The 144,179-nt window shown below is 46.5% G+C and overlaps 1 long non-coding RNA gene across 3 annotated transcripts; it reads right to left on the bottom strand.

Moving 5' to 3' along the window:
• Nucleotides 1–20,991: 20,991 nt before the first annotated feature.
• On the bottom strand, nt 20,992–112,626 carry LOC140907829 (uncharacterized). 3 transcript variants are annotated; one of them, XR_012157648.1, is made up of 8 exons: nt 112,545–112,626; nt 85,611–85,713; nt 41,547–41,615; nt 39,884–40,091; nt 37,018–37,073; nt 36,013–36,168; nt 35,813–35,921; nt 20,992–21,491 (listed from the first exon to the last, which is right to left on the bottom strand). It is a non-coding gene; the product is annotated as an uncharacterized LOC140907829 (long non-coding RNA). The 3 variants fall into 3 exon arrangements; XR_012157650.2 differs by lacking the exons at nt 85,611–85,713; nt 112,545–112,626 and adding an exon at nt 82,611–82,800; XR_012157649.2 differs by lacking the exons at nt 85,611–85,713; nt 112,545–112,626 and adding an exon at nt 46,603–46,729.
• Nucleotides 112,627–144,179: the final 31,553 nt, after the last annotated feature.

Below are 144,179 nucleotides of genomic sequence, written 5' to 3' on the forward strand. Positions count from 1 at the left end.
AGGCGATTAGATTAGTCAGGCATGACCTTCCCTTGGTGAATCCATGCTGGCTGTTCCTGATCACTTTCCTCTCATGCAAGTGCTTCAGGATTGATTCTTTGAGGACCTGCTCCATGATTTTTCCAGGGACTGAGGTGAGGCTGACTGGCCTGTAGTTCCCAGGATCTTCCTTCTTCCCTTTTTTAAAGATTGGCACTACATTAGCCTTTTTCCAGTCATCCGGGACTTCCCCGGTTTGCCACGAGTTTTCAAAGATAATGGCCAGTGGCTCTGCAATCACAGCCGCCAATTCCTTCAGCACTCTCGGATGCAACTCGTCCGGCCCCATGGACTTGTGCACGTCCAGCTTTTCTAAATAGTCCCTAACTGCCTCTATCTCCACAGAGGGCTGGCCATCTCTTCCGCATTTTGTGATGCCCAGCGCAGCAGTCTGGGAGCTGACCTTGTTAGTGAAAACAGAGGCAAAAAAAGCATTGAGTACATTAGCTTTTTCCACATGCTTGCCCTAGATCACACAGGAAGTCTGTGGCAGAGTTTAGAACTCAGATATCTTGAGTCTTCATCTAGTGCCTTAACCACAGGATCACCCTTTCCTCTCTTCAATCACCTGTTCCTGCTTCCATTGACTTCGGTGGCACAGGATCAGCCCCTCATTGCTTGGACACTGGGTTCAGATCTTGATACCCAGCCCCCCAGCACACAAACCCCTGCTTCCTAGCAGCAATAAGGAGCTGACAAATCCACAAATGAACAAAAACCACCAAAAACAAAACAAAAAAAAAAGCAGTCCCAGTGTGGTCAACACTTGCAATTTGACCACAAGTCACTCCATATTTGATTCTTTTCTTAAAGCCCCAGCTCTTGGAGTCAGGTAAATACAAGAGAATCTCAGCTTTCATGTTAAAAAAGTAAGTTGCTAGCCCTCCTGGCAGAGAAAAGCTTTAAAACATGCATTTTCTAAAGGCTCAGAAACCAGAGGGTAAATAAAAAGAGCCTAAACTGTATTTTCTGATTGCATGATTTTTAAGCCAATCTCAGGATTTTTTGGAGTCTGACTCCCGGGTTTTGAGTTCTTTGGTGTGGCAGTAGCATAGTTCAGAGGGCCAGTTTCCATCCTCTCTGACTTTAATGCACCCCACCATGCAAAGTCATTGGTGCAACCAGTGAAGAAACTTGTGCACTGATCTGTGACCCTTGCAAGGCCAGGAATGAGGAGGCTAGTTGAGAAGAGAATGGATGACTTAACCCTGAATTTCCTGGCTTTTGCGGGTTTAGGATGGATTTTGAGCATCATGAGAACCATTTGCGTGGGTGGGAGCACGTGTGTTTGTACGGTTATCGCTGAGCTTATGCAAATGCACCCAACTGCGACGGCACAGCTTCCTGAATAGATTTAATGAACACCCTAGTCTGAGGTGATAATGACAGACGGGAGTCAGAAATGCAGAGTTCTAGGTTAGCTCCCCAAGAAGCTGGAGGACCCGAAAGGTATGAAAAGGCAGAGCCGTTCATAAGAAGCAGTGGAGAGAAAGATCAGAGCAGCTGGAGAGGTAAGGAGTGACGAGCTCAGTATGGAGCACACTTTAAGAAGAGGCGGCATGGAGAGATAACAGACTAAATCTGTCCGATGAGCAACAAGGCTAGCCCAGCACCTGCGCTGGAGTTCGAACTTGCCTGACTGGCTGCTCGTCCACATGGGCAGCATGCTGGGTGCTGGTGGACAAAGGCTTCAGGGGGAAGAGACCCTTCCTTGATCACAGAATCAGTTACTGGGACAAATCCTCCCCTGTCCTTCATGTAATCACTCCTTCTGTTCCACCCACCCCTTCTCCCCTGTAGGAATCATCCCTGGAGGGGAATCACCCACAGTCTGTGCAAAGGCTAGCGCCTCTGGTTTCCCCCTCCGCTCCCACCAGGGCCTTCCTTGCTGAAGTTAAGAGGCAAATCAGGACAGGATCCTCCCTACCTAGACCGAGTTCCTATCCTGCGAGGTGCTGAACGTCCCCAGCTCACACTGACTTGGCGGGAGTCACGGAGCACCCCCAGCCTGGCAGCGGCTGGCTCTTGCTACAGGCCTACCATGGATCGCAATCATCATTCCCCGCGCCTGGCATCATGCACTCCGGTTTTCATGAGCTGCAGGCTATATTTAGTGCTCCACTATCGCATTGAGAAATGCTGCCACACTCCATTTGATGGAGCACATGGCCCACTGGAATCCACCTCTCAGGAGGAACCCCTGCCAGCATGGGGAAAATCCTAAGGCAAGCCTAGGGAGTTTGTCTCCCAAGTGCATTCTATTTTTCCCTCACTGGTTTCCAGCTAGCCCTGGCAGAGCACTTCAGAGCTATGTGGCAGGTGGCCCACGATGCCAGCAGAGGTGACTCTGCACTGTCGCCTGTTTTATCTTCCTCATTGTTAAAACAGTCAGTTCAGCTCAGCCTTCACTATAGTGGGGCTGCCGCTCCACTGGGCTTCTCTCGTAGTCTAGCAGCTCATTATTGTTCTTTGTATTACAGTAGCACCTATAAGGCCCAGCCAAGATCAAAGGCCCATTGTGCTAGGTGCTGTACAAACTCATAGCAGGAAATGGTCCCCGCCCTTGCAATAACACTGTGCTCCATTTAGCACATAGCTGTTAGCAGGGTAGTGTTTAATACAGCACCTTGCACGCCAGAGAGCCACAGCAAGGGGCCCAAGGGGTAAGTTAAAGTAGCACCTGCTATTGTTACTGCTACTCTAGTACCATCTGCAGGCCTCCATGGCGTGCTAGGTGCTGTTCAAATACAAAACATGGGACAGTCCCTGCCCCAAAGAGCTCACCGCCTAAGTCAGCCAGAGAGACAGAGTTGGAGGAACCGAGCACAAGGAGTCCCAGTCGTGCACCGGGACGCCATTGTACTAGGCACTGTACAAACATAGACCATAAAGACAGACCCTGCTCCGAAGCCCTTTCGATCTAAGGCACAGAGCAATTCTGTGACATGCCTAAGGCAACACAGGCCAGTGCTTAGCCACCGGACCATCCTCCTTCCTCCGACCAGCAGCAACCTGGGTTCTCAGGAGAAATATCAGTCCTTCGGAAAAGGAGCACCCGCAATGGCAAAAGTGTTACCTTTGCACCCTCTGAGGCTGGCATGGCCCCTGGCATAAATGAGGCCTCTGTAATTTATGGCACCCTCCCAGGGCTGCCCAGCAACCCAGAACCCCCCCATAACGTTGAGCTCCATGCTACTCCGCCTCTTGTCCCGTCCACACCAGGGACTGCCACGGGGTGTGTGCAGGGCTATTTACACCAGCCCTATGCAACTAGGGTGGCAGGGGGACTTTCCCTCACCCATTTGCAGCTCCTGCATTGCCACCACATAAGCCATCAGAACAGCGTATGGGGCGGAATCAGCCCCTTCATCTGCAAATGCAGACACCAGGCCAGACCCTCAGCCGTGGCTCCAGCCTAGATCTGGCCCAGCACTCAGGCCTGATTCTGCTTTCACCCAGAGAGTAGGAGGACTGACTCCATTCAAGCCAGTGGAATCATACTGGAGTCAACCCAGTGTGAATGAAGATTCAGGCGCGGATAATTCCTACCCTCTCGTGCTGCTTTGTTATCAGGAGGCAGCTTCCTTGTACAATGCATGATGTCCGCTTGCTAAGGAGTAGATGTGATGATCTAATCCAAGAGCAATTACTGTATGTGGTTTGGACACAGTTTCCCAAATCTGCTACCAAATAACAACACACAACGTATAACGATGCAAAATCTGACAACGCCAAAGCGCCATCCAAATATTAGCTAATTAACATTAAATACTGTACCCGCACTCTGCTCTTAGGTGAAGTACCGATGCCAGTGAGGCAAAAATCATGCTCCAAAGCAGGGTTCAAAGTCAGTGTTGGGGTTATTAGGGGCTGACTGAAAGCTCCCTGAAGTCACTAGGTGCTGTTAGTATTTCTGCATATCATGGAGGGATATTTAATTACATCAGGATCAACATGTTTCTCCAGACATCCAAATCAATATTAAAGCAGTACACAAAATGCACCTTAATCAATGTAAGGGCAAAAAGATACTATATGCCATGCAAAGTCTTCGGCACACTTACTCGGTCATTTTTGCTATAAATCCTCGTCTATTACATTCCCATCTTTCATTACTTCTCTGTGGCCCAGCCAATACATCATCTCAATAAATACAATGAATGACTGGTTTGTGAAGCCATCCTTTTGTTAATACCTTTGTACAAGCTCTTAGACAATGTAGATTTGGGAGCAAATTCTGCTCTCAGAGCAAACCTCCGTAGGACCCTGCAAACACCCTGCAGCTGCTGTGGGTCTTCTGCATAAGGCAGGGGGGCGGGGGTGGGGGAGGGATTTGCAGATCTCTTGAAGGGGGAGCAGACACTATGTGTGCAGTGCCGGGTCCAGTTTTGAAGTGCAGTGATTGGCTCAGACTCATAGTCATAGATTCCAAGGTCAGATAGGACCACTGTGATCAGCTAGTCTGACCTCCTGTGTAACACAGGCCAGAGAACTTCCCCCAAACAATTCCCTTTGACCTAGAGCAGGTCTTTTCCAAATATGTCCCTGTCTTGATTTCCAAATGGCCAGCAATGGAGAATCCACCATGACCTTTGGTAAATTGTGTCAAAGGTTAGTTACTCTCCCTTTAAAAAATGTATCCCTTAGTTCCAGTCTGAATTTGTCTAGCTTCAGCTTCCAGCCCTTGGATCGTATTGCAGAGGCCAGAAGATGGATCCTCTGCAGTGTAAATCCTCTGTGCTCTTCCCCCATAGAGAAGAGTCATAGATAGGGCCCTACCAAATTCACAGCCATAAAAAATGCATCACAGACCATGAAATCTGGTCTTCCTCCATGAACTCTGGCCTTTTGTGTGTTTTTACCCTATACTACACAGATTTCACGGGGGAGACCAGCGTTTCTCAAATTGGGGTCCTGACCCAAAAGGGAGTTGCAGGGGGGATCAAAAGGTTGTTTTAGGGGGGTTGCGATACTGTCACCATAACTTCTGTGCTGCCTTCAGAGCTGGGTGGCTGGAGAGCAGCAGCTGTTGGCTGGGTGCTCAGCTCTGAAGGCAGCGCCCTGCCAGCAGCAGCACAGAAGTAAGGGTAGCAGTACCACAACCCCCCCTACAATAACCTTGCAACCCCCCCAACTCCTTTTTGGATCAGGATCCCTACAATTACACTGTGAAATTTCAGATTTAAATAGCTGAAACCGTGAAATTTATGATTTTTAAAATCCTATGACCGTGAAATTGACCAAAATGGTTTCTGAATTTGGTAGGGCCCTAGTCATAGAGTTTAAGACCAGCATGGACCAGCAGATCATCTAGTCTGACCTCCTGTATATCACAGGCCGCCAACTGCACCCAGTGACCACACACTAAACCCAGCAACCGAAATGAGACCAATGTGAGTGCCCACAGAACACTAGACTGCTATGTGCCCCAAGCAGAGCAGGAGGGACCAAGGTGCACCAATGCCCCAGGCCCCTATAATGACAGGGAAATAATTAAGTGAGTTCAGGGCAGGAAGGGGAGGCTAGTGAAGAGGAATGTATTCCAGTGCTTAGGGTGGAGCAGCAGCCGTTCAGCAGCACACTTACCTCTCCCCAGATTCAGGGAGAGGATTCCTCTCCCCTTTTCCCCATGACAATCCCCAGCATCCAGTGGAGTTACTAGAGCTGGATGCAAAGCAGAGGGTTTTCTCCTCTGGCAGTAAAGCTTAGATAGACTCTAACTGGGATTCATACAGGTCACTATGCAACAGCAGAGCTTGTTCCACTGAATTCTTGCTTTCCCAGCTCGGGTTTTAAATAATTTCCTTGTACTGTGTCCTTTTCCCCTTTGCCCCACCATCCTGACTTCACAGTACATGCAAAATGAGAGGGTCTAAATTATCTGTTACCACTCAAACAAGAGATTTTGCAGTCATCATGGATAGTTCTCCGAAAACATCTGCTCAGTGCGCTAACAGACTGTTAGGAATCGTCAAGAAAGGGATAGATAATAAGACAGAAAATATCATAATGCTACTATAGAAATCTATGGTACGCTCACACCTTGAACACTGCGTGCAGCTCTGGTCACCCCCATCTCAAAAAAGATCTATTAGAATTGGAAAAGGTACAGAGCAGGGCAACAAAAATGTTTAGGGGTGTGGAACAGCCTCCATGTGAGGAGAGATTAAAAAGTTTGGGACTGTTCAGCTTGGAAAAGAGACGACTAAGGGGGGATATGACAGAGGTCTACAAAATCATGAATGGTACGAAGAAAGTGAATAGGGAAGTGTTATTTACCCCTTCACATAGCACAAGAACCAGGGGGTCACCCAATGAAATCAATACATAGCAGGTTTAAAACTAACATAAGGAACTACGTATTCACACAATGCACCAACCTGTGGAACTCATTACCTGGGGATGTTGTGAAGGACAAAAGTATAACTGGGTTAAAAAGAGAATTAGATAAGTTCATGGGGGATAGATCCATCAATGACTATTAGCCAAGACAGTCAGGGATGCAACCCCATGCTTTGGGTGTCCCAAAACCTCTGACTGCCAGAAGCTGGGACTGGATAACTGAGGATAGATCACTCGATAAATTGCCCTGTTCTGCTCATTCCCGCTGAAGCACCTGGCACTGGCCACTGTTGGAAGACAGGATACTGGGACAGATGGACCGTTGGTCTGACCCATTGTGGCTATTCCTATGTTCTTAAACTAGTATCCAGGTGTTCAAGGCCAGGACTTCATGTGCAACATCCAATTGCTTTTAACACATGGTTTAACAGTAATGAAAACACACAAAGTGGCCTCAGGAAGTGGAAGGTAAGAACTGTTATCTCATATTACATCATTAACTACTTCACTGCTGGTTCCCTAGATTTCTATCTGCGGTGTGCTAGAGTTCTTTAACATTCCCATGAAATCACAAGGGGATGGTACAATATATCTGGTCCATGGGGAAGCACTGGAAGATCACTTTCTCCTGGCACAATATGGACAGAGGGGAAGTTAATTCCTCTGATACGGTATCCACTGTACCGTATTGGTCACTGTCTGATTATTCAGAGAAAGGTGAACTACATACAATTCTGGAGCTTGTTAATTGTAGAGTGCTGCATATTAGGAAGGGAAATTACTTCCTGACCCCTGCAGATAAGAAATGAACAAAGAGATGAAGACTGACGTCACTGCAGGACCAGAGTTAAGGTAGTTTTGATGGTACATTTCTTTCAGCATGATAGATGATAACATGTGTTGAATGGTGACAGCTCAAGACTCTGCTGTCTGTAGGACACAGTTGATTCGTTGTTTAACATAACCGGATTTCTTAATTTTTTTCACATTTGGGTTGGTGGTTGTAATGAAACAAGCTTAACAGTTATACAACCGTATTTTGTTTTAGGGTTGTCTTCACATCTGCAAATACGACCAAAGCTATTAGCGATCATATTCTGGATAGAACTGTGCTTTTAAAAACCCCACTCATAAACAGATCGGTATAGTATTTCTCATTTAAAATCCCATCCTTTAATAGGACAAGGGTCAGAGGAATCTCCAAAGGTTCGGAAATTTGGTTCCAGTTGAATGAGTCTCACACAGTTTGGCCGCTTATCTGCCATGCAAATCCACCCCTTTGGTATTCAAAACACTTAAGACTGGTTTCTCGTGCATCCTGCTTTTAGCGAGGCTGGAAATGCCCTGGCAATGGCCTTTTTAGCCAGGCACTTTAGTACTTCTGCTTGCAACTGAAAGGAGGAAGTGAGGAAGAGCACTAACATTTTACAACCCACAGGGAATGTAACTTTTGCTAACCTCAGAAAAGTCAGGGGCAGTTCAGTCTGAGCCACATTTTGACACTGACTCAGACTCGGTATTACCTTGTTCCACTCATTCAGATCAGTGGAATGACTCACAGAGAAAGGTACTGGTCAGTGTGAATCAGAGTAACAGAATCTGGCCCCTTGCGATTCAAGTAAGGGCTTCAATCAGTTCCTGGTTTATCTGAACCTGACCACCTACCTGGACTAGGCTGAGAGCTGTAGTCAGTGAAAACTGAAAATAACAGTGATAATAATAAAATAATATCAGACAGCACTTGTCATCAATAGAGCTCAAAGTATTTTGCAAAGAAGGCCAGCACCTTTACCTGTATTTTACAGATGGGGAAACTGAGGCACAGAGAGGTGATGTGACTTGCCCAAGGTCACCCAGCAGGTCAGCGGCAGAACCAGAAATAGAGCCCAGGCCTCCTGAGTCCTAGTGCAGTGCTCTATCCAGGAGGAGGGCAATTAACCACTCGAGCAGATTACCAAGGGAATGTGTTAAGAGTCCATCGCGTGGAGTCTTTAAATGGAGACTCTCTTTTCAAAGCGATACACTCTAGTTCAACCACCAGTTACTGGTATGGATGCAGGAATGACTGGGTGAAGATCTATGGCCTGTATCCAGGAGGTCAGCCTAGAGGACCATAATGGTCCCTTCTGGCCTTAAAATCCATGAATCTAACCAAGGGCCACTCTTCTAATGCTGGAATGTTGCAGCTTGACGTTGTCTTGTATTTTCTGGCATACCCTTCCTTTCTTCTAGAAAAGCCTCCCACTACATGCTTAGGGTCCCGAGCTCCAGTCTAGAGGTGGACTGCTGGGGTTCCTTTCAAAACAATGAACCCGCATTGTTGAAAGCATGAGGCCTTTTCTCCCTACTGAGATTCACCTGCTTGCAAAACTTTCTTTGCTTTCAGTGGGAGCTTCACCTTCAAAAGAACTGCAGGATCAGACCTCATATAGATTATAAAAATAATAGACCAGCCATTTCTTCTGCCAAAAAGACAGAATACCCTAATCCAGGGGTCGGCAACCGTTCAGAAGCGGTGTGCCGAGTCTTCATTTATTCACTCTAATTTAAGGTTTCGCATGCCAGTAATACATTTTAACGTTTTTAGAAGGTCTCTTTCTAGAAGTCTATAATATATAACTAAACCATAGTTGTATGGAAAGTAAATAAGGTTTTTAAAATGTTTAAGAAGCTTCATTTAAAATTAAATTAAAACGCAGAGCCCCCCGGACCAGTGGCCAGGACCCGGGCAGTGTGAGTGTCACTGAAAATCAGCTCACATGCCGCCTTTGACGTGCGTGCCATAGGTTGCCTACCCCTGCCCTAGTCCATGAGATCTAGTCTTGTCAGTTGTTTCATGTCACCGGGCTTAGTGAGTGGAGAAGATCCAGTCAAGGGCAGAGAGTGGGATATCAAATCCGGAGCTTTGGGAATGTGAGGCAGGCATGGAGAGAAGGACACAAGTGCAAAGCCACTGGGGAACCAATAAAGGAAAAAAAATAAAAGAAATCGGGGGGCCTATGTTGCTGTGCTGCATAATAACTGGCACGGGGCCAGTCCCCCCATCCACCCCATCTCATTCAAAGTCAAGCGACAGAGATGCTTTCTCCACAGCGCATAGAGGAGCAAGGTGAAAGATGTGCGAAAGAGTCAAGGTCAGAGCTACTGGATCACTTCCCAAATGACTAGCACAGGCATATAACTGCCAGCTTTGTCGAGCGCGCACACACAGAACATTGTGGACACAAAGCCCACAGCCACAGTCACACTGCAGCTTCGCAGGGCGGGCGCACAATTCTCAGGAAGTATGAAATGATATATGCTTGAGGACACAGATTCCAGATGTCCTTGGTATGTCAGATCAAAGCTACGGCGGGACTCCTTTTCTGCTCTGTTTACGGAGTGGTACGGGTAAAGTCAGCGGGGTGAAATGTCGCTTCTGGAACGCGAAGAGAGCATTTGTATTTCAATATGAAAAGCTGAATTGTACAGAGCTGTGATCCAGCAAATTAGGCTGTAGCATTCACAGGCGTGCAGCCCTGGTCTAGAGGATGAAATTAAGGTCATCCCTGCTTTCAAAATGCATTGCTTGACTTGGGGAGAAATTAACACCACCATTCACTTTTCCTATAGCGCCCCCTGTGGGTGACTGTATTGCTACCAGATTTCTGGGCACTAAGTGTTACAAGAAGTGGCTGCATGAGACTTCTATATCAGTTTATGGGGCCAGTCACACATCTCTTAATTCTGCATAATCTTCAGTTCATCCCTGCAGTCTCACTGACTTCAGTGGGACGACTCACAAAGGGTTACTCATGTGATTACAGTTTGCAGGATCCGGTTCTAGCTTTGTAAAGCACCCTGGAGGAATCCTTTGGGGTCGAAGGCAGAGTATAACATAAAGGGCCTGATCTGCTGGTGGTTTAGATTGGCAGAGCCCCATTGATTTCAATGCACTTAGGCTGCTGTTCTCCAGCTGAGCATCTGGCCCATGTTACTGGACCCAGTACTCCCCAAAATGGGAGTTTTGCAATTGATTTCCATGGGAGCAGGAGCGGTCTCATTATTATTTCTGGATTAGCAAGAGACCTGGCCATGTTATTGTAAAAGGCCAGTGTTTTATTTTATATATAAAATTCCTCAATCCTCTTATGGAAATGGTAGCTAGAATTTAATAGGTTTCAGAGTAACAGCCGTGTTAGTCTGTATTCGCAAAAAGAAAAGGAGTACTTGTGGCACCTTAGAGACTAACCAATTTATTTGAGCATGAGCTTTCGTGAGCTGTAGCTCACGAAAGCTCATGCTCAAATAAATTGGTTAGTCTCTAAGGTGCCACAAGTACTCCTTTTCTTTTGAGAATTTAATAGAGATTAAACCAATAAAGGTCTAAAATTGTACAAACAATTTAACAGAAAATGAGATCCTTTCTATGGAATTTTTAAAACCACCTTATGGGATTTAATAGAAAATTATACTGCTACCATACAGTTCTAAGGCTTGGTTTAAAAATTCCATAGTAAGTGTTAGCATTCCCCAATAAATCTGAGAGTACTTTTTCTTAAGGGTCTGAAAAGAATCACCAGCAAAGTCCATTGCTGACCACATGTATTCCCGTAGGCACGTTGCTCTGATCCTCTATTCCAGCCATCTGAATTCGGATTACCCTGTGTGCCATACAAATTACCTCTCATACCATAGAAATGTTTCTTCTTGTTTCCCATTAAAGCACTGTATCACCTTTAATTCTATGAACCGTAGAATGTCTCTCTAATGGTGCAATCCTGCGAGGTGCTTCTGGTGGGACTGCAGGGTGCTCAGCACCTTGCAAGAACGGGGGCTTAATAGCCCCATGCTAGATAGATTGCTGACCTGATACACAATTCTGATTTGCATCTACAATATTAAGGGAAAACGTTGTATCCTATTAAATTAACAAGCTACCACATTCCATCAACCAGTTCTCATGCCCTCAAGGCATCCTCTGGAGATTTTCGCGACATGCCAATGAAACATTCAAGCTACAAGACAGCCCAGTCACTTCCCATCCATTTTTTATGGTCCCATGGAAACAAAGAGTCCCTGCCTGGCAATTGCTTGTTCAAGCTATCAATAAATCATTTTGCAACTAGCAGGGGCACGTGATCTCAGTGTCCTCGCCTATGGGATCAGACAGACTCACATCCCCCTCGCACCATTTACCCTCCCTGCCACCTCCCTTCCAAAAAAAAAAAAAAAAAGTATTTTTGCACAAAGAGTTTGGAAGGGAATCCATTTCTTTCAGGCTTTTTTATTTGCAGATGCTCCTTGGGTTTTGTTTTTGGAACCAGTCCCATACATGTGCTGTGCTGATGCTAAGCCAGAGCCTTAGACAGGGAGGTGGTTTTGCAACAGCTCAGCCAGCCAGAACAGAGACTGAGGGGAGAGGAACAGACACAGTGACTCCTCTGTTGGAAAAGTTACCTTTTGTCCTCTCTCAGGGAATTCTCCCACTCACCCACCACCCCAATCCTGGACTCTAATCTACACGCCAGACCAGACTACTCCTTCTTCCAGTGCTCAAGCAGCTCTCCACTCACAATAAGTGAGCGGGTGATGTTTTCCATTCTATTCAAAACAGCATTGTCCTGAGCAGACATGGGACACGCAGGGCACCCTCCCCCACTCATACGTGCGCTCTCTCTCTCGTCTCATGTAGCTATTACTGCCGTGTTGCCAACTCTCAGGATTTCATCATGAGTCTTATGGTCCTTGGTGTTTTGTTTAAAGCCCCCACCAAGGGCAAGTTGGCAGGTGAAAAACTTAGCTTTCATTTAAAGAAAAAAGTTTCTAGCCCTCCTGGTTTCAGAGGAAAGTTTCAAAACACAACCCGAGAGCATCCAAAAGGCCCAGGAATCAGAAGGCAAATAACCTTCCAGCATGTTATTATTTTTAAAATCTCACCATGTTTAAGCCAATCCCATAATTCAGGGCGTGTCTGATCCACATTGAAACTGGTATAACTGAAATCAGAGTTTGGCCCAGAGGGTCCTACAGGATCTGGAAGCGGTACTAAAGCTAAACAGAACTTTTGGTTCTAGTACCATACACTATAGTTCAAGCAGACTTTACCATCTCCACAACCTCGTTCACAATCTCTCAGTGGTGATGTGAAAGTAACACAAGGGTGCATGCAAAGGCACATCATCTGGAGTATGAGTTTATAATGGTCTTAACGTATTGCATAAAAGCTTCCCCAAATTTCAGGGATGTTCTGATCCAGGTCTTTGATTTGGGCCAATATAAAGAGCTATAGATGAGCCCCAAAGTTTGGCTCCAAATCTGGTTCAAAGCATCACCAAATATGTGTATGTGTACTGAGATCTAGTGTTATGGTTAGAGTCCAACACTGATTCATTCTCGCCCATTAGATACTGCTGTTGCAAACTGGGCCTAATCCAAAGCCCATTGAAGTCAGCGGAAAAACTCCCTTTGACTCCAGGGGCTTTGGATCATGGATGAACATGACATGCATTTGAAATTAAACCACAGACACACAACCGAAGAGGAAGAGGAGAAGTGACCCTTTGGGTGACAATCCAGTATTTTTAGGAAGTGCTGTGATTGGGGGTAATAGGTTTAAGCATGTAATAGTGGTAAAAAAGAATATTTAACTGAAGTTGCCAAAATGATGGCCAGGTACATTTTGATTTGCAGAGGCCCATGCTTGGTCAATCACATTTCATGTTTGATTTTAATTTATCAGTGTAATGGACTGGCTAGTGCATAGGTGTAGCACGACCTCCTACAGCTGGAGTCGGAAGTGTTCAACTCTGTGGCAGCCCTGGAGTCTCTGGAGGCTGGTTCAACTATGTTTGCCCTAAAGACCTGGACTGCAGTGCAGAGAAGATACTACGCAGAGTTCAACACAAATGGATTACACAGTCTCCAAACAGCTAGGTGTAACTCCACAGACTTCAGTGGAGATGCTCTTGATTAATAGTGAGAACAAAATCCAGACTTTGCTGGGTAAAGAGAAGAGAAAGACACGGGCAGGGGCGTGCGGAGGAATTTAAATCTGACCGCTTTTGGAGGGGCATGTTCTGTGCCCCTGCCGGGGGCCGGAGAAGCTCACTCTCCCTGCTGTAGCCCTGAGGTGGGAGGAGCTCTGTGACCCACTGCAGCCCCAGAGCCAAAGGAACTCGGTGACCCTGCTGCAGCCCAGTGGCTGGAGGAGCTCGGTGACCCCGCTGCAGCCCCGGGGCCAGAGGAGCTCGGTGACCCCGCTGCAGCCCCGGGGTTGGAGTAGCTCGGTGTCCCACTGCAGCCCCGGGGCCGGAGGAGCTCGGTGACCAGCTGCAGACGTGGGGCTGGAGGAGCTCAGTGATTCACTGCAGCCCCGGGGTTGGAGTAGCTCAGTGACCCACTGCAGCCCTGTGGCCAGAGGAGCTCGGTGACCCCGCTCAGCCCCGGGGTTGGAGTAGCTCGGTGTCCCACTGGAGCCCTGGGGCCAGAGGAGCTCGGTGACCAGCTGCAGACGCGGGGCCGGAGGAGCTCAGTGACCCACTGCAGCCCCGGGGTTGGAGTAGCTCAGTGACCCACTGCAGCCCTGTGGCCAGAGGAGCTCGGTGACCCCGCTGCAGCACCAGGGACGGAGGAGCTCGGTGACCCCGCTGCAGCCCTGTGGCCAGAGGAGCTCGGTGCCCCCACCAATTATTGGGGGGGGGCTGTGCCCCTGCTTGCCCCCCTTGTGTACGCGCATCTGTATTAACGAGCATCTGTATTAACCCATTTGTTACTGGAAACCTCCGCTCCCAGTGTGCATTTCTTTGCTGATGACTTAAATTAACACCCCATTATATGTACGTAATCAATGAGCTGCCAGGCCACACTCCGCTCTTGTTGGCAGCGTGGAAGGCATGCCTTTGCCAGATAGGCCTGGCACACGCAGCTGCAGTTAGTTGGTTATAGGCACTGGCTTTATTAAACGTTAATGGCTCTGACCTCAGAAAGAGCGACTCTCCTGCAGCTAATAATGAAAGGGATCGTCTAGGCTTATTCTGAAACGAGCAAAGAGCGATTTAGAATGATCTGGACCTTCTTAAACACTCTGGGCCTGAACCTCAGCTCCTGCACTTGGGACAGAGGCAGGAAGGGGGAAGGGTGATAGGTGACTTTAAGCCACCTTTGTGCTCTTGATCTATTGGGGATGCTCTGATCCCCTGGGACACGTCAGGGTTATGCTTGGCTTCCCAGGATCCCCCATAGACCCTAGGACGTCAAGACTAACCACTGTGGAGTGCAGTGCCCAACCCGACCTTAGGGTCTGGGGGTAAGTCTTGCACAGAGTCCTGTATGTTATCCAGCGAAGCCCTTGGGTGGGGAATATTCCAAGGTGGCTTTTATGTCCACTTTAAGCTAGAACTAGTAGAAAATTTTCCCTCTGAACTTTTTTTTGGCGGGGATGGAATTTTTTTCTTCTTCAGCAAAACGTACGATTTCATGGGAAAGACCCTTTTGCATTGAAAGTGGATTTTTCTTTTTCAGTTTGTGAGATTTTGGTGGCTTTTTGACAAAAGCCTGGAAAGTTTTGAGGAAAACTTTCTGATGAAAATAAACACAATCTCCCCCCTCCCCATTTCTTTGTGGGGGCAGGGCATAATTTCCCAACCCGCTCTAATTTAAAGGACACTTTATGCTGTGAGAGGGATGCAAAAGGGACTTTGCTGAAGTGAAAATCAGATGCTACTTCCCTTCCCCCCTACCCCCCCTCCCCGCGCACCCCGGGCTTCAGAAAGTGACCTGCAGCCAGAGGCAGCTCGCTCATTTACTGGTGTGCTGGGCGTTTATCTGCTGGTAGAAATATTTTGTTTGTTTTGGCATAAGCTTTATGGCTCATTTGAAAATGTCACAGAGAACCGAAGGTCGAGGAGGGAGGCAAATGTTTTAGTGAGGACCAGACGATTTTATGAGTGTTAAACCACAGTGTTGCTAAGTACTTATCTATTATTTACTGAAGACAAGGTTGTGCTCGCTTCTAAAAAGCACAAGCCGGGCTCTGTCTAGACTTCCTCACACCAGCGTGGCTTGCCCATCAAGCTAAGTACAGCAAGCCACACTGCACCTGCTTAGGGTTCTCGTTGCAGGCGTCGGTTACTTTCAGCTTTTGGAACCTTGGCTTCAGAGGCTTCTTCCCCTTTTGTAGTTTCAAAAGAACACATCTGCGAAGGAGTCATCACGACATACCTCTGCCAGCGTCTGATCTGTCATGATAACCTGCTCTAATGAACTTATAGCTCCCCTCCCGGCTTGCAAACACTTCGGAGCTGCATGCGACGCGAGGTAATTAGAGTGACGTGCTTTCATGCACAGACAGAATAAAGGAACACGAAGGCAGGGATCTCATTCACTTCACTGTTAATCGATTGTATCTGCGTAGCCCCAGTGCAAACATAATGATAAACTATGAAGAAATATAGATAAACGCCAGGCCTTTAAGTGTTACAAAGCCATGCAAGTACATTCAGGCCAGTATATGATCTAGCTGGACACAGCACAACTTTACTTTCTATTCATACTAGAGCTGGCCTGGGTAACAAAATCTGGATCTAGGATCAAATATTTCCAAAGTTTAAGGGGGGATTGGATCAAGGTCCAAGATTATATCAAGCTCCATCCAGTGTATGGATCACTTGATGACTACCTGTTCTGTTCATTCCCTCTGGGGCACCTGGCACTGGCCACTGTCAGTAGACAGGATATTGGGTTGGATGGGCCTTTGGTCTGACCCAGTATGGCCGTTCTGATGTTCTTAAGGTCCAGATCCAGGTCCAGGGCTTGGCTTGTTATAGAAATAGAAATACCAAGCCACAAAGTTCAAATCCAGATCTAAACTTCCTCAAAATGCAAGGCCCTCAGATTCACTGCTTTGGTTTCTGGCCCACCTCTCATTAATACCTTCTTTACAGTTGACACCCATCTGCTTTGCTTTCCTTTAGTGATGGGGACACAAGAGATGTCATCTTTATGGTCAATGGCAGAAGATCCGGAAAAGGTTGATGTTCTCTCCCATGCTCCCTTTCCCCAGCACTCAGCAAAACCATAGAGTCACATACTGAGGTGCTCACTCAATTTCTATTCAGACAAACTCACACTCACTTCAATGAGAACATGCCTGAATAAAGAATAAATTAAAACTGAGAAGGGAGGCTCAGGATTTGGCTCCAATATGCTGCTTTTCTATGACCTCACTCCCAGTGTGATTGCAGCACATCCCAGTTCACAGGTTACACGATAAACAATGGATCAGATTCCTCGCTGGTTTTAGTTAGCGTCGCTCCATTGATTTCTGTCGAACGAGGCAGATTTACACCAGCTGAGGATCTGGCTCTGTATCCTTGTTTGCAGACAGAAGACTAGGTGCCCGATCGCAGGTGTGTTTACTTTATTCTGTGATCCTGCCAACAAATTAGAAGTTAATGCCATTGTGTCTCTCTCTTCTCTCTCCTCACGTGGAGCTGCCCTGGGATAAGTGGCACCATTATCCCAAGCTAAACCAGCCAGCTAGTGAAGATATGTGATGTCACAGCTTTACACTGCATCAGTGCCATTGCTGGCCTTAATCTATCTCCTTAGCCACAGCTTCACAGCTCAAGGTACGATATTTTACATCCCTTTGTCCTTTAGTGCCCCATTCTCGGGGGTAGCCCAGCCACTTTGCTGAACGAGGTTGCTGCCCCTGAGACCTGGAGATTCACTGCTAATTACCATGCTTGCGACAATCCTTGCTATGATCAGAGGTGACAGGACTGAGGGCCACAGCTGCTGGACTGCACCAGGATCTACCTTATAGCACAATGCACAGAGCCACAGAAAGAGCTCAAGAGTTATCCGAGCTGAATCATGCATGTTCCCCCTCCCAGAAGCACAGCACAATCTCGCCCTCAGACTGCCACGATTTTTTTTTAGAATCTGTGCATTATTTTGGCCTTCTGCGTAACGTTTGATTGTTCTTCTTTCCTTGGGCAAAAATGCTCTTAGCTTCCCAAACAGGTTTGGATGTGTCCAAAAAAAAAAAAAAATCTCTTTGGCCAGACTTACCCTCCTTTCACAACGTGAGCATATTCTGGTCGCTCCTTTGCTGATGGCATCATAGAAGAGGTAACATCCCCATGCCCCAGTCACCATCTGATTTTTGGAGAAATGTAACAATGCAGCCCACCATTCCTCTGCAAAGCGACCACATAACCATCTCTTACAACAAGCACTGTACACAGACAGTGGACAAAACTGACTGGAGTCCTGCATCTCCTTTCTAGTACAAAGCTGGTGGCTGAGGGGACTACTAAGGCTTTCACAGATAGGTCACTGCTCTGACTCTGAGCATGTTGGAAGTGACTGAGGGACAATCCAGGCTCTGTTGGTCAATAAGAGCTTTTCCATTGGCTTCAGTAGTAGCTGTTTTGCGGCCCTGAGCATAAGGCCCTGTGGGTCTAGAAGCCAGGCCTGCAGAGCTGCCAGCTCTAACCAGCTTGTGCTCCACTGCCCACAACCTGCTGTGGACACAGAGCATGGGAAATCTGACCTCAACGGGTCTGACAGACAGCAGCCCCATGGCTCCTGATTGGCTCCCTGCCCTATATAAATCGAAGGGGTGTTCCAGGCGATGTCCAGGCAACAGTGTGGATTCCCTGTAACTGCCATGACTGCTCCTTGCTCCTGAACTCCTCCCTTTGACCTTAGCTTGATATGGACTTCGCCTTCCGACTCGGACCCTGAAACCTGACTCAGACTCCAACCCTTGGTACCAAGCCTGGCCTGGAGCCTGACTATGCACTCCTCCGCTATTGCCCACCTCAGGTTTGCCCTGCTCTGACCTTTGGTTCTGACTGCTTGTGTTGGGGTACTGATCCTGAGTTTGCCATTGGTAACCTATGTGAAATGAATCTGTGGCTCTTAGTTGAGAGAACTCAACTGGTTTCCATACATGGGTAACTGGATTAAATTCTATGGCCTGTGATACACAACAGGTCAGACTAGATGTTCCTTCTGGTCTTAAAAATCTCTGACACTGGTAGAAAAATCAAAATAAAATTTGCACCAGTGCTGAAATGTGTGAAGGCTCTTTTTGTTCTGCTGGGTTTCAAAACAGACCAGTTTTAAAATGTCCTGCCATTTTTAAAAATTCAGATTTGTTCATTTTCAAAAGTTTTCTAAAACAAAAATTTTCAGTTTCAAAACTGGAAATTTTCATGCTAAGAAATCTGTTTATTTTGAAAACCAAATCTCATGTGTGACTAGGCTGCCCAATCAAAATTGGCAACAGAAAAACAACCCAGCCCCTGCACCACAATAAAGGGAGTTTTTGTTGAAACATGGAAAATTTTGAGAAAAATCAAAATGTTTTGGGAAAAAATTCTTTTTTCCAAAAATTTCCAAATTTCCATTGAAAAAATTTATTTTGAACAAAAGTTCAACCAGCTCTGGCAGTAGATGAACATCCATATCAGAAAACCACCATCACAATTAGCAACCTCATCATGAAGATCAAGGATTTAAAACTGGCCTGTATGGTGACCAAACCTCTTGTCTTACCAGATGGATCTTCCCGGTTGGGGTTGAGGCTCATTGTTAGTGCAGGTTTCAGAGTAGCAGCCGTGTTAGTCTGTATTTGCAAAAAGAAAAGGAGTACTTGTGACACCTTAGAAGAGAGTGGGGAGGGGCGCGGGGGGGGGGGGGGGAACCTTTTGTAGTGATAATCAAGGTGGGCCATCAACTGCTGGAAATGTCCCACCTTGATTATCACTACAAAAGGTTCCCTCCCTCTCCCGCTCTCCTGCTGGTAATAGCTCACCTTAAGTGATCACTCTCTTGTTACAGTGTGTCTGGTAACACCTATTGTTTCATGTTCTCTATGTATATAAATCTCCCCACTGTATTTTCCACTGAATGCATCCGATGAAGTGAGCTGTAGCTCACAAAAGCTTACGCTCAAATAAATTTGTTAGTCTCTAAGGTGCCACAAGTCCTCCTTTTCTTATTGTTAGTGCAGTGATTGGAAGCCTGTCCTGCAGCTGTGCTGTGAATATTAATATCCTTCACTTCTAGCACTGTATGTGTAATGTGGTTTACACAACGCAGACTTGTTGGGAAGAAAACTTTGCTCTGCGGCTCTTTCTGCCTACATTGGACTGGCACAAAACAATTAGAAGATAAGACACGAGGGTGGGAGCGAGCAGGGTCATCTTTGATCAGCGATGGAAAGAAAGGAGAAGAGGAGGGTTTTAAGGAGAGATTCAAAGGAGGAGACAGAGGTCTTTGGAGGGCACAGGAAGGAGGAGGTTTCATAAGCAGACTCAGCCATCCGGAACAATGCACCAGCACTAAATTAAACTTATGGGCAACTTTAAAGATGCTCGTGTTGCATCAGCCATCACAAGTCAAAATATAGGGCCTGTTGCACTGCTACCTGGCACCTTGTGTCGTCATTTATGCCAGTGCAAAGTGGGTGCAAAATGGGAGCTCAAGCCTAACTACAGAAGAACTATATATGTGATTGGGCCCACCTTGGTGTAATGCTCAAACAAGTGTGTTACTTGCCCCGTAACTGGCTTGATGTGTGCAAACATGCAAGTGTTTGTAACGTTTACTTATGCTACTTGCCAGATCCTCATCCGGTGTAAATCAGCTTAGCTCCATTCCCATCTCTGGGCTTACACTCATTTAACTCCAGAGAAGGGAATGGAGCTAAGCTGATTTACACCGGACAAGGATCTGGTCCGTGGTGTTTTAAATCACGAACAGGATATAAGTGCAGGCAGAGAAATTACAGGTTCTGCTCTTGCAGAGCAATGTCACTGGCGTCAGAGAATTTACTCCAGGACTACAACAGCATGAGAACACAAAGTAGGCAATGCACATCGGGCCCAGTCCTGAGAGGTGCTGACCGACAATGGGAACAGAAGGGACCTCACAGCACTGGGCCCCTAAAAAGCACTACTAAATTAAAATAAGAAAACCAGCGTACTCTGGTAGCTTTGGCACCATCTTGCCATTTATCCACTGGCCACTGAAGTCTCTATAAAAAGGCACTGGTTTGCTAAAGCAAAACTTTTTTTTAGATCTTCGTACATGGCAGAATTCAGGAGCGATACATACGATGGCATAAGTTAGACTCGCTTATGCTCAGTCTCTCTGAACTTCCACCCCACACGCAAAAGTTGGCCTAATTTACACGCTGAGGAGTCAGAGAGAGAGGTGAGTTGAAGTAAGTGAGGGGCAGGATGGTTTCAGTGGACGGCAGGCCTACCAGCACTCCAGCTCGAGGAGAAGGCTGTTCTTGGGGCTGCACCTAAGAAAGTCAGGAGCTCTGGGTTTGATATTAGGATTTGACGCCCTGCGTGACCTTGAGCAAGTCACTTCATCTTTCTGCCTCAGCTGTATGACCGGGAAAATAACACCTCTTTTCTCCCACCTCTTGTCTATTTACCTTGTAAACTCTTTGGGGCCAGGACCGTGTCTTACTGTATATTGACATTAGAGAGACCAATATGGCTACCAGAGTGCATATATATTTATAGAACAATGGGGTTCAGTGGGGGCTTCTAAGCCTGCCGTAATACAAATAATAAGAGGTGCTCTTATGATGTTTGCCATTTTACACCTTCCTCTGGCAGTTAGGCATCTAAGACGCCAAAGCTGTCAGCAGGTATATGCTAAATGTAGCACAATATTGGAGCAGGTCCTTGGCCCGTCCCCATAACCCTCGCCGCGTTATGCTGGGTGACGGTGAGCCAGCGGCAGGCCCCCCGCCTGCTGAAATCCAACATTCCAAGCGTCAGCGCTCGTGTTTTTAGTAATTATTTGGCAGGAGCATCGAAAGAAGCTCTTCCCCCTGCCATTCATCTAGGAGCACCCCTGCCTACCTAAGGAAGGCCCACCCCTGCCGACAGCGCAAAGGAGACACACTGCAGCTTTCGGTCAGCTGGAGAGTTTACTGACGGTAGCACTTTTCCAGTTGCATGAAGAGTTGCCATTAGATGGCTGATGATCACAGATTGCTAAATTACTTAACAGCTGGAGCCGAGCAGCCTTTGAGTCGGCATCCTTTGTTGTTAGGCTGTGCGTGTGCGTGCGTGCGCCTCCCCGGCCTTTGACTGAAAGAGAAAAGGAAATTCATCGATTTGCTTTGAAGAGCCTGAGCTGCTCAAAAATGATCACAGGTTGCAACATAAAAGAGGGGAGCGAGAAATGGTTAAAACAACCAGCGAGTCCTGCAGTATAGGGCCCAGCCCTGCACAGCCTCTATGACCGTGGGCAAGTCATTTAGTCTCCCAAACTCAACCTCCCCAGCTGGGGATATGACTTACTTACCTCAGAGGGGTATTAGGAGACTTTATTCATTAGGGCCTGACTGTGGCCCTTCCCTACACAGTCACGCAGGGGGAGTAAGGCACTCCCTTACTCTCTGTGTAGCCTCCTTGTCTGTCTGCTGCAGGCAGGAGGTGGGTAGAGAGAAGGACGGAGAGGGGCTGAGCCTTGTCTCTGCCCACTCCAAGGTGCTAGCCAGTGAAGCAGAGCTTTTGAAGGCAGTGGTTGTAGTCTACTTCGGGTCACTTCCCGGCTGGAAGCATGTGGGGAGGGCGGAAGGCACTGGGCTTTGTATGTGTAACCCTTGGGCCAGGATGTCTCAGTGGCGACAAGGGCTGGGTTCATGTAGCTAGGGGTCCCTGTTAAAGCTAACAAACCCTACTCACAAGCACTGGACGTGTCTGAAACAAGGAAAACTATTAGGGGAAAAGGGAACACTGCATCAACGTGGGAACACACAGAGACCATCTAGCTATACCAGTGGCTCTCAACTGTGGTCCACCACTTGTTCAAGGAAAGTCCCTGGCGTGCCAGGCTGGTTTTTTTACCAGCTGCATCTGCAGGTTCGGCCGATTGCGGCTCCCACTGGCCGCGGTTCACCACTCCAGGCCAATGGGGGTTGCAGAAAGCGGTGCGGGCCGAGGGACGTGCTGCCTGCCCTTCCCGCAGCCCACATTAGCCTGGAGTGGTGAACCGCGGCCAGTGGGAGCCGCGATCGGCTGAACCTGCAGATGCAGCAGGTAAACAAACCAGCCCGGTGCGCCATAGGCTTTCCCTGAACAAGTGGTGGACCACAGTTGAGAACCACTGATCTATACGAATAAGTAAAACACACCCCACAGGAACGTTGGCAATAGCCTGTTAATCCGGTTCCCTACCCGTCAGTGTGAATGTCCTGTAGGCAAATGTCTCTACCACATCACTTCCTACTTCCCACTCTGCTAACCCCCACTCAGGGCCTGGGATCAGTGGGCAGGATGGTCCAGAATCCTGAGCTGCCCTTGGCAGGCCTGTCTCCAGTCCCTTGGGACATGCTACCTGGTCTTGTCCCGAAGACTCCCGCACCTACCAGTTACAGTGATGTCAGCGTTATTTAGCTGGAGCTCACTCAACTGAGAAGCTGTCCTTTGCTGCTTCAGCAGAGAGCCCTTTCTGCCTAGCACCATTAAAGATCCACCACTGACTCATCTCCCATTGAAGAATCCGCCCACAGTTTTTCATAGAAATGTCTACACTGGGGGTATTTAGGGCTGTCTCCTAATATGAAAATCCTTCTTTAACATGATCATCCAGTGCTGAGTCAGCTTGCTAGCTGTGAACCGCACATCATTCCCCCTGTAGTCAGAGCTGGTCGCACCTTTTCCTCAGGCCTCCGAGAATCACCCAGCGGGGTGTGCTAAGCAGACAGCAAAGCAGACAGTAAACCATGTAGTCGTAGGGAGAATGTGAGGTACCAGGGGCTGTCCCATGAGATCTATGGCAAAGGAATGACCCCAGGTTATGACCCACCTTGCAGTGGTAAAGTGTGAGTAGGTTAAATGCACCAGTGACACCTGGCTGGGGGAATTAACCGATCATTCAGTGTGACCAAGCCCAGGCCCCTCCTCCTAAATCTCACCCTATCCACTGGCACTAAGGCACTCTTCCAGAAAAGGAGAAACTATCCAATCCTGATCCATTTTACCCCAGGTACTCTTGGATCTTTCCTTAATTTTACTTCTGCTGCCCCATCCTCCTTTTCTCTCTGTGCTTGTCATTCATAGACGATCCCCAGGAAACATTTTCTAAATTACCTCCCTAAACACACACCTGCATCCCAGCCAAATTCCACCACATTTGTCAGTTCTGCCACACCAAAATGCTCACATGGGTGACTTCATTCAGTTCCTGTCAGAGGACCTTAGCTCTTCTGCAGTTAGAGAATTTCCCCTTGCCCACGTGGCTGTTCCTCACATTAAGCATGTGCGTCTTCGCTCAGGTATAAGGTGTGAAGTTGGCCAACTCAAGTTATCTAACAGGAGGTAAAATCCTAGTGAAGACACGGCAGTTTGTAGTTTTCACATGAGTTTGCAGGTCGAGTCTAGCTTGGCTTTGGTTTTCAAAACTCCAACATTTTACCAAAAACAAGCAATCTTTACAGAAAACTGTTCTTTAAAAAAGATTCTTGTTTATGTGGGTTTTTTATACAAACCCCCCCCCCCCACGTTTTCACTGGAAAATCTGAAAGAAACCACACATTTTTAAACTTTCCCCTAGAAAAATAATTTCCCTTTTTTGCACCAGCTCTGTCTATCTCATTGATACAGATGTTTCCTTAACTTTACATTTAGCAAAATTTAGATCCTGAGTAATATTTTCAAAAGCGCCTCTGTGACTAAGGCTTCTAAAGTGCCATTTTCAAAAGTGACCTGGGCCCTTAGGCAGCTAAGTCTCACTGACTTTCAAGAATGCTTAGGCTCCTAAGTGTATAGGGCAGTTTTGAAAATGGCACTTAGAAGCCTCAGTCACAGAGGCGCTTTTGAAAATTTCACCCCCTCTGGGGGAATGAGAGTAGCTGAGTGGGGCAAACACAGGACCTAGAAGACGAAACAATTGATTTGTTGCTGTAAGTACCAGAAGCTGCTGGAAAACACAGCAGAGTGAAGAGGAAGATGGTCCCATTAGCTTTGGGACTGAAAACAAACATTAGTACATTCTCATAAGAGCCAGAGACTGATCAGATCACTTCCATCTCCCTGTAAGTGAGATTTGTTCCTTGTATCGTTATTTGTGTTTGTTTTTATAGGGTCTAGTTTTACTTATGACAAGAGATGGGGTTTCCACCGCTTCCCCCGGGAGATTATTCCATAGGTGTAATGAACACAGACTATCACAGATGTAATACTGAACACTGAGCAGTAACACACGTGCAGGTTGTTGCTCGGAACCTCACAATGTATCCCATGGCTTTACCACCTGTACTGGTCTTTCAGAAGCCTCTTATAAGAGAATATTGGATCTAGCCAAAGTAATGCAATGCACTGATCCAATTAATTCACCACATGGCAGACAGGCACATCCTGATATTTCATTCTCCTCATGACAAAGAGAGCAATAAGAATGGGAATGACAATGAGCCTTAAGACTGTAATTGAGTGGGACTCTTTAGATGTTGTCCTGTTGGTAGGACCCTAGGGATCTCATTTGAGACTCCAGCTTGGAGCCTGGAGCTGTGGAAGCTGAAGACAAGAACTCCCTTTGAATAAAAATGCTCTGGTATTTCTGCGTAGCTCCTCACTGGACTTGACATTCTCATCTACTCTCTGCCCCTGGCAAACTTCTCAAGTGGCGGCTCTTCATCTCTCAGCTCCACACAGGGAAATTAAAAAGCCCCATAATATATTTCTTTAATCTAGTTAGGAAAGGAGCTAGCTGCACTGAGCTATGCTGCACAGGAAACTTTGCAGAGGTCTCCTGCAGTGAAATTCCCTCTCTGTCAAAACTCCTTCAAACATGCAAACAAAGTGAAACTAAAAATAATAATAAATAATAATAATAAGAGGAAATAAAAACACTGCTGGGACTTCCATTTTAGCAGGAAACCCCCTGTGGTCCCACTGTTACTGGCAGTATGCTAAGAAATCGCTCTGCCACACCTCATGCATTTGCAATCGACGGGGCCACTGTCGTAGGAATCCGAAAATGAGCACCAACCTGTTCGGACAACTGCTGCACTTGCAAATTCTCACCTCAAAATAAATTGCTGGCCCAGAAGCAATGCGAACTAAAAGGCATGAGTTTGGATCTCTGGACATCTCAGTTTGACAACCCTCCTTCCCAGCCCAAATTCCTCTGTCTGGTTTCTGTTACAGAGACTGTTGCAGCTCCCCAGCCCTGGAAGTAATGTGGCGATTTGGGCAACGACTCAAGGCAATCTCAATTACAACCTGGCAGCAAACCCTATCCAATAGGCATGTACGAGCTGGGGATTGCTGGAGCCCAGTGGTCTCCAGCCACACACACCCTTTATATACCCTATAATGAGGGCTGAGAGGGGATGGTGTTGGACCATCTACCCCATCTTTATGCCATCTGGGGATCCCCAGCTGGCTGTTTAAGCCTGCGATGCAGTTACTTTGTGTCACCACTCCAAAGCAGGATTGAGCCCTTTGTGCATATTAGCAATGAGAGCAAATATGTCCAAATCGCTCCACGGTCTGGGTTTAACACCAGGTTGTCATACTTATTTAATTCTGTTTTCATTCAACATTTTCAAAATCGAAGGCTGGAACAGATGCACATGAGTATGTTCTTCCCAACAGTTTTACTTAAAAGGCCTAATACAGCATCTCAGAGCTGGCTGAATTACACCAAAAGTGATCCTCAAATGCATCAAATAAATGCATCAAATTTGCTTAGTTGTTACCCACAGTGTCAGATTATTAGATGTTTGTGTATGTTCAAAAAACCACCAATCTAGTCAGGAAAATTGTCCTAAATTCCCAGAATTTAATGGATTATTCTTCCAGAAACACCTAATCATCACACGCTGATCTTCTGTTTGAAAAGTTTCAGCCATCCAATCAGAGAGTAGAAAAAACCACCAATCACACAATATGACTAGCAAATACCTAAAGCAAAGAGTTTGCAAACAACCCATAGCTTGAAACACATTTGCAAAGGCTATTCCATGAGTACTTACTAAAGTAGAGTGAGGTTTAGGGAAGACAAGATCAGACCATGAACAGCAAAAAAGAAAAAGGGCTAAATTCATCGGATATTCATCATCACTCTCAACAAATAAACAGGTGCCAGTCACAGCACATTACCTTCCTGCCCAATAAATCTAAGGATTCACAGACCCATTAACACAGATAGTCTATGGTCAGTGAACAAACAGTTGACTATATGTCAGGAAATATCAGATACCTCCAGCCATTCTCAAAATGCATAATCCAGAGGAAATAAATCAAAACTAAATCTTCCAATAAGTATTCGTTGACATTGTAGTATGCCGCTTTCTCCTTATGTGTTCTGAACAATTGCACAAACATTGTTGGTTGTCAGTACATAGCAGAACTGGTCAAAAACTGTCAACTGAAAAATCCCCCCCCCCCATGAAATTGTGTCAAAATAGCTTTTTTTTTTAATGCTGGAAATGGATTTTGATGCCTTTTTCCGATTTTGAAAGGAAAATTCAAAACGAAATGTTCTGTTGCAATCTAAAATGTTGAAAGTTTTCACTTGGACATTTCCAAATAGAGCTTTTGGGGGGAACTTTCCACTCAGTAAAAGGTTCTGATATTTCATCTTTTCATCCTGTTTCATGATGGAAGCAAATGCTACAACATCAGCATTTTCCGGGGGATGGAAAGTCTGTATTTCCCACCAGCTCCAATAAATAGAAATGATGATTCATAAAATGTTACATAACAATACATAATAATAATACCCGGCTCTTAAACAGTGTTTTCCCTCTGTAGATCTCAAAGCACTTTACAAAGGAGGTCAGTGTCATACTAAGAACTTTCATGTGAAGATTTTGTAAGATACTGTATTATTTGAACTATGGTAGAGCCTGTCATAAATATAAAGGGAAGGGTAAACCCCTTTGAAATCCCTCCTGGCCAGGGGAAAGCTCCTCTCACCTGTAAAGGGTTAAGAAGCTAAAGGTAACCTCGCTGGCACCTGACCAAAATGACCAATGAGGAGACAAGATACTTTCAAAAGCTGGGAGGAGGGAGAGAAACAAAGGGTCTGTGGGTCTGTCTTATGCTGTTTTCTGCCGGGAATAGACCAGGAATGGAGTCTTAGAACTTTTAGTAAGTAATCTAGCTAGGTATGTGTTAGATTATGATTTCTTTAAATGGCTGAGAAAAGAATTGTGCTGAATAGAATAACTATTTCTGTCTGTGTATCTTTTTTGTAACTTAAGGTTTTGCCTAGAGGAGTTCTCTATGTTTTTGAATCTAATTACCCTGTAAGATATCTACCATCCTGATTTTACAGGGGGGATTTCTTTATTTCTATTTACTTCTATTTTTTATTAAAAGTCTTCTTGTAAAAAACTGAATGCTTTTTCATTGTTCTCAGATCCAAGGGTTTGGGTCTGTGGTCACCTATGCAAATTGGTGAGGCTTTTTATCCAACATTTCCCAGGAAAGGGGGGGTGCAAGTGTTGGGAGGATTGTTCATTGTTCTTAAGATCCAAGGGTCTGGGTCTGTAGTCACCTAGGCAAATTGGTGAGGCTTTTTACCAAACCTTGTCCAGGAAGTGGGGTGCAAGGTTTTGGGAAGTATTTTGGGGGGAAGGACGCGTCCAAACAGCTCTTCCCCAGTAACCAGTATTAGTTTGGTGGTGGTAGCGGCCAGTCCAAGGACAACGGGTGTAATATTTTGTACCTTGGGGAAGTTTTGACCTAAGCTGGTAAAGATAAGCTTAGGAGGTTTTTTCATGCAGGTCCCCACATCTGTACCCTAGAGTTCAGAGTGGGGGATGAACCTTGACAGAGCCCAAAGTCCCAACTGAGACCAGGGACCCATTTTGCTCACTTTGGACAAACACGTTACAAGAGACACTCTCAATGGACAAGATGAAAGCACCGCTAGGTGAAGTGAAGTGGTTCGCACACGGTCACACCACAGGTCAGTGATGGAGCTGGGAACCCAAGTTTCCTGATTCCCAGTCAGTGACACATCTGCTAGACCTTGTTGCCTCTCTGCAGTTACAATAAAGAATTGGGCAAACTAGCAAGGGGAAAAACATGCGACTAGGGTCATGTCTTCCGCTCAGGAGATGAGCCTTGGTGAAAAGGTCTAACACAGCCCTCTTCTCAGCAATCCTCTTACCATCAGTGGTAGGTTTTCTTGAGGAAGGTGCCTGGCAGTTGTCCTCCAGCACTGGGATCTCACCTTTAAGGAGTGACAAAGGAGGTCTGCTCTCCTGTCACTGAGGTCTTCAAGGGGCAGCCTCACAGGTCCCCTCCACTTCTTCAGAGTCTTCTAAGGGAACATACAGGACTTGCTTATCCCAGGCTCCTGGGGAGGCACCCGCTCTGGAGTCGTTGGGTCTGGGCAACTCTTCCTCTGGGTGCCTTTACTCATGCACCTAAAATTTAAAATGCACTCCAGCGATGTACAATCCCATCTTCCCTTGCAGCAAGCAGTGCTAATAGTTAGGCCTCAGGCTGCAACAAAGCTTCAGTGTCACATTCTGTGTGTGTGTGTGTGTGTACGTGCGTGTCCACAAACACCAGGCACATCCTTTTGTACAGTGTAGTATGGAAAAAGCCAATAATAATTATCACTTATTATTTGCATTGTGGCAGTGCCTAAAAGCCTCCGTCACGGACCAGCACCCTATTGTGCTAGGCACAGTGCAAACAAATGGTCACTGATTTAGCTGCTCCTCAGGTCTACCGAAACAATCTCTCTCACACCTGCTCAGAATAACAGCCTTTGTTCGGTTACTGCAGAAGCTGGGTGCACAGATGTGCCAGATCAACACCCACTGACCTTCACTGTTTCCTTAAGGTTTTCCCAAGTCCCGGTGTTCTGATCTCTCCTATCACGCCTGCAAACAAAACAGCAAAGAATTCACTGCAACCCCTAGGAAGCTCATATATTGGGCTTTTTTGGTATGATTTGTAAGCCGGGTGTGTGAAATGATGAGGTGGGGAATTTGGGGTCAGATTAGAGCCGAAAATGGGCTATGGAAAACTGCAACTTTTCGGCAAAAAAATCAAAAATGGTTCTATGTCAGCTCAAAGGAAAATGTTGCTTGGTTTAGAGGGCAGGTGCTGCTGGCCTGTGATATATACAGGAGGTCAGACTAGGTGGTCCCTTCTGGCCTTCAGTTCTATGACTCTGTTTCACCAGAATATAGTGCTTCAGTCAACACCATTCTCCTCTCCAGTCTGGAATCCCTGCACAGACTTCATCTTCTTTTGTGCACCATAGTCTCCACTTATGGTGAAAGGAGGAAGTTGCCTCAAGACAATCCTTGGCCATGGTACATCAGGGGAGCTGTCTAACTGGGGAGCTGAGCCTATAGAGGAGAATAGGGACATGAGGAAACCAAACTACAACTCACATGAGGCACCATGGTGGGATATCCGAATCAAAACATTTCAGTTTTCAGTTGTCTAGGTTTTTCAACTGAAAATCAAAAGTTTTCACAGATGCTTTGTTGCACTGAAAACCCAATTTTCCACCAAAAAACCATGGAAAGTTTCAGTGGAAAATTTTTGATCAAAACCTCATTCCGATTTTAACCACAATGTTTGGTGAAGATGAACCATGGGGATGGCATCCTGGAGCCCATGGATCTTCGGGGCTGATGTCATGATGCGTATCCGCTCATTTGGCCAGAGTTCAGACCGTTTGGGATCCTTACCCGAAATTTCTGCCCAACAGGAGAGGGAGCATTTCCCCACTTTTAGCCTCTAGCCCTCTAAAGGGTTTGACGTTGCCCTGAAAATAAAAACTGCACCTGCTGTGCGGGAGGAGTGGGAGTTATTCTAGACATGAAAAGTAAAAGAGTGGTACCCAGAATTCCAAGTAGCTGGAATCCCTGAGGACTTAAGTGGGATTTTGGTGGTGCATATACCTTGTGCTGGCTCTTTAGAGCTCAATAAACTTCTGAATGGGACTGTATGGTAGGACTGCCTACACTAGCAAGAGACTGGACTCGATGACTCTGGAAGTCCCGTCCAGACCTATATCCTATGTTCCTTCACACAGGCTGAATTTTACCCCGCTGGATTGTGGTTGCCGTGAGAGGTAGCAATATTCATCCCACCCATAAACCCCAGAAAACCCATATTCTGAATTCTTCTACACTGATTTAGCTCATCTCCACTGGCAAAAGTGAGCACAAAAACTAGAGGAGGGTGATGGAGCCCCACATCGCAATGCTGCAGCGATCAGCACACTGGCACAATTGTGCGAAGCAGGTAATTTCTCAGGACCCTTGAGCCACTAGGGGAAGGCACACCTTGCTTACATCTCCTCAGATAAAACTTGGATCAACTCCCAGATTAGTTCCTTCTCACCCCTTCCAACAATGTTTACAGCTCTCCAGCTTTGATTTAGATCATTTTCTGTGGCTTTCATCTAAGCGCATCAGCATTTGCAAAGTAGTCACAGGTGACTCATAGGATTACAAGAGTGGTGTTAAATTACCAAAAAGAAAAGGAGTACTTGTGGCACCTTAGAGACTAACCAATTTATTTGAGCAAATAAATTGGTTAGTCTCTAAGGTGCCACAAGTACTCATTTTCTTTTTGCGAATACAGACTAACACGGCTGTTACTCTGAAACCTGTCATTAAATTACCAGAGGTACACAGCCCCGATACTTTAGTACCTCATTTCTGTATCTTCTTTATGGCTCGTGATAACAATGACCTTATAGTTGGTGACTGAAAAAACAGTTAAACTTGTTCTCTGCCAAAATAGTAATTAAAAACTTTCCTACAGGATACGAAACAAACCTTTACTCTCCTGCATCTTTCCCTTTCCAGTGACACTCATGAGCAGGGCTTCAAGAGGAACAGAATACAACAGCTAGGCAATATGCAAAAAAAGTCTCCAAAGAACAAACTTAACAGCAGGCAGAGTTCAGTCGTCTGCATTAATATATTAACTATGTATTAGGCTCAATTAAATACAAATTAACCACAGAAAAACACAAAATGCCTCCTCCTTTTGCCACATATTAATACTGAATCTGGTTAAAAATGGTAAATACGTTTAGCAACAATTTGAGTTTTTCCCATTTTTCAGTTAAAAAAAGGAGAACTTGAATATTTCCCCTCTTTTTCCATGTTGCCATTTAAAAAAGGGTGGAGGTGGGGGGTGCAGAGTAAGGCAGAAAAAAAACACCAAGAAATCTCAAACGGAGATGTTTGGGGGGATTTCCTTCCAAATCCTAGCAAATAAAATAGGGGGAAAAAAATCAGACAAAGCCCATTTTTGTTCAAAAAGGTTGCAGCCAACTTGAGTTAACGCTTTCAGGTGGGTGTGTGCTGCCCGTACAGACCTTCTCCCCTGAGGAAGAGCTACTGCATTGCATCACATCCAGGAAAGTTATGTTGGTGCAAGGGGGATCCAACCCTGATCTGGTTCTCTGCTAATGCAAGATTTTGGGTTATGGAAGGACACCAAGGGGGTGCCTGTCAGAGGCCAAGCCAGCTATAAACCTGCCTTCAACTCTTAAAAATGTCCTTTTATTCATCCTACCTCTCCTACTAACTGCCATAACACAACACTCGAAAACTCCATTGGATGCCGGCGGGAGCAAAACCATGTCTTAAATCAGGCAGCTCCTGTGAGTTGCTAATTCAAAGGCTAGACAGTTGAGGTTTGGGTCACAGGATCTGAAGAAAATCTTCAGAGAAGGCAGTGTCTCAAGTGAACAGCTGGTGACATACCTGGATTGCTTCCAACTATGTGTGGACAATTAGTCTACCTGCTTCGGGCAGCACCTCCCACGAACAGCAGCAGGTCCTGTCAGTCATGCCCAAGGCGCAGTAAGCCAGCAGCAGATGCAGAAGCGTGTGAGCAACGCTCTGTAAATCCATCCAAAATGCACACTGAGGTGGGGGGAACGATGGCACTTTAGAAATTTTACTTTTGAGAAACCCAGAGGATGTTCAAACTAGATTATTGGCAAAGCTGCTGTTGCATGGGTGGGCACTGGCTCTGCAGAGAATGTAGATCCACTGTGTATATGGCACAGCCTTTAAGTATGTCCCAAGATCTAGCTACCTGAGGTAGCCACATGGCCCCCTACACTGTAGAATCTGACTGTCTTGTACTTTTTAATGGGCACCCTGGGCAGTGCTGTTATCCCCATGATACAGTGGCAGAGGTGAGAACCAAGAGAGACTAAGTCACTTGCCCAATGTCACACAGGCGATCTGCAGTGCAGGGACTTGAACCCAGGTCTTACAAATTGCACACCAGTGTGCTAGCCACTAGGCCACCCTTCCTCTTCAGGGAAAAGCCTGCAGAATTTCCCATTGATTCTCAGAATGTCTGTGCATTAGGCGGGCCCCACGTCCGATCCATGGCGCGGCAAGACATTCCTCTAGACAACACGGCATTTTGGACACACTTTCGCCTCACTTTTCTGCCTAACTTGGGAGCTCCCCTGTGGTTTCTTCTGATGGGGAAACATGAGAGCTGGGCCTTAGAACAAAAATGGAAATTAAACTTTGACCGCATGGAAAAGAAACTCATGGCAGCTATAATGTTATGTCTCCTTACAGGATATTATTCAACCACCAGATGTGCTGCACAGAGTTCCACAGAGTACGGACGCTGACAAACAAGGCAAACAAAGCTAGACCAAGCTCTGTGGAAGCCTATTTATTTTTCTGTAGTTGTCGCTGCTTTATTTCATAAATGCCTCTTGCTGAAGGTGAACCGTGGATCCATAGAGCATGTCAGCAACAGAGACTCCTGGCAGCAGATTATCTCGCCACTGCCCTTCCCCCTCCTCGCCTTTTTAATATGTACGTTCCTTACATTTAAAGAAAGTGCATTGTTTATTTCAAGGATGAGCAATTATCTCTTGGATAAATGGGTCACGATCCCCAGTGGACAAAAGACAGTTCTATTACCGGTTAAAAACAAAGCCTCAAAAGAAGAACAAGAAACCTCTGGATGTATCACATCCTTCCCCTCTCCGCAACACCCCCAAATTCCCTTTTTTATTGGCGTCCTTTACAGGCTGCTAACCAAATTGAAACATTCAACCTGAAGTCCAACTAGTAAAAAGCAGCTGAGGCATTCAGAGCATGCTTCCCCATGCCATGTTTAAAGTGCGGCACTAAGGAAATGTTCAGAAGAGTGAAGCTTTGCCTTTTATATATCCCAGCAGACCTACACTTCCTAATAGACCCGTCTACATCAACAAAGTATTCCCCGGTCAGGGCCGAGACTCGACAAGAACCACTCTGAGGCAACTGACGCAGCCACAACTTTCCACTAGAAGTTAATGAACTTTTAAAAACATTTTGGAGATTGATATATGCACAAGGCAGCTTGGTGTATCACAGTTAATATAATGGGTTCATTTCCCGGAGGGAGACCCAGTCGGAGCTGCCAGCTGGATGGCTATTCTTCCAGTTCTTTTTGAAAATTCTCTTCCTCCCCTCCCCCTCTGTTCTTGCTGAGGAAGTAAAAGGGAGCCAGGTCCAGCCTGTACTAATGATCCATTTCAACAATTTTAAGGTGAGTGGGAACAAAAATCAGGATCTTAGACTAAGTATAAAAGGATTCTCATTGATGTCTGTGTTTTGATTTGTCCCTGGAAATCAAGGGATTTTGAGAGTGGCTCAATGCCCTATGGATTGATGGATATTCATATGTTTAAGGGTGTGTTCATATGTACACACATGTAGGAGAAAGGTGCTGGCAATCTGATGGCTGTCACTCCTGATCCATCACACTCATTGAGCTTCTCCATTTATGAGATGGAAGATATAGCTATATATATATTTGGCAGAAAAAATGAGGAGGGTGAAATTGTCAGAAAGAACTGAAGGGGCTCGTAGCTCTTGTGTGAGTGCTTTGTATAGCTTTGCAACTGATCTTGCTAAGGGAAAGTTAAGACTTTGGCAAACTGCTGGGAGCTTGCAGTTTTGGAAAGCAGTAACATTTCGCATGCTCAAAATTAATCACAGTGCAGAAAATGGACCACTTAGCCTGCATTCAGCTTCCCTCTTTGCTAAGGAAACAGGCATAGCTAAGAAACATACATTGCAGGGGACGACTTAACAGATCAACGCTAACCACTTTTCATGGGCCAGCAACACAACTCTGAGCGACAGTGTAAGGAGGTTTCAGAGTAACAGCCGTGTTAGTCTGTATTCGCAAAAAGAAAAGGAGTACTTGTGGCACCTTAGAGACTAACCAATTTATTAGAGCATCTGATGCATCTGATGAAGTGAGCTGTAGCTCACGAAAGCTTATGCTCTAATAAATTGGTTAGTCTCTAAGGTGCCACAAGTACTCCTTTTCTTTTTAGTGTAAGGAGGGAAAATGCCCTGCTCGGTGCACTTGGTCTTGTGTTATTTTGAAAAAGAAAACATTTTAAAAAAATTAATAAATAATGAATCAGAAAGAGAATGCAAGCCAGAGGTTGGTATTTTAACCTGAGGCTATGCATGCACTGCCCTGCAGTTCAGTCTGTGAGTCGTGAATAGCAATGTGCTTTACTATGACTCCCTGTGTGAACTCTGCAGGTGCAAACGACAGGGTTCCTAGTTCACATTAATGTAATCCTGTTTGAAGAGGACTACCATTAATGCAAACTAGAAAGCTTTTAGTTTGTGCCTGCGGCATCCACACAGGGGGTTACAGTGGTGCACTTTGGTACACACCGTTATCATGTCCCTATAGTCCAAACTGTGGGGCAGTATAGACAAGCCATATTCCCATCTTCCCATCCATCCACATTCCCAGCATCCTCCCCACAACCACACCCACTTTCCCAGCATTCCCCCCGCCACACATGTCCCCATCCACACACATCACCACCCTCTCTTTGCCTGGCCCTACCATATTTCTTCTTAGGAAATATACATAACATTTTATACCATAATATTTGCAGAAATTGAAGCATTTAAGGGGATATATTATTGTCTGATATTTCATCTTCCAGCAATATTTTGACACTTATAATTTACTAAATTACGTGATTTGTATTTTAATTAAAAACAGTTAATGGAGCTACTACTTCTGGCCAGCATCCAATAACCTTTCAATGTCCAGTGACAATATTTTAACATTAAATATTTCATCTCATTTTGTCTTTAAGTTAACATCTGTTCGACGTAGCTGGAGAAAATATTTTAAGCAAGCTCAAAGATTACTGAGGCAACATCACAACACGCTATGACAGCTCCACTAGATACTGAAAACAAACAAAAAAACCCTATTCCTTTAATAAATATGCAGGTAATAACAACAAGACCAGGAAGAAACCTGCAGTCTGAAGGGTTACGTGAAGTTATTATAACCAGGGCTGCTGCCTGGGTGCCATATGGCCCTCATAATTGCATTGTTACAATGGCAGCTGTTGGGAGGACTGTTATTACAATAGTGGAAATAGCAGTTACCTGGAGTAGCAAACTCAGCTTCTTCTGCAAGTGGCTGTAGAGGAAAATGTGCCATTTGGGGCACTTCTGGCTGCTACTCTGTTCTTATTCTGGGTGTAGAATTTCAGATCTGTTAGAAAGAAGAAGCGGAATAATAGTGTGAAATGCAAGCAACGAAAACTCCATTGTACCAAGCTGTCAGAATGGACACTGGTGCAAACCTGTGTTGAAACGATACAGGACAGCTCTAGTACTGCATATGGTCACTCGATAGAATTTGTGTGACAGAAATGTTTGATCTTGGTGTTTGATTTTCATATCATATGGATGGTTCAAGTCAGCCCATGAGATGGATTTCTCACACAAAGTTTTGTTACCTGTAATAAAGTGAGAGGAAAGGAGTGTATGTCGTGGTTGAAGCATGAACCTGGGAGCCTTAGGAATAAACTTCTACTGTACTAATGACTTCTGGTGTGACATTGGGCAAGTCTACTTTATGTTTCAGTTTGCCCACTTGTATAACAGGGATAAATATTTATCTACCTCTCGGAGGTCCTATGACACGTGTCTAACATGTGTGTTACAGAATGTCCTCCAAACTGTAAACATTTACTTGTGAGGCAGGTAGCAAACCACAACCAATCCTTGACTAATTATTAATTAGTTTTATTCCTGTAGCGCCTAGAGGCTCCAACCAAGATCGGGGCCCTAATGTGCGAGGCTCAGTACAGAAATACAATGAGATAGTCCCTTCTGTTTATTCCTAGAGCATATGGGAACATTTTTGACCAAATCAGATTTCGGTGAAATACGCTGTTTCATTGAAGCCAAAACGTTTCACAGTGATGGTTCAGTTTCAACGAAGACTTTGTCAAAAAATATTTCAGCTCAAGAACCTCTTTCACGCTCTGTAGCCTGAGGGTTAGGGCACTGGCATGGGAAACCAGGTTCGAGTCCCTTCTCCACCCAATTCAGAGTGATCTGGGATGAAGAACTCTTCCTCTAAATTCATGAGGCAGAGAAGAGCCTTGGAACCTGGATCTTCTATATCCCAACCCAGGGTCCAGCTACCAAGCTACAGAACATGAAAACACACACATGTTCAAAAGGTTTCCTTTACAATATGGAACTAAACCAAATTTTGAAAGCTCAAAAGTTGCCACAAAAGGGAATCATCATCCACCGGTCAGCAATGCTTCTTGCACAGGATTTGAGCTATTTCCTACCTGTATGCCTTGATTACTCTTGGGATTCAGCAGTCACTGTCCAGCCCCCAGCATAGCTGCACCAGTGTAAAAAAGGAAAGCCATAATTTGCACTGGTTGAGGTTACTCTGGTTTTAAGCAGAGGTCCATTCCACCAGTCCAATTTTGTCTGTCTGCAGTAGGATTTGCACCGCTGCAGCTGTAACAGTTATTGGCCAACATTGGGGAAAATCACCAGTAAGGACAAGTCCTTAAAGCAGGAGATCTCTGTGGTAAGGGCTGACAAATGCGGACCTTGTAAAGGTTTCCATTATGTTTAATTTCACGAAGGTCTAGTAGAAACTGAATGATTGATTCATCAGCTAATGCCGGTACAGCTCTTTGACAATGTAGTGTTGTAGAAGCGCTAAGTGTCATTATCGATCAACCCTTCCACTTTATACTGTCCCCATAAGGAGAACAAGGGGGTCACTCGATGAAATGAATGGCAGCTGAACTTAAAACAATCACTGCAAAAGACACTGGCTGTGAAATTCACAGCCACAGGAGGTCAGGCTGTCAAAGACTGTAGCTAAATTTTATGACCATAAATACTTGTACTTAAGCCTTCTAAGGCAGAGGCAATCAGATCTCATACCCCAGGGTGCAAGCTGATTGCCCCCAGAGGCCAGGAATTGATTGGCACTCCTTCCATAATTGGTGAATTACATTGTCAGGGGGTTTATGCTCCCCCATGAAGCAGGAGGTCAGACTCGACGGACCAATGGTCCGATCCAATAAGGCAAATCAAAGGCCCACCAAGACTCTGTTTCCTTTGCTGCTGCCATCCACCCAGTTGCGAATGCCAATTCAGATCAGGGCTTACAGCTAGACTGAGAGGGAAAATCATTCCATAGCCATGATAGTGAATTTTTTTGGAAAGCCAGTTAGTGAACCCCATGCTCCTGCTCCACACGTGGAGGCAGAGACACTGGGTGAGAGTCTCCAAGCGGGAGAGCGTTTGCTGCATGGCACTGCCGCGTGCAAACAGGAAGTGGAATTCCAAAAATTCCTGGGCCTTTAAAGGGGGAGGGGCAGATGCCTGTATACCTGGGTGCAGGGCAGCGGAGTTGGAACTGCTGACCAGAGGAGTCAGGATGGGCAACGAGGGACACCCCCTGGAGGCCATTTCCAGTGATGTAACAAAGTGCTTTATCTACACTGACACGCTGTCGATATAACTTTGCTGCAAAAAGCTCTACGCCTCTCGTCGAGATGGTTTAATTTTGTGGGCAAAGCAGGATCGTTTTCCCGGCAGAAGGACCACTCCAGTGTGGACACCTCCACTGTTTTGCCAATGAAACCTGACTTTAGTAGACAAAACTCTGTAGTGTAGACAAGGCCTAAGAGCATGAAATCTTTGAAGCCCTGCTCTGAATTAACAGGCCCCTTCATTCAGGAACGCTGAGCGTTTTATACCCCCCGGCTCGCTCCCAGTGCTATTTTTATTCTGCACACACAGCCCTCACTTGCCACACTCCTGCTTTAGGGAGAGTTAAAGAGCAGCAGGTGCAGAGTCTCCACAAGTGTGTGACAGCTATAGGTAGGTAGATATGGAACTTTGATCACTGTCAGTACCACTGTAGCAGTGGAAGAGGGAGTGGTTTTCCATCATTCACTGCCACTTAAACACACCATCAGCAACAAACTGAGAAAATGCCACGGGCTAACAAACTGTTTCAAATATTGGAAGGCAATTGGCTACCTCAGCAGTTCTCTCCCCTAAATCTGATTTCGTTAAAAAATTGTGTCGAACGTTTTATAGCCAGAGATTTTCAGGGAGATCTAATGATCAGAAATTAGAGCAATGGAGGTTCTCCCTGACCTTTCGAGCCTGGGTAATTGTAGCAGCACCTCTGGGGCTGGATAGAGCCTTACTAGTGATTTTCAGAAATATTCTGCTGATAACAGTGATTGTTGTAAGTTGCTGAATGAACACAAAGCACTGGCTGTCAGGAGATGTCGGGTGCCCTGTTTTCCAGATAAAAAGTGATTAAAGACTCCATAACAGGTTCTAAATCTGTTCTTTAGAAATTCTATTAAGCAATCTAATTAGCTAATTCAATTAACTGATTAGGTGATATTAAATAGTTAATTTAGGGGGGAAATTTATAAAGCTATCACATGAAATAAAAAAAAGCAGGACGACGTTAGGCCAAGAGCTTCCTTTCTTAACTCCTGTAGTGCTTTAATCAGCAATTTAATTGGCCACCTGCTTTGGGCACGGAGTCATTACCTACCACTATGCACCAGTAACCTTTCCCTCCACTCCACTATTGACTGGCATTTCAGTTCAGTGCCCAGAGAAGGTGTGTATGTGAGACGGATGGTACCTAAAGTGATTATGTCAGTACCCTACTGTGACGGGTTGCCCCCCTTCAAGATGGCACCTGATGTGCTGAGATACCACTGAGCGTCTCTGTTCTGCCAGCCTGGGCACCCTTTTCACCTGTCTTGCCTAACCAGGCTCTTAAGCCTCCTCCAGCACACACACAGGCAGGGCCACACCCAACTGTTGAATGAAACAGACACCGAGAACAGGTCTGGGAAGACTCAGTTTAAGGGACTTGCCCCAGCACTCAAGTGCAAACCCAAAAGTATATTATAATATCTGCCTCCTCCCTCAATGTGGAAGAAAGTGTGCACAGCCTCTTCCCCCTCTGACCCCCAATTATGAATTGCACAAATGGGGTTATATTATAAACAAGAAATAAATTTAACTATAAAAGGCAGATTTTAAGTGACTGTAAGAGATAACAGACACAACAAAACAGATTATTAAGCAAACGAAACACGCAACCTAAGCTTGTTTCACTAAAGAAATTGGTTACAAATAGTAATTTCTCACCCTAAATATTGTCACAGGTAGATTACAGAAAGTCTTGAAAGGCAGCTGCGCTGGCCTGCAGCTTGAGACTTCAGGTATTTCCAGTCACAGACTGGACTCACTCCCACCCTGGGTTCAACCCTTCTCCACTCAGTTTACTTCTTGTTTCCAGGTGTTTGTCAGCATCTCTTCGGGTGGGTTTCAGAGTAGCAGCCGCGTTAGTCAGTATCTGCAAAAAGAAAAGGAGTACTTGTGGCACCTTAGAGACTAACAAATTTATTTGAGCATAAGCTTTTTTGAGCTACAGCTCACTTCATCAGATGCATGTAGTGGAAAATACAGTGGGGAGATTTTATATACACAGAGAACATGAAACAATGGGTGTTACCATACAGACTGTAACAAGAGTGATCAGGTAAGGTGAGCTATTACCAGCAGGAGAGTGGGGGAGGTGGGCAAACCTTTTGTAGTGATAATCAAGGTGGGCCATTTCCAGCAGTTGACAAGAACGTGTGAGGAACAGTGGGGAGGGGGGGAGAAATAAACATGTGACAGCAATGCCCCTCTGCCAAGTACATTGGCCAAACTGGACAGTCTCTACGTAAAAGAATAAATGGACACAAATCAGACTTCAAGAATTATAACATTCAAAAACCAGTCGGAGAACAGTTCAATCTCTTTGGTCACTCAATTACAGACCTAAAAGTGGCAATTCTTCAACAAAAAAACTTCAAAAACAGACTCCAACGAGAAACTGCTGAATTGGAATTAATTTGCAAACTGGATACAATTAACTTAGGCTTCAACAAAGACTAGGAGTGGATGTGTCATTACAAAAAGTAAAACTATTTCCCCATGTTTATTTCCTTTCCACCTATTGTTCCTCACACGTTCTTGTCAACTGCTGGAAATGGCCCACCTTGATTATCACTACAAAAGGTCCCCGCTGCCCCAGCTCTCCTGCTGGTAATAACTCACCTTACCTGATCACTCTTGTTACAGTCAGTATGGTAACACCCATTGTTTCATGTTCTCTGTGTATATGAAATCTCCCCACTGTATTTTCCACTACATGTATCTGATGAAGTGAGCTGTAGCTCACAAAAGCTTATGCTCAAACAAATTTGTTAGTCTCTAAGGTGCCACAAGTACTCCTTTTCTTTCTTTGGGTGGGGAGGCAGAGGAGAACCACGATGATGTCACTCCCCTGCCTTATACAGCTCTTGTGTATGGCGGGAACCTTTTGTCTCCCAGTGGAAGAACACTGGCATTCCAAGGGATGGGTCCAGTACCAGGTGACTCAGATCCATGTCTCTGCAGGGCTGTGGCAGCCATTACTTGTAGGCTGTCTGGAGCGTCTACAGGAAGACTGAGTTCTTTCACAGTCCATTGTCTTTGCTAATAGCCCATTAGCCCTGTCTGGCTTTTCCATTTGATGTACCTGAAGGGCTAATTGGGGGTGACACCCAAAATAACACATTTGACATACAGATACATGGTCAATATTCCTAAATTCAGATACAGAAATGATACAGGCATACAAATTGGATAATCACATTCAGTAAATCATAACCTTCCCAATGATATCTTATATGCACCATCTTGCTTAAAGTATATCTCAGTTATGTCATATTCATATCAAGCATATTTTCATAACGAATATGGAGTGAAATGTCACACCTACCTTTCTCCTTGGGAATTTCCCCTTCTCTGCTGCATGAGTATTCCTTGAGCTCCTTTCTATACTTATAGCCTAGGACAGGGAGGTGGGAAGATAAAAATCAATCAATAAGATACAGCAAGAGCCTAAACTGTGAAACACTGGAGCCATCATGTTACAGTAAGACTCAGCACTTACATAGCCTCTTTCATCCTCTAATCTCAAGAGCTCGTTTGCATGGACCCTCTGGGAAACAGACAAATATTCACCCTCCCATTCCACAGATGAATAAATAGAGGCACGGACATCTAGGGATTGATTTTCCATTGCCTTGCACCTTGCATGGTCATTTACATCACTGCAAAGCAAGTCCATATGTGCCAGAGGAGAATGGAAGTGTTGCAGAGGCACCTTGAGCAGGTGTTAACGATGTCAGAGAATGTAAGGTGCAGAAGAACCAGACCCCGAGCATATTGCCCAGCAGCTCAATGGAACAGAGCTCAGCAGGGCCACCTCTCAGCCGCTTGCTCTAATCACTGGCCAACCAGACATAGCTGAAATCTGGCAGGAATCTCTGCATGCAGATTTCTCTCTAGTTAGGCAGACACCAGAGGTTCAGATACCACCATCTGGAAGGATAATGTTTGGATGATCTCAACCAAACTTCCGTGCCTCAGTTTCCCAAGCTGTAAAAAAATGGATGATACTGATACTGACCTCCTTTGCATAGAGCTTTGAATCTATTGATGAGAAGCACCACATAAGAGCTAAGCATTATTAATCTTCTCTGACCCAGACTGAACCTGTGAACCTCGAGAGACCTGCCCTTCATAGTTCATGAGAGTTCCAAATACGACACAGTTAGAGTTAGGAGACAACCTATCACTGTAATCTGTCCCCAGTAAAACATGGAGAAGTCCTTGTGGCACCTGAGAGACTAACGAATCTAATTGGGCATCAGCTTTCTGTTAGTCTCTCAGGTGCAACAAGGACTCCTCATTGTTTTTGCTGATACAGACTAACATGGCTACCACTCTGAAACCAGTAAAACGCTGCATCTGGGGATAGTTGAGAATTATTTTTGTACAGATGTAGTGAGATCTTCTTGCAGATGCCTAAGGGCTGAGTGCAGGGAACAAAATCAGTATTGTTTCCTTGTGTTCCTCTGTCTGTTTGTGTGTATCCACTACAGCCTTACCTCTGTACCTTTTGTCTTCTACTCAAGTTAGGCCTGCTTCTCTCCCCATATAAGTTATACTGATATACTAGACCAGCAGAGTGCTCCTCGTGCGGCTGCCAGTTATACTGGTAAAGCTGCACTTTGTACTGATATATAGCCTCCCCCACCCCCTGAGCAAAACCACCCTATATGGGTAAAAGTGTAGCTGGACCTGTGTAACTGCACCTAAACTAGGGGCTTCTACTGCCACAGCGGTGTCATTCAGGGATCACACCTTCTTTACACCCCTGACCAACATAACTACGCCAAAAGAAGTTTGTAGCATAGACCAGGGCTGGACTTAGGCAACCCAGGCGATCACCTGGGGTGCGGGCTTTGGGGGCACCAGGCTTGCGGGGGGGGGCTCTTTTTGTTTTTAGCGGCAAAAGGGAAAATAGAATCTTTGAAGTAACATGTTTTGGGTGTTCCGTATGTGGAGTCATTTTTCACTAAGCTTCTAGAAGGTTCTGGATCTTTGTAGAATCTCATGGACTCTTCCAGACTTTCTGAGAACTACATTTTCCTTGAACCTCCTAGAATGTTGTCAGCCACGCCCTTGCAGGTATACAAGGGGCAGGGCATCACCAGTCAGTCAGTGAGATATAAGAACAAAGTGAAGTGAGAATCCAGCTGCAATATTGTGATGGAGAGACTGACATCACTTGCTACTTTATTGTTTGAAAATGCCATTGGCCAGTCTTTGGATCTCTCTGATATTTTGCTTCAGTTCGTGAAGGCAAAGGCGAGAAAAGCGCCCTTTTGAACTAAAGGACTAGGGTTAACATTCTAAGGCTGTCACCTACTGTAACACGATTTAATACTGGTCCGTTCAATGTTGGTGCACAGTTCAATTTCGTGATGTTAGTATGTAGAAAATTTAAAAGTTTCTACAAGCTTTGAGGAAACAATTTTTTTATTCACTTATATATGGCATGAATAAATACAGATTTATAGACCCTAGCGTGCAATTTTATCATCTTATATGACAGGGAGAAATCACGTGTGCAAATCGTGCAGCAAAGTTGAGAAATGGGCTACCAATGCAATACAAAATAAGGTATTCAAAAGTTTAACGGAGGGGAGTGGCGCCAAAGATGCTCCTCACCTGGGGCGCCATTTGCTCTAGGGCCAGCCCCGGAGCAGACATAGCCTTCGATGGTAAGTTCCCTGGGGAAGGGACCATCTTTTTGTTCTGTGTTTGTGCAGCACTGAGCAGAACAGGGTCCTGCTCCATGACTGGGGGGTGGGGGGGTCGGGTCATCTCAGGGGCTACTGCAATACAAATAAAGATAAAATACAATATTACCTACTCCCAACATTCAAAAAATCATGAGTCACACCGCTAAAAATTCATGAGATAAAAAAAAAGTGTTGGGGTCTAGTAGATTTCTGCTTTCTGAGCCTTTTGGTAACACCCGGGTCACGTTTTCAAGTTTTTCTCAGCAACCACCAGGGCCAGTGACCTAGCTGGAAAGCAAGCAATCCGGCAAGCCTAGATTCTCACGTATTCCCAAAATTCCAGGAGCTGGGGCTTTAAGAAAAATATCAAATATTGGCAACACTACAAATGTTATCCTAATTATTGCTTTGAGGGTGGCGGGGAGGGGGCTGGCCCACTGTTCACAGCATTCGCAAAGTCTCCTCTGCCACAAATATATTTCCTAGCCCCAGACTTTGTAGCCTTGATCCCAACTGAGTTTTTCATCTGGGTCCACTTGTGATAAGAATCAGGGAAATTCCAAGCAAAAGCTTCAGCTCCTTCTCATATGCACCCCACTGTAGGCCAGTGTGAATTCATATCTATAGTGTACTTGGAAGGCAATAAGCACCGTATAAAGTAAATGCTGATTGTTCTGATTTCTTATCAGATGCACCCAAACCAAAACCTTTTGTTTGAACACGTGTAAACATTTGGACGGGGGTTAGATGAAATGGAGAACAGAGCCAAACCACCCCAGGGGGTTAGTTTTCCCCTAAATGCCCCCATCTCCATTTGAAAAGTAGAAGGGCCAAACCCATTTATCCCAACTGCTTCCCCATCTAAAACTTGGGGTCCCAGATCAAATGGGGACAGGGATCCAAAATACCTTTGGTTTGCTCATCTCCATTTGATCTCATCTGCATCGTTAAAACTTCTGGGGAATGAGCATAGATAGCACAGCACCCCTTTTATATGGGTGTGAAACACGGACAGTTCTCTGTAGACACAAAGCAGCTTGAAAAATGTCACATGCATAGTCTCCGCTCTGTTCTGAAGGTCCATTGGTGAGATAAAGTGTCAAATATTAGCATTCTTGAAAGAGTTCACACAACCAGCATGCACACAATCCAGGCTCAGGTCATGTGATCAGGATGGGCAATGACAGACTCTCAAAAAAGTTTTTCTATGATGAGCTGAAACTCGGAAAGCACAGGAGGGAATCAACAAAAAATGCTTCAAAGACACCCTTCAGCAGAGTCTCATCTCAGGCAGCGTAAATATCAATACCTTCAAAGACATAGCCAAGGACCGACCTGACCGAAGAGCAACTATCAATAAAGGCTGTAAACATTTCGAGAAAGACAGGCGCAAAAAACAAACAAAAAAAGGCCAGGCATCCTGCCAAGTCTTCAGTGGGAGCCTGCACATTGCGGTGTGACATCTGTTTGCAATCTTGTGCCTCACAAATCGGAGGCTAGAGCAACATGAGAAAACACATAATGCCGTGACATCGTGGGACAGCCATACTCTGCACGGCACAGTACAGGTCTAGATGGGGTACGTCTAGCCATGGAGCACAAACGTGTTATGTGGAAGTTCCTCTCTTGCCTGTTAGGCTCATAATAGGAGATTAGACCCTAACTGTGACATTCTGATCTGGAAATTCTTTGAACCCAATTATCCCAAGAATTCAGGGGTATTTAGATCTGTAGTTTCTGTCCAGCCTGTTATGAACTAAGACAAATTGGGATATTCAGCTGTGGTTTTGGTGCTCTGGTCTGGGCCCATCTCTAGTCATGATCATATTGATGTCTCATTAACACAGCTCTTTGTATCCTATAGTTATTTATATCACAGCAGCACCTGAAGGCCCCAGTCAGAGATCAGGGCCCCATTGTTCTAGGCCTTATACACACTCATACTGAAAAGACTGTACGTGCCCTAAAGAGCTCACAGTCTGTGACAGAGACAACAGGTAGATACAAACAGACCAGAGGAGCACAAGGGAACAGTCAGTGAGAAGATTACGATTCATGTCAGTAGCAGCTGTCACAGTACCCAACTCTGAGTGCTTCGGCTGTATTGCAGCAGAGGTGAGATTTGAAGGAAGATAATGTAGTGGCTTAGTGGATTTTTATGGAGAACTCCTCCAATGCATCTTTGATCATTCTACATCGACACCGAGGTATTCACAAGCGCATGTGAACTTTTGAGAGGATCCCTTAGGCCGCAGAAGTTGGTGCTAGAGTTCAGCTGTAACAGGAGCTTTGTTTAGTGGTGCCTCAGAGCAGAAGGTCAACAGCAGCTGCTTTGCCAGGGTTTTTAACGCTTTGTTCACCTCCACACTCTGGTCCACACAGAGGTCTCTGCTCTTTAGTGGATCTGTTTAAGAATAGTTGTTTTGCTAATTGCATTACACATGAATCTTGCAGTAGGACGGAGCGGCCAATCGGGTTGGGGTTCTATTGTGCGAGGTGTTGGACGCTGTAATACATTATCAACGTGATTCATCTGTGTCTTGTCACAATGAGCTCTCAGGAAGCACCAGGATATTTTGCAGCTTGTCGCAAAATAAAAAAACAAAAAATGATGGTACCTTTCAACAGGTGCAATGGAAAAATCTAGGCAAAAGTCAGGACAATTTAAGCTCTGAGACTTACCTTATTCTTAAATAGAGACGTACTGAAAGATTGCAGATGGTGTGACTGTTATTCCGAGAGCGTAAATATCTCTCTCTGAAAAAGCTTCCCTTTGGTTTGCTGCTCCTGAGTAAGTGCAGTACTGAAGGGAGTGCTTCAACCACTGACAAAGTCTAAAGAGCCAAACAATTGTGCTGCATACATGGGCATTGGGTTGATGGGTGAAGGTTCAGAGTTTAGCTTGAATAGGTTTGCTACTGATTTGCTATGTGGCCTTGGGAAAGTCATGGGAATCTCTTTATCTCAGTTCCTTGTCTGTACAGTGGGGAATGATACTTCTCTCCCTCCCCCTTCCCCAACCAGGAGCGTTGCAAGGACTAATTCAATAGTGCTTATACAGGGCTTTGAAGACATCGTGTGATATAATAAAATGACTCTCCCCCCCTGCAGCCTCGCTGACATCAGGATATAAAGCAGCACGGCATATGACCCTACGCAGCAGTATCAAACGTTTCTGTTGTATCAGGCTGGAAGTCTCAGGAGGGATGTTCGCACAGGATTGCTGAGACTTCTGGTTTATGGCCAGATGAAGAATACTGGACAAATAGCCCATCCGATAGTATTCTGACACTTCTTCGAGCCAGAACAGATTGGACCCAGCTAGCTAGCCTTGCTATGCTGGCATCTAGATATTACGGCACTGGGTATTCTAGAAAATTCAAAACTAAGAGCCAGGTTCAAGCTACCAGGTTTAGACCCTGTGTGAGCTTTCCCCTAAATCTGGGCATGCCCACGTGATGAAACATGGTTGCATATGCACAGATACCAAGTTCATCCATGGAGACTGAACATAGGATAGTCAGGCCTTCAGCACACGAGCACTCAGATACTACAGTAATGCTGACCTCCGTAGGTAGCCAGAGCTAAAGAACTCCCTTTGCTGCAAGTAAAAAGCTGCTAGAGTGGCTGGAGCCAGCAGGAACTGTGATCACACCCACTAAGGCAGTATTTCAGACACACCCTGTTAGCCAAGTCCACCATGAGCCTCTCAGATCCACAGGCGTTCAAGTCCGAGCTGCTGACATTTTGCAACACTCTGGACCAAATTCTCCACTGGTGTAACGCCACTGACTTAAATGGAATTACACCAGCAGAGAATATGACCCACCATGTCCATGGAGGGCTGTGGAAGGAGGCAAATGTCCTTACCTGATCTGGACCAGATCACCCACCTCTAGCAGGCACAATGGCAGTGTGCTGTCTTGGACCAATCAGAAGAATCTGATCCCTGATGGGGGTCTCTGTGTGATCCCATAACACACTCAATAAAACCTGCTTAAAGCACTGCCTGTATAATATTATACCATAGCATGCCGTTTGATAGCTCTTGTCATTTCACGTTATACTGTTTGCCAGTTTTAATCATGTTGTCTAGTCTTTTAGGTTTGTTAGCATCCCCTGTACCTTTGTGATTAAACAAACTGCATCCCTGTTAAGACCTTACAAAAGATATTGGCCTCTTGTAGCACTGTATTTTGGATTTAAACGATGACGTGGCTGATAAAAACACCCACCTGAAGATATGCCCCTTGAGATGGTGAAGATGCATAAAAATCTCTGCAACTGCATGAAACCCTCAAGGAGAATCCAGGGTCTACAAGATTGGGCTTTATACCACCTGAGCTGCAATTAGAATTTCCAGGGAAGACTGCTGGGATTCCTCCCACAGCCATCTAGGAACAAGCAGGTAGGGAAATAAAAAAAAATAAGTTTCAGAATCAAGCCTTGCCCTTTCAGGACAATGCTGGGAATGGATTTGTCAGCCTCAAGTGAAGTCACCCAAGAATGTGTTATGCCAACTGCACACACTTGGCAGCCCGGAATCAACATGGTGCAGCTGTTCTTAATGGTAATCCTAACATACCCATTAGGATGGAAAATATGATCTATTACACAGCAGCTGATTAATGATGGGAACAATGCTGGTGAAGGGCCCAGTTCTCTGCCCACCTGCACCAGTGTGACTCCACTGGAGTCAGTGGGGTGACAGCCGTGGAAGGGACAGCAGGGTAGGATTGGGTTCTCTCCCACGGCTCCCCCCAGCACCAGATCAGCATTTCCAGCACCTCTGGATAGCCAGCTGGGAGTTCATTACTAACAGAGGAAGCTGGGCCCACACTTCTGGAGAAACTCCTCCAGAGTCCGAGAGCCATGAGACCAATGAGATTCCAAAGAAGTGACTCAAAGGCTACATACTCCAACAGAGAATGAGCACTTGACTATACTGTTTTTTAGAGCATTCAGTAGACTTGTTGAGCAGGGACATAATTTATTTATTATTTGTCCATTTAATTCACGAGTATGGTTCAAAAACCCTATAGGAAGTTTATCTTCTTTAAATAAATTCTTATGAGCCAGATCCCATTATGGCCCATTAATTAGAGCACTGCAGCCCAAGCCAAACTTGACAGGACACAACTACAAGTGTCGGGTCTGTGTGGGAAAACAACCGGCCCCTCTCAGGCTTGGGTAGGGTCAGCTCTCCTCCTCCTGCCCATGGGGTGGTGCGGTGGCAGCCACATGTCCTGCTCTGACCAGTCACCACCACCTCGCTGCGCTGCGTGTGCCGAAGAGTCACTGTACCTCTCATGGCACAGCGTGGCGGGGAGCAGCAGATGGCAGGAGCAGGGTACCTGGCTGCCACAGCACTGGCCCCATGGGCAGGAAGAGACAGCAGTGACTGGGCTGACCTAGGTTTGGGGAGAAACATTGGATCAGGTCGGGTTGGAAAATGACTTGGACCCTTTGGTGCTTGGGTCAGATCTAGTGGGCTTCGGTCAGGGATGGGTCGGGCCTAAAAGTTAGGCCCAACCATGGATGTTGTAATGACAACACGTTACTTTCATTTCCAACCCCATTATGAGCCGGATTTATCAGTGAAGCTTTCAAAAGTATCTTTGTCTATTCTAGTCTGCACTGCTTCCCACAGCACCCTCACCACTGTAGTATCTGAGTAATGCCTTCCAATAATGGAACTGTCGGATGCTAAATTCTATTCTCTTGAAGCAAAGAGGTGGAGACAAGGTCCCAAATTATACCCCATAGCTCCTGGGTACATGATACACGTGTCCTATACATCCACTCGTGGGTGTCTGCCAGCACATCAGGTCAGACACAACATCAGATGTTTAGCGCAAGTGCATGGCTCCCCATTCAAGGGCACAAAGGGCAGCTAGGAGCCCAGCTCCCAGGGTAAGTCAGTGGAGACTGGGAGCCAAACTGCCATGTGTGCCTGTGACAATCTCCCCCTTTCTCATTCTCCTCCTCTACGTTCTTGGAAAACTCTCAGCCATAGTCCTCATGGGAGCTGAAATATTAGAAATAAGAAGCTGGTGGCTTCGATAATTGAAGGACCCCAGAGCCTCTCCCAACTTCTAATTACCAGTTTCCTGCTTGAGGTACTTCCCTTCCTGGCTCTCCTTTCTTTCAACCAATAGGGTTTTTTTAGTCATATAGTACTTGCCAGTTCCCCCCGCCCCTCATGTGGCATGATGTCAAATCCTCAGCAAGCAGTCCAGGATCAACAAATATTCCAGTTATCCTCAGCACTACAGTAGAAGCTTTCAACACAGCCAGTAAATGCAATCCTCTGCAGGCTGATTCCTTAGCAAGGGTTCTTTCTGCAAGAACGTCACCATGTGCATTGCACAGACCTAGTACTAGACAGAAGGCTCCCATGTTTACCAGAATAAGGTTGGAGAATCATATATATCTTGCCGCTCATTGTAGAAGGGTTTGCTGGAGTGGCAATTCAGAAGATGGGTCCCTGATGCGTAAGGCATGTGTGGACTTTGGATAAGTAATCACAGCAAAGGTACGCGAGCAGCACAATTTGCATTAATATGGATTTCTGTCTGTTGGCAGGGATGCTGTCACCCAGCTGACAGGACAGAACAGACTGAGATCTACAACTGCTTGCCATCTGCAGGCACAGGAAATTGCTCATGTAGCCTTCTTCATTGCTCCAGCAGAAGGGGAATCCCCTGAGGTTCCTGTCAACATGGCCTGAGTGAAAACTCCTTCCTGACACCACACTTCTCTCTAATGCAAGCAAGTGAGAATCACCGTAGTTACTCAGCCAAAGATGGAAGGTTTTCTAAGTTCTTCTGAATCCTGCTAAGCTTTAGGACTCAATACTATCTTGTGGCAATGAGTTCCACAGGCTAAATGTGAATTATGTGAAAAATTAATTGTCTTTATCGGTTCTGAATTTGCTGTTCTCCATTTTTTATCTTCTTGATTTTGCATCATGAGCAAGATGAATAGAAGTGCACCATCTACCTCCTCTCTATTATTCACTAATTTTATATACTACTATCAGGTCCATCTCAGTCATCTCTCTAAGACAAATAATTCCAGTTTTTCTCCATCTTCGGCTGGGCTTTCCCGTAAGATCTCTCATTGAAGCTCTGATCCTCCTGAGTCCTGAGATCCAAAAGCCATCTTCTATTCTACAAATTATTAATACTTGTATTATTTACTGTAATTAATTACCACTGTATCACTATAGATGTGCATGGCACTTTACAAAAGCAGACAAAGTCCCTGCTGCTGCAGAGTTTGCAATGCAAATTAAGAAAAGGGCAAGAGGAGATGAAGTCAGAACGTGGTGCTGTGGTCCAATGGCTAGAGCACTCAACTATAAGTCCAGAAGTCCCTCTTGCTCTGCCACTGACCCACTGTTGGCCATGGGTAAGTCTCTGTGTCTCTGTTTCCTCTCCCACCCTTTGTTTCATCTTGCCTAGCACACCCTTAGAGCAGGGATTATTTAAGCAGTGCGTACCACACTCTGGTGCAATTGTAATATAAATTATGTGCTCACTCAGAGAGTAATGCACATTCCTCTGGTTTGGATTTTTCAGTGAGAGGACAGTTGTTTAAGCACCTCCTGGCAGAAACAGGTTTCAAGAAGCAACTTGAAGTTGGAAAAGCTCTGATCGTGGCAGCCAGGGTCCAGAAAAGATTTCATGGAGCCTCAGCTCTTAGTTTGGACAATAATACCTAGCTCTTATATCCTGCTTTTCATCAATAGATCTCAAAGCACTTTACAAAGGAGGTCAGTATCAATATTCCCATTTTACAGATGGGGAAACTGAGGCACAGAGCAGTGACTCAACTTGCCCAAGGTCATCCAGCAGCCTAGTGGCCAACCCCAAAAATAGAACCCAGCCCTCCTTAGTTCCAGACCAGGGCACTCAGCAACCTCCTGTATCCACAAATAAAACAAACCCTAACCAGCATTTCAAATCAAGTTAATCCAAGTTTCACACGGGGGCATTTTTATTCAGATGCTTGTGGAGTGGGTGTTGCCTTTTCTGGATTGTAAGAGATGGTTCTGAGATGAGTTGTGTGGCACTGCATAGCTGGAAAAAAACCCACAGAGCAGAGTAGATGTTTGCACTAAGAAGCACTGCAAATCCACATCACACAGCTAAGACTGTGTTTCAAAGCCCTCCCGCAGTGAGAGGTCAGAGCAGTCAGCCCACAGGTGCGAATTTTCTTCTGTCTGGGTAAGTGCTTCACCCCCACTCCGCCCTGAGGCCCCACCCCACTCCATCCCTTCCCCCAAGGCCCCACCCTTGCCCCGTCTCTTTCCGCCTCTGCTCCAGCCTCTTCCCTAAGGATCCAACCCCACCCTGCCTCTTCTTGACCCCACTCTGCCCCCGCCCTCAGCACCTCCCGCCCACCACTGAACAGCTGATGGGTGGGGCCCGCAGAGCGACTGATGGTTGGGAATCGGTGGGGCCCGCTGAACAGCTGATCGGCAGGTAGGTGCCGAGCCATGGAGTCGGCGTTTATGATTCAGGAGGTACTTGGCACCACAACACTCAGGGCTTGTCTACACGGCCCTGCAATTTGGATGATGGCGCTGTGAATTGCGGAGTGCACCGAAGTGCTGCACTGTAACGGTGCTGTTAACGTGAACTAGAAGGCACCTCATTTGTCTGAATGCAGGCCAGTTGGAAGAGGATTATGTTAAGATGAACTGGTTGCCTTTTAGTTTGCACCAGCAGCATCCACCCAGGGAAATTACAGCACTTCGGTGTGCACTGTAATTCACACCCTGTAGCCCGCACTGCAGCACAGTGTAGACACAGCCTCGGTTCTAAACTGCCCTCCAGGTCCTGAGTGGTGAGAATCACTCCGATATGCTGGTCATGTATGGATAAATCAGAGAGTGATGGTGCCCTCTGCCGGGGAAGCTCAGAGAATAAAGGGCGACCCGTTTAGCAAGTTCTCACATTCCAGAGGTCTATGCTCTTTGAGCTGAAAGCGGTGTGTGCTAGTCCCAACTCTCTAGTTGTGTGTGTAATCTATATAATAATGTAATGAAAAACTGAGTTAAAAGAACATCAAGGTTGCAAATGCAAGCACTTAAAAGTTAGGATTGGGCATGCCAGAATTAAGGTTGCCTGGGCAACTTTAATACAGCCCCCTTGTGCATATATATTGTGATGCAATCTTACCAAACCTAACATCACATAAGAGGGCTGTAGCATAGCCAGAAACAGAACTGAGCTCTGGGTCCCAGTCCATTGCCTTAAACACAGAGACCTCTGTCTTTCTTGCATCTCTTCATCTCACTGTCCCTCCTGTGCCCTGAATGAGGCTATAGTCCTGTACAAAGTCCATATGTGATCACATCTTTAAAGATTATCATAATGCATAAACACAAGGGTGAACTCAAGTTTCACAGGCAGCAGCCTTAAGTCTGGCATTTCCAAACTCCTGAGTACTTAACTTTGCAACCATAACATTCTATTATCATTGTTTTTTGTAAGGCATTTCCTAGGTTTTTAAAAAAGCAAACTGTAAAAACCAGAAATCCCATCATATGGAGCAGTACGGAACACACACACAGCAATAGATCATGAGCAAAGTCTGAACCCAGGACTTTTAGATCTACAGCACAGATCTCTACCACTTAAATTAAAGGAGTAACTACTAGCAGTAGTAGGCTACTGTCTTCAGTGTGAAATAATCACAAGAGAGCTGCAATATATGCTCTGCCAGTGGTTTACACAGCTACTGGCTAGACAGCAGAGGAATGCTGGAAATCGGGTTTTCTGGGTTCAGTTCCTGGCTCTGGAAAGAAGTATCATCTAGCAGTTACAGGGTAAGTGGTTACACAGGATGCAAAGCAGTGGAGAGTCAAGCCCATTGCGTCTTGCTGACAGCTCATGAAATTTGTAATTCATCTCTGCCTCCGTACCTGCTCACACAGCGCCTCCATTCCTTACCCCGGAGCTCCCCACAACTGGCGGTCCCTCTCACTTGTGCTGCCCCTTCTGTCTCAAACTCCCGCTCTCCCTCCACATCAGTCCCCATCTTTAGGGCTCACTTCCCACCACATCCTTCTTGTTCAGCGTGAAGCCGTGGCTGATCTTAAACTACAGCCCCATGCCCAGCTGCAGTGTAATTAGTCAAGAGGATACCTGCAGCTTTCAATGTAAGGGGCTTTTCCTCTCCTCTACGCCACCTTCATACATCAATTTGCCCCTTACTACCTGAACCCAGCTCCATAAAGCCACCTTCCTTCAGTTCTGCCAGTCACCTTCTGTAAACCATTTAGCGATGCTTTCTACAGCAGATACTCTCCAGGTAAAACTGCATGCTATTCCATTGCGCCTGCCTTGGCAGCAAGAAAAGCAACACCGCCCTGCTCCGACTGTTAGGGTGTTTTATTTTCCCCATACAAGAAGCCTCCCAGTCTGCTCCATTCCACAGCCAGCGTGTCCATTTCTATGGCTTTGGGAGGGTCTGTTTGGAAGCACCCTACTGGGCTGGCAGTGAGAGGGGCCAGCACGGTCAGAAAGGCAGACACGGCACGGTTCAGTAGGATCTGGGAACCTGACCAACAACGCAGGCTGAGGTAGTTAGCGAGAGGCCTCAGTCCCGGGAGAACAGAAGTCAGAACATGGAGGAGGGGGTAGAGAAGACAGAAAAGGATGAGAAATCAGAAGAGGCACCCACCCAGCATGTCCCAACCATTAACGCCGCCCCCCCACCCCCCCTCACACATGCACACACATTAATGGGAAAAGACTTCCTCTGGCTTTTTGAGGGCTGCATATTTAAAAGAGGTTCCTATTCAGTTGGTCCCAATCAAGCATCACTTGGCCACCACTCCAGCTTCTGCAGAACGTGCATAATATTCAGGCAAGCTGCTCTCCACTCCAGTTACCTTCTGCAGGTTTAATAGCAGACATGTTCTCTAGCCGCCCTCATCACGAGCCATTGTCCGCACTAAGGGAGGTGTAAAGGGGCCGCATCATTCCTCCTAGGGGCTCCCCCAGGCAACATATGCTGCTGCACTGGCAGCTCCAGCATCCCTAAGGCGGGGCACCATGGGCTGTCCTCTGTGTCCAGCTAGCTCTTCCAGCTGGGGGTAGGGTCAGAGGGAGCATAGCTCTTCTCCCCCACCCCCGTTCACTCTCATTTGATACAGACGACAGAACACTAGCAAGGATCAGCATCTGCCCCTGGAACCAGGGAAGAAGCCTCTTTATGGCCTTTGTTCCCATTTCATACTGGCCTACTGGGGGTGGCTAAGATTTGTTCTGCTGGCTTGCCCCAGAAACTATAATCCTACTGGTTCCTCACAGCTAAGGGAGCTGTCCTTTTTGCTCATCTAGTCAAGGCCTGTGTTTTTGCTGCCAAAGGTCTCAGGTTCAAACCTCACAGATGACTAATTCACAGCACAAGTCCAGACACAATCAAGCCCTACATTTGCCCAGGGCCAGTTGGGAACAGGAAGGGTAACCTGCTAGAACTTTTGCATCCCTTACTTCTCGGGGTCTGAGTCTCGAGGAGTAGACATCTCTGCATCGAGGACGTGACATGCTGTCTCCAAGCACTGTGCTGACATACACTTCCTCTCCTCGTAGGTGTGAGTTCAAAAGAAACTAGCCTTGTTGACTCACAGGGTCCAACATGCCTTGTTATCCACCAGCTCCAGATGAGTCATCACCATGGGGGAGTAACATCCAGCATCTGCAGTGCATATTTATGGCATCAGCTGTGTCAGCAGGGAAGTTGTTTGTAGGGAGTAACTATGGACAGAGGAAAGCTGGCAAGCACTGAGAGACTAGGGATGGGGGGAAATACCCCACCCCCGCAGCCTCTAAACGCCGCCCCCCCCATTGCTGGAATCCACCCTTTTGTTCGATGAAAGTATTTGAATATGGCTTTTCCTGTTCATTGTGTTTTCCAGCCAGGACTAGAATGGCTGAAATACCAGAATACTCTTGTGGTGTTGCCGGCTGCAGATCCTCTAAGGAAGCAGGATTCCAGGTCGGATTGCAAACCTAAGGGGCCAGTTCCTCAGCTGTGTAAACCGGAGTGGTTCCACTGAAGTCTGCAAAGCTATGCCTGTTTACACACGCCAAGGATTAACATTTATGCTTATTTACACCCACTGAGGCTCTGGCCACTAAGAGCTCTGCATAAGCATCTGGGGCTGAGTTTAGCACTTCTGAGCTGCAAAGCAATTTTTTGCCACTCTTTTCACCCAACACAACTGAGTTTCACCACTGTGATCACAGCACAATGCCCAGGGCTGGGCTCAGGAGTCTGGGCAAGATTAGTGGGACGATCTTTTGGGATACACCCCAAAATGTAACTGAGTCATTTTATATGAAAGTTATCTGTGTGCTGGGGTTGGGGGGTGATATTTGGGCCAGCTTCCTACTGCAGAAACAGAGCCCAGATTCAGCATCTTTTAACTCCAGCAGTCGGGTTTCTATTGTTAAGGCTGCCTTTGCAAGGAACAAGGGCAAGAAATGGGCTCTTTTTAAATGAAAGTTTATCTGAAGTGTTCATTAATAGTTTATAAAGGATTAGTAAATTATTAATAGATATTTTAATTAATGGTTAATCAATTTTTATAGAGTCCTTTAGGTCAATAACTGATAACTATCTATAAAACCTCCCACTGATGGGCTTCTAACTGTCACTAAGACATTCTGCTCAGGCCTACAACATCTATTCATCATTTATCAACCCTTTATAAACTATTTATAAATGTGGCTAGTTTCCCTTTACGCAGCTGTTCCCCAACTCAGAGGTGCCATAAGCTGGGAGCTTCATAGGGTCCAGAGGTAGAATCTGCTCTGAACTTTTGAGGTTTGTCCATGTCACCAGCAGGGACTTCCCAGCTAAACAAAGAGGAAGTGCAGTTGTGCTGGTAGTGGCTTCAGTTACGCTGTGCCAAGATTGGGCGGCGAAGCAGAAAAGAGCCTCCTTTTCCCAGCTCGGGAAAAACCATGCTACCAGCATGGAAGCTTGCCAGAAGTGGATGCAAGGTCTGTCTCCTCTGACCCCACTATAGAGCAAAACTGCCAGCTTCAGCTATGGTAAAATTCACCTGAAGTCATTCTTTTGGCGATGGTCATTTATAAAGTCACATAGCATACCTAAAGAAGCAAAATAGCATGAGGTGCACGGTGAGTTTACTCAGTATTTCTCTTCCCATAGGCATTGTCTTCAACGCTAAGAACGGTGCCTATTTTACCTCAGTGCAGCTAACACATGGGAGCTATCCTGAGGTAAAAAACACAGTGAAGGCAAGGCACTCTGGTTTTATCATGAGGAAAACTAGGCAAGGTCAGCACTACACCCACACCTGGGGTTGTCCTCGCCTAGTTTGCCTCACAGGAGAACTAAAGTACTTCGTTTCCCTTTGGTTTTACCACAAAATAGTGCCTGCCCATTAGTTACCCTGTGATAAAAAAAAGACACCGTTTTTAGCAGTGCAGCAAAGCCCCCGCTGGTCTTCACTAGACTTTTTTACCTTGAGTTAACTGATAGCCAGTTAACTCTAGGTACTTAGCATGTTCATTAAGACCAGCATGGACACTCCCCAGACATTTGATCTAGAAGCGATCAGCATACTGTTTCCTGAAGTTTGGATCTATGGTTTGGACCCATCATAGAAATACAGGCTTGCAAAAAAATGTTGATCTAGATCAGGACTTGAATTCACTATAGTTTGGGGTGTATTTAGATCTGGGCTTTTCTTCAGGACCATCTCTAATTTGCATCTTTTGTGATGCAGTAACTTAATATGCCCAAAAAATAGAGAAAATTCACTGCAAAGCAGAATTTTATGCAGATTTGGCAGGGAAATGGAATGAAGGGTTTATTCAGAGTTCTTACCTATGACAAGATAGGTGATTAGCAACATTCAAATAACCAGGGTAGATTAGCGCGCCAATGGATAGCTTCAGAGGTGGCTTGGTGTAATTTTGAGATGCCAAGAGCAAGTGATTGAAGTGGGCACTGATTTACAATGTGGTCCATAGTTTTTGACTGCTGTCCACAGTCACATTCTGCATTGTCTCTCATAGTCCAGAGGTAAGAGGTGACAGCATCTGCCATACAATATTCTAAAATGGTTCCATCTGGACCATTGTTTTTGGAGTAGGTTGATGCCTGGACATTCTTTTGAGAGGTCAGCAACCAGGTATTTGTTTGGGACACAAGCATTATCCCAGAATTCTTTCCAGTGTGATTCAGGACTGAATGAGGATGCTTTAGGAGCTTTAGCCCAATCCCAAAAAGGCTTGCGAGATTCCGTATGTGTCTTTGGAAGGTGATGGAGGTCTTCATGAATTGGTAAGTTGAAGCTGGTCATGGTTTGATTTGACTCCCGAACTGCGTGCATATTGTCACTCTGGATTTTGGGTGGGTATATATGTGCCAGAGTGGGCAACCTTTGAACGCGTGTTGATTTCAATATTCCAGTTATAGTTCTTATCGTAGTGTGAAGCTGCACATCCAGGGATTTGGTATGTGAGCTGCCTGCCCAGACCGGTGCACAATATTTAGCAGTCAAGTATACCAGAGCTAGCGTCACCGTATCAAGTGTGTATGCCTCTGCACCGCATGTGTTGCCTGTAAATTTTCAAATGAGATTAGTGCTGGCTTTTACCTTCCAGATGAGCTTTAAAAGTGAAGCTTGTGTCCAAAGTTACATCCAGATACTTCAGGTGAGGCTCAGTTCTGATCTGCTGACTGCAAAAGGTGACATTGAATCAGGAGTGGTGGAAGGTCCCTAAAAGGGGCAGAGGCCACTAGTGCCCCATTATCTTGCAAGTTGTGGAGAGAAGTGATATTGGATGATATCTGGTGGCATCATGCTTGAGAAGGGCAACAACTATCCCCTAATGGCAACTTTCTGGGATCTTCCCATCTAATGTATGGCAGCGAATAGGTCTGCCAACCGTCTGCCCCCCAAAAGAGCTCGCCCTGAACCTTCTGGCAAGTCAGTTTTGGTCTTTGTATTATGGAGAAGATGAGGCAACAGCACTGGCTGACACTTTGGTTGACAGTGTCTTACAAAGACAGTAGCTCCAAGCTTATGGAGGAGTGCCCAGGCTTTGCAACTGGAATAAGTCAAGCCAAGACCCTCTACTGTCTTTTTCCCTCTCTCCAGGCAGGCAGAGTTCAATGACTATTAGTGCTTTTGCTGGGTCAGGATCACTGTTCTTCTCAAACTCTTTGAAGAATGCTTCTGTCTCCAGTTGCCAGCAAGGTGTACAAACCTTGCCATAGCCACGGGGAGTGTATTTCACAGCAGCTTTGTTTAGATGGTGAACAAAGCAGTCATAATTTTCTGGGGCAGGCTTGATACGGTGTATCTTGTCTTCAGCTTCTACAGTCCATGCAGCCCAGTTTTCTCTGCAGAAATTCCAGCCTGGTTTTGGTGTTGATTCAATCAGCGGAACTCCACAGTCGACAGGTAGACTAATGGAAGTTTCCAAGCACAGTTGGCCAGGCTTGCAGAGGAACACCACTATTGTCATGCCACAGAGCTGCAGGTAGTGCTCAGTGTGCCATCTGGCTGGGTGAAAAGTCCCTCATTGTTTGGGGTCGAAAAGAAGGTGGACATTTACGAATGAAGCTCAGTCTGTGAGCTGATCACCAGCTGCATCGTTTCTGTGATAGCCCCATTGTGAGTGGTGGCTATTCAAGTCACCAAGATGCACAGCTGGTGGGAAAATATGGTAACGTAGACTTTGGCCATTCAAAATTTGGAGGTTTGTTGACATTTATTATTGTCAGTTGTCAGATTCTTATTGCAGCAACAGAGATTACCAGGGCTGTGGATTCTTCCAGGACTGAGCCATCTTTAAGACTATGTATGATATCTGTGGTGAGACCATATTTCACATTGTTCACCATGGCAGTAAGTTCACAGCTATGAGTTTTGTATGATACAGCTTGCTCATGATCTGAGGCATGAGTTTTTTGTAGAGCAAGCACATCAATTTCATTCCCCTTGGAGCTCTCGAAAGATAGTTACACTTTGCATGCGACAGACTTTCCACATTAAGTTGGTACCCATGTACATCTGGTCCCACACGTCTTCCATGCTGGCCCCAACAAAGGTTTGCAACAGATTTTGCATTGCCAATCATACTAGGAGATCAGCAAATCAATATCTGGTAGCCTTTTGATGACATTCATTGTGTTAATCAATAACATGTAACCAGAATGCCACATGAAGGCTGTTGTCTTGCTTGCTTATTCTGTATACTGTACACACGGGCATGTTTTTTAGAAATAAGAGATGGACTCAATTGTTTGCAGAGGCACGAAAGAGGAAGCTGAGATTTAACTTAGGCCTGGTCTACACTAGAGGGGGGATCGAGCTAAGATACGCAACTTCAGCTACATGAATAGCGTAGCTGAGTCAACATACTTAGATCTACTTACTGCGGTGTCTTCACTGCGGTAAGTCGATGGTTGACACTCCCCCGTCAACTCCGCCTGCACCTCTCGCTCCAGTGGAGTACCGGCGTGGACGGGAGAGCGCTAGGCGGTCAATTTATCGCCTCTAGACTAGATGCAATAAATCGACCCCTGCTGGATCGATCGCTGCCCATCAATCCAGCCCGTAGTATAGACAAGCCCTATTAAAGCAAACCTCAGGAGAGGATGGAATTAGTCTCTGGTTGAGCCAAATGTTTCCCTCTCAAAAAACCAAATGAATCAAAGCCATGCTAATTTGGTCAAATCACCCAGCCACGTGCCAGCATCACTAGTTTCCCTTGGTTTTATGCCACTTCAGGAGATCCATGCAGCTCTCTCCCTAACTGAGAGGAAAGCATCCTGAAGGGGCTGCCTTTGTAGAGATTCCCAAGTGGGGTTAGACGAACAATTTATTGCTCATCAGCTTCAGAAGCGCTCCACGCACCAAGGATTCGACTTGGATTTCAGTTATGTGTGTGCATGTTGTAAAGACACTTGATTCTCTACTACGTGGCACCTTGGGTAGCCCATTTGCTCCTGGGCGGCCCATTCGCCCTTGTGCAAAGTGTGTGCAAACTGCCATCAAATCAGAATTCCCCTCTCGCGCCGGCGGCAGCATTTAAGACCCACATGGCAAAGACCTGCATTCAGATCTTGCTCTCCGTTTTGCCCCACACTGGTAGCACAAAGCAGGCCGAAATATGTTTAATTAGCTCCCCCAGGATTCTCCCAGTGTGGCAAATCCCCAGATGGCATAGAACTGGTATAGTAGCTCCTACGTTACCCTATCTCTGATCCCCAGCATAGAGGCATGGCTAGGGAGTGGCTACACCTGGCAGATCCTCAGTTGCCGTAATGACCTCTTGGGGGCTATTACCAGCTGAAGCACCTTAGAGCAGCCTTGAAACGGTTCTCATGTCATGCCTTAGGGTTAGACTGGTACTGGGCTGCCCCATGAACAGTAGGGTTGCCAACCGTCCCGGTTTCACCAGGAGTCCCCCGGGATCAGGCGCTACCTCCTGGAGGCTACCAAGCCAATCCAGGAGATTTTTGGCCGCTAGAAGTCCAGCAGCCGGGGTAAAGCCCTGGCCCCACACTGCTCCCAGAAGTGGCCAGCACATCCCTGAGGCCTCTGGGGGGGCAGGGGCTCCACACGCTGCACGCATCCTGAGCACCGACTCCCCAGCTCCCATTGGCCAGGAACTGCGGCTAATGGGATCTGCGGGGCCGTTGCCTGCAGACAGGGGCAGCTTGCAGAGCCCCCGCCCCTCCCCCCAGGTGCCGCAGGGACATGCTGGCCCCTTCCGGGAGTGGCATAAGGAGGGGGCAGCGTGCAGAGCCCCCAGCCTGGCTTACCTCCGGCGGTTCCCGTCCATGGCAGGCTCCACCCACGCAGCTCCCACTGGCCGCAGGAACTGCAGCCAATGGGCACTGCGGAGTCGGTGCTCAGGGTGTGGGCTGCGAGTGGAGATCCCTGCCTCCCCACAGGGACCAGACATGCCAGCTGCTTCTGGGAGCAGTGTGGGGCCAAGGCAGGCAGGAAGCCACTGACTGGGAACTGCCCAAGCTAAGTGGTGTCCAGCAAGAGCTCACACCCCTCACCCCCTCCCACACCCCAAACCCCTGCCCCAGCCCTGAGCCCCCTCCACCACCCAAACTCCCTCCCAGCGCTTGCACCCAAACCCGCTCCTGCACCCGAACCCCCTGCCCCAGGCTCAGCCCGGAGCCTCCGTCCACACTCAGAATCCCTCCGCCCCAGCCCAGAGCCCACACTCCTTCCCGCACCCCAAACCTCTGCCCCAGCCCAGTGAAAGTGAGTGAGGGTGGGGGAGGGCGAGCAACGGAAGGAGGAGGGATGGAGTGAGCAGGGCGGGGCCTTGGAGAAGGGGTGCAGCAGGGGCGGGGCCATGGGGAGCAGGCAAGGCTGGGGTAGGGCAAGAGTGTTTGGGCTTGTGTGTTTAGACAGTTGGCAACCCTAATCAACAGATACACCTGAAAGTGGCTTAAACCCATCTTCACTCCCACCTCCTCTCCCATGCTGCACTGAGCACAAAAGGACCAGTCCCAGGGATCTGGCCTCCTTTCACTCGCTTGCTCTGGGTGAGTCACATCCTCCTTTTCTACCTCGACTGTTTTGTCCAAGGCACACACTTCTTAGCAAATTTAAACTACAGCCAAAACGTTGGAATTTGATGGGGACAGTGGGTGAGAACACCCAAACGTGGCGAGACGTGCCAGAAGACGCCTGATGAACCCAGCTGGTTAATGTGATGCGTTTAGCTTTGTAACCTTTGTTTTCTGGGTCCTGGCCCTTTAAAAATCTAAGGGCTGCTCTCGGCAGAGACAGGTGTCCCTTTTGTGCTCGCTGCAGCGCAGATCGTCAGAGGCTACGCATGCACAAACATACACTGTCTCCCCATGGAGACCTCACTTTTGTTTGTGCTTCTCTTCCTGAATTTAACATGAAAGTCATTCAGACTGAGCGTATACGGTTCTGGTGTACAGACACGCCACCTTTCAGACCTCCTTTGCAGATCTCATCTGAAAGACCGATCTCTAGCAACACCGGAGACCCCTGCCACAGCATCACCCTGGGGCGTCAGTGCAGTATCGACTGTCCTACTGTAAGGAGTGCCACTTTCTGAGTCACCCGTACCACTCCCTGCAGACCCGAGGGTTTCCCTTGGGTTGCCTCCCAGCCAGGTACTGACCAAGCCCAACCTCGCTTTGCCATGGAATCTCATGCCAAAGGTGGGGTGACTGAAGGCTACAGAACGTGAAACTTCAATTGATAATTGCTTCCTTAATGAGTTAGGAACTCAAAGTTAATGGGGAGCTACCCTGGGGAAATTCACTATTCACATCAGTTTGTCACCTCGCCCGGTATCCGAGATGAAAAGGTCATTTTGCTATTTAGTGTATTATGTGGATACCGAGGGCAAGAATCATTTCATCACTGTAGCTGGCCACACATCCAGCCTCCACCAGCTCCTATGTAATAAGCAAGAATGAGGTAGGGGACAGGGATACTCTGCTGGTGGCCTGATTTACAGGGTTTAGATCTCCCCTCCCCAAGAAGTGTAGACTCAGAGGCCAGCCAGTGCCTCTGGGCATGTAGAAACAAATACACCATCACATGATCCGGGAACTGCCTAAGTGGACTCTGCAAGCTCCTGGGGATTTTGAGTTCCCCAGAAGCCCTCTTTATAGGCTCCTCCATTAGTAACAACTGCCTGGATGGATCCGTAAGTCCATTCTCCCCTGAGGTCGCCCTAGCTTCGCTGTAGCCCCCACACCCCCCATGTTCCTCTTTCTGGGGGCGCTGGGACACTGTGCTGGATGATGCACCATGACCCCCTTTGGGGGTGCAGAGACCCAGAACAGAATTCCCACCCAAGCTTCCAAACGTCTCAGGTGACAGGCCTTCAAAATGACTCTTGGAACTGGGAACCGGCTGACTCGCCTGGGGCACGGGCGGCCTGGCAGGTTTCAATCATAGGCTCAGACAAGTCGGAAATGGGAAACCAGCTAGATCATCAATTCTTGCAAGTACAGGATTTCTCCCCTCCCCCATCCCACAAGTGGGGATGTTTAATTACTTAACTAATGCTACCCTTGACCTTACACGACTGCGGAGTGGGGGGTTGGGAAACTGAGGCGGGAGCTGTCTGGGAAGCAGAGTAGTCTAGGGGCTAGGACAGTGGATTGGGAGAGCTAGTCCTAGCTCTGCCACTGACCTCCTGTGTGACTTGGGTGAGTCACTGTATCTCGGTGCCTCTCTTTCTCCTTGTCTGTGTAGAATGTAAGTGCTTCGGGGAAGGGACTGTCTCTTACTAAGAATGTGTACAGCACCTAGCCCAACAGGGTGCTGATCTTGATTGGAGACTCTAGGAAAAACTGCAACAAACAAAGAAATAGGAAGCAATAAGAGCTGCTTCACGGAGGAGCTGCTTTCACAGTGACTTTCAAATCTTGTGGGATTTTGCAGCCCATCAGTGCACCTCTGGGAGCAGTGTGCCCCTCAGGTCCATTGCCAGAAAAAAGGGGAAGTGGTCACTCAGCTGTGGGAAAGTTTTGCAAAGGTTTCTGAGTCTGGAGGGCTCTGACTCAGCACACAAGGGGAAGAAGGGGCCAGCTGATCTGCGTTCCCCACATAGGCTTCATTAGCATCAGTAAACTGCTAAGTCCTAGAACGGAAGCTGGGAAGTCCTAGATATTCTGACAGCATCACAGATAGCCCAGGCAGGGTCTGGAGCTCCCACAGACAGGGAGCTCATGGAGACGACCCTGCCCCCGCAGAGGAAAGCAAAGGCATGGGTTTTCCGCCGCAATTAACCCACTCCCCCCTCCATCCTGCACTGGAGACAAGAGAAGCAACAGTGAAGAGTGGTGCAGAGACTGAGCCAAGAGGGCAGCTGGGAGAGAGAAGGGGAAAGGGATGCAGTGTTTGCAGAGGAGGAAACACTCTGCAGGAGGGTGGGTTGGCTGCCAGGGCCGCCTTGTGCTGTAGCGCAGGGAAGCAATGACGCGGGAGCTGCCCAGCACGGCCGAGGGACTGAAACCACCCAGCGTGGAGCATAAGGTCCCCTCCTCACATGTCCTGCTGGGCTCCACATCCCAGGGAAGAGCCAAGGCAGGAGGGCACCTGGAACATCAGTGTGGTGGGCAGTGCCGACACCTGGCTGCACAGGCTTGCATCAGCACTTGCCAGGCTCTGTAGGCTGGGATCTGCTATCTGGGGTTCCCTACGTGTGGAGGAGAGTCAGATACGGCCCTCGGTTACCCCTGTGCAGAGCCCCACTGACTTCAATTAATTGGCCTCCTGTGGATAAATCATGTTCTGTCTCATAGGGGCAACTTCAGTGCTAGCAGTGGGGTCCCCCCGGATTCAGAGCCATTTCCCTGAGTGTAGTAGGCCATCTCCTGTGTGCAGAGGCCCTTGCTCAAAGCTTCTCTGTGTTCGGTGCATAGAACCGTGGCCGGCTCTGAGGCACCACCGTAACAAACAGGATTAATAGTTGTAACAGAGCCAGCCCTGTGTGTGTACGGAGATCTAGGACCCTGGGGAAGCCAGGCTTCGTCCTGGGGTGCTGTGTGTCCAGCAGTAACACTGGACAATGGCAGATCAGGTTTCTCGCTTGGTCTCTCACAGGCCCAGCAAGGAGGTTGCTTTCCTTCAGGCAGAGAACCACGGGGTGTTGGCTTCAGAGGCGGTCCCACTGGCTCCCAAAGCCCTGCTCCTAGGAGCCAAGAGGCTGTGGCAACAGGCCCTGAAACGGCCCACACCCTGCCCAGCACAGCGAGCCAACTCCTGCGGGCTCCCAGAAGCAACGCCTTGGCCCAGGTCTGCAGAGAGCATGGAAAGGCAGCCCCAGCTCCACAGGGCAGGCCAGAGGAGCTGGGAAGAAGCCTAGCACATTGTCCGCCCCGGAGACGCGGCTCCGCAGGCGTTCCACTCAGGCCAGCCCCTGTCCTCCTTCCACTGCAAACATGGCTTCTCCCCTCTCAGTCTGCTACCATCTCAGTCTCTCCTGGCTCTCCCGGCTGTCAGAGCCAGTCCTCCGAGCTGCTAGGAACAGACACTGGACCAGCTCATCAGCTGGCACAAATCAGCCTAGCTCCATTCCTGACCCCTGCCCACCAGCTTCACACTTTATATATAAATCACTTGATTTGCATGGAGCTATGCCATTTATGCCAGCACCGGCTCTGTCCTTCCATGGTTAAATATGAGCCATTTCCCTCTAGTTCTTATAAATCGACTGTAGTATTCTGCAGTAATCACCCACAATGCTGTAGTAAGGCTATTGTAAGCGCCATTAATCAGGACCATTGCTGGAGTACTTTATAGAGTGTGGAGCTGATTGGCATGAATTGGCAAAGAGATTTTTTTCTGGCATGGTACAGAGCTGGAATTCCGGCACGGTCGTAAATTTCAATACAAATCCTGCGAAGAAGGCTATTTTTATAGCAGTTAGGGGCCCCATTTCCTCCTCTTTCTGGGCAACACACAATACTCCTCTTTCCAGGGCTTCAGCTATCGAAGCATTTATAAGTAGCAGCGCTATGCTTGCCCCTTTGCCAGGATGCAGCAGACTTTGGGGCTGCGAAGTAGGTCAGGTTCCCAAAGAGAGAAAAATCAGTGAGCGAGACTAAAGATATTTGTGAGCGTCATGGGTTTGCAAAACAGACACAGATCCTGGAGTCAAATCTGGATCCAAATCATCCCCGAATTTGGTGCCGGGGTGAAGATGGGCATGGGCAGATGAAGTGTTTAGGCCTATTTCGAGTGGAAAGATGCGAAAAATAAAACTCTGGTTTTGGTGTAAACTGAGGTGAAGGCTGAGTTTCCATCAAAATTCTGACATCCAACAGCCTGAAACCCATCTGGTCCAATGGACAAGCTGTGTAACTGCTCCTCCTGCTGGTATATGTGCTGCATCACATGACTCTGGACAACAGCCCAGTGGATGCTCTAGGTTAAAGTTTTAGGTGGGGAACATAGGAACAGCCATACCAGAGTAGCCAGAAGTCTATCTAGGCCAATACCCAGTGCCCCATCTCTAGTCGTGCCCAGTACTCAGTGCTTCAGAGGAGAGTGGATGAAATCCTCATAGTGTTTCCTTGTGTTCCCTCCCGCCCTGGATTCTCTTCATTCTATTCACTGATGTCTCACCCTATACTTAAAATGTAAGCTCTCAAGAGAGATAATATTCTTGTTCTGTGTTTGTACAGCACCTAGCACAATGGGGCCCTGGTCCTCAACTGGGGATTATGTGTTATTACGATATGTATCTTCTCATTCATAAGTGGACAGATATGGAATAACTTGCCCTGGTGGTAATTTCTCCCCAACTCCTGTCAGTGAGAGATTGGACCATTAAGGCTTATATCTTATTTTCCCCTATCTAGAGTCTCTGTAGATGGTCTCACTATCCATAGTAGTGTCTAACCCTTTTCTGAATTGCCGCTAGCCTTCCAGGGCACTTTTGACCAAAAGCAACCCTACCCCGAGAGATTTCCCACAAAAACTCCCTCAGAACTACCTGGCCTCAACATTGTATCGTCTCCAGCCCCAAATCGTAAATCAGCCCAGGTTCACTTCCATGCCTCATGACACTCAGCAAACCCTTTAAGAGACGTGGGCTATATTTTAAGTTTGCAATAAAACACGTAGCCAGGTGGTTTTGGGGTATGTGGCAACGTTTCACACAGCTGGAGATTTCCAAGACTCGTGCAGATTACAACAGTCAAATAGGTCACGCACTCATATTCTGGCCCTAAACTGCCTGACAGTCATCTGCTAGTGAGATAATTCAGTCTTTTTGCAACCTCAATATCCACAGCTGGTCAATTTACTTCCCAATACCCACTTCCATCTGCATCACAGGGTGCATCACTCACCACTGGTCTGGGGCCTCCTTCTGGTCGCTCTGGGGATTTGCTCTTTAGGTGGACACCCCACCGTTACTCTGTCTCTCATAGAATCATAGAATATCAGGGTTGGAAAGGACCTCAGGAGGTCATCTAGTCCCCCTGCTCAAAGCAGGACCAATCCCCAACTAAATCAAATCTAAACTAAATCTCCTTGTGGTCTGCAGCTCCACTGTCGCTCCAGGAGCCTCAGCCTCTCCTTCATGACTTAGACATCCAGCTAGGTGACACAGAAGTCCCCCTTCCGGGGTACAGTCCATCAGCAGTCCTAGGCAGTCCTCCCTTTCACTGCCTCAGTTCTATGCCATGCCCTCTGTGGCTGTCAGCCCTTTTCTCCTGGTTCCAGTCCAGGGACCCTCAGCTCAGCAGTTCTGAGCTTCCTCTCTGCCCTCCCTGCTCCTTCCCTGGACTGCTTCTTACCACTCTGGTTCCCCTTCTCTCTCTGGGTGCACCAGCTCCAAGAACCTTCTTCCCAAGGAGTGACTGCTGCCTGCCTTCCTGCAGCCTTTCCCAGAAGCGTCTATCTGTTTCCAGCTACCTGGCTTTATAGGCCCTGCCTGTTCCGGCAAAGGTGGGTCTGCTCATAATCACTTAGTTCCCTGCTCCTACGTTCCTCCAGGTGCACCCTGTGAAGTTAACTGGTCTGCGTGCAGCCTTAATCCCTTCCAAACCTCTGTGGGGTGGCCACCCCATCACACCCTGTTTTAAGAGAGGCTCAAGCTACGAAGTTTGGATTGGAGCATTACCGAAATAGAGATCAGTCATGTAGTTCTGATCCAGTCTGAATCCACCCTTCCCCCGCAAATCCAGGGGAGTTTGTATCCAGTGATTTTGTTTGGTCCAAATCTCTTTTTTAATATATATTATTAATGGAACCACAATTTAAATGGTCATGGTCCTGATTTTACTTCTTATTCCCTAAATATGACAAAAAAAGGGTCTTCTGGAAATAAAAGGGAAAATTATACAGCAGCTAAAAATGAGTTCTGAATCTCACCATCCATGGAAAACAACCAGTATTCCCATCCAGTGGGGTCTGCTGATGCTACCACTGATGTTAATGGGAAGTTTGCCATTGACTTCTACAGACGAGAAGACCCTGACTACTATACAAAACAATCAGTTTGGCTGATAACTGAAATACTTTGCAAAGTGAAATAATCCCAGATCTTGTTTCCAAGAACTCCTGGTTAGATGGACAGCCTTGGCGGGGGCTGGTGTATGTGACTCAGGTTTGGGGAAAGGCCCACTGAGACAGACTGTGTTTCAGAGATGAAAGGTTTTAGTTTGGAAGTGGACAGCAGGGAAGGCCTTGCTGCTTCAGAGCCCCCTGCTGCCTGATACTGGAAACAGCAGCAGTGTCGAGTCGAAAGGAATTTCTAACACTCTTTTTCCTGGCATCCCAGTCGCAGGTAAGGAAGTGACAGGATGGCTTTAGCTGCTGACATGAGATGAAGATGTGGAACTGTCAGCAGGTATAGCCAGCAGCAAGCACTCATCATAAATGCAGGGCACCAGGAACACGCCTAGACATTGTAAGAGAACAATCGGATGCGTCACAGATCAGGCGCTTTACCAATGCCTAGTCAGACAAATTCTCAGCGCATGCAATACAGATGTTGAGCCAATTCTCAGCCTTACTGAAAAAGTAGCCTTCAAAGCACTAGAGAAAAGTAGTGTCAGGGACACGACTGGGGTGTGGGGCAGTCAGGTCTAATGGTCCGAGCCATGAGAGTGGCCAAGGCTGGAGGTTATAGCAGAGCTGAGCTGGAGTCCAGAATCAGGACCACGGGACACCTGGGGGCACACTCAAGTAGTAGCTAGCTCCACCCTTCCACCAGTCAGGAAGTGCAATCAATCAGGCAGCCCTTGCCAGGATCAGCTGTGCCCCCTCATGTTGCTAGGAGACTGACTCTGCTGCAGCTGGCTCCCTGAGAAGTTGTTTCACAGACATATGGGATATGGGCCTGGCATACGGGCCTTTGAACACAATTCTTGGCAATTATATAGCACTTTACCCCCAAAGACCTAAGGCTTTACAAAAGTGGCTGCAAATCATTACCCTCATTTTACAGGTGGGGAAACTGAGGCACACAGCAAGTTGAAGGTCACACAGGAGATCAACAGAAAAGGCTAGAATAAAACCCACATCATGTGGCTTCCTGGCCAGTGCCCTGTGTAGTGAATCAAATGGACTGTCTTACTTGCAACATCAGTCCCTGTTGCAGGCCCAAGCTTTTTAAAAACACACTTTTTGCTGAAAAACTCTTTTTTGTAAAATGAAAATTCTTACCAGAAGTGTGCCAGTTTCCTTCAATTTAACCTGAAAATGAAAATGTTTTGACTATTCACTCCCTCCTTCCAAGAGGAGAAAAGGGAAACAACCCCTCCTCTCCAAACCCCCCTCCCCACACATTTTCAAGTACACAAAAATTGTTCCTGTTCATAAGTTTCAGACCTAAACTGGAAAACTTGTAACATATTTACAACCATAAAATCTGTGCCCATTTTTCAACCACCCACCTCTGTTGCCAGCCCTGGAGGAAATGGGTCAACGGAATGCAGTATTGTCAGGCTATTCTACTTCAGGCAAGCAAAATTTTGAGGAGTAAAGGAATCCAGAGAGGAGGGTTAAATAAGGAAAGATTAAAATCCAATAGGGTAGAAGAAGATGGAACGTCCTATGAGGCAGTATAATTAGATTGCAGTTTCACCAGGGACTTTCAGCAATCTGAGGTTTTAAGAAGTAAGACTCCTGGTAGTTTACATGGAAGAAGAGGCAGGAGATCAAACAAAAAATTATAGGCTACAAATATGCTATGATAAAGGAACTATATCGAGGACAAAGGGAATGGATTTGAGAGGGGAAAATTCAATCTGAACAAGAAGAACATCCTGACAGAGGTTTACATTGAGCCTGTCTCTCCCAAGGGAAATGCAGCGGACTGATCAATTGATGTATTTAAAAACTAAATTAGACCCCAAAGTGGTTAATTTACAACAGAAAAATCCTGCAGTAGCAATGGGGTGGGGGGGGAGACACCCAATAGATTTCCCCCTCTTTAGATTTCATTATTAGCATCCCGTGATACCAAGGCCCAGGTCCTCCAACAATCTTGCCAAAGTCTTCCAAGCTTAAAGATTGCAAGGAGGACCTGATTTGCGGTGTCTGGAAAGGAATGCTGGTATTTTTTACCCAGTGCTGGATACAGGGAGGCCCTTGGTTCTATTTCAGGTCTTTAGGAGCGACCATGATATCATCTTCATTGCTATTTTTTCTATGTTCAGAACAAGCAGAAAACAATCCTTTATAAGAAATACCATTTCAAACCTTTCCCAAGGCCATCATCATCCCCTGGAAGAACAGTGCAAGGCACACACTATCATTGTACAGCAAACATCACTTTTCAAACTACTCTTTTGTTGTTTCAGAAAAAAGCACAGTGCTATGGGAGCACTAATTGTCATGACATTTCATATGCTAGTCTGACGGAATGCACTTTATACTTTATTGGCTTGTGTTCAACTTTTAATTATTCGCTTTTTCCTCTTGTAAATTTCAACATGCTCCCATTGTACAATGATGGGACCCTCTCCTAGCTAATTAACACCTTTACACACTGTGGATGGTAGCCAAAGACTCATGTATCCTAACGGATAATAAAATGTCTCCCTTATTTCAAAGGAGATACATTTGCATCTGGTTAGGGTTATACGTTTATTTTAAAAAAGTCTCTTTTTTTTCCCCATCATTGCAATTAGAAATTAATTCTTGCCCATTTTTCTAAAGCAACAAAAAATGTAACACGTTATTTTACGTGTCTCAAAGTCAAGCTAAAAAGAGTAACCACTTAGCCCCATGCAGATGGGATAGATACACCCCCAGCTAAGTTAGAAGAGGTTAGCCATTTAAATGATCATGTTAAACAAGACAAAATATGGCTAATATTGATCATAATCCCACACAAGGGAGCTGTGAATTGGGAAGGGGAATCAAGTTAACTCTGTGTGTGTATTGTTTAACTTGGTAGGTTAGGTTCTGCCTTTTCGAAGGTAGCTATTTTTCTTGGAGCTCATGTATTTCTAAACTGATTTTCTTTTTGATACACATAATGTTTGCAGCTAGACACACATATTGTATAGAAGGTTCCCCTGCAAATGATACCAATCTCGGCATTCCTTTCACAACTCAGACCTTTTTTCTGGCTGCCTGTGACAACCTCATAAAGGGCCCAATCCAAAGCCTATTGAAGTCAATGGAAAGTCTTTGCTTCAGATCAGACCCTAAGCATTCATTCTTGCTGCCATTGAATGCTGGTGGCAAAATTCCCATTGACTTGCAATGGGAGAAGGGTCAGGATCATCCATAACATCCCCCCAAAAATGTGTGCAAAAATGATATCCTACTAGAAAAGACCATTCACCGGGTCCATCCAGGACTCAAACCTCAATTTCACCACTGTCATCCTGATCCTAGGGGCCAGATCCTCAGGTGCACCTGAGCAGTGCTCAGCACACCAGATCAAGAAAGGACAAAGGTGGCTAAGGAGTAGTTCATCTCCAGTGCATATTAGAGTAACCTCAAAGCTGCTCTAAATTGCCCAGGCAATAGGAGCTGTTCCACTGACCCAGGAACACCAGACCACAGTATGATCCCACCATGCCCCCTCCACTAGATAGGGCAGAGCAGGTGGCATAGAGCTGATTGCATCTGCTTTACATCACCCGGGGATTCCCCACTGCAAATTATTTAAACCATCTTTTCATCTTTTTTGCACTGGCAGAGCAGCCCAAAGGGTCTGCCCTTTGATTCAACTCCAAAGTCTCTTTTGTTTCCCACATCCTCCAGGTCCTTTAATCTTCCACCTTGAAACTATCCTCCGCATTCACTGTTATCCTGACCAAGCTGCCAAAACTCTTGTTCATGTTGGGTGCATCTACACTGCAATTAAACACCCACAGCTGGCCGGTGTCAGCTGACTCAGGCTTGTGGAGCTTGGGCTGCAGAACTGTAAACTTGCAGTGTAGATATTCGGGCTTGGGCTGGAGCCCAAGCTCTAGACCCTCCCCCCTTGCGGAGGTTGTGGGGTCCCAGAACCCCAAGGTCTACACTGCAATTTTATAGCCTGCAGCCTGAGCCCTGCAACCCTGAGTCAGCTGACATGGGCCAGCCTTGGGTATTTAGTTGCAGTGTAGACTTACCCCCAGTCCCCTCTCATCTTGAACAGAACAGTTCTGTCCCCTGTTGTGCCCCAAACGGGAAACCCTCCAGATGTCTCTTCAACCAAAGACAGTAGCAGGGAGAGTACATTTAAATCCAGGGATAATCTTGTTCATTTCAGGATCCATTACAAAGTCCTTCTACCCAGTCTTTGGGAACCTGAGCCAAAACCCACTGAAGTCAATGGGATATTTAGGATAACACTGCATAATGCACAAGTAAACCTGCTGTATGAATAATGAAACCTCAGAATGGAAGGGCTTGTAGCAGTACTTGGGCTAGTCAGTCTTTGCTAAGAAGAGTGCAGATGAGAAAGTATGCAAGTTAGAGAGGGTCACTACCCATGACTAAAATACAGCCGCTGAAGGAACTGGCTAGCTCGAGGACTTGCAATGCTCTGGCTATAAAGTCTTTCACTTAGTCACCAGTTCAGATGCAGCCCAGGATAGGAGAGAATTAAAGTTGATTACACAGTGGTTGTTTGGTGGCCTACAAAATATAACGTCAGTGCTTCTGATTCTGCTTATGTGATGGCTACCATCTTGGATGACACACCAGGGATCGAACTGGGGAACCTCCAGAGCTAAAAGCATCAGCTGCTACCATTGAGCCTCTTGGTTAGCTTTAACAGGTTCCTGCCCTCTGGGGATCAGGCACAGAAGGAGGCCAGTAACACATGTTCACCAGTGAGTTACACTTATGGTGCCACACCGTAAAAATCCCTATTGCAAACAGCACTGATGTTCACTATCTCAGCTGAGACAGTAAGGGCTGAATAGGCATGTACAATGAGTTAGTCTTTGTACACAAGAGGAGGTCCTGGGCAGATCAGGATTGAGGAACAGTAGTGGAGAAGGTTGCACTGCAGCTACATCTGTCCTCTCTCTGATGAGAAGATTTCCATCTCCAAGACCACCAATCCAATCCATTACACAACCATAACTAAGTAAAAGTTCAGCCACCTCTGGAGTGAAGCACAGTCGCTGTTTCATAGAGCACAACAACAGTTTGGAGCAAGAAATGAAGAGCACCATCTCCAATTTATATGAAAACAATTTCTGATTGTGTGTGCTCCCATGTGCTCTGTGTGTGTGTCCATCCGTGTCAATGTCCGTGTTCTCTAAAACAGCAGAAGTTATTTGTAACAAATAGTTTGTTCAGTGAATTTCCCCTCTTTTTCTGTTTGCAAATTACCGGATTGTCTTACTAATTTCTCAAATTCATTCTTTTGACAAAATTATTCACCAGATAATTTCTGTGCATAATTTGGGTCTGAAGACTGTTCACAAGCACTTCAAAACTGGAGCTAATGATTGGAGACTGGTATCATTAGGAGTGAATGTTGCCTTAGTTTAGGATTTCCTTGCTCTTTCAGTGTTTGCATTGCTGTGAGGAAATATACTTGAGCAACTTTTTTATGTAAGTTTTTTGTCTGGTCAAAAAAGAATAATTTAAATATCTACAGACAGACACAAATGAATACATAACACCGTGCATTTTTAAGGCACACATACACCCTGTAGAAGTTTTAGTTACAGCTACATAGTTACTATTGAGTTGTATACTTAATACACACACACTCACGGTGAATACTATATATTATAGGATATGTTTACATAATTGTATATATAATACATATAATTAGCACAGAGAAGAGAGGTGTGTTTGCATTCATGCAAGCATCTATGTATACATAAATATTAGAGATGAAGCAAATCTACAAAAATCAGGTTTGAGTCAAAACTCTGGACTACCTTCTGGCTTTATGCATATTTATGATAATCTGGACACTAAAATCAGTGACAGTGACGACTATTTGGTTGTAGGTACAGTATCAGGTTTCCTTTTATGACCTTGCACCCGTTGTGGAAATGTAGTGCATTAGATAAGATCGTTAGTTTACTGTTGACATTTCTGAGATAATCTAAGGATGAATAATGCAAAAAGCTACTTGTCTGAAAAGTGAAGGGGAGAAAAAAATCACCAAGGTAAAGTACAGCATGTCCAGTAGATTCCAGTCCCTTGGCTGCCTGCCCAATGACTTTCCTGAGTTGAGTTCTCCTAGCAACCAGTCCCCAGCCACTTGAATTTTTATGTACCACTATGTCTGTAGTGATGTCACGGTTTCCATAGCTACTATCAGCTGGAGGAACCACGACACTTATGCTGCCAAGTAACTGAGAAAAATTGACCTGACTGAAATATTTCAGGCAACTATCGGAGATGTTTGTTATTCAGCTCACACGCCTGCATTACACAGTGAACGCGGCAATGCTTTTTGCTGACGGAGTCATTCTTCATGAGTGCATGGGCTGCTGTGCACTCACACCTGAAGGCAGACACTTCTGCTGTACCACAGCAGCTGCTGCAGTATTCATTCTTACCTAAATGCTTCACTTTAGAAATTAAATATTGTTATTAATTAAAATCCCCATCCCACACACTGCCTGGCCCCGTCCAGTTAGAACATGCTTGTGCAAGATGAGAGACAATCCATTTGTCATTCGGTGACAACTTTTGGCATCTGGAATGAAGCATTTCAAGAAGAGAAGGCTTTGATCCTATTCATAACACTGTATTAAAATAATTGCTAGCTAGTCCGAGATTGCGTGCTTTTTCAAAGAGTGTGCATCGCGATTGCAAAAGGTTGGACGGAACCTTTGGGGTGGAAGCCAGTTGGGAGGATACTAGTTTGGTTTAGTGATTAGGTTTTAAGCTGTGGCTTTGTTAACAAAGAGTAGGGGAGATGTAAGAAGATGGTCCAATCATGTTTCTCCTGCCCACAAATGGCATGGAACAAACATACAATGTGTTTACAATATTGCAGCAGATATTTTCGCTTGCAGCTGCTTTTCTGCTTACTTGAGTATCTTAGAGATGTACTAAGTACTTTCTATTTCCTAAACGGAGAAAATTCTAGGTCCTCCTCTTACAGTAGGTGTTTATCTCCACAAAACTAAAACAGATATAGAGACACAGTTCTTTCCATTGGGTAAGCATTCTGTGGGTGAAATCCTGCTCCCGTGGAAGTCAATAGCAAACCTACCACTGACTTTAGTGGGATCAGGATTTCACCCAAAAAAATCCACATTTTTACCCCATTCCAGTTCTCCTCTCCAGAGTGTGTCACACAATCCTCTAAGGGATATAGTTGTGGCTACAGTTGGCCAATAAATGGCTTTATCATGGGATTTTGGAAAACACCTAAGTAAATTAGGAGCACAAGCTCCGCTGAAAGTTAATGGGACTTGTGCTCGTAATTCTTTCGAGGCATTTTTTCACTGCAGAGTTAACTCAGGTGGTCAGCACCAGGGGCTGAGTGACCTGAGTTAGCCTAGCCCAGGTGACAGGGGCCATGCTGCAAATCCCTACCTGGGTTACTGATGCCCTCACTGCTGATGCTCTCCCCTGTGTGTGTCACTAGGAATTCTGGGCACACATCCCATGATTCTTAGCACAGCAGTAAGATGAGTCACTCTGAGTCCTTCACAATGAATTATGGGAGAACTTATCTGTTTTTCTGGGCAAACTGGGGGAGTTGTGGGAAGGCACTGGAGGACTCCTATCACTCGATTGGGTTAGCCTGTGTCCTCACTTCAAAGTGGGCAGGCTACCAGCCCAAGTGAAAGCAGGACCCAGTCTCTAACCCACCCCCTCAGCCTGGCCAACTAACACAGGCGGAAAACACCACCTAACTCCAGCGAGAGGTTTACATGTGGAGACAGGGAGCAGTTTTGGAGGCAACACCATGGTAAGAACCCAGATAACTGCAATGAAAACATGCCCACAGGTGCTTCTCCTCTTTGTTCACAAATTGTCTGCAAACAGCTGTTTCTTAGTTATTCCCTGAACCATGTCTCAGATTAATTTTCGGTCTGTAGGCTGATCAGCTCTCGCAGCCCATATAGTTCTTTGATAATCCAGGACTAGCGATGCAACTTCCCAACTCAGCGGCACAGACGCTCTGCACTTAGCTTCAGCCAGCCTCCCTTTCACCTACAAGTTGGCCTTATACAAACGTCACCCCAAAGGGAGCCCAGCCAAAGCTCTAGGCACTCTTGATGTACATTTAACACCCAAAGATACAGTGTGTCCGCAGGCTAGGTCCTCTGGACTCACGGCAGCAGTGCAAGTAGGGCGGTCCGGTACACCGTACCTGCAAGATATTTATAGCTGGTACAGCGGTCCAGAAAGAGTAGGAGCAGAACGTGGGGCCACTGGGTGGCCCCATGCCCACAGCACCTCTGGCACAGCTGTACCATCCCCAGCCCTGTCCTCCGGGGGGCTGGCTGCTGTACAGATGGAGGGGACCCTGCGTGGAAGGGCTGGGGTGGTACAGCAGCCGTGCTAAGAGGAGGACAGAGCCTCCCTCAGGTAAGGGGGGTGGATCATGGGAAGGGACCGGGGAGAGTGTGGGGGCTCTGGGCTGGGGAAGGGGTGGGGAGGAGTCACATGGACGGTCCCTTGAGAAGGTCACGTGCCCGCCGTGGGCGGGGGGTGCCTACCTGTAAGAAATGGAGTCCACTTGCACCACTGAGTCACAGATACATTAGACTCCGATCTAGTTCGACATGTTACACTCTTGAACATGGAAGGTGTACCAGGACCCATTTGCTTATCCCAGTGCTTTCCCATCTCAGTGTGGATTTGTGGGCGAAGCTTGACAACAGTGCTGGAACACAAACACACCACCTCCGTCTGGAGCTTATTAAGAGAGGCCACTGTAATTCTGTCAACCTCTTCTACGTGTAACACTGAGAATTTCTCATGTGATGCACACAGGGACAGAGGCAATCAGTTCTCTGACTCAAACAATGATACAGCTAAGTTTCACTCTCCCAGACTGCTGTTACATGACACCCCTCTGCTAAATCAGATTTCAAGCATCTGTGAACTGCAATATCTCTTGGTTTAAAGTGGAAGCAACATGACTTTTAGCAAAGGCTTAAGCCACAAAATCTTCTTCCACCTTTCATTAATTCCAAAGAGGAGTGTAAATGTGTAGCAATCCCACCTAGCTCTTACATAGCCCTTTTCTTCTGTACAGCTCAAAGCATTTTACTGAGGATGCAGGTATCATTGTCTCCATTTCACAGATGGGGAAATGGAGGCACAGGAGTGACTTGCCCAAGGACTTGCAACATGTCAGTAGCAGAGTCAGGTAAGCGCCCCAGGTCTTCTGAGTCCCAGTCCAATGCCCTAAGCATTGGAAAATACTGCCTCACCAGTGCAAACCCACAATGTAGAGGAACTGCACTGGAGTTGCTATGTAGGTGTAACTGCATCTGTACACATATGCCCCAGCATAGACAAGCCCAGAATCATCACATTCCAGGAAGTGTTGTCCCAGGCCGAGCAGTGAACTGGAAGTTGAGAGACTTGAATTCTTTTACTGATTATGCCATTGGCTCGCAGGGTAGAATCTCGCAGCTGACCTAATTTCCTGTGCCTCTGATTAGCCAACAGTAAAATGGATGTAGCATTTGTGCACTTCCCGGGGAAAGGTGGCTTAATGTTTGTAAAGTGCTACCAGGCATAGATGCTGAAACTGTTATTGTTACTTGTTAGATTCATCACTGAAAATAGAAGTTGAGACATGCATTCAGTTTCTTGTGTTATTTTCCAGGAGGTAACTAGATTTCCTAGAGGGTGCTGCTAACAAGGAATGTAGGCTCTGCTATTTTCAAACATAATTCTGAGTAATTTACAGCAGCAAAAGCATGAATGGTGCTCCCCAGGGACATTGCAAGTCATTTGCAACAGTGCGGTAAAGTTTTTAATGTGCCCTCATTTTGTTTCAGTTGTTAACACAGATGTCTGTTGAAACATAAAATTGCGTATCACTATCTTTCAGACACCAGGGCAAGACTGCTTTCTTAGAGATGTAGTCCCCAGGCAGCATCAGTCACTGACACAACACCATCAGAAGATGTGTGCTCGCATCTCTCTCGTGTCTGACTCTATACCTAGAAAGAAAGGCCCAGCTTGTCAGAATTGCAAGCACCAAAAAAATGAATGCATGTAATTTGTTCAAGAAATTACCATGACTGTACGCATAGTCCCAGCTATTTGTATGTGCAGCAGACCAGCGAGACATCCAGCTGATCATTTGCATAGGCACCTACTATGATTCCATGCAGAATTATGGTAACTGCTTTTACAAACCACCAAAGTGACCAGTGGAAGTCATTGCAAGCTCCTGGGGGCAGGGACTGTCTGTCATGTCTGTGAAGTGCCTAGCACACATGGGGTCACAGTCCAGGATGAGGCCCTACAATAAGGCAAATAAATAACAATAAAGTCACTAGATATTACAAGACCTGGAGTTTACAAGGGTTGTTAAAGGACTGAGTGTTTATAGAGATACCAAGGACATCCAGAATACAAAAATGTGTAAGGGATATAAGCCCTCATGCTTCAGGCCATTAGTCACTAGCTGATGGGAGGTAGGCGGGAAGCTTTCTAATGGACAGGTTATTCTTTAATTGTCCTTACAGGGTTTCTTGCACCTTCCCCTGAAGCATCTGGTACTCCTGCCTGCTGCTTGTGTCCCCCGCTCCTCCTTTAGGTTAGGGAAAAGCCGCGGAGTAGCAGTACACAGCAGAACAGCCTATGGGAAAACGGTCATAGAATTGGCCGTGACAAGCAAGTGGGTGAGTAGCTGGGAAGCCACCAAAGTTGGAAATAACTAACCCCGAGACATCACCATGTTTGTGACGTGCATGGGGAAGACAAGTGGAAGTGCCAGTTGACGCTGTGCCCTGGGTGGATCTACAGCTTGCAGCCACGCCGCTTGGTACTATAATCTATCTGCTTGTACTTCGCCCATCTCTGAGGCACCTGTCAAGTCGTACAGCTCGATCTTGGTCTAGTCAGGTCTATCTGTGGAAGGGGGCCCATAAAGAGACACCAAGGGGTTGCAAGAGGTGGTATTTGTAATTAGTTAGTTGGCGCACTTCCCTCTGAGACAGTGCTGAACTAATGCTTCAGTATGGAGTTAGGGGGACCATCCTGTGAACATGTAGTCAGTTAAGACCCCCGAGCACTTTTCAGAGAGTCAGGGGGTTGGTACCGGTGAGCTAGCTACATTCCCACCCAGGAGATTACATTCCACCAACTGACACTCCCCCTGCAGTTCTATCTGGATTTCACTACCTAGCCATAGACCTGCAGCATAGTGTTGTTGTGCATTGTTAACTAGCTGCCCTATTCTATCCCAGAGGCGGTTGCATTTAGCTGACGAAGGAAGCCATTCCATATTCTTTACCTACCTCACTAGGGCATTGTGGGGTTTAATAAAATGCCAGGAAAGCTGTTTGGAATCCTCAGATGACGGGCACCGAAGAGCTACAAAGCGCTATGACTGTATCTGTGCAAGCCAAGTGATGAACTCCTAGAAGTGACTCAGTCTGAAAGCTTTGAAGGCTTTCAGGAAGGTAGCTGAAAGCTGCTATCAAATCCCCCCACACACACACACTCTTCTCTCTTTGACTGAGAGAGCAGTGTCATTCTGAAGGGTATCCATCATAAACCAAATCAGGGAGTTTGTTCTTACATAACCAGATTTGCAAGGGTGTTCAGCACCCTCCAGCTCCCATAGTCCTGAATGGGAGGGCAGCTCCTTTGAAGATCTGGCTCATAGAGCTAGATAATCCCCACACTCTCATTGCAATATATACATGCATGAACTTGAAAGTTTGCTATTGTCTTGTATTCATATTTGGGACCATTTGTTTAGTTCCCAAGTGGAATGTCTCAATATCTGACACTCAAACCCACACCTCGCCCAGGAATATTCCAAACTGGATAGTGCCTCTGTTCCCCAACTATTAGGACCATATTGTCTGTTTTGAGAGGTGGGCTGTAAAATTGGGGTAGGGGAACAGGAAATAGAAAGTCAATATTGGTGAAGATTCAGGAGAATACATATTGTCCAGAAAGGTCTGAATTCACAAAACAAATTGCAAATAGGGTAATTTACAGTTAATTTTCATCTCCTGTGGATTTATGATAGACTAACAGCCAAATCTAGGTAGACTGTAGCCAGCAGTGGATAGAGCACCACACTGGGACTCAGGAGAAGTGGGTTCTATTCCTGGATCTACCGCTGGGTGATGTTTGGCAAGTCATTTTACAGTGCCTCAGTTTTCTCATCTGTAAAATAGGGATAACAATAGTGAGCGCCTTTGTAAAATGCTTTGAGATCTATGGATGAAAAGTACTATGCAAGAGCTGGGTATTATTGTTACTGAATGGACTTAGTACTTCCAGTTAGAACATACGTGCCCTACTGCTGGAATTACCAGCTGTGCTACTATCTGTCTAGGTATTTATTGTAACAGAATACACCCTACACACTATTATAATGATCTTTGTACAAGGCATGCCTTGTGAAGCATCATTTGAAAACTCATAGTTTGCTGGTCAGTATTGTCCTGATAAAATATGTGTGGCAACCTTGTAATTGAAGTTATGATTCCCCTGTATGATGTTATTAATACATGTTCCAAACCCCACAGCTCTGCCCAAGCAGAAGTGGGCAGACAGGTCTGTTCTAAACAAAGGAATGTGTGCTTGCCTTATCTTGCATTTAAGCAGAAAACAGAGTCATCAAGCAGGAAGGGAAAACAAAAGAAGTTCAAGCAGATGAAAAAAACAACAGGGAACATCCTTCCACATAGACTGTCTGTCTCCTGGTTCTCAGTTGGCAATGTTTTTCAAGAGAGGGGACTGAAACTGCGAAAAGGAGGGACAAACACTCCAAGGCACCCCGCTCTCTCTCTCTGTCTCTCCCTGCCTATCGCATTCACCCCTCCTGAGAAGACAAAAGGAAACAGTCATTGGATTCTGAGGGAGGGGTCCTGACCTGAAGAGGTTGGTCAGTAAGACTCCTGCTAAAACATGTGGTGAGAAAACTGCTTTGAATCTCATAGAGTTTGTTAAGTTTGGCACCAGGAAGTGTTTTCTCTTTATTTTTCTTGTAACCATTTCTGACTTTTGTGCCTCATTACTAGTACTCACTTAAAATCTCTCTCTTTGTAGTTAATTATCTTGTTTTATTGTTTTATGTAATCCAGTGTGTTCACATTGGAGACTCTGGGTATGCTATTTCAAATAATAATCTGGCCAATTTTTCCTTAAAGGAATAACAGATGTGACATATTTGTACAGAGGGCTGGGCAGTACAGGATGTATGTTTCTGGAGGAAGATCTGGGTCTGGGAGTGTGCTGGGTCACTCTGCAGCATAACCAAGGCTGGTAAGAGCCAAGGGGTGGCTGGCTGGCTGCAGCACACACTCAGACGTAGCTGGGAGTGACTTACATGCTTGTGAGCAGTCCGGGTTGGAGGCTACAGCAGCGAGGCATTGTAAAGGACACCCCAGGTTACAGGGCAGGGGTGACACAGATACTCATTAGTCTGGACTGTACCCCTAGTATGTCACACTTATATCATCTCAGTCACTGTGATATTTAAGCACCTGACTAGACCCCTAGGATGTACGGACATGCACTCCCCATTTCACATGAGAAACCAATGCATGGGTGTTAAATCACTCACCTGAGATCACATGGCCAGTCTGCAGCAGAGCTGGGAACTGAATGTCAAACTCCTGAATCCCTTTCCATTGCCTTCACCACAAGACCCTTCTTCCTCTCCTGGCAGTACACCCGGACAGAAGGAATCTGCGATGCTGCTGGATTTGGATGACATTCAAATCTGCAGTACTTTCTATTCATGATTTTTTTTTCTGCTGGTCTCAATGGTCCCTGTGCAATCTGAAAAATCCCTGGAAAGACCATGGTGTGTGTGATGCTGTACGATTGAAATATGACCATATAGAGATCATTGTTACTACCACTGTTACACAGTTGCAACAAATCTTATACAAAGTATGTCATGTAAGGTATCAATGGAAAAGTTACAACCGATTAAATATGGTTATCCTGTTTGTATGCATGTATCATCCTTATATCTGACGTTATGATATTGACTATGTACCTGCATTTCAAATGTGTCTGTTCCTGGGGTAATACTCACTAGGTAAAATCTACATTTGAAGCCAGACAGCTTTGTGTTGATGGCCCATCAAAAGCAATTGATTCTCACAATGGGCCACAGAAGAAGCTCCTCACAGCCCAGTGAGCCTTCCTGTGGATGTTTTAGAAAGAACATGGACAATGGCTGCTCCTGTTAGTCATCAAAGCATGTAAGGGCATGTGACTTGCTTATGTGACCCTGGATTCTATCTTGTGCCTGTAATTTTCCACAAACTGAGACCGAGAGCTTTGTTTTGGACAGTAACATTCCATTCACATGGGAAAGGGTATAAAAGACTTCTGGAAATATCTCCATTTTATCTTCAGTTCCTGCTTCGTTTCTCTGGACTGGATTTCTAACAAGGAAGCTCTAAAGAAGGACTGATGACCCCCAAGCTGTTTGGGTAATTTCCAGAGAGACTTTTTGCAAACTAGCAGTTTATTCCGTCGCTGATTCAAACCTGATACAAGAACTTTGCAATGATTGTATGCATATGGTTTCCTTAACAATTTTAACTCTATTTCTTTCCTCTTAAATACAGACCTTTAGATTTTAGCTATTAAAGGATTGGCAACAGCTTGATTATTGGGTAAGATCTGAGTTAGATATTGACCTGGCTGTGGGGTTGGTCTCTTGAGATCAGAAGCACCCTTTGTTTGATTAAATTGGTTTTCAGTAACCAGTCATCATAAAGACTAGTGGCTGGGTGGTGAAACAAGGGCTGGAATGCCTAGGAGACTGCTTGTTAACCAGTGAGGTGAGATAGAAGTTTACTTTTGTTACCAGCTTGGTATATCTAATGGTAGAATAACCACCAGCTTGGGGTGAGTCTGCCCTGTTTCTCAGCAGTTTGTCCTGAATCTGGCATCCTCAGCTGTGATCCACTGAGGCATGGTGACACTGTGTACAAAGAGTGAACAACCACAGGGAACTGTAGAAAATCCATTGCTACTGTGTGCCATCTCCTACCCCAAAGCCATCTGAAATGTAAAACCTAAACAAAACTTTCTATCATCAGCTCAGCTTCATCAATCACCTGCCAAGGACCAAGCATGGGATGATACAATATTTGGATAGACCCAAAATGAGAGACACACCAAAAAATTATTCATGCGGGAAACCTAAAATTATGTAGGATTCTTTCCTTTAGTCCATCTCCATAATCCATTTCTCTCCTGTTATAGTCTTCCTTCCAGGAGCCTTTATTTCAGATGCAAAGACTTTTGAGTAATACAAAAAGTGAGGAGACACCAAAAGTGGGCGAAATGCAGGAAATTTTGGGACTAACGTTACTGATGCCCCTCGAACTAAGGGACATTTAAAAGGGACAGACACACTCAGCATCATAGACTATTTTAGGGTAAAGAGCCCAGTGAACTTCCAATCCTTGGGTTAGCTATTTCTGTTTAGTGCTGTTTATTTGCTTGTCTCATGTAATCACCTCTGAAATTCATTTCCTATGTAAGTAAGGGAGTTGCTGTGATGAGGTGATAATGGGCTTCTAGGAAAGGCATGGGTTGTGCTACAGGGGTCAAGCTTAGATCAATGACTTTTGTGTATTTTTAATTTATCCTGACTGCACCAGTTCACATCTAGCTTTGCTTCCCAGAGCCTTGATCTGTACTCCTGATTTCACGGATTTAGTTTACACCTTAACATTTTCATTTATATCCTGCTGGTGCAAAGATGCTTGTGAACAGCTAAGCCCACTGACAGCTGCCCATTAATCCTGCATGCCTCTTTCAACTCAGCAACACTGAAATATCCAGAGTGCCCGCAGGAGGTCTATGGGCCTGATGCAAAGCCCACTGAAATCAATGACGGGAGACAGGGCTTTCCAGTGACTTCAATGAACATTGTATCATGTCCCAAGGCATTACTCTCCAATGCCAATTGGTATTACATCAATGTCACACCTCTGCTAAAGGCAGTTGCTGCCCATCCCAAATTGGCATAGGTCTTTTCTGAATCATGAAAGCCTATAATCGGAACAAGACCACACCTTTTGTGTCAGGATACCAAAGTACTTTATAAACCCTAATTCATTTCCACAACCAAGAGGTGGTTTACTGCTAACCTACAACCTGGATTCCTCCAAATTTTGGTGACTTTCTACCCTCAAGGTGCCCACACAAACACTTCCTTCTGATTCACCACCACGACTACGTCCCTCCGTCCCATCTGAATCTGGCCCGCCCTCAGCTGCCTCAGTGCCAGGCACACAGTACACCCTGCCTATCTGCCACCTCCTCCTGGTCAGGGGGCTACCAACTACTCTGTTATGGGGCACTCCATCATGTGCCACATAATGCAGAGCAGGGTAACATGCTTGAGAGGAGCTCCCACAAAGCTACCTCATTATCTTCCTTCAAGTCTCTCCTTAAAACTCTCCTTTGCCATGAGGCCTCAAAACACTGGACAACATGTCAGCTGCCAGTGTGTTCGGATAACTGCCCATCATGCTGACCGATATTGTCTCATTGCTGTTCCCCATCCATCTGTCCCTCTGTTGTCTCTTACCTTGTAGATTGTAAGCTCTTTGGGGGAGGAACTGTCCTTTTTTTCTGTGTTTGTACCGCACCTAGGACAGTGGGGTCTGGTCCATGACCTGGGCTCCTAGGCACTATGGAAATACAAATAAATAATAAAATTCACACAGGGGGGGTGGCAGGATAGGCAAGCAGGGGTCAGAAGCTGTGCAGAGCTTCCGGACCAGCCCCAACCCCTTCTCAGATCAAAGATTGTTGGCTTCTAAAATCCTCGCTCAACCCACCAAGCAGAGAGCCAAGGATCTGCCCTCAGTCTGCTCCTTCTCACACACCCGGCAGGTGGGATTTAGCTGCATTTTACGGATGAGAAAATAGAGACAGGTCAGCAATTTCAGAAGCGGGCACAGCTCTTCTGTATGTCAGCCCCAAGGTGTCTCAAATTGACATCCAAAAACAGAGGCACTCAAAAATCAGTGTCTGCTTTTGAAAACTTCGCTGATGCCTGTGGCTTCCCCAAGGCCACAGAGCAAAGAAGGGAGAGAACCAGGACTAGAGCTTTCTGATTCCTAGCCTCTAACCATTGGACCACATGGTCTCCCTTATCTTTATGATGCTGCAGTGCCACCTCCAGGCCACAGGCTTCAGGAGGGAACAGTTTAGGAATCTAAGTATCAGATTTGATTCCTGCAGGTTTGAACCATGGCAAGGTCACCATGGCTTGCTATCCCTTTGAGGTACCAGGTGGAATTCTGTGCAGTTTACTGGGCAGAAGTCTTTCAGATGAGACCTTAAAAACCCAGCACCCATCAGCTCTGGGTGGATATTAAGGATTCCATGGCATTTTTCATAACAGATTTCAACCCAGGTGCCCTTAGGCCCAAATTGCCCCCAACACACACATATGCCTTGATGCACAGCATGCTTTGCTCTAGCTGCTTACCTAGCTTTCACCCTCCACTCCAGGCGCATGCATGAATGTATTTGATGAGGACCTTTGGGATGGAAGGATGTAGTCTATAAATGCAAAATGGGATTGTCCTGCAAACCAGCCCTGAAGGACGTGGCAGAGATCTGAGACTATTTGGTGCATTTTTGGATTGCAAACCTCTCCAAACCACAACGCTACCTGCAAAGGGAGGAGGGAGGAGTGTGGAAGCCATATCGGAATCCATGTGCATTGCCAGAACAGCTGTTAGTCCCCAGAGTTCCTTTCTTCATTTGCCTATTTCTAGCAGCCCCGTGAGACAGCCACAACCTTCGGGCTACACTTGCAGCAGTTTCTTTTCTTAGGAAGTCAAGAAGTAAGGGCCTTTCCTGTGCAGAGATCTGGAGATTATTTACCAAAATATAGGTGTCACTAAGCTGCACAACTGTTTTCTGTATGTTGCTGATGGGGGAGAATAGCAAGACACTGCTCAGTGGTAGCAGAGCAGCCTGATAAGGTCTGTGGTTCTCTGTGTGCTGCTTGGCAGATAGTCACGGGGACCCTAAAAAGTCATTTCATTTTCTTTTTTCCCCGTCCCAGCTCAGCTGCACATTGCATTAGAGCCTTTCGGCCAAAGCAACCCGTTGCCCAGTGGAAGTGCAATTAGATGATAGACTAGTGCTCTGGGCAGAGGGCTGCAAAGCAAATTTAACCCTTCAACTGGTCTTCCACTGCACCTGCTCTGCCGGCACAATCTAGTGAGGTCAATGGAACTTTTGGACACACCTAGAACATTAATCAGCTCAGCAGGTGCCTCCTATCCAGACTTGCCTTCAGCCCATGTTCACCTGAAGCCAAGGGGCTCAATGAAAGGACCCGCTAGCACCACTTTCAGTTAAAGCCCAAAGTTGTCGTGTCCTAAATCAGCTGCTCTAACAGACATACTACCTGAATAGTGTAAACATAAGCAGAACAGCTGCCTAGTCTACTAGATAGGGCCTGGGGTCAGCACTCAAGGGACCTGGATTCTAGTCCCACCACTGAGCTGCTCCATGTCCTTATACAAGTCACTTCACATCAGCTTCTCTTCCCACCTTCTGTCGATCTTATCCATTTAGATTGTAAGCTGTTTGGGGCAGAACTGTCTCTTCCCATGCGTTGGGGCCCTGATCTCTGCTGGGCCCCTACGTGCTACCTGAATATAAATACACAGTATTTTACATGTGTATAGCACCTTCCGTCCCAAAGAACCCCAGCACTATACAACTGGTTTATATATAATACCACTGAAACGGAGCCAACTCTGAGGTGGGGAGTAGCAGATGGGCAGCGTGCTTTCCAACAATAGGGAACACCTGCTTATGTTCTAAATCTAAATGGACATTTCGAGAGAAAAAACAGGGGCACCTCATTCCCCTCCTAATTAGGAACAATTTTGGATGGGAAGGAGGCAACGCCAGGACAAGGACACAAGGGCAGACCTCTGCTCTGATGATAGAAGCTGTTGGCATGTCAACCTCCATGGAGAGCCGATGGAAGGTGAAATCCTAGCCCAATTGAAGTCAATGGCAAAATTCCCATTTGCCTTCAATGTGACCAGGACTTCATTGTAGGTCTTCAGTTCTAAGGGCCTGTCCAAGTGATTTTCACTTAATAAAATGCTACAGTACCTTGGAAGGATGAAGGAACATTGATTTAATGAGTAGTAGAAACACAGGGCATGCCCCAGTGCTGTCAAACTTCAATGACTTTACAAACAGGGATACCTATAATTCTTCCTGGCTGGATCTTGTTATACAGGAACTTAGTGGTACCCAATGGAAGTCACCTTGCAGGGCAGGAGATCCCCTGTGTTATGCAGGAGGTCAGATTAGATTATTGTAATGGAAATTTCTGGCTTAAAAAACAAAACAACATGATGAATCCATGACGTTGAAGAGTGAAATCTGTCATTCTGGACAATATGTTTGTTACTCACATAGGGCTGGCTGTAATGTCTCTTGAAACGGAGTATTTCCAATCTCCCCAACACCTACCTTCCCCCAACTGTTGCTGAAGGACAGAGATGAAGGGGTTATACCAAAACAGAAGAGGCTGCTTTGAATAACCGCTGTTTGGGCTATTGCTATAGTTGTGGTTGGTTTGCTATTTTAAGCAAGACTCACAAGGGAGGGGCTAAAAAGATAGCACTGGAAGAGCTGCCCAGAAAACAGCATTAGCTTTGGCTGGGGTTTTCAGTTTTATTTTGGTTTTAAAGCGCTCTCGTTGGAAATAGGGAAGTTGTTTGGCCACAACATTCAACTGTCACTTTTGCAGGGCAAAGAGCTTGACCTAAATCTGTCAGGGGTGAGCACAGCTGGGTGGGAAAACAATTCTTCTGCCTGAACCGCTCCCACTCTGCAAGCCCACCATGAGCCATTATCATTTTCACTTGAAAACACTGCGGTAAGATGCTGGACTATAAGCCCTATAGGTTGCAGCCCATCATTCGTCTAGCTGAGAGGTACAGAACAAGCACAACATGGACAGCAAAAGCTCCCCTGCCTGCTCCATCAGTGAAACAGTCCTGTTCTGGAGAGAACACTGCTGGGGCCATAGGCGTGGTAAAATGTCCATAACCATTTAGGGCCTGAGTTGATGCCCACTGAAGCCAATGGGTGTCTTTCCATTGACTTCAGTGAGAGTTGGATCAGCCCTTTGCTCTTCTGCAGTTTGTCAGTGAAGATGGCGAAGATCACTAATTTGCTAGAAAGGATTTTTAGTAAGTCTGTCTAGCCAGAGGTAGTACCAAATGACTGGAGAATAGCTAATGTCATCCCAGTATTTAAGCAAGGGAAACAAAAAATGTGATCTGGACAATTACAGACCTGTTAGTCTGACCTCAGTAGTATGTACGATTTTAGAACAAATTGTGAAGGATAAAATAGTTAACGGATTTTCTTCTTTGAGAAAATAAGTGATTTTTTAGGTAAGGGAAATGCAGTAGATCTAATGTACTTGGACTTCAGGAAAACATCTGACACCGTGGCACATGGGAAATTTTAGGTTAAATTGGGGAAGATAGAGGATCAGTAAAAGGATTGTTAGGTGGGCAAGGAATTGGTTAAAGAGGAGAAGGCAACGGGTAGTGCTGAAAGGTGACTTATCGGACTGGAGGGAGGTGACTAGCGGAATTCCTCAAGGATCAGTCTTGGGACCAACCTTATTCAATATTTTTATTAATGACCTTGGCAAAAAAAAATAGGAGCGTGTTAATGAAATTTGCTAATGATATTAAGTTGGAAGGCATCGTCAATACAGAAGACGACCAGAATGTTCTACGGGAAGATCTGGGTGACCTTGAATAATGGAGTGACAGAAATGAGATGAAATTCAATAGTACAAAGTGCAAGGTCAAACATTTAGGGTCTAATAATAATAATTTCTGCTGCAAGCTGGGAGCTCATCAGTTGGACCTGACAGAGGAGGAGAGAGACCTGAGTGTACAGGTCAATCGCAGGATGACTATGAGCTACCAATGTGATGCAGCCGTGAAAAAAGCAAATGCAATCCAAGGCTGCATTAGGCAAACACAAAGCAAATTCACTTTATTACTCGAGTACCATAGGCATGGAACACGAATATTTTTGAAGGTATTCACCTCGCTCTACAGAAAACCAGCTCCACAGACAAAGGCAACAATTTCTAAGAACACATGCAGCATAACAGAGCATTTCTCAGAGATCTAACTGCCTACCGGCTCAGATAAAAGAAATCTTTCAAGTTCAGATTGTAATCGCATCATCTCGTGACTCCAAGACAATATTACAGTATTACACTGGCACCACCAACTCATTTCTCACAAATCAAAAAACTGTAAGATAGCAACAGGTGAACATAGCGGGATTTGAATTGGTGACACAATGTTGATGAGTTATGTATCCTGTTATCATTTCTGAGTCATCCTTCCTGTGAATATTTATACAGATAAAAATGGCTGCTTCTGGAGACAGAAAAGGGTCATTTTACTGCTAGGAGCACTTTGGGCTGCTAAAATGCTCACATTTATGTGTAAAACATTAAAAATTACCACATAGTGCATGTGTTAAATTTTCCCCACAGGATGGAATTTTGTCACAAGCAGTTGCAGTTACTGGCAGATATGGGGAAGTTTTATTTTAGCTGAGTGGTTCTCCAATTTTTTCCCCCTTTCTGCATGGACCACGTAAGGGGGACATTTTCTCATAGCCCATCTTCCCTGTCACCACTCCAGTCTATCATTGCACAGTTTCTGTAGACTATGCCTTTAGGGTATAGCAAACAATGGTTGCTCGACCACACCTAGAGAGCCCCTGTCTTAGATCAAATCTGCTATCCACTTGAAAATATCACTTTTCTCGTGCAAAATGGGTCAGAAACTAGTGTTCAGTTGGAAAAAATTGAAGGCTAGGGGCTTTAAAAAAAAAAAACCCTGGAAGAAGCTTGCTTTAAAAACAAAACAAAAATAGCTCCTTATATTTGCCAGACTAGTCAGCCCTGTATCAGCCTAATTGAAAAGGACAAAGGACTGTAAAGTAAGGAAGAAATATTAGGGCAACACAAAAACCAAAACCATGTTTGATTCCTAATTACACTGTGGGCTTTTTCTGTCTAACAGATCCCTTGTCTTTCTTTGCCACAGTGTAATGTCGCTGGGATGTAGCATGTGCTGCAGGTGACTCAACAGAGACAGACGGGGCCATGTTTATCTGCTACACAGATGTCTGATTTTGTACCACTCTAGCTAACCAGATTGTTTTTAGGAGGGGGAAGGGTAAAAGCTGTCCTTCAGTACTCATAATTCTCTGTTGCCACAGCTGGCTGAGCGCTTTGAGCAGGAGTCAGCTGCTGACTGGGAGTCATTATCAGATGCTTTTCTCCTCAGTGGTGGAGAAACGCAGATTGCGTACGGGATCGTCTTCATTCTTCTTCGTTCTGCACCAGTTCTCGTCACTGGCGTGCACTCAGTCTGCTCAGAGGAGAACAACAGGCAGGCTGTGGAATGGTGGCACTGCTTCTGTTGCACGGCATTCAGCACTGACACCAGGACGTGCATCCAGGTTTTGAAGGATAGCTGCTCTGTGAGACTGAAAAGGAGTACTGAGTAGAGGGGGAGGCTGGCCCAAAGGCTACCAGCCTGGGAATCAGGCAAGCTGGGGGGAGGGGGGGAGCCAAGCCCTTCTCTGCCACAGATTTTTCTGGGTGACCTTGGGTAAGTCACTTAGTCTCTGCCGCCTTTCTCCATCTGTAACTTGGTAGTTCTTCCTGCCTCCCTCAGAGGGCTGCTGAGGAGATAAATACACTTTAAAGAGATTGTGAGTGCTCAGGTAGTATGATAAGGGGGGCTAGGTAAAGTGCCTATGAAAGGCTGGGCATAGCAGCAGCGTGGGGTCCTCAGCTCTAACTTTGTTGTTGGAATAGGATCCATTTAGTGGCTTTGGCTAGCTGTCTCCTGTGCAATTCTCTCCTTTGTGAGGCTGCTTCGACCAAACCATAGCCTAGACCCGTGGCTCCCAGCACGCACCACTTCAAGGTGACTGTGCATTAAGCAGAAAACGCATGTTCGATTAGGAATTGAAAATGTGTTTCCTGAGCTGCGCTCTATGACATTGAAATGGAAGCGTTTGAATCGGCCTCATCGCTACGAGGAGGCAGATGGCACAGGGCACCACCTTCCCCCGCGCCCACCGTTTCCCCGGCCACCCCAGGAGCGGCTCTGCTGTGAGCCTGGCAGTGCTAGTCTGAGAAGCTGCTGTCCCTGCCCTGCAGCACCTGTTTCCCGCTCTAGCAACTGCTGCATCACAGGGGAGGGAGGAGAGCAGTGGCTCTGGCTACTCCATTGCCTGCTGCCCTGTAACAGCCCCAAGGAGAGCACTGACAGGACCTTGACTGTCTCCGCCTGAGCAGCTAAGAAAGGATGGCTTCCCTCCCTCATACAGCCACCCAGAGCAGCCCAGCAGTGGAGGAATTCTAACTTGCACCAGGTCGCTATACTCCCCTAAGGTCCATAAGGCAGCTGGGGCACAACACTCTCCAGCCACTCCCTCTCTGTGCCCCTCCTCACATGCCCCCGGTGCCAGAGGTTGCAAGAAAGGTGGCTTAGGAGCCAGCTGTGCCGATTCTGTGAGACTCCCATGCTGAGGGAGTCCCCAGAAGTGGGATATAGACTCACAGAAGATTAGGGTTGGAAGAGACCTCAGGAGGTCATGTAGTCCAACTCCCTGCGCAAAGCAGGACCAACCCCGACTAAATCATCCCAGCCAGGGCTTTGTCAAGCTGGGCCTTAAGAACCTCTAAGGATGGAGATTCCACCACCTCCATAGATAACCCATTCCACTGCTTCACCACCCTCCTAGTGAAATAGTGTTTCCTAATATCCAACCGAGACCACCCCCACTGCAACTTGAGACCACTGCTTCTTGTTCTGTCATCCACCACCACTGAGAACAGTCGAGCTCCATCCTCTTTGGAACCCCCCTTCAGGTAGTTGAAGGCTGCTATCAATTCCCCCTTCACTCTTCTCTTCTGCAGACTAAATAAGCCCAGTTCCCTCAGCCTCTCCTCGTAAGTCATGTGCCCCAGGCCCTAATAATTTTCGTTGCCCTGTGGGTGGCTTGTGCCACTGGAGTGCTCTAAAGGTAGCAGAGCAGGCAGAGGATCTGCCCCAACATACTGATTGCGGCCCCTGGACCTTGCTGGAAGATGTCTGACCCTCAGGCTGAAGAGGTTGAATGCCACCGTTCTAGACACACAGGTCTGCAACTCTAAGCCATGGCTGAGCTATTGGAGTGGTTGATGTGGGAGAGCCCCACTGACAGAGTTTGTAACTTCATTGGATTAAAGCAGTTTCACTAGTGGGGTTGATCAACTTCTCCACCACAGTGGAGGAAATTTGCACCCTCCTCGTGCCACAAGGGTTCAGACGGCTGTCTTAAACTCTGTGGCCAGAACCTGTGAGCATCATGGTTTGGGTCTCTTTCAATACAGTGTAGTAGTAAAACACAGCTAGGGTTTCGCTATTTGTCTACAGCAAAGATATTCTGTCCTGGCTTTGTAATAACATATGCTTTGGAAGCAGAGGACGGAGAAAACTGATATGGGTTATCATAGAGCAGATGCCTACCAGCTTTCCTACCATGGATATGGAGGCATCAGAACTTCAGAAAGGAACAATACATTGGAAGACTCTTAGGGCTTGTCTACATAGGCAGTTATACTAATATAACACAGGGTGTGAATTAAGACATTCTAGCTATCCCAGTATAACTCCCTGTGTGGATGCTTTTATTCTGGTACAAGAGGGGTTTTTTTTCTCCCTCCAGTTTAGCTTATGTCGCTTTGGAAGCTAAAACTGCAACAAAACCCCACTTTTATTCTGGGATAAGAGTGTCCACATAGGGTTATACCAGTATAACTACAGCATTGAACTGTACTGGTATAACTGGAAAAATCTCCTATGTACACAAGCCCTTCGCAGTTGAGACAGATGCAAAAGACAAAACCAACAAGAGCTGGGGGCACACGAGAATCAGCTTTGGTTTGAGCAAGAGTTTCTCTGCTCTTACTTAACTCAAACCACTTTTCCCTTCTCTCTCAGGGTCACAGGATCCACACAGGTTTCCACCTCCTCGTGCCTGTACCCTGTGTTGGCCGGCCAAATAAACAGTCCCAATGCCTTCTTTGGGGCTTCACCCTTGTGTCTTTATTTACAGTGCAACCGTGTAGTCCCTTTTATTCCCCCAACAGCTATCCCCATTCAGACCCTTCCCAGGGTCTCCTAGCCCATGAGGCTCCTTGCCTTTGGTGAGGAGACAGAGCTGTAAGCCTCCTGCCTCCTGCCTCCTATCCCCTCCCAGGCTAGCCTCCTGACTGAGTTGTCTCCTGGGCTTTTATAGCCCTTCCCTTCCTCAGCCCAGCTGCCACTACTTAGCTCAAGTCATTGCTGTGAGCCGGCCCTTGTTAGGGCCTGCAGCTGGGATCTCTGCTGGCTGCCTGGGCCCCTGCACCTGGCTTCCCTACCAGAAAGCAGGGCTTAGCCAGCATTTTGGTAGGGCATTCAAGGGGTTTTACCCCTGCCCTGCCACACCCAGTTTTTTTTTTTTAATCAGGCCCCTTTCATGAGTCACTTTGAGCCTGATCCAAGTGCCTCTCAAAGTCAGCTGAAAGCCTCCCATTGACTTCAACAGGCTCCGGATCAGCCTTTTAATGAGGAACAAAGCACTCTACAGAACAGCACAGTGGCTGCTTCTGCAAGCCCCATATACCTTGTTCCCGCAGCTCTCATTTTTCAGCTGTAGTATGCTTCTTGGCAAAGTCAATTCAGCAAATGCCCAGATTTATAGAGTTCAGCCACATGGTGACCTCTTTCAGGGCCACACGAGCAGCTATTATTTAAAGCCTTTTACAGTATATGTATTATGGGACAAAGCGCACTTTTCCAATAAGATTTAAAGCCTCTGTCTAGTGAAGCATATATCACCTTGAAGAACACCTTGGGTCTTGCATATAGATGTTCCTTGTATGACTTCCAGTGCAGGTTCACTTGGCTGGCTTCTTGAAAGGTGTCTTCTCCTGCCAAGTAGGTGAAACTGTAAAATCTCTTTCTTAAGAGATTCTGAAGTGCCTCTCACCCAGGTATCTCCGTGCCAACAGGCTACTTTAAGCGACACTGTATTGACTCATAATTTGAAATCACTAGGAGAAGGTCAGTATCAATAAGAACCTTGTTGCTTGTCTATTAAACATAGTGGGGAAGACCTGCTGTTGGGTACATTGCACATTTCCAGTTTCTGAATGCTTGAAGAGCCTGAGAGTATCAGGACAATGATATTCCTCCTGGGGAAGAGACAAATCATCATCCATATTACTGAGCACTTCCCCTCAGGTAGCAGTTCCAGCTTGAGTTGGCAAAGGGAGGGAAGAGATGGAAAGGGGCAGGGCTAGGAAGAAGGGGAAACCAGAAGCCCAGGATGGATGAAGTAAATGAAGCATCTCATGTCTTGGACAGGGCCAACATTGTATCATTACCTTGTGTTGGTGGGCTTGACTTTCCTCTTGCACACACTGGTGTAATTCTATTAACTTCAGTGCGGTTACTCCTGATTTACAGCAGAGAGAAGACTTAGGCCCATCCTTTGTGTCCTTGCTCCCAGGTGTAGGCAGGTAAAAGGCCCACAAGCATCATTTCCACTTTCTAGTGGTGATATTTTGTATCGAGACTGGTGGGGGCAGGGGAGGGTTGGCTCTTCGTGCAGCTTTTTACTAAGATGCTATTACTTCTCTATTTAACTGCACTGACTGTGCTGTGTTCACAATGTGGAAATGGTATGCCTACTTTGGGAGCTCATTACAAGTGCTCCAGGGTAAGTAGAAGAGAATGCAGCAGCAGCTCAGACAGCGTGTATATGTCTCAACTTAAAATTCCTAGCTGCATCCTGGGTTTGGATGGGAGGGTGAGGGAAAGCTCTCTGTGATACTACACAAAGGCTCCCTGCCATGTAAATAAAACGCCACCAACTGATTCCAGTCGGAGTGCTTTGGTGATTTAAATGATGTACACGGCAGAGAACAGCTTGATTAATTCATAGGAACTTTAACTACTGTACTTAGGGCTCCATTCATCTGGAATGATCTGTAGCCTTCTCTGCCACACGAGTTACAAAATGTCCCAGGCTTCAGTTCCAGGTGATCGATTCGTCACACACCCCAGAAGTCAGCACAGCCACAGAACTCCTTTTGTTTTAAAAATATGTGTGGCTGAGCTATTGTGCTCCAGACAAGAGCAGGGACTTAACCATGCAGCTGGGCAAGAAGAAGGGTGGGTGGGAGTGCATTTCCCTAGACACAGAGGGTGGCCGTGTGGGTAAGGCAAACCATTGGGTAGATGAGAGAGGAATTCTTTACCTGGTACCATAGGGTTTGTAAGTATTTCATTGTCTGTATCTGAAAAATCCTCACCATGGTACACCACATACAAGTGTAATGAGGCACCTGGTCAGATCACCTGCAGGGACTGAACTCAGAGCTTCTGGATCTACACATCAAAATACCTTTTGGGGGGTGTTCACCAAAATTAGAGTTCTCCATTAAAAAAAAATTCACCAGAGTCAAAATTCAATTTTTTTTTTGACAATTTCTGATCACAGGTCACTGTTTGAAAAGGATCCCACTAATGTCTCTGCCTGGCATGAGCTCTGGAGATTTTAACAAGGGTCTCCTGCCTAAATCCCCCTCTCCACATGGCTTGTGATAAAACACTCACACTCTAGTTGTGTGTGGCACAAGGAAGGCTGTGGGACTGGGGAATCTATTCATTTGCTTTCCAGCTTAAACAAACCACTGTCCCAGAAGAGAAACCGAGGTGAGAGGAGACATTTCCTGAAAAATTGTAGAGTGTATGGATAGCACAGGATTCAGCTTATGTCATCCACAAAGAGGATAGGTCAGGCTGTAGGCCGATCTTCAACCAGGAACACTGTTTGGAAATACCTTCCTAAATTTTATCCACGCTAAAACGTGACCTTCAGGAGTCATGTGAACTAACCTATGTTAAACATGACCCTGAAGTCTGCAGAGACAGGTTTAAGTTGTGTATCATCATGTCAGCTGGCTGTTGTTAAACCCTACTAGAACCATAAGCTTTACCACGACAGCTGTTAAATGTGACTTGTCCCTATTGAATGCAAAGTCTTGTTTAAGATCATGCTTGTTAACATGAGTCATCAAGGATGTGATGGCGCAGGTCCACCTTGTGGACTCTGTGAGTATGTAACAGTGAATTGGCTAGAGAGAGACACTGAGATAGAGCTTAAGGGTTCTCTGAGTGAGATATTCAATCTGGCTGGTGCCCTCCATTGTGTTGCTGACATGCTTCTTAAATGGAACCAAACATGCCCTGCTTGCTCAAGAATACTACAGCCACCTCCAGCACATCATGATTTTCTCATGACATAAGCCCTCGGTGAATCCCACAAAGGGAAAATATTTGCTTTTCAAAAGTATTTTTATGAGCCTTATTGATTTGCCATCTCCAGAGGAGGAGATCAAATGCAATGGAGAGCTAGGGGGTTATCCCTACCCCTGAGGGAGGAGGTAGAGTTTCACTGAACTATGGACCATCACAAACCTCACCACCTTGCACTCCAAATGCAAGGAGTACTTAGAATCATAGAAGAATCACAGAAGATCAAGGTTGGAAGAGACCTCAGGAGGTCATCTAGTCCAACCCCCTGCTCAAAGCAGGGCCAATCCCCAACTAAATCATCCCAGCCAGGCCTTTGTCAGGCCAGGCCTTAAAAACCTCTAAGGATGGAGATTCCGCCACCTCCATAGGTAACCCATTCCAGTGCTTCACCACCCTCCTAATGAAATAGTGTTTCCTAATATCCAACCGAGACCTCCCCCACTGCAACTTGAGACCATTGCTTCTTGTTCTGTCATCTGCCACCACTGAGACCAGCCGAGCTCCATCCTCTTTGGAACCCCCCTTCAGGTAGTTGAAGGCTGCTATCAAATCCCCCCTCACTCTTCTCTTCTGCAGGCTAAATAAGCCCAGTTCCCTCAGCCTCTCCTCATAAGTCATGTGTCCCAGCCCCTAATCATTTTCGTTGCCCTCCGCTGGACTCTCTACAATTTGTCCACATACCTTTTGTAGTGGGGGGCCCAAAACTGGATGCAGTCAGGGCCGTCCCTACCCATACGCAAAGTACACAGCTGTGTAGGGCACCAGGAAATTTTGGGCACCACATTTCCTCATGCCGTAGGCAGCTGCGTGCTGCTCCAGCCCCTGCTCCGCCTCTTCCCCATGGCCCCTGCCCCTGCTCCACCTCAGCCCTGCCTCTTACCGCCCCGGCTCCGCCCCAACCCCACCCCCACTCCAGCCAGTCCTTCCCCTGAGGACTGCAGCAGGGGTGGGGCTCCCTGCACTCACCAGTGGCGGTAAGTACAGCGACCGGGCCCCAGCCTGCTCTGCTCCCCTGGCTCCCAGCTGTGCCACCAGCGAGTGCTGGGGGGCGGTTCCCCCCTGCCCTCCAAGCCTGGGAGCCAGGGGAGCAGAGCAGGCTGGGGCCGGGTCACTCCACTGCCCACAGGAAGTGGCCAGCCACACCCCCCCTCCGCCCTGCGGAGGCCTGGGGCCCCACATAGCCCCCCTCAGGGGGGGCTGCGCAGGGCACCAAAATGGGTAGGGACGACCCTGGACGCAGTACTCCAGATGTGGCCTCACCAGTGTCGAATAGAGGGGAATAATCACTTCCCTCGGTCTGCTGGCAATTCTTCTATTAATGCAGCCCAATATGCCATTAACCTTCTTGGCAACAAGGGCACACTGTTGACTGATATCCAGCTTGTCATCCACTGTAATCCCCAGGTCCTTTTCTGCAGAACTGCCGCTTAGCCACTCGGTCCCCAGCCTGTAGCGGTGCATGGGATTCTTCCGTCCTAAGTGCAGGACTCTGCAGTTATCCTTGTTAAACCTCATCACCTTTCTTTTGGCCCAATCCTCCAATTTGTTTAGGTCACTCTGGATCCTATCCCTACCCTCCAGGGTATCTACCTCTCCTCCCAGCTTAGTGTCATCTGCGAACTTGCTGAGGGTGAAAACCATCCCATCATCCAGATCATTAATGAAGATGTTGAACAAAACCGTCCCCAGGACTGACCCCTGAGGCACTCCGCTTGATACTGGCTGCCAACTCAACATCGAGCCTGTTGAGCCCAAAGATCTAGACAGTTTTCTATCCACCTTATAGTCCATTCATCCAATCCACACTTTTTTTAACTTGCTGGCAAGAATACTGTGGGAGACCATATCAAAAGCTTTGCTAAAGTCAGGATATATCACGTCCACTGCTTTCCCCATATCCACAGAGCCAGTTATTTCATCATAGAAATAATGGTCAGGTTGGTCAGCCATGAACTGCCCTTGGTGAATCCATGCTGACTGTTCCTGATCACCTTCCTCTCCTCCAAGTGCTTCAAAATGGATTCCCTGAGGACCTGCTCCATGATTTTTCCTGGTACTGAGTAAGACTGACTGGTCTGTAGTTCCCCGAATTCTCCTTCTTCCCTTTTTTAAAGATGGGCACTATATTTGCCTTTTTCCAGTCATCCCGGACCTCCCCCGATCACCATGAGTTTCAAAGACAATGGCCAATGGCTCTGCAATCACATCAGCCAACTCCTTTGGCACCCCAGGATGCATTAAATCCGGCCCCATGGGCTTGTGCATGTCCAGCTTTCCTAAATAGTCCTTAACCTTTTCTTTTACCACTGATGGCTGCTCACCTCCTCCCCATACTGTGCAGCCCAGTGCAGCAGCCTGGGAGCTGACCTTGTCTGTGAAGACCGAGGCAAAAAAAGCATTGGGTACTTCAGCTTTTTCCACATCATCTGTCACTAGGTTGCCTCCCCTATTCAGTAAGGGTCCCAGACTTTCCCTGACCTTCTTGTTAACATACCTATAGAAACCCTTCTTGTTACCCTTCACATTCCTTGCTAGCTGCAACTCCAATTGTGCTTTGGCCTCCCTGATTACATCCCTGCATGCTCGAGCAATATTTCTGTACTTCTCCCTCGTCATCTGTCCAAGTTTCCACTTCTTGTAAGCTTCCTTTTTGTGTCTGAGCTCACCGAAGCCAAACTGGTCACTTGTCATATTTGCTATTCTTTCTGCACATTGGGATGGTTTGTTCCTGCACCCTCAATAAGGCTTCTTTAAAATACAGCCAGCTCTCCTGGACTCCTTTCCCTCTCATATTAGCCTCCTCTTTGACCTGCTTTCTCTAACACACATAGCATATACATTTAAAAATAAACCCCAAAACCTTACTGAAAGAAGGCACTACACTGCACACATAATTCTTCCCTGGGAAGAGGAAGAGCGAGACTGAACCACAAGTAACAAACGTTAGCCCCATTGCTTAATGCACTGCTTGAGGACACTCTAATGCTATGGTGATGAGCATGGTGTAAGAACCTGTATAGAGTAATTTTAAGAAGAGGTTCCCATTAACCTACTCCTACCCATCTCCACTGCAACCATTGTAACTGTGCAAAATCTTTGCTGGCGCATTAGTTTTCAGGAGAGACTTTTAACACACAATTCAGATAAAGCCATGGGCATAACACCTCCTGGTCACTCAGTACAGTGTTTGGCACCCAGCAACCATGCACAAGAGATGGCCCCGGATTGGAAAAACCCTGCCCTTGGTGGCTTTACTGTGCACGCACAGTGCTAAGTCCTGGTGAACTCACAGACCCAAAGTCTGTAGCTCAGCATTCTTTACAGAACTCACTCCAAATTCACTCCAAGATTGGTCTCCCTGGGGAAAGCTAGGCAGAGATCTAGATCTGTAAATGGCATCAGTGCAATTGTTTTGCTCAGTTCAAATCAATTAAGGTTTTTTAAATAGTAAATTAATAAATCTGCAGGAGCCTCCCTGTTCCCTCTTGTTTTTAATACCCCTTTCTAAAACCCTGCCATCTAAAAGCCAGAATTTAAGCAATTTTCTTTTCCACTAATGTGAGCTGCCTGCAGTGAAATGCATTGGCCTTGTGTGCATGTTAGTAACACTGCCCCCTAGTGGCTGTCCTAAAAAGAGGCTACAGGGCCTACTAGTAGTAGTAGTTTAAAGCAGTGTTACCCAGACCTCAGTGGTTTAGAAGCCAAATTACTGATCAGTTTTACTCGAAAGAGCCACAGAAGCGTGATTTCATTGTTTCATTTACTATAGTACTAGATAGTCATATTAAACAGTATGATGGGAAATATAAAGTGTGTGTGTATATATATATAATTATTATCATCCCAGCCAAATGACCGACCAAGTATCATTATTTTATCCACTACAATTGGTTAATAACATAGTAAAAGCATCCCGACTGGTTAATAACTTAGATTAGTTAGTAATTAAATCACACCGTGTTTTAATATCATGTGCCACACAGAGCCGCAGGAGACACTTTCAAAAGCCACTTGCAGCTTGAAAGCCACAGTCTGGGTATCACTGGTATTAAAGAGTTCTTCAGCACAGGGGTTCTCCATCTTTACCTTTCTGAGGCCCCCCCAACATGCTATAAAAACTCCACGGCCCAGCTGTGCCACAACAACTGGTTTTCTGCATATGAAAGCCAAGTTGCTCGGGCTTTGGCTTCAGCTCTGGGTGGTGGGCCTCGGGGCCCTGGGCTTCTGCCCCACACGGTGGGGCTTCAAGCTTTCCACCCTGGGCCGCAGCGAGTCTAATGCCAACCCTGCTTGAAAGACCACCTGAAAGCTGCTCGCGGCCCCCCTGTGGGCCCCGGACCCCTGGTTGAGAACTGCTGCTTTAGCCATTGGTACAGTCCCAGGTTCATGGAGATGAGAGACCTGTGGTCTACTCCCTAGCAGTGGGAGTATGGCTAGAACAGTAATTGGGTCTCTTGCCCATACCACATGTATTTGTGACAGCAGCTCCCTCCAGAGCCTGTCAACAGGGTTTTAGCTAGAGGGTGTATCTAGAGACTGAAGCAAAATATTCCCTCCCTTAGGGCTGAATGATTGCAGTATTTCCAGCCTGTGCCAGCCAGCTGGCAAGAGACTCAAATCCCCCATGGTGTTGCTCTGCAGCTGAACAAGTGAATCTATGTCAGCCCCCAGTGGAATCTCTGCCCAAGAGCTTTGCTGGGTTTCCCGAGGCTGGGGAACCTCCTGAAGTAATCAGGATGAGTTTTCAGCCATGTGAACCAGATGGTGCTATGTGGAATTGATGCAAAAGCAACCCAGACTCTCTGGTTTCAGCTGCACTGTGTTGAGTTTTTGGATTGCTTTGTAAGCCACACACACTAGTTATACTCTCCCCATGCAGCCTGACTGTCCCTGTGCAGGTGTGAGAGAGGGGGAAGGAGTGGGGGAGAAACGGGGAGAGGGGAAGAGGACAAAGGGAACCTTTCCTTACTTCCCCCCTTTGCATGCCCAATCTTTGTACTCCTTGGGCCAAATTCAGAGCTGGTGTGAACAGGTGCAATTACTGCCCAAATGTAGCCCCTTGAGCACAAGGCGGGAGGGATGGCACCATCAGCAACACTAAACCCACCATGGTTCTCTAGGGCACAATTCCTGCCCTGGCCTCTCTCGTTCAAGTGGGGTCAGAAGATACCGCAGCCCTCAGCAGAGTTCCCCCTACTTCCTGCTCTCGCACCTGCTTAGCTACTCTGGCCAGCAAGCAGCAGGGGCAGACACAAGGCTCCACCCACTCCCCACTACTCTGCCCATTTCCAAGCCACTTCTAATACTCAGCAAGTACGGCTGCACTAACTCAGCCAAGCGGGGTAGGAACAAGCTTATTTTCCTGCAGACATCACAGAGCCATCACTCAAGGCCAGCAGACGTCACAGAGCCATCACCGGGCCAGCAGACATCACAGAGCCATCACGCGGGCCAGCAGACATCACAGAGCCATCACCGGGCCAGCAGACATCACAGAGCCATCACCGGGCCAGCAGACATCACAGAGCCATCACGCGGGCCAGCAGACATCACAGAGCCATCACATGGGCCAGCAGACATCACAGAGCCATCACCAGGCCAGCAAACATCACAGAGCCATCACCGGGCCAGCAGACATCACAGAGCCATCACATGGGCCAGCAGACATCACAGAGCCATCACCAGGCCAGCAAACATCACAGAGCCATCACCGGGCCAGCAGACATCACAGAGCCATCACCGGGCCAGCAGACATCACAGAGCCATCATGTGGGCCAGCAGACATCACAGAGCCATCATCGGGCCAGCAGACATCACAGAGCCATCACATGGGCCAGCAGACATCACAGAGCCATCACCAGGCCAGCAAACATCACAGAGCCATCACCAGGCCAGCAAACATCACAGAGCCATCACCGGGCCAGCAGACATCACAGAGCCATCACCGGGCCAGCAGACATCACAGGCATCACTCAAGAGGGCTCTGTGATGTCTGCTGGCCTTGAGTATGTCTTCAGTATGGCACAATTAACTCAGGGGATCAGCACTCACCTTAGCTTAGCCCAGGTGTGAGAGGCCAAACTGCAAAGCCCTCCTGGAGTTAGTGTGCCCTCACTGGTGCTGCACGTGTGTTATTAAGAGTTCTGGGGGCACATCCTATGGTTCTTAGCATGGCAGTTGCTCTGATTCTTTCCCACTGAACTGTGAGAGAACTTGTCTGTGCTCTGGACACACGGGGGGGATTACAGGAAGGCATTGGAAGATTATCAGCATGTGATTTAGCCTGCATACTCACTGCAAAGTGGGCAGGTTACCATCCCTAGTGAAAGTAGGGTCGCCAGATGTCTCAATTTTATAGGGACAGTCCTGATTTTGGGGGATTTTTCTTATGTAGGCACCTATTACCCCCCACCTCCTGTCCCGATTTTTCACACTTGCTATCTGGTCATCCTAAGTGAAAACCTTGCTTGGGTTTTAGCCTATGGCTCCTCCAAGGCCAGCGAGCCCAGGTTGAAAGCACCACCTAACTTGGGTGAAAGGGTTTTGTGTGTGGACAGGAGGAGTGGAAGGGGCAGCACCTGAGCAAGAGCCCGAGCTAACAGTGGAGACAGACCCTTGCGTAGGTTAGTTTATGCCAGGGCAGTGACACACAAGTGAGCCAGGACATTCCAAAAGTACTTTCTGTGTTTGGAAGAACATGCCACCACTTACAGGATATTTCCAGGATATTCCCAGTAAGTCAGTCCCAGGAATCTGTTCTTCCAGGAGCTAGCCAGCTGATGCTTCTCCCTTGTCCCTTCTCTTCACACTTAGTATATTGCGGCTCAGCTGCGCAAGTGGGATACATGAGAATTGTGCTACGGGGAATTTCACTCATGACTAACGCAGACACTCGAGGTGCTCGCAGCTTCCTCTCTCATTGCTTCTGCCCAGACTGAAATGGAGGTTACCTACCTGTAGCTGGAAGTTCTCTGAGATGTATGGCCCCTATCTGTATTCCACACGTGGGTATGCCTGCGTGCCATGCGCCCACGGCAAGGAAGTCTAATAAGCAGTGTCTGTTGGCTGGCAGATGTGTAATAGATCTCCTCATGCTCCTGACCAAGGACATCAGAGGCAGTGCAAGCCAACGGCTTTCCAGTTCCTCTTCTTACTGTGAATCCAAGAGGGCCCAAAGCAGAAGGAACAGAGGATGGATAGTAGAATACAGATAGGGACCACACATATCAAAGAACTTCCCGTTACAGGTAAGTAACCTGCATTTCTTCTTCAAGTGCTGGGTCCTATGTGTATTCCACACAGGGGTGATTGACAAGCTGTGCTCAGACTGGAGTGGGGTGCAAGAAAGCCGGCAGCAAAGATGCCCACAGTACTGCAGTTCCCACTGCTGTGTCCACAACAGGGGCCTGAACTAGCACGTAACGTCTTGCGAATGTGTGGCTGGAGCTCCAGGTGGCTGCTCTGCATACGTCCAGCATTGGAACGTCCTGCAATGATGCTGTAGCAGCAGCTTGTGCCCTTCTGGCCCTCTATCAGGACGAGGTATGCGTGGTAACCTGTAGCACTTGATGATGCACTCAGAAACCCACTTAAAGATTCTCTGAGAGGATGTTGCTTGGACTCTCAATCTTTCTGAGATGCGAGAAAAAGTCTTGTTGATTTTCTGATAGTTTTGGTCCTCTGCAGGTATACTGCCACGGCCCATCTCATGTTGAGGGACCAAAGTCTTTTCTCTTCAGCAGAACTGAGGGGTTTCAGAAAAGGGGCAGGTGAGTGGACGCTTTGGTTGACACAGAATTCAGAAGTAACTGTGGGGAGGAACTTAGGTTAAAGGTGAAGGATTACCTTTTCCCTGTGGAAAATCCATATAAGGAGGGTCTGCCAGGAGGGCTCCCAACTTGTTCAACACCCTGGCTGAGGTGATAGCAACTAAAAAGGCTGCTTTCATGGATATGTGGGACATCAAGCATGTTGCCAAGAGTTCAAACAGTGGTCTGGTGAGTGTTGACAAGACAAGATTGAGGTCCCACTGAAGTGATGTTTTACCATTGGTGGAAAGGTCCTGACTAGGCCCCTCACAAATCTTATTGTAGTTAGGTGGGTGAAAACAGAAAGTCCGTCTACCAGAGGGAGGAAGGAACTAATCATTGTGAGATGGACTTGCAGCAAGCTAATGGAAGGCCTGGAGTTTTTTAGAGGCAGGAAATAATCTAAAATGACCAAAATATCTGCAGTAGACTGATTACGCTGCACCCAGGTACAGAAACGTCTACATTCAGCTAAGTAGCAGGCTGTAGTTGAATCTTTCCTACTTTGGGTGAGGATAGCCTGAAGAGATACCAAACTGGGGCATTCTATTTCCGATGCCCATCCAAACACTAGGCCGTGAGATGGAGCGAGTCTGGATTGGGCTGTCTGATTCTGCCCTCCACTTAAGTTAGGAGGTCTGGGAAGGGGTGGATCCTCATCAGGGAACGGGCTGATGTTTTCAGGAGCTCTGGGAACCAAAACTGGGAACCTGCCTTTATGATACAGAATTCCCCCAGGAGTAGAAGGAAAGCTCTTGTGGAAACAGAGTTCGGTGTTGCTCTGATGAAGTTTATCATCTGTGTGGGTGATAAAAACAGACTTTTATTTGTTTATACAGATGCTCAGGGCTGCAAGAAGATGAAGAAGAAATCCCATCACCGACTTAAACTTCTGGCAGGATCAAACTACTAAAAGCCAATCATCCGGATATGGGAGAACTGTGTAACTCTGAGATCTTATTTGGGCTCTCATCACAGAGAAAACTTTTGTAAACACTCTGGGTGCTGTTGCTAGCCCAAAGGGAAGGACTCTGAACTGGAAATGTTCTTGGCCCACCATAAACTGCAGGAGCCTTCTTTAGGAGGGATGAATGTCTGCATGAAGGCATGCATCCTTCATGTCAAGACCAACAAACCACATCCCCTCAATTCCTGATGCTGACGTAACCATCCTGAATTTCAACTTTTAAATAAAGATGTTTAATAGCCCAAGGTCCAGAATGTGTCTTTACCCTCCATCTTTTTTTTTTTTTGAGACTATGCAATATGGTGAATAGAATCCTCTCCCTTGATACTGAGATGAGATGCCTATTCCCCCTCATTGTAGGAGGGATTCCGCCCCTTGGAGAATGACCTCCTGAGAGTGGTCTGAAAGGGGAACGGAACTCTATGGAGTATCCTTAATGGGATCATTTTCAAATTTCCTTTAATTTAATGGGAGTCTCAGGTTGTTGAATACTGAGTAAGAAAGTAGTGAGTAAGGACCTCAAATTTGGTCTTAGTTCCTTAGTAATGTGATCCTTGTAGCACCACAATCTGCCCCAAGTAAGGGATTATGCATGGCTATAGTACCATGGAGGAGCAGACTAGAACATGAACTGCATTCCTCCCCTTGCTCTGGGGAGGAGTAAGTGATTCACCCCTTTGTTTGGAGCACCTCTGGTCAGCAAGGAGAGGTGGGGCAGAGCCAGGGTTCCTCTCCTTCCCCACCTCTGCCCATTCCCCACCCACTTGCTTACAGCAGAGGGAATCCCACGACTATTCCCTGCTCTCCTCCCATAACCAGAGTCACACCCTGGCAAGGCGGGGAGCGGGGATTACCTAACTCCCCTGTATAGCCTAGCAAGGGCTGTGATGATCTGGCCCTTCTAATTAATCTTCCCAATTATTCCTCCTAACTAACCACTCACCCTCAACAAGTCATGGAACTAATGACATTTATCACAATCACATTGCTCACTCTGCTTGTATGTTTTCTCTCTTTCCCCTGCCCTGCGGCTATCTTGTCTGCTTAGATTGTGAGCTCTTCAGGGCAGCAGCTGTCTGAGACTGTGTTTATTCAGTGCCTAGCACAAAGGGCCCCCAATTCCCGGTTGGTTCCTAGGCACTACCATAATAAAGAGGATTACTAATTCCTTCCAAGAGACCCTCTTGTTAAAATATTCACCGAACACGAATCAGTATCAAGGATGAAAACCAAACAAGTTCTAAGAGTTTAAAAGCTGTTTGGGGCATTCCTAGTTCTAATTTTCATCAGTCTTGGGGGCATAAATGCAGGCAAAGCAAATCTTTTTTTTTTTTTTTTTTTAGTTACAGGGAAAATTTGTAGAAAGATTTCAGAGGTATTCCCCTAGCTCTGGTAATGTCAATATAATAAATAACAAGTAGACCCAATAAATAAGAACCACAGTATAAATAAAGAGCAGCTCCAATACAGACCATATGCTTTCAAAATAATACTAATTCCTGAGAGCACTTCAGAGAACCTCATGAGGTTCGCCAAGACCCACAGACCAAGAGACTACCTGCATTCCTACATCATAAGCGGTCACGTCCTCCCCGCTCTGATTCACAGGCTTTCCATCTCTCCAGTGCTCAGATCAAGAGACAAGAGTACTGATATATTTTATTAGCAGAAATATGGGCACAAAGCCCACTGACGATCTTAAGGATTTAAGATACTATGAAAACTATTATTCATATGTAACAAGCAATGACAGATTGTACACCAGAAAGTGCCATCAGGCAAGCGAATGACGCAGCCACCTGCTCCTGTCGCTGTTGAGGGGCCTAATTGAAAACGTAAGTGCAGAGAAGCCTGTGTCTATTATTCAAAGGTCTGCATGGCCTTTTGGAAAAGCTGATACCTGTGTAATCGTCAAGGGAAGAAAGGAAGCATCAACTGCCTTACCTAACAAAACACTTGCACAGGCTTGGTGCTAACTTTTGCAAATGTTGGGAGCTACAACACTAATTGCAGTGCTCACAGGCTGTTCCGATGAGGAGCTTGGCAGCCACAACTGCCCCTGAGTTCAATGCACAATGAGTCCATGTAGATGCAACCCGCACTAAAGCAGTGTGGGTCTTTGCTACCCTCTAGTGGGTTTACCAAGTATGAGCCTACTACCACCTTTGAACTTTGCACTAGGTTTAACTTCCTTGAAGGACACCGGAGACGTTTCCTTGGTCATAAGGAATAGCTGTCAACACTGGTCACTTGGTAGAGTCGGTTGAAAAATGCCAATTTCTTTTTGGCAGAAAAGTTTGAAAAATTTTTGTTTTCCTAAACGTCTCGTGATCTTTTAAAAATGTTTTTGTAATGAAAAACCATTTTCTGTAAAAATTAGGTTTTCAAAAATATAGGTGTGAGGGGAGGGGGTTATTGAAAAACCAGGAAATGTTGATAAAAATGAAAATTTTGACCAAAATGCAAATATTTGTGGAGAAAGTATTTCAATAAAAATATTTTGACCAGCTCTGTTGCTTAGTTCTAAGCTAGTTCACAAGTTGTGCTGATCAAATATATGTGACTAATGCATCCAATTATTTTTCCCCCTTTCAATCATTTGCAAACATTCCCCACCCCTTTTTATTTGACCAGGTGTATGGTTAAAATTATAAACCAAATATGTTACTTGTATTTTTCCCCAGCAGTCAGCAAATAATTGACCATTTTTTCCATTATTTAAGCCACTGGTGCTCATAAGCAGTGTGACCCTGGGCAACTGACTACAAGAATGAAAGCTACAGTGAGGCTGAATTTGAAAAAGTGATGGGCAAAACTTTATCAGCATGAGAATTAAGGTCATGGCCTATGAAGGCCAATTTCTGCTTTACTGATTTGTCAGATCCCGTTATCATGACATTTTAATATGGACATTAGTGTCTCTGATCCATCCCAACTCTTTACACACAGTCCTGGAAAAACCAGACTGATGGGGACTTAAGCTCCTCCCCTGATGACATCACTGCTATTTGCATGCGAAGCAGATGCAAATAACATTTCCTCCCGCTCTGTATCATGCTCTGTTCTATAGAGGAGATTTTCAAAGGCATAAAAGGTAGTTAGGCACCCAGCTCATTGACTTTCAATGGGAGCTGGCACCTAGCTGTCCTTTGAAAATTTTATCCCTACGTTGTCTTGGCTAAAGATGCCACATTGCTACTCCCTAGCAGAGAGTGAATGTGTGCGTGTACATGTGGGACGGTAGGGAGGACTCACTGACTGGCTAGAACTCAGATTACAACTTCTTCATTGACCTTGTCCATGGTGTTTGTGAGGTCACTATTTCATAGACGAAGTAACACAAGCTGCTGAGGCTAAAGGGGTGTGTCCAAATGGCAAACTTCCAGGCATTTCCCACTTCCACAAAGGATATTTAAAAGAGCTAAACAAACGGAGGGCTTCAGACACCAGCGTGAACATAGCCCCATTCTTCTAGGAACGGAGAGCTTTGATTAAGCCTGATTTTCTTTCTTAAAAACACAAAGCTACATATTACCGTTGAGCTTTAAATGCCAGGAGAGATTCACCAACACCCGTCACACTGAGTGTATGAGGTACACTTCCTAAATTAAACTCCCTGCTATTGCAAGAGGGCCCCCTTCATGCAGCACATGGCAATAACACTTTATATAAAGGGGAAAAGGATTAGCAGATACTTTGGGGGCTTGATGATTTCAGTGAGAATATGATGGGTTTTCGTTTTAAGAGAACACACCAAGGTGATTGCATGTTGTTTCCAAAGAATCACCACATCCCCTTGTTATATAGCATTGCTTCCAGTGTTCTCTGGGTAGCACTGCTTTAATTTAGTAACTGCCTGTTGGGGACCTACGGTTGTTTTTCTTGGCTTTTCTGCTCTTTTCAATTTTACCTTCTCCCACAATAGCATTCAGAAGGAACCTGAAGTTGCTAGATGAGGCACTGATATTTTTATCCAATTACCCTCTTTTTTTAATAAGTCGCCTTACCCCAGTACAGTGATTTGGAATGACACCAATAATATGAACTTGTTCATTCTGATCACAGGGGAACTTTTTATACTTTTATAACTTTTACTTGCAGCACGTAACTGGACCTGTATGAAACTTATATAATGAAACCCAAACCACCAAGCTTTGTGGAAGTTCAGATTCAAACTTTGTAACTTTTTTATTTTTATTTTTTTATATATTTTTATTATTATTTATCTATAATATATAATATAGTTGTTTGGGTTTTTTTTAATCCCAGAACCAGACTCATCATTATCATGCTGGATTCTGGCCCATGCTGGTGCATTCCTGGACACAGAGAGGGGGAAAGCAGCCAGAGGCAACATGAACATATTGGAGGCTTTGGGGTCCAGCGGCTACAGAACTTGGGGAGGAATCAGGGCAGTTTTGTCAGCACCCCTAGAAAATAAAGATGGGGAGAGCAGGCCAGCTTGCCACCAAATGACAAACATAAAAAGGAGCCATCTAGAATTCCCCAAGGACATATTGGACAGGAAGCAGGGGGAGAAGCAGGGAGAGTTGAGGGGGTCAAGAAGCATGCAGACAAAGAAGATCCAGTGGAATTAGTGTATTTAGATTTTCAGAAAGCCTTTGACAAGGTCCCTCACCAAAGGCTCTTAAGCAAAATAAGCAGTCATGGGATAAGAGGGAAGGTTCTGTCATAGATTGGTAACTGGTTAAAAGATAGGAAACAAAGGGTAGGAATAAATGGTCAGTTTTCAGAATGGAGAGAGGTAAATAGTGATGTCCCCCAGGAATCCGTACTGGGCCCAGTCCTGTTTAACATATTCATAAACGACCTGGAAAAAGGGATAAACAGTGAGGCGGCAAAATTTACAGATGATACAAAACTATTCAAGATAGTTAAGTCCCAGGCAGACAGTGAAGAGCTACAAAAGGATCTCACAAAACTGGGTGACTGGGCAACAAACTGGCACATGAAATTTAATGTTGATAAATGCAAAGTAATGCACATTGGAAAACATAATCCTAACTATACATATACAATGATGGGGTCTAAATTAGCTGTTCCCACTCAAGAAAGATCTTGGAGTCATTGTGGATAGTTCTCTGAAAACATCGACTCAATGCGCAGCGTCAGTCAAAAAAGTGAACAGAATGTTGGGAATCATCAAGAAAGGGATAGATAATAAGACAGAAAATATCATATTGCCTCTATATAAATCCATGAGACCTTGAATACTGTGTGCAGATGTGCTCACTCCATTTAAAAAAAGATAGACTGGAACTGGAAAAGGTTCAGAAAAAGGCAACAAAAATGATTAGAGGTATAGAATGGCTTCCGTATGAGGCGAGATTAATAAGACTGGGACTTTTCAGCTTGGAAAAGAGGCGACTAAGGGGTGGTATGATAGAGGTCTATAAAATCATGAGTGATATAGAGAAAGTAAGTAAGGAAGGGTTATTTACTCCTTCTCATAATACAAGAACAAGGGGCCACCAAATGAAATTAATAGGTAGCAGGTTTAAAACAAACACAAGAAAGTATTTTTTCAGGCAACGCACTGTCAACCTCTGGAACTCCTTGCCAGAGGGTGTTGTGAAGGCCAATACTATAACGGGGTTCAAAAGGGAGCTAGATAGATTCATGGAAGATAGGTCCATCAATGCCTATTAGCCAGGATGGGCAGGAATGGTGTCCCTAGCCTCTGTTTGCCAGAAGCTGGGATTGGGTGACAGGGCATGGATCACTTGATGATAACCTGTCTGTTCATCCCCTTTGGGGCACTTGCCATTGGCCACTGTCCGAGGACAGGATACTGGGCTTGATGAATCTTTGGTCTGACCCAGTATGGCCGTTCTTATGTTCTTATGAGAAATGAGTGAAGAACAGTGAGCAGCCCCAGTCAGATGACGAAAAAGGATACGGGGAATGTCTCCTGCTAGGCCTTCCAAAGATATGAAGTAGGGACATCCTCTCCCCCTATTTCCAATAAGGCCAGGTGAGAGTATGCTCAGAAGAGATGCAAAGGGTTAGGAATAAACTGTACAAGACTTGGCAGTTTAGGCATTACTGTAATCTGAGTTTTCTAGTTTGAAACGTGGAAGAAGGAGACCATATGACCTGAACCCAATGCAAATCAAATCCCCCCTGAGTTTCTTACAGCTACATGCAGTATGTAATTTTTTAGTACTTTAGGGACACACATATTATACATCAGAACCCTCTGTGACAAAGTTACTATGGTTTAGCAGCCTAGGAAGAGACTGGGGATTTTCCAAGAACCTTACCTTTGGCTAGGCTTGACCTGGGTGCAGATTTGTCCTGTATGGCTGGGACTGGCTCTCTAGGGGCCAGCAAGGCAGCTTGTTGCCTCTCTTATGGGATACAACTGGGAGATCCCAGGTGTCCACCCTTAAAAGGGTAAGACTATAAAAATGAGTCATGACATTCTCTCTGAGAGTGAGTGTGAGAAATCTGTCAATCAATGATCAAGGAAGCTTTGGTCTGATAAATTATTAGAGCTTTGACAGTACACTACAGATAATAAAAGAATAACAATAGCCACTTCAGACTAGTGGTCTACCTTGTTTAGTATCCTGCTTCTGACAGTGATCACTGGCAGATGCTTTAGAGGAAGGTGCAAGAAACCCCACAAAGGACAATTATGAAATAAAAAAATAACACACACACACACCCAATAGAGAAAGGTTTTATTCCTAGTCCTGTGCAGTCAGTGGTTGGCACTTATGTCTTGAACCAGAAGGATTTATATCTCTATTCCTCCTGCCACAATCTCAACTCTACTGTGGGCTTGTCTGACTAACTGCTTTTCTTGGAATATATCCTTAAAATGCAACATTTTTAGAACTGGGGATTTAATCTTTAACTAATCTCAGCAGTTGTTTTTTCATCCTGCATTAAACTCTGATGGCCACCACTGTACTCTGCAAATATTGCCTATTGCCTAAGCAATCTTTGCCTTCCAAAGAAACACTTAAAGTAAATCATAAACACGTTAACCTCTTTAAGCCTTATGTTTGGCATTCAATAGGTTGTGAATTTTGCCAGCTTTCAAGCTAAGTGAATCCAAGAAATGTAAATGTATTACTCATGCGCTGGCTAATTTGTATGCTTGTTGCTTCCCAGTCTCCCTGCAAATTCATTTTAAGCTTCTTTATTTAGCCCGTAAGATATTTCCTGGCTGTTCCCCCAGAATGTCATGGACCGACATGATGCCACTAGCTGCCATAGTGTAGTCTGAGAACCAGGCAGTGAGCTGGAGCTCAAGTTCATACATTGCACAATCAGTCACTCAACACAATGAACCGTGAAATTCAGCACAAGGTGTAAGTTTTGCTTGGCAGATGCTCATGTAGACACACTGAAAACAGGGAAGTGGAACTACTGGTGATCGGGGGAGCTTAAAGAACACAAAATGCAGCTAAACCTGGGGCTCAAAGTGGGAAGATGAAAAACCCCATAGTGGAACTCTCAAGTTCCACCCACGCACCAAACTCCACCCACTTGAGATGTCAAAATGAGACTCCAGCCACAGTCAAATGTGCTGATCTTCACATTTTAATTGCCCCTCTCCTTGCTTACATGCTTTGATCAGCAGTGAAATAGGTAATGTCAGCATTTAAATTATTGTCCTGGCACATCCAACTAATGCTGTACTGAAATGACCACTGGCAGTTGGTACTGCTCAAACTTATTGTTTCAGACTTCAGCGGACATTGTAACATTGGTTATACTTGGGGTCATAAGAGCTGCAGACTTGTTTGAAATGAAAGCTGAGATTCTGGAGAAAGGATAGCACCCTCAAAAGAGTGGCAGGTTTCTGAGCCAGAATGATGCAGCCTCATCTGAGTCTCGCAAAAGCCTTCCAAACATCAGTAGCAACACAGACAGCAACAGTAGGACTAACTGGAAACCTGCTCATAGACACAAAGGATCGATGAGCTTTTGGAGAATGAACTGGTCCACTGTCCGGGAAGTGATCCATCCTAAGTAGGGTTAAGGAGCATTGGCAAGGGAAAGCTGGTTTGACAGCTTCTAGTTTGAATGACACAATGGAATTGAACCAGGGACCTCCAAAGGTAGATCCATGAGCCGCTACAGCTTAAACTAAAACTCTTTAACTAATGTAACAGACTCCTAGCCTCAGCCCATCAGGTACACAGGGGGACCCGATAAAACATGCTCACCCATGTATTACATTTGCCCTGTTTCTGTCTAGCCTGTACAGCAGTTGGGTTGTGGATGGAGGACTCCAGCTTCCAAGGCTGTAAAACCGGCTTTTCTCACCAGCCTGTGATGTTTTGTTTTAATTTCGAATAGGGGCTAGAGTCATGGGTACACTCAGGCTTCTCTGTGCCACTTCCACGTTGCAAAGCAGCCGTACACCCACCTTAATTGGACAGGCCCTATAATAAGTCTGCTTAAGCCATGTAATCATGCCTATAGCCAGTATCCCTCCTCATGCCTTCCCTTCCTGCTGTATTCTTACTCATCTGCCAAATCCATCACTTAGGCCTTGATCCTATAACTGGATCCAGGCTAGGGGACATTTACACCAGTATGGAGCCCCACTGACCTCAGAGGTGCTCTTTTGGGTCACTCTGCAAGATTGGACACTAAGATTGTAAACTCTCCATGGCAGGGACCTGTCTTCTAAGGAGGTTTGGAGATGCACCTAGCATACTTGTGGCACGGGTGCTATAAAATAATACGGGATCGTTATTATTGCTGAATGTCTTGATTCTTGTGACTCTCAGTGACTAGGAGTCTGAAAGGTAATCATTGTCCAGCTGAGATGAGAAAAAGAGTCTGGGGGGCGGACCAAGCCATGAAGGTTGGATCCAGATCCAAACTTCCTTGGAGTTCGATGATTCCTTTGATTTGGCAGGTTCCTCAGGAGGAAGCCATCATATTTTGCTAGCAGTCCAGCTCCACATGTGAATGTTGTGTGATTATCAACACACTATTGCAATCTCTACAGGTAACTCGCTCCCTTAAGCCAAGGCTAGGAATCATGCAGCACTCACTCTTGGACCCCACTGGCCATTAGGAGGGTTGTCGGCTTTCTTGGCTTGTTATTGAAAAGCTGTCAGCACTTGTTTTTTGCAAATCCAACTTGGAAGCAAGGCTGGGAACTTGGAGTTGAGCCAGATGTAAAATCCACATATTTTAATAGCATGTCAGGAAGGATTTACCTCAACCTTTAAAGAAGAGTATATTAAAAAAAAAAAAGTACAAATGTGGGGCCTGATCCTCAGATGGTGTAAACTGAGGTATTTCCATTGACGTCAATGTAGCTATGTCAATGTAGCTCACAGCGACTGAGGATCTGGCCCATAGACTTCAATGTGCGCCTATAAAAATCTCTTCACATGAGTCTTTACCTGCTCATATTAGAGGAGATCTTCACCTTCTTCAGAGGGATAAGCTTAATTCTCCCATAGGTACTCATTGTATTCTTCCACAGCCCTCGTTTATGGAGCTACAGTCAGTGACAGGAGGGTTGGCTTGCTTTGTTCTGCTTATTACATTTGGAGGGTAATTTTCTTTGCTTTCAGGGACTGACTCTCACAGTACTTATTCCAGGAAACATTCACAGTACTTCTCTCCTGCCAGCAGTGGACTTTCACCCCATCCCTTGGGAACAATGAGAAATGATGTGTCAGAATGTACAGGCTTCGCAGAGTACTTGGCTCACCACAAGGACCCCAGGGACAAGCGAACACGTAGGTTAATACAATCCACAGCTCTCCGGCTAATCTTCTGCTGTTCTTCACTTCCCCAACTGTGGTATTGGTCATTTTGTCTGGGCCTCTTTCTACTTCAGGAACTGTGTCAGATTAACACCCACCACCCATGAAAAATGGCATGATTTGGAGTCTTACGATGAAATATCACTATGGTGAAATCAGGATTTTACCCTCCTGCTTCTCTCAGGTCCCTGATTTTAAAGCAGTGGCAATTCAGTACAAACTGGCTGTAAGACCCCAGCTTACTAATGCAACCCCCCTTCCTCCACAGTCAACCAAACGAGCCCAGATCTTGGAGCAAGAGCATGGATACTAAGTCAAAGAGCCTTTCCTCACAACCACAACCCTGCTCTCCATTTCCTCCTGTTCACACCACACCTCAAGACACCTTTGCCCACCACCCACACCACTATTCTAATCAGGTTCTCATATGGCTGTCATCACCACGCTATCCAAGTATCTTCCAAAAGTGCACTAAGCAATCTGACGGATATCCAGGACATTTGGGCTATCTCTCCTTCACTTCCCCAGGAAAAATTGGAGGGTGGAATTAATTTCTGGGTGTCTAAAAATAAATGTAGTGTATTATATGTCCACGCAGCTCAAGGAAGCATGCCTTGCTCTTAGAGCAGAAGGTAGTGAGGTTTGTGATGGCTCTTAATTCCCGTGGGAGTTTGTTACACTGGCTAAACCCCATGCACACATGAACAACAATCCAACTAAAGAGTTTTGCAGGGAACAATCAGATTTTCATCTCTTGCTTATTCTTTTCTCCATGTATAGTGTACCACCTATAACCAATGCCCTCTGCCACCCCTAAATCCTTCCAATGAAGTAGCTTGGCTTAAAAAGCCATTTTTTCAATGCCTCTCTTTAAAATCAAGTGAATTTAATGCTAGAAAAGCATGCTACAGTGACAGCTCTGGAGAACGGAACCCTCTGTTTAGCTAAAGAATAGCTATGTCACAAGTAGCAGCACTGAACATCTTACCCACCAAACCTAATCTGGAAGAACCAACTTTGTTGGCAAGACAGTCATACATTTTCCCTGCTCACTCAGTCCTTAGGTTCCCTGATGTGATTCCCAACAAGGGGGGCTGATTAATGCCAATTGTGGCGAGGTGGCAGGGGGTTGTGCTGTGAAGCTTTTTCTTGTAGGAATAGTATTAAGACTACTGAATGCTTTCAATTTGGCCACGCAGATGATAATGACCTTTGGTCATTATTGGCATGAGCTGGATTTGACACCAGAAATAACTATTCTGAATAGATGAGTTGAAATCGTCTGGAGGGGTGGTGGGTGAGGGAGGCAGGATGTGGCAGGGAACTGTTAGAGAGAGGTCTGAGAAATATTGGTTGAGCACTTCCATTTAATTATTCATTCTGCTTAATTTGCTGGTGGACAAGATAAATTGTCCATGGACCACATGTTCTGGAAGCAACTCCTTCCTGACAAAACAGACTCGGCATTAAACATTCAACTAAATAGATACAAGCAAAGAAAATTCCTCCTGTCAGATTGACCATCTCAGCATAGAATTCTTGTATGGATGCCAGAGCCGATAGAAATGTAACCAAAAATGGTGCTATTTCCCAACTTATATTCATTTCCATGGATTTTTCTTTATCCCTGTTGCATGTTTGCTTGGTTTTATTCAGTTAATTTAGTGCTTGTGGAAGATAGCGTAATGACAGTTGTGGGACCTGAAGCGCTCTGCATGACAATGCAATGGATACAGATGGCAGTGTGGTCTAGTGGATAAGGTGCTTGACTTGGAGACTAGTGTTATACGCTCAGCTCTGCTCCTGGGTCATCCTCAATAAGTCACTTCTCTGTTTGGGACACGGGCTACTTAGAATCATAGAATCATAGAATATCAGGGTTGGAAGGGACCTCAGGAGGTCATCTAGTCCAACCCCCTGCTCAAAGCAGGACCAATCCCCAATTAAATCATCCCAGCCAGGGCTTTGTCAAGCCTGACCTTAAAAACTTCTAAGGAAGGAGATTCTACCACCTCCCTAGGTAACGCATTCCAGTGTTTCACCACCCTCATAGTGAAAAAGTTTTTCCTAATATCCAACCTAAACCTCCCCCACTGCAACTTGAGACCATTACTCCTTGTTCTGTCCTCTTCTACCACTGAGAATAGTCTAGAACCATCCTCTCTGGAACCACCTCTCAGGTAGCTGAAAGCAGCTATCAAATCCCCCCTCATTCTTCTCTTCTGCAGACTAAACAATCCCAGTTCCCTCAGCCTCTCCTCATAAGTCATGTGTTCCAGACCCCTAATCATTTTTGTTGCCCTTTGCTGGACTCTCTCCAATTTATCCACATCCTTCTTGTAGTGTGGGGCCCAAAACTGGACACAGTACTCCAGATGAGGCCTCACCAATGTCGAATAGAGGGGAACGATCACGTCCCTCGATCTGCTCGCAATGCCCCTACTTATACATCCCAAAATGCCATTGGCCTTCTTGGCAACAAGGGCACACTGCTGACTCATATCCAGCTTCTCGTCCACTGTCACCCCTAGGTCCTTTTCCGCAGAACTGCTGCCTAGCCATTCGGTCCCTAGTCTGTAGCTGTGCATTGGGTTCTTCCGTCCTAAGTACTTGTTACTGTGTGTTTGCACAATGCCTAGCACAGGACAAAGGGGCTCCAGTTGTAGCTGGAGTCTCTAAGCACTACCCTAATATAAATAATAAACACCATATTGCTGGAATTACACAGGGGTGAAACTGGTATATTGCATCCCATCTTTTTTGAACCATTGGCTGCTGACAAGGACCCTTAGGCAAACAGTGAATATTTTCTCAGTAATCTCAGTCCTTAAACTGGTGATTGTGATTCTAGTTTGGAATCATTTAACCTTGATTGCCAAGATTTTAAAATAAACATGACCCAACATCACTCAACAAAGATGTCACCATTCTTCCAACATGAATGTCTGAGCCTAGCACATGCTACATTAATTTTATTTTCCCTCTTTCATCCTGATTAAACTGTCCACTAGTAATTCTTTGCCTCTAGGCAAAAGCCAGTGCAATTTCGTCACTAATAGGAATTGAGTATGTATGCATAAAAATACAATTAGATTAACAATATACTTCACATTTCATGCCACTCAAATTAGCAAGTGGATGTGTTATTGCAGGAATTCTCAGGCACTGGTCTGATTTTTGCATATACTCTAAATTACAGGTTTCCTTCTAATGTAAAGCTGCAATATACTTTAGATGTGCCATACATTATTTCTATTTGAAATTAAAAATGTTTTCATGCCTTAGCACATCTATATCATGTCCAACTCCGCTCTCATGAGCTAAGCAGGGTCAGGTCTCATCAGTATTTGTACAAGAGGCTGCCAGAAAAAACCCTGGCATATTACGGGGAGTGGCGCTCAGTAGGGTAGCCTAGCAGCTAGCATTCTGGCCAGGGACTCAGCAGAACTAGGTTCTAGCCCTGGCTCTGTCACTTCATCTTCCTGTGCTCTGATTTTCCTACATATAAAATGAGAATAATGTTGTTCCCCTCCTATGTAAAGTGCTTTGACATCTAGAGATGAAAAGCCCTATCTAAGGGCTAGGTAGCATTAAATTATTATTATTTTCTCTCTGAGTTGGGCCCCACTATAGCATTAGGGGGCACTGCGTAGTTGGGTACCGAGCCTGTCTTTCCCCTCATGTAGTCACGTGCACCTGTGTAAAGAGCTCCCATTCTGATTCGATAGCATTTTACACCCACTTGGCAAAGGGCTCAATAACTGCACGGGGCACAGGCCAGGGGAGAATCAGGCCTTCCATCTTTTAGAGGAAATGAGAGGTACTGAGCACTTGGGCTCACAAAGGTGCTCAGGGCACATTCTGCGTGAAGAGGGGAGTTAGGTTGATGGCTTGCCCAAAAATTACCACGTGGCATTTCCACTATATTCCGTACACTTTCAACACCGAAGAATGATATTAAAAGTGTCATTTTAATATGACCCATGCAATGTTTTGTAGTGGCCCATGTCAAATGTATGTATTATTGGACATATTTGCATAAATATGCAACACATTAAAATAATCCCATGACACTACGCACAAGAGACTATTTAACTGTGGAGTCCTGGCTACCTTCCAGTTTGGGTAATTGCATTCCGCCTGCCTAAACTCCACGAGCAGTTTCAACTGGATCTAGCATTCTTCTGCACTTTCCATCCTGAACAGTTTTGTATTGTGCACAACTAAACTGTTGCCGCATCTCACCCTAGAGGTGGCTGCATTTATTAATATTTAGGAGGGGATTTTCGAAGCGGTCTAACAGAACCAGGCACCCAACTCAGTGGGAGCTGAGTGCTTAATTATGTTAGGCCCCTTTGAAAGATCCCAGTATCAGCAATCACGCTACACAGCGCTTTACACATTTGGAGTGCATTACAAACATGAATCCATCCGCCCGGCACCGTGTGAGGCAGAGAACGATTTATGACGTAAATGTTGAGCCTGCTCCATGTCAGAGCAGACCAAAGCCCTAGGCTGCCAGTAGCATGCCAGGTATACGTGACGCGGAGGCAAGCACTCTAGGTGCTTCAGCAGTTAGGCCTTGTAGGCTCTATCCCTGGTGGGTCCCAATAATCACTCAGACACATGGCTAAGGGAAAGAGTATTTTACCAGGGCTGTCAGGAAAGGGAAGGTTGCAAATACCCTGGTACAAAGGCTTAAATAGTTACAGTTCAAAGTGAGCGACAGCGGTTCTTGTTTGGGCCCCTGGGGCAGTCCAGTCAAGAGGCAGGGCTCTTCAGGCCTAGTGCCTGGGGTGCCCTCTCCAGCCCAGTCTCTACTCAAGCAAATAGGAGCCTTTTGGTTTCCAAGCCAGGCGCAGCTAGCATCTCTCACTGGGGCCCCTCTGCACTGGCTCCTTGCTCAACTGCTGCTGCTCCCCCACAAATCCCACACAGACCTGCACCCAGCGTAGGGTCTGGCAGTCAGAGTCTGATCCACACACGGCTCTCCATACAGTTACTGCGGGTTCTTCTCTGCAGCTCCTGGCTAGCCATGTGGCTGCTGCTTCCTAACAGAGCCTGGGCTCTCCCTGGTTCAGCCCCTTTCCCTCATATGGCCAGACAGAAGGGTATATGCATTGGGGAGGGGGCTGATGGGAGTTGTGATCCCCTGCTTAGTAGATCCACCACAGTGATTTCCATCTTGCATCAGAGCTCTGATCTTGCAAGATGAAAGCAGCCAGTTAAAATGTTAAATATTAGTATCATAGGGCTAGGATGTGGCCTGGGCTGTATGTGTGGGGTATAAGCCAGAGTACAACTCCCCCATGTGCCTGCATGGCCTCCTCAGACATTGCACCAGGATAGGGTTGCCAACTTTCTAATTCCAGAAAACTGAACACCCTTGCCCCACCCCTCCCCTTTCCTGAGGTCACGCCCATGCTCCGCCCCTTTCCAAGGCCCCGCCCCCACTCAATGCACCCCTCTCCCTCCGTCACTCGCTCTCCGCCACCCTCGCTCACTCGCTCATTTTCACTGCAAGGCCGAAACCGGCACCAGGAGAAGGCCAGGAGCTGCAGCAGTTTGAATGTGGGAGATGCACACACTTGCCTACACAGAGACTTTTTTTCATACGTTTTCTCGGGGCCCTACAGGAGAGGTGGCGCAGGAGTCCAACAGGGCCCCGAGAGGAGCAGTCTCATGTCAGGGCTGGCCTTAGGGAAAATGGCACCTGGGCAAACTTGCATTTTGGTGCCCCCACCCCAATTGCCCCCATGGGCTCCCCACGCTCCCTTCATCCCTAACCCCTGCACTGTGCTCCCTTCGCCCCTAATCCCTGCATTCCCTTCCTGTTCCCCTAAGCCCTTCACCCTTTCACTCCTATCTCTGCTTCTCCCTCCTGGGCCCCTAACCCCTGCACTATGCCCTCTTCATCCCAATCCCTGCACTCCCCTCCTGCGTCCCTAACCTCTGAACCCTTATACTCCTGTCCCTGTGTGACACTCTGTATCTCAGGGGAACACCCTGAACTCCCATGTTCATCCTCATAATATGATTGTATGGTATCCAATGCCAAGTTTGTCATGTCGGGTGTCTTCGAAAGGCTTATGATGCACTGAGCATTGTTGATATAGTAATGTTATAGGTTATAATTTCACATATATAGTTATGAGGCTGAACATTTGTCCTCATGGCTTAAAACAAGCCCAGGGAAAACTCTCCAGAAACAGAGGGGCAGTTCACACCTCATCAGGGCATGCATGGGACAAACCCAGCCCAGCCTCACATGAACAAAGGACACTGGCCTAGGCAGCAACAAAGGATCTGTTGGACTCTTGAGTGAGTCACCCCCCTTCCCTTGGTCAGTTTGGGACTCTGATGAGGTAATGCTCACCTGACCCTGTACTGTGCCCTCTTCACCCCAACCACTACTGTGCCCCTAACCTCTGCATCCCCCTCCTGCACCAACATGGGAACACTGTCCTGGATGCAGTGATTGAGAAGCTGGCATTGCTGCTCGCTCCCCCCCTGGACTGTTGCTCATCTGCCCCACCCCCATACACCCCCAGGGAGCTGGAGGGGGGGAGCAAGGCGTGAGGTCAGGACTCCCTACATGCAGCAGCTCCGGACCCAGAGAGGCAGCCAGCAGCACACACAAATTCCCCGTGTCCCGTCACCCCAGTTCAGTGGAGACTGGGTACACGGGCAGGTGGACACCCCAACATCAGCCTCCCTCCTGCCCCCGCAGAGCAGATAGGAAGATGCTCCCAGTCTGGAGTGGCCAGGGCTCCGGGGAGAAACGGGGAATGGCGGGGGGACGACAGCAGCAGTGGTGGCCTGCACACAGCAGTGGAGCGGGGGGCAGGAGGGGCACCCCTGCTCCAGAGAAGTCACCTGGCTCACTGCCCTCTGCGGCTCAGGTCCCTCTCCCATCCGCAGGGCCGGCCCTGATCTCGTTCTCCTTCCCTCCCCTCCAGCAGCCCCATTCCCAGCAGTGGGAGACGAGGATACAGACCGTGGGTCACCACAGGGGCACACGCCGCAGCCCAAGCCCAGCCTCAGGAGGAGGAGGAGGAGAAACGGGCCGGCAGCTGCGGGAGAGGCGCACGCCACGACCCCTCAACAGCCACCTGCGGAGCACTCGTCAGTCGAGCTAGTTCGTCCCCTGCCGCGACGCGGCCCAGCCAGTGGGAGCTGGGGTGGGGGCAGCACATGGAGCCCCCTGGCCGCCCCTAAGCATAACAGCCAGACATGCTGGCTGCTTCCCAGGAGCTGCACGGCAGCTAGCAGGGATCCTGCCAGCCCTGCCACGCAGCGCCACCAGCCAGACAATCAACGGCCCGGTGAGCGGTGCTGACCGGAGCCACCAGGATCCCTTTTCGACCGGGCGTTCCAGTCAAAAACCGGACACCTGGTCACCCTCCCAGGAGGACAGGAGTTCGTGCTCCTCATCCTATCCCGAGTGGATGGGGTATGGGCAAAAGAAGCAGTAATGTGCTACTGGTATAGGTAAGCTCACACTGCTACCTCATGGAGCATGGTCTCTGTGGACTGTTTCCTTCCCTGCACTGCCCCTGTCTGTGCCACCCCTTACCCAGGGCACAGCATCAAAGCACAGTCTAACCTGGAGGTGAGCAAACTACGGCCAGCGGGACTGTCCTACCCGGCCCCTGAGCTCCTGGCCAGGGCGGCTGGCCCCCAGCCCCTCCCCCGCTGTCCCCCCTCTCCCGCAGGCATGCCGCCATGTCTGGCTCTGGCCAGGCGGCGCAGCTGCCAGACATGCTGCTCTGAGCAGCATGGTAAGGGGGCCGGGGCTGGGGCGTTGGATATGGGGCAGGAGGTCCCGGGGGGCAGTGAGGGGACTGGGAGCAGGGGGCAGTTGGATGGGGCGGAGGTTCTGGGGGGGGGGCGGTCAGGGGACGGGGAACAGGGGAGGTTGGATAAGCATGGGAGTCCCGGGGGCCTGTCAGGGGGCAGGGGTGTGGATAGGGTCGGGGCAGTCAGGGGACAGGGAGCAGGGGGGATTGGATAGTTGTGGGGTCCTGGGGAGCGGTTAGGGGCAGGGGGTCCTGGGAGGGGGCGGTTAGGGGACAAGGAGCAGGGGGGGTGGATGGGTCGGGGGTTATGAGGTGGGCGGGAAGTGGGAGGGGGCGGATTGGGGGCAGAGGCCAAGCTGTTTGGGGAGGCACAGCCATCCCTACCCGGCCCTCCATATAGTTTTGCAACCCCAGTGTGGCCCTCGGGCCAAACAGTTTGCCCTCCCCTGATCTAACCCATAAGTATAAATGGAGAAGAGCAATCTACAACTGGATTGGACTGGACTAGAAAACCAAGGAAGCGCTAGTTAAATTACTGCAGCAATACAAAATCCTTGCCTCTCATGATAAGGTTAAAACTGAAACCTCAGCACAGAGCAACGGCAACCCAACATGGGAAACACACGACATTTGGAAAAACCTAAAATCTCCAGCCTGGGCTGCATAAAGAAAACATTGCAATAGCTTCTCTCAACTCACACCAAACGACCTTCGACCTGTATTCTATAACCAATTCAATCACTTATTTTATATCTGTTGGAACCCAACTTGTGCAAAACAAAAACAAAAAAAAACCCTCAGTAACCCTTTTCATCGCCTGCCAGCACCTCAACGATCATCATTTTACTTTCCAAAAGACAGTTGAAAACCCTTGGACATCAAAAGCATCCAGCGTGAGATTTACAGATGCTGGGTATTTGCAGATACAGTATTCTGCCAAAATGTTGTCATGCTTCCTAGTTCAGATTTAACTTCCCACTAGTGTGCGGTATTATTTCTTCAAGATGGAAATTGGCCTGTGTCCATCTGTTATCAAAGTTCAGTTCCATAGCTTCTACATATTGCTACCATCCTCCCTACTCCAGCTCTGCTATACCTGAGTAGCAATGGTGGAATATACACTAGTCCTCATCATCACTTGCAAGCCTGTCTAGTGTACAATTGCTTCAGAGATAAATTTCCCTTCTGAGTGCCCTCCTGTAGTTCATAGATCTCAGACTTATCTGGCAGGGGCTTGGTCTGTTTAATAGCGAGCAAAGGAAAGCTTTTGTCATTAAATGATCCCTTGGCTCCTTGCAAGACTCGGAACGATAGCTTGGAAAGCCACTGGGCAAGTAAGGTGCCCCTCAGTCATACAGCAGTGTTTGTGATAGGATAGGATCTTGCAATACCAAAACTTGCCTAGCAACATGTAGCCGTGGATGTCCTTCTGGGCTCTCTCCTTGGCCTACTTCTCTTTGTACTGGGTATAAATAAATGATCTACTGGAAGCTTGTTACAAAATCACAGTCCTGATGTGCCCCAACAGCAGCATCTTAGCATATTGTGTTCCTTCTGCACTCCCGGGTCTGAAACGGCCTTTGCTGAAATATTGGGCCAGATCCTCCACTAGTGAAGCCAATGAAGCTGTGCTGATGTATCCCAGCAGAGGATCTAGACCACTCTATTTAGTTATCTCTTGTTGCCAATCCAGGCACCAGAATGATCACAGCTAATTTTAATGGGGGAAGGGGGGGGGATCAGGGAAGATCCCTCCTCAACCTCTTCATTAATGCATGTTTTGTCCAAAAAGCATGGATAATTTTTACTGAGGATACACCACCAGTAACATTTTCTTGTCTGAGGTTGGAAGTACCACTGTTGACCAATTTCAACAGGGATTGGCAGTCAGGACTCTTGGGTTCTATTACAAACTTTGCATTGGCTCCTTAGGTAACCTTGAGCAAGTCACTTAAAATCTCTGTGCCCAACCTACAAACAATGGGAGCATGAAGCACCCGAATTATAACTCCCATAAGGCACCACAGAAACATTGTCTAATCAAAATATTTCGGGGTTGGGTAGTCCAATTTTAACTTTAAAAAAAAAACAAAATTTTCTATGGAAACCCCTTTATTTTCTGACCAGCTCTAAATTCATTCTCTTCTCTTCCTGGCTGCAAGGGGCTATTCCTCATCTCTCCCTTTCTCCTGAGTGCAGGTGCCACTCTGACCTACAAGGGTTGTTTGGAGAAAGAGCCAACACTACCAGCACCACCCATTCACCACTCCCACCGTTCCTCGTTCACACCGCTCAGGCAGTTTGGTCTGTGCTCCAATGACAAATGCCCTGCAAGGACCCCAGCCAGCATGAATGCAGTTCCAAGCAGCAGCTAGGTCTCCAGAGAGTCACCCAATAGGTCTCGAAGTGCTGCAGGCCGAGGCTCGCTCTTCTCAGTCTTCAGAGTTGCACAAGATCTAGCCTCACAACTCCCACTCAAGTTAGCCAGGGAGAATCCCATCCAATCGTACAAAATTCAAATACGAACAGACCTGAAAAATGCCTGTCAGGAATAGAGAAGGGCTTTCGCTGACACTGAACACACTTGGATGAATGCAGAAGCAAGTCAGAGAGACAAACGCTGGTTACCCTCATAGGTGCTCAGTGATCCATCAGGTTTTACCTAGCTGTGAATTTATTTCTCTATGCTATCCAAAGCCAAACTCACACCTGCTGGAGTGCTTCAGCTTCCCTGTCTTTAAGAAGGGGATAATACTTGTCACAGCGGGGTTGAAAGGAATCAGTGATCAATATTTGTGAAGAGCTCTCAGATCTTTATCTTTAAATCAAGACTGGATGTCTTGCTAAAAGATATTCTATAGGTCAAACGGAAGTTATGGGCCTGAAACAGAAATTACGGGGTGAAGGGCTGTGGCCTGCGTTATGCAGGAGCTCAGTTTAGATTTAGGTCATAGAGTTTATATGCCCAAGGATCACATCTGCCCTCTTTGCCACAGCACTGCATTGGGAACTCATGTCCACTTGCTTCTCCACCATGACCCCTAAATGCTTTTCAGAATCATTGCTTTCCACGCTCCTGTCCCCCATTCTGTAAGTATGGCCTGCAATCTTTGCTCCTAGACATATACCTTTGCATTTGGCTGTATTAAAATGCATTTTATTTGAATGGGCCCAGCTTACAAGCGATCCTTATTGCTCTTTATCACTACCCTTATCCTTATAATTATTTAGCACTCTGCTAATCTTTGTGTCTTCTGTACATTTTATCAGCAATGGTTTTATATTTACTTCCAGGTCATTGAGGAAAATGTTGAATAGCATCGGGCCTAGTTCTGAACTTGGTGGAACCCCACTAGAAACATCCCTTCTCGATGATTTCTCATTGACAACTACTTCTTGTCCATTAGCCAGAATAGGTTATGAAGCATTGCTGGCTCTATCTCCCATGTGGGAGATGTGGGTCATGTGGGAATTTGCAACTGAGCCTGTCCACTATTGAGTTTTGTGTGCCCGGGAGGTAAGCCGCAGATAGTATCCCATTGTGGGAGATACACCAGTTCCATAGTCTCATCGCCTCCGCACAGAGGGAGGGCAACCTGGCTCCACCTTGTCAATTGATGTAGTCCATAAAGGCTATGTTATCTGTTAGGACTCTCATGTGTGATCCTTTGATCAACAGGAGGAAATGGTGCAGGCATTCCTGAACACCCTTAGCACATGGAGATTGATATGAAAGGATGACCACCTGCCTTGTGTTGTTAGGCCATGTAGATGCGCGCCCTACCCTATGAGTGATGCGTCAGTGGTGAGAAGCAACGACGGAGCTCAAGGGGGTTGCAAGAAGGGGATCCCTTTGCAAGCATTCGCCGGCACCAGTCTAAGGAGTTTTTGACCCTGGTGGGTAGTGACAGGGGTTTGTCCAGTCTGTTTCTGTTTGGTTTGTAAACTGAGCTGAACCACATCTGGAGGAACTGCATGTGAAGCGTGGCATGTGGCATCACCGCTGTGCCTGCTGCCATATGCCCCATGTAAAATGGATAGAGCACCCTTGCAAATGATCTCTAAGACACATCGATCTGATGTTATTCATTCCCAGGTGCTGCAGAACTTTGCCAGATGGTGGTCAAATGGGTGAATAGCAATGGTCAGCTGTAGCGGTTCAGGGGGAGTGGTCTATTGATGCCTCGACCAACACATCAAAATTGGTGTTTTGAAGTGGACATCTGGGATATAGAAGATTGCGGGCCAGATGGTTTATGCCTCAGGAACTTAGTTTTCTTTCTCTGTGGCTTGTAGTAGCTCTGGGGTTGTGCTGGGGCTGCAAACTAAATTTCCTCTTTTGTCCTGGCATATAGATGCCCAGTGAATGGAGAGTGGCCCTAGAATCCTTTAGGGTGTGAAGAGAGACATCAGTCTTCTCTGTGAAGAGCTTAGTGCCTGCAAAGAGAAGGTCTTCAATGGTCAACTGCACCTCCTTCGGGAAGCCTGACAGATGTAGCCATGATGCACATTGCATAATCGCTGCTGTAGAGGTAGACCTGTCTGCAGTGCTGGCTGCGTCAAGGGCAGATTGTAGCATTGTCTTGGCCACTAACTCTCCCTCTTGATGGCTTTAAATTGGTCATAGTGCAACTCAGACAGCTGTGCAATAAAGTTGTCCCATTTTGAATAATTTATGTAGTCATATTTCACCATGAGAACTTGTTAACTGGCAATTTGAAACTACAGTGTGGCCGAGTACGCTTTCCTCCCAAAAAGGTTCCAATGCTTCCAGTCCCTTTTGTAGGGAGTGGACCTCCTCTGGTGTTGACGGCCATGGGAATTAACAGCATCCACCATGATGGAGTCAGATGGAGGGTGGAAGAAGAGGAATTCAGTCTCCCTCACTGAGACATAATATTTTTTGTCCACCCACTTGTAGGTAGGTGCCACCGATGCTGGGGTCTGCCAAATGGTTTTTGCGGGGTCCAGAAGAGCCTCTTTCATAGGTAGGGCAATTTTCGAGGATGAGAATGAATGCATTATGTCAAGAAATCTGTGGTGGGTATCCTTGACCTCTTCTAGTGGTATTTGAAGAGTGTCTGCCACTGTCTTCATTAGGTCCTGGAAGATGTGAAAGTCATCAGCCATAGATGGTGGGGGAGGCATGATGGCCTCATCAGGAGGATATGGTCCTCAGGGTTATCTCTTCCTCAACATGGCCCTCTCATTCCTCCATGATTTCTTCTGGAGGTTCTGAAGCTCTGGATGCTGCAGCCAAGGGGGTGCATCTCGAGGGTTCTTGGGTGAGGCTAGAAGCCCAAGAGGCATGGTGACAATATGCAGTCCAAGGGTCCCAGTGTGGCCACTGGGGTGGTGGTGGCATTGAGCTTGGAGGCAGTGTTCATGGTTGCCCATACCGAGATGGTGGTGGTGGGGCCATCTGAGGGTATGCTTGGGGGCCCTGTTGGTATTGGGCACCATAAGGAGTCTGGGAGGAGTACTGTGACACTGATTCCTCTGGTTCAGTATTGGAGTCCTCACTAGAGAATAGGGAAGACTCCCATGCCAGACAAAGACTCGGTGCGGAGATCCCAGTACTGAGAAGAGGAGACTCCAGTACATCAGATAGACGGAGGTCCCTCAAGTACTGGAATTCCAGCAATACTGACAGACTCAGTGCCACTGGTGGTACCGCGGGGGACACGGAGATCTTGCCCACATCAATCGCTTTGGTACTGGATGGGGCATCGATGATGGTACTGATCGACTATCACATATCGGCAACATCTTCTTAGAGGAGTCCTTACTCCTGTCCTTGTCTCTCAGTGCTGTTGACTGGGGCCTGTGCCCATCGAGTCCATAGGCATGTCAATGGTACCTGCCACTGTAGAACGTAAGCTGTGGGTACCACGCTAGGATTGTCTTGCTGCCAACGATACTGAGGATTCAGTGGATACCAAGCATGCCGGAAATCATTTGCGGCTAGCTGGGGCTGACTGTGAGGACTTCCTGCTCTCTTTTTCGATGACTTATGAGAGGGGTCAGTGGCTGGTTTCTTTGACCCACAGCCTTTAGATGTTGATGGCTGTGGGGAAGACTCAAGTCTGCCAGGTGACTCTTGGTGCAGGTCCAGAGAGGGTCAGAGGGCTGTCTCCTGTCTCAGTTCCCTATCCTTGCGAGACCTGGGCCTGGCTTGCTAGCACAGACTACACTTTTGTGAAACGTGGCCTTCCCCAAGGTAGTGTATGTACCAGGAGTGCTTGTCTGCAACAGGGATAGTCTCTTTGCAGGAGAGGCACTTCTTGAAGCCCAGTGACCCAACAAGAAAAAAGTGGGGGGAGCGGTTTTTTTGTTTTGTTTTTTCAGAGAGAAAACTTTAAGAAAGAGGAAAAAAAACTACAACTATGCTAAAAACTAAGTACGAGGAGACTAACTAATGATGGAAATGCAAAAGTGAAAGTGAACCTAACGGACTGTGAATAGCTCCATCTCTAGTCAGGGGTGATTGAGAAGGAACTGAGTGAGCTGGCTAGCCTCGTGGAAGGGCACAAGAAGAGACAGTGCATGTGCGGCCTAATGGAAACTGGTACCAAAGTTCTCAGATCAGCAGCACAGGGATGCAAGCACACCTATACTGGATCACCCATAGGGACACTATTTGAAGTAGAATATCTAGGTTAACATAATGGTTGCTTTTGGCTTTAAAAATCTATGACTCCCTGGATGAGTTAAAGAATTAGTACTATTCAAATATATTGTGAAATTATGCCAGAAATGCAGACTAAAGTGATTGAATAGATGTGACAGTAGCAGGAGTGGGATATTGCAGCTGCACAGCAGGAAGTGGCAATGAAGGGGCCAGGAGAAGGAGAGGTTTCTGGCAGCAGAGAGACAGAAGGAACGGCAGCTGGAAGACAGACTGTGTCCTAGCAGTAATGAAAAAAGAGGGATCTTTTCAGCTTGCACATATTGCCGGTGTGTGCATCCCCATCAATAACAATAAGCTGATGGTGATGGATAGTGCTTGGATATGTATTACACCAACCTGCATGACTTTTTCCTATAAATAATACTAAAAATACTAAAAATGTATCAGGCTTACATAAAATAGCAATTTCTCCAGAATAGAGAGCCAGACTCTCCTCTGTTGTGAATCAGTATAGCCCCATTGAAGTGAACAAAGCTATGGTGATTTACAGCTGAACGTGTATTTGTATTTTAATTCTCCTTTAGCTTGAATAAAATGAACTATAGACTGAAAACTGGTCTCTGGCTTTAACAAATGCTTGCCATTGACCCAACAGATTAAAACAATAAAGTCCACAGGGTATTGTTTGATGAAAAAGACCAAGCAGATTCAACAAAATGATATTCCACTTAAAAAATTAAACATGGAAGTTAGCCCTATCTCATTTACATGGGGCCAGATTCTGATCACTTTTATGCTGAATTTTCACTGGTTGAACTAAGATTAGAATCTGGCCCATAATGAATTACTTTCCTGTGGTAAATTAGTCCATAGCAGTTGGGTTTTAGCCTTTTTAAAAAATTATTTCACAGCAATGGATTATCAAAATAAACTATAACAATCTTCCCATTTTGAGGGAATGTGGAGTAAGAGAAGGCAGAGATGAGGTGAAGAAACATAAAGTACAAAATACTTAAACTCGTGAAACCGCTTCCATACAAGGTATTCACAGCATTTTAGAAGCCTCATAGCAAGCTCAAGGGAAGGTCAATATTATCCTTATGCTACAGCCAGGGAAACTGAGGCACAGACATGTTATGTCTTTCAGGATCCCACATCAGAATGGAACCAATTTCTGCCAACTCTCAGCATATCTTCCCTAACCACTAGACCACACTATTTCTTGTACAGCTGGCTAAGTACTGCAGGCCAAATCCTGAGTGCGTTTAGATGAATTTTCCTCCACCCTTTCTCAAGCAAACTGCTATTTATACTGTAGAGTTTCCTTAATGATGTGGCTTAGGATTTGGCCTGGGATATGCTGTGCCCTGGCTCTGGAGAACAAGAACTGTAGAAGGGTATTAGCAACAGTGTGGGATACAGGGCTCAATCCCCAACCCCAGTTCTGTGGAGACAGACCCAGCTGCTGTAAAAGAATAGAGGATTCTCTCCCACAAGGGAGCCTCAGCTTGCACAATGCTGACAGAGCTAGCCTCTACCCAACCTGCTGCTCCCGGCTCCACACACGGGACATGTCAGAGGTGGGAGCTGGGAGACACATGGTACAGCCGTTCCAGCCCCTGCATGGCCCACGATTTAGAGACTGGAAAGCGTCTCGGTATTGCCAACCTCAAGCAGCCAATAATGGTAAGTCTACCTCCCAATTATATTGTAGTAACAATACTCAGCAGGGTGCCTCGTTATTTCTCTGAAGAGGGACATTTATAACCCTACCTCTCTAAAGCTATCTGTAGGTTGCTCACATTGTTCACCAACAGCTCTAAAATTTGCTCCCTCTATTTTGACACAAATCTTTTCCTTCTGTCTTTGGAATGTTCAGACTCCAAGTTACATAGAAATAAAAGACAACTGCTGAACAAAGACTTGCTTTGCTCTGCTCCCTTCCTGGTGACAGAAATAGACTCGAGAGCTATTTTTATCCTGGAGAACACACAACACATGCCCAAGTTACCACTGCCAGTAATAAATACATCCCTAAGAGGGTCAAGAAGCTACTGTAAACAGTGATTAGTAATGAGACCATTCTGTTCTCTTATTACCATAGAGGCATCATTATCTAGCCTCTAATTTCGTACTTTATGTCTCATCACATAAAAGCCTTTACAGAAAGCAGGCAGGGTTGTATGTCTTGTCAGACTTGACAATTCAGAGCAATAGGAATATAAATAGCTCTTGACCATGTACTCGCTCCCCACCTCCACACTGCACACTGTGAAAAGACAGGTTTCAGAGTGGTAGCTGTGTTAGTCGGTATCCGCAAAAAGAACAAGGAGTACTTGTGGCACCTTAGAGACTAACAAATTTATTTGAGCATAAGCCCACTTCATCAGATGCATGCAGTGGAAAATACAGTAGGAAGAAATATATATACAGAGAACATGAAAAAATGGGTGTTGCCATACCAACTCTAACAAGACTCATCAATTAAGGTGGGCTATTATCAGCAGGAGAAAAAAAACTTTTGTAGTGATAATCAGGATGGCCCATTTCAAACAGTTGACAAGAAGGTATGAGTAACAGTAGGGGAAAAATTAGAATGGGGAAATAGTTTTTAGTTTGTGTAATGATTCATCTACTCCCAGTCTTTATTCAAGCCTAATTTAATGGTGTCCAGTTTGCAAATTAATTCTAGTTCTGCAGTTTCTTGTTGGAGTCTGTTTTTGAAGGTTTTTTTGTTGAAGAATTGCCACTTTTAGGTCTGTAATCGAGAGACCAAAGAGATTGAAGTGTTCTCTGACTGGTTTTTGAACGTTATAATTCTTGACGTCTGATTTGTGTCCATTTATTCTTTTGCGTAGACTGTCCAGTTTGGCCAATGTACATGGCAGAGGGGCATTGCTGGCACATCATGGCATATATCACATGGGTAGATGTGTAGGTGAACAAGCCTCTGATAGCGTGGCTGATGTGATTAGGTCCTATGATGGTGTCACTTAAATAGATATGTGGACAGAGTTGGCAACGGACTTTGTTGCAAGGATAGGTTCCTGGGTTAGTGGTTCTGTTGTGTGGTGTGCAGTTGCTGGGGAGTATTTGCTTCAGGTTGGGGGGCAGTCTGTAAGCGAGGACTGGCCTGTCTCCCAAGATCTGTGAGAGTGAGGGATCGTCCTTCAGGATAGGTTGTAGATCCTTGATGATGTGCTGGAGAGGTTTTAGTTGGGGGCTGAAGGTGATGGCTAGTGGCGTTCTGTTACTTTCTTTGTGGGCCTGTCCTGTAATAGGTGACTTCTGGGTCCTCTTCTGGCTCTGTCAATCTGTTTCTTCACTTCAGCAGGTGGGTATTGTAGTTGTAAGAATGCTTGATAGAGATCTTGTAGGTGTTTGTCTCTGTCTGAGGGGTTGGAGCAAATGTGGTTGTATCTTAGAGCTTCGCTGTAGACAATGGATCGTGTGGTGTAGTCTGGGTGAAAGCTGGAGGCATGTTGGTAAGTATAGCGGTCAGGTTTCCAGTATAGGGTGTTGTTTATGTGACCATCGCTTATTAGCACTGTAGTGTCCAGGAAGTGGATCTCTTGTGTGGACTGGTCCAGACTGAGGTTGATGGTGGGATGGAAATTGTTGAAATCATGGTGGAATTCCTCAAGGGCTTCTTTTCCATGGGTCCAGATGATGAAGATGTCATCAATGTAGCGCAGGTAGAGTAGGGCTGTTAGGGGACGAGAGCTGTGGAAGCCTTGTTCTAAGTCAGCCATAAAAATGTTGGCATACTGTGGGGCCATGTGGGGACCCATAGCAGTGCCGGTGACTTGAAGGTATACATTGTCCCCAAATGTGAAATAGTTATGAGTGAGGACAAAGTCACAAAGTTCAGCCACCAGGTTTGCCGTGACATTATCGGGGATACTGTTCCTGGTGGCTTGTAGTCCATCTTTGTGTGGAATGTTGGTGTAGAGGGCTTCTACATCCATGGTGGCTTGGATGATGTTTTCTGGAAGATCTCCGATGGATTGTAGTTTCCTCAGGAAGTCAGTGGTGTCTCGAAGATAGCTGGGAGTGCTGGTAGTCTGAGGAGAGAGTCTACATAGCCAGACAATCCTGCTGTCAGGGTGCCAATGCCTGAGACAATGGAGCGCCCAGGATTTCCATGTTTATGGATCTTGGGTAACAGATAGAATACCCCTGGTCGTGGTTCTAGGGGTGTGTCTGTGCGGATTTGTTCTTGTGCTTTTTCAGGGAGTTTCTTGAGCAAATGCTGTAGTTTCTTTTGGTAGCCTTCAGTAGGATCAGAGGGTAATGGCCTGTAGAAAGTGGTGTTGGAGAACTGCCTAGCAGCCTCTTGTTCATATTCCGACCTATTCATGATGACAACAGCACCTCCTTTGTCAGCCTTTTTTGATTGTGATGTCAGAGTTGTTTCTGATGCTGTGGATGGCATTGTGTTCTGCACGGCTGAGGTTATGGGGCAAGTGATGCTGCTTTTCCACAATTTCAGCCCATGCACGTCGGCGGAAGCACCCTATGCAGAAGTCTAGTCTGTTGCTTCGACCTTCAGGAGGAGTCAATGCAGAAGCCTTCTTTTTGTAGTGTTGGTAGGAAGGTTTCTGTGGGTTAGTATGCTGTTCAGAGGTGTGTTGGAAATATTCCTTGAGTTGGAGATGTTGAAAGTAGGATTTTAGGTCACCACAGAACTGTATCATGTTCGTGGGGGTGGAGGGACAGAAGGAAAGGCCCGGAGATAGGACAGATTCTTCTGCTGGGCTAAGAGTATAGCTGGATAGATTAACAATATTGTTGAGTGGGTTAAGTGAACCACTGTTGTGGCCCCTTGTGGCATGTAGTAGTTTAGATAGTTTAGTGTCCTTTTTCCTTTGTAGAGAAGCAAAGTGTGTGTTGTAAATGACTTGTCTAGTTTTTGTAAAGTCCAGCCATAAGGAAGTTTGTGTGGAAGGTTGTTTTTTTATGAGAGTATCCAGTTTTGAGAGGTCATTCTTAATCTTTCCCTGTTTTCTGTATAGGATGAAACTGTGAAAATACAGTTTCCAGCGCTCGTACCTCAGCGGTCCCTTCCACTGCCGTTTGTGGCTGACACGTTAGCAGGAGATTTATCTTCCTCATTATTTTTCAAAGGGATGTTCATGCTGCAACACCATTTACAGGAAGTGGTGTTTATAACATGGGATTAAGTCTTTATTTTGTGTCGTCCATCATAAACTGTCGGGTATATTTGTGTGGTTCACTTCCTGGAGCATCATCATCATATCTGAGCATCTCACAAACCTCAATGAATTTCTCATAAGATGATAAGGATGGCCATACTGGGTCAGACCACAGGTCCATCTAGCCTAGTATCCTGTTTTCCGACAGTGGCCAATGCCAGGTGCCCCAGAGAGAATTAACAGAACAGGTAATCATCAAGTGATTCATTCCCCATCACTCATTCCCAGCTTCTGGCAAACAGAGGCTAGGGACACCATCTCCTCATTCCCTATTTGCAGCTGGGAAAACTGAGGCACAAAGATTAAGTGACTTGCCCAAGGTTACATAGGGAGTCTGTGGAGCCAGGCATTGAGCCCAGGTCTTCTTAGTTGTATTGTCATAACCATAAGGCATCCCCTCTCTTCCTCAAGAGCCAACTCAACCACTACTGTGTCTTTCTAACCCCAGACTTGTGTCACAATAATTCGTATCACTTAACAAATGCATGCAAAGTGCTTTGAAGATGGAGGGCCAGATTCATACAAGGGAGGTGTAGACTCCACCTCCCTTTCCAGCTAATCCTCCATCCCACAGGGCCTTCACCCAAGGGAAGGGCAGGGAGTGATGCCACCTTCTGCTCAGGGCCAGACAGTCTATCCCTGCCAGTGCTCTACAGAACAAGCTGGCATCTTCTCACCTCTCACACTCCTCTCAACCACAGAGAGGCACTTTTTGGCTCCACCCTTCCTTTAGAACCCCCTGGCGCCGGGGAGGTTTCAGCCACCATGACCTCCTTCCCTGGTTGACTTTTTCCCTCAGGGACTCTGCACCATAAAACTAGGGTGGATCTCATCTATAAAAGGGACAAGTTTATTACTGCATCAAAACAAGATCCTGAGGTCTTTGCACAGTCCTTGCTCAGGCAAAGTCAGTGGGAGTTTTGTCTGAGTAAAGACTGAATGAAATGCTGTGAGGACCTCAGGATTTGGCCCATACATTGCTGACTAACATAGCAATCTGCCTGGAGCTGGAGAGAGGAGCATAGATGGCAGGTGGAAAGAGTTCAGAGGAGGCACCAGGAAGCCAGTTTGCATGCACATGGCTGGAACGCTAGTTGTGGGTGGAGCACCTCTGGAAATACTTCTCTTAATAAAGAGCCAGTTTAGTTGTGTAAACATGGAGTCCTCTCATGTTATTGCCCAGCACACATAAAACAATTACTATGAATAGGCTGTTGTCTCAGGCATATGGACTTTACTGCACCATGCCGCAGAAGCAGCAAATGCTGTTTTGGAAGAAAGCTCCTGCTTGGACATGGGATCTGCAGAACAAAATTATTCCATTTGGGTAGAAATGACAGATTCGGGCACAAGCAATCGCATTGGATGTGCCATCATTTTGCATGATGGGGCCAACTTTATAGTTAAGAGAGTTGACCTACAATTAAATCATTCTCCTATCCCATTCTTCCACCCAACCCCAGCCCCTAATTTATTTTAGGTGCACTGTTAAACGCTAATGAGAAGTGTCCTGGAAACTGATATCCTCTGTCTATTTGCTGTTTTGTTGTAGCCGTGTTGGTCCCAAGATGTGGGAGAGACAAGATGGGCAAGGTAATATCTTTACTGAACCAACTTCTGTTGGTCAAAGGGACAAGCTCTTTCTCAGACCTGGAAAAGATAAGGAGAGTGTCCAAGCTAAATACAAGGTGAGACAGATTGTTAAACATAAGGGATTTATACATGTTGTAGGAGACCACTTAAAATGAAGTGGGCAATTAACATCTCTGCAATCCTAGGACAAAGGAGAGTAATAGGCAGTAAGGTGTGTTGCAAATTATTGTAATGAGCCACAAAAACCAGTCTCTCTGTTAAATCCATGGTCTTTAGTGTCCACAGAGCTATGAATTTAAATTCCCAATCCCAAACTTGTCTTTTCATGGTGTTGTGCAGGTTTCCTTCGAGGATTAGGAGTGAGAGGTCAGATATGGAGTGATTGTTTTGTGAAAAGTGTTCATCCACGGGTGATAGGGCATTTTTGTCTTTTATCCTTTTTCTGTGTGAGTTCATTCAAGAGCATAATGATTGTCTGGTTTCACCCACATAGTTGTTTTGGGGGCTTTTATTGCATGGGATGCAATACACCCCATATTGTCATAGGCATGTGTGGAACCCATAGATCTTGAAAGGTGTGCTGTGGGAGGTACTGATCATCATAGCAGTGCTGATATGGCTGCAAGTTTTGCACCTGTTGTTCTGGCAGGGTCTCGTGCCACTCTGAGTTGGTGTGTCCTGGTCTGTGGGGAGCTTGCTTCTGATAATGAGCTTGGGAAGATTGATCTGGGGTTATTGGAAGGGCATAAGAGGATGGTTGGGAAAGATTGATTTCAGGATGAGGTCTCCATCAAGAATGGGTTGTAATTATTTAATGATACCCCATATGTGGGGTGGCAGGTGACAACTAGAGGTGTGCAATCAGTGGTTGTTTTTTTTGTTTTGTTTTGTTTTTCTGTATTGAAGCAGGTTGTCTCGGGATATTTGGGTGGCCGTTCCATAGTGAGTTCTACTTCTCTGTCTGATCACAACACAGGAACGGCAGGAGCAGCAGCACCAATGTCCCCAGCTAAATACCTCAATACTTACCTGGAGCGATGGGTTGAGAAAGAAGACCAGTCTCAGGGCACACTGATCAGTGGGATGTATGCTTCTCCTGGACAGAGGGAGCACACCCTGGGCATCTGAAATCCACAGCAGTTCAAATCCCAGATAAGCCCCAGTTTATGTGACAGCTGCCACCCTGGCCAAAACCAGGGATTAAACTGGGGGCTCTCCATAGCTAAAACCTCTCTCTATCCGATCTGAGTTGGAGGCTGTAACAGATTCTCATCCTCTGTGGATCAGGTACAAAGGGGGACATTTAATACACACTGACCAGAGCTGTACATTCAGTCCTTGACCTCTCCTTGCTGAGACTGCCAGCAAGATGGCCAGCTAATGATGGGGCTAGCACCTCATGGTAGAAAAGAGACTGAACTCTGCTAGAATCAATAAAAAGGAAATTCTGTCCTGACAGTGCTGGACACAAACAGGTCCCTCTAGTCCAAATAAACACAGCCTGTGCTACCTAGTATCATCATGCAGGGTCTCCCTAAATCCCGCTGACTACACTGCTGATTATTATCCAGTAGGACCTGAGACAACAGACTCATTTCACACATACAGCAAATATTGCCTTTATATGGTAATGGTTCACCCACTAACTCTGGTTTTACTGGCAACTTCTATTCCCAGATGCAGATTACGGGAATATTTTAATCATGTAATATTTGAGCTATGAGTGATAAAGTCTCTGCAACATCTGGCAGAGGCTGAAGTGACAGAACCCCACAGCTGGCATGCTGGGCGCAATTCAGAGCTTGGGAAGCTAGAGACCTGGGTCCAGGGTTCCTAGCATGATGGTTCCTCTAGCTTTCATTTATCAGCTGTATGGGCACAGTAGGAATGCTTATGGGGGAAATCGTTATTAAAAAACATGGCATTTCAAAAAAATGTACTCAAATGCCTAAAAGATAAATGGGGCCAGCTGCAAAATAATAATTAAAAAGTACTTTGTAGAGTTTCCAGTATATCCTTTGTACTAATAGGGAAGAAGTATATTAAAAGGATTACTATGCCATATTCATACTTTGTCCTGGTATAAATGTATTGTATGTAGGATTGTTGCATGTAGTTATGTAGATGTGCAATGCACAAAAAGGTCCCATGGCACAATTCCAGCCTTGCAAACTTCTACTTGCTTAAGGCATTTTTTTTTTCCTGATGGGTAAAATATCATTCGTTTTTAATTATTGTTAATCATTATGACCAGGACAAGCAAATAGATTTTGGCCTACATTTTCAGAAATGAATTATACTGGTGGGTGCCCAGTTTGAGACCCTGGAATCTCTGCACTTACTGAAAATCAGACCTCTTTAAGGTAACTAAGTTGGACACTCAAAAATAATTTTTGAAACTGGAGATCTGGGCTGGTAAATGTTCATAACATTTTCTACAAGGCTGCACTATACACCAGAGTGGAGGAGTTATCTCCAGTGTCCTGGCCTAATTCTAGTAAGAGTAATATAGCTGGGAGGGAAATGGTTTTCCCACACCGTGAAAATAATTGAGATGTCAAAATATTTCCCATTCTGGATCAGGATGAAATTGTGACCTTTTGAGGTTTTCATGAAAAATGTGAGAAAATGACCCACCCCAGAATAGCCTATAGCCCAGGGATTAGGGCACTCATCTAGGGCATGGGAGACTGAGGTTCAAGCCCAATGTCTGACTCAAACAGAGACTTGAACCTGTGTACTTCAAACACCCCAGCTGAACACACTAATCCTGGGGCTTAGTTTGGGTAGCTTACCCTTGCTCTCTCTCCCTCCCTCTCGGGCTTGGGCATAGAGAACATGAAGCACATGGTGGCTGCTGGAGGTGTGTGTCCCAGACTAGGAGCGACAAATAGCACAAGCATTTGGGGGCATTCAGGGTTATAACACAATTGGTGACACAACCTCTCACTAGTCTGAATTCCACCCCAAAGCATGGTAGTGGCATAGTCAGCAGGATTTACACACAGCTTGCCCGGGGCACCATTTCAGATTGGGGAAGGGGGGGCAACTTTAACCATGATTCAAGGGGCTACTTAGGCACCTGAAAACACTAATATTTTTGCAGATAATGGGGGGGGGCAACCAAAAATTATAACTCAAAGCGGGGCCTCAGCTCAAGAAGTCTGAAAACTACTCAGGGTGCAGGCAGGTGTGTAGCTAGGAGCTATGTGCAGAGAGGGGGTAGCTCAGGGTGCAAGCAACGGGTAGCTAGGGACTGTGTGAAGAGAAGGGGGTAGCTCAGGGTGCAAGCAGGGGGTAGCTAGGGGCTGTGTGCAGAGAGAGGGGTAGCTCAGGGTGCAAGCAGGGGGTAGCTAGGAGCTGTGTGCAGAGAAGGGGGGTAGCTCAGGGTGCAGGCAGGGGGTAGCTAGGGGCTGTGTGCAGAGTGGGGGAGAGCTCAGGGTGCAAGCAGGGGGTAGCTAGGGGCTGTGTGCAAGGGGTTGCTGCTGCTTGAAGGCCAGCCCTGCATTCAGTCCCTAGTTGGTACAGTGGGGGGTAGCCCCACTGGGCAGGGGCTGGGGAAAGGGGCGTGCTCTGCCCACCCGGGGACACGATGGGTTGGGGCAGGGGGTCACCCTGACATCAGTCCCCCCGTTTCCTGGTTGTGCACAGATGATCAGGAGGCAGGCTCCTGGTCCGGAGCAGCGTGGCTAGCAGCGGCTCTATAGCGGTGCGGGGAGAGTGCGGGGGGGCAGGGGCAGCACGGTGGCTGCCGAGGGCAACGGAGCAGGGCAGTGGGGGGACGAGGGGCAGCATCTCCCCTCCTGCTGCAAACTTCACCCACACATGATACATGGCGCCCTTGCAGCTGTTTGCTCTGTTTACACTTCAAGCCGTGGTAAAATCGTTTTAAAGGAGTCTCCAGTTCATAGGCACTGACTGTGTGGGTGCTGCGGAGCTGGAGCACCCACAGGGAAAATACGGTGGGTGCTGAGCACCCACCTGCAGCCCCCCTATCAGCTCCCTCCCACTCCCCAGCGCCTCCTGCCTGCTGGCGGGCCTCGCAGACCAGCGCCTCCCTCTCCCTCCCCCACACCTCCTGCCCACTGCAATCAGCTGTTTCGTGGCATACAGAAGGCTCTGGGGGGAGAGAGGGGAGGAGTGAGGATGTGGCACGCGGGGGAGGGGGTGGATCTCGGTGGGAACAGGTGGGGTGGGGCTTAGGGCAGGGCAGGAAGAGGCAGGGCCTTGGGGGAAGGGGTAGAGTGGGGGCGGGGCCTGGGGCAAAGCCAGGGTTTGAGCCCCCCCCCGCCCCCCGGCGCTTTGGAAAGTCAGCGCCTGTGCTCTTGTTTAATCCAGGCCATAGAAATTCACCCAGTGATTCGTGCACGCAGCTCAGATCTTGTGGCTGAGGAAGAGCATATTATTTTAGAAAAAAATCAGATCCTGGCTTGGAGAATCCACCACCACCCCACTTCTCAAACTCCGCACGAGCACTGTCGGGGGCTGGGAGAGCTGGGGCCAGAGTAAATAAAGCCCAGCTCTGTGCCAGGTTACAGCAATGCAGCTGCTCAAAGCCTAGGGATGTGTGGGTAGTACTAGAACAATCAGGACATGTCCTTATCCTTGGCAAATGTGGACTGCTCTAGGTGGCAAGGGGTTTAGTCGGGCTGCTCTGGTTAAAATGACCAGCAGTTGTGTAGGTATCACTCCACTTCAACCACCAGACCCATTTCTAGCCCAGAGATTAGCAGGGTACATCAGCACCAGAGGTGAGGGCATCCAGCCACCATCATTCCTTGGCCTGTTTGTCTACTGTGAACCTGTCCTCCCCCCAAACCCGTTGGAATCTCCATCCTAGACTTACTTGGAACTATCTGTCTTCTCATGATCAGAGGAAGTGATTAATGCCCTGGTACTCCAAGAAATGCCGCATTGTTTTTATACAAATATCCCTCGGGAATGGAACATCATTTCCCACTACACTATCCCTTGCCTTCAAAATAACCTCAGCAGTAGTGTCTTTACAGACGTCTCCCATCAGTTCTCTCCATCTTATCACCACCATCGTGTCAGAACGCCTCACCGGATTTTCTAAAATCATCCTTTTTACATGTACCTTATATTTTAAGTTCCTCTCCCTCCATACGATCTTATCTTTATTCATAATTATTAATCCTAACCCATGTCTCCCCTAAATGGGTTTTTCTTATGTGACACCTATAAATCTGGACAACAATTTTAATGAAAACACAAATCTTTGTCCTGTGACATCAGGTCAGATTCAACCTTAATGACCCATTTAATGTATCTAATGCTAATACCTTCCATTTACAGTTTATAGCACCTTCCATCCCAAAGTACGCTCCACAGCATTTACCTAATGGGATGGCTGGGGCCACCACTGGGTTAGAAATCCAGCAGGCATTCTGCACAAGTAGATCCATGCAATAGGTTCTTTAATTAATGGAAAAGGAAAGAGCAGTATTTCCAAATAAAGATGCAGCAGAAGCTTCAGCAAAAGGAATGTAGTGGGACTGAGCTGAAGTTTGGCCAGGACATCAACCACAAACAGTCAGGCTTGAGCCTGTAGTCATGGCTTTAGCAGCCCAGGAGCAACACAAACAAAAAGGAAGAAGGACATCTGCTGGGAGAGCAATACAGCAAAGCACAGACAATCCAGGAAGTTTTTGGAAACTGTTGGGGACAACTTCCTGGTGCAAGTGCTGAAGGAACCAACTCGGGACTGCACTCCTCTTGCTCTGCTGCTCACAAACAGAGAAGAATTGGTAGGGGAAGTAGAAGTGGATGGCAACCTGGGCAGCAGTGACCATGAGATGGTCGAGTTCAGGATTCTGAAAAAAGGAAGAAAAGAGAGCAGCAAAATACAGACTCTGGACTTCAGAAAAGCAGACTGACTCCCTCAGGGAATTGATGGTCAGGATCCTCTGGGAGGCTAATATGAGGGAGCAAGGAGTCCAGGAGAGCTGACTGTATTTTAAAGAAGCCTTATTGAGGGCACAGGAACAAACCATCCCAATGTGCAGAAAGAACAGCAAATATGGCAGCTGACCAGCTTGGCTTACCAGAGAGCTTAAACACAAAAAGGAAGTTTACAAGAACTGGAAACTTGGACAGATGACTAGGGAGGAGTACAAAAATATTGCTCAAACAAGCAGGGTTGTAATCAGGGAGGCCAAAGCACAACTGGAGTTGCAGCTAGCAAGGGATGTGAAGGGTAACAAGAAGGGTTTCTACAGGTAATGTTAGCAACAAGGTGGTCAGTGAAAGTGTGGGACCCTTACTGAATGGAGGAGACAACCTAGTGACAGATGATGTGGAAAAAGCTGAAGTACCCAATGCTTTTTTTGCCTCGGTTTTCACAGACGAGGTCAGCTCCCAGACTGCTGCACTGGGCTGCACAGTATGGGGACGAGGTAAGCACTCCTCAGTGGTGAAAGAACAGGTTAAGGACTATTTAGAAAAGCTGGACAAGCACAAGTCCATGGAGCCAGATCTAATGCATCCCAGGGTGCTGAGGGAGTTGGCTGATGGGATTGCAGAGCCATTGGCCATTATCTCAGAAAACTCGTGGCAATCGGGGGAGGTCTGGGACGATTGGAAAAAGGCAAATATAGTGACCATCTTTAAAAAAGGGAAGGAGAATCCAGAGAACTACAGACCGGTCAGCCTCACCTTAATCCCTGGAAAAATCATGGAGCAGGTCCTCAAGGAATCCATTTTGAAGCACTTGGAGGAGAGGAAGGTGATCAGGAATAGTCAACATGGATTCACCAAGGGCAAATCATGGCCTGACCAACCTGATTGCCTTCTATGATGGCTCTGTAGATATGGGGAAAACATATCTGATATATCTTGACTTTAGCAAAGCTTTTGATATGGTCTCCCACAGTTTTCTTGCCAGCAAGTT

This window comes from Lepidochelys kempii, chromosome 2 (assembly GCF_965140285.1).
Source record: "Lepidochelys kempii isolate rLepKem1 chromosome 2, rLepKem1.hap1, whole genome shotgun sequence".
Taxonomy (NCBI): Eukaryota; Metazoa; Chordata; order Testudines; family Cheloniidae; genus Lepidochelys; species Lepidochelys kempii.